Raw genomic sequence first — 118270 nt, forward strand, 5'->3', positions numbered from 1 at the left:
ATCTGCTTTTGTAGGGCTTGTGGGGCTTTTGCACTCACTTCCTTCTCCAGGGCAGTTCCCACAAACAAAGAATGACTGAATTTCTGCAGACTGTCACTCGGCAATCCAGGGAAACACACGTCCAAAAGGGAAACACACGTCCAAAAGGGAAACACACGTCCAAAAGGGAAACACACGTCCAAAAGGGAAACACTTTCCTTTGAGCCCTTTATTTCAAGGGGTCTCCTTTTTACTGAGCATCCAGTGAGAACAGTGCCCAGTTGTGGCTGTTATTATTTCTCTGCTTTTGCTGCGTGGCAATATTGTGCTGGAGCTCTGCAGAACACGCACTGCAGCCCTTGTCTCACTGGGGCACACCGAATTGACAAAAAAAAGGCACAAAGATGAAACTCCTAAAGCAGCAGCAGCCCCAAGTCACTGAGCTGCTGCTTCCCAACACCAACACTCTGTGTCTCAGCAAACACTTCCAACACACGAGCCAAGGCCACAGGGGAGTGAAAAGCCCAGAGCCTGCGGGCAGGACAAGCACTCCATTGATCAGTAACAAACCAACACAGCTCAGCTGGATGGTGCACTTAAGACTGGACCTGGAAGCATCAGGAAAAGCCATTGGAACACAAGCTCAGCAGCACAGAATCCCATTTGTCACCAGCTGATGAGATGGGAGGCTCTGTGTGGGACATGTTGTGCATTCAGCTTCAACAATGCCACAGCAGCGCTGAAAAACTTCTGCTTTTAACAGTTGGAGAGGATTTTCTCAATGGAAGTGAAGCTGTCATTAACAGAGGAACAGCACATGATGCACAGCATAACCTGCAATAAAAAGCTTTTGCTTTCCAGCATATAAACATCCAGGTTACCGGACTTTAGCTCATATCAACGAATCTGATGATAGATTTTTTTTAAATTTTTCTTGGAACTAAAAAAGTAAAATCTTCCATAAAAGGATAAAGCACAAAAATACTCTCTCAGTAAGTCTCAGGAAGCCATTTAATACCTTCCATGTCCTAGGAACAACTAGGCAAAACACTTGGAAAGTGTGAGCAGTAGAAATGTTGACCATTGAATGTTTGGCAGCCGTGTGCTCCAGCCCCTGGGAGGGGCTTGTCCCCCACTCCACACCAGTCCTGCAGCTCCCCAGCTATTTCTTCTTCTTCTTTGGGGGCTCATCCTCAGAGCTGCTGCTGCTGCTACTGGAGGAGCTCGGATCCGAGCCGAAGTCGGAGGAGGAGGAAGAGCTGCTGGAGGAGGGGGAGGGGGAGGAGGAGGGGGAGGAGGAGGAGGAGGAGCTGTCCTCACTGTCACTGTCCTCGGAGGAGGTAGAGGAGTCCTGGCTGTCAGAGGAGGAGTCGCTGGCTGAGCTGTCACTGCTGCTGCTGCTGGAACTGGTCACACTTTTGGACGTGGGAGAGAACAAAGAGCTGAGCACAGCCCTGCCAGAGCCCACGGCACCGTGTTCTCTGCTCTGCTGGAATTATCCAAAGATCAATTCGTTGCCTTGAAAATTTCCAGGCCTCACCACCTAAGATGAATTCCTGTGCCCTCCCTCCCTTTCCCACTCCTGGATGAGTGGATTTTGGCCATTTGAGCAACGGCAGAGTGGCCCCAGGGCATGACATAGCCCAGCAGGACTGCAGAGAGGGGCAGAGAGGGAAAGCTGGCCAGGATCTCGTTCCTAGCCCTGAGCAGGGGCTTTACTGGCCTGACTGTCCTGTACTACCCGAGCTCTGGGGACAATGAACCTGGCTCAGTCCCTGCCTCACCACGGCCACCGTGAAATTCTGGCACTGCAAGAGTCAGGGGAGGTTTCAGCAATGATTTCAGCAAGGTCAGAGCTGTCCCCAGTAAAAGCTGTTCTTGGACTACTCCTGGCAGAAAGCTTCATTGCAAAGTCCCTTAAAACTTCTGGAGGGCCACAGGGGCAGCAGGCTCACTTCACTTTGATTTCTGCTATCTGGCTTTACCTCCTAAAAATAAAGACAAAGAAAAATGCTGTAACATAGGCAGCATTTACACTTGCCCTACAAACACAAACAGTGACTCACCTTCTTGCAGGAACCCCCTCACCAGGTGTGGGGCGCTCTGCCACGGATTTAATCCATCTGCATCTGAAAGAAAGTGATGACAAAAGTCAAAGGGCTGCATGAGAACTTAACAGCCCCAGCCATCCTGTGTCCATCTAGGAATACCATCTAGATGCCAAACTACACCCTATATTACAAATTTCAAGTCCCGGGGCCTTGTTCTATTATACCTATAGGCGAGACTGCAGCAGGGCAGAGCAGCTCCAGGCCATACCCATGCAGTGACACAGCAGATGACAAATGAGGGGATGCAACAAGGAGAGAGAACTCTCAGTGAGAAGCATGACTGCAAGCACAGCTAAGGGCTAAGGCAAAAGACCTGCGACACAAGATGCCCAAACACAGAACGCACAATAGACAAGTGACACAACATGCACTGGGACTGCTCTGCCCTGCGCACCTCAGCATTGTGATTAAATGTGAGACTTTCGCTTTATGTGGCCTAAGTGGCCGCTTCTTGGGTATCCCCATCTCCAAAGCTGACTCAAAACTCCCTCCTGGCAAGTCCTGACCCAACACCCCGCTTTCATTCCCTCTGTGGGTCATAGCCCTCAACTTATCTCTCGGACATCTGGGGATGTGAATCTGCCTTGGGCCGCCTCTCGCTATCCAGGAAGTTCCTGCCATCGCCACGCTGGTGTGTCTCAGTCAGCTACAATAAAGAAAACCAAACATCAGTACAGGAACTTAGTGGCACATCGGTCAAACCCCAACAATTCTGCTACTCACCGTCTCCTAAGAGGGCCCAGGTCCTCGGGCTGCACGCTCTGGCCATACTCCGAGGCTGACACCATCATCGCAGGGTATACCTGGGTCGAGTGGAGATAAGGTGTTGTGGCACTGCTGGAACTTGAGTGGACCCTCGCTCCTCCTCCCTCCCTCCCCGACTTGCCACAACTCCTTGGCTGTTGCCGAAGGCTACCCGGATGGTACCTCCAAAAGGAAAGTGTAACAACTTCATTGCAGAGTCCTGTAATACTTCCAGAGGGCTTACGAGGGCAGCAAACTGGGACCATCAGCCAGTCGGCGAGGAGATTCAGCATAAAAAAGTGGACCCCCTATAACACATAAATGACAATGGATGCTTAGAACTGCACCAGAAATTGATAACTGAGCAATAACCACTCATTCTGTCCACCAGTCACCGCTTACCTCACTCACTTGACCTTGGCTGCTGAGATCCAGCTTTACCTCCTAGGAGTAAAGACAAGGAGCAATGCTGTAACATAGCCACTATTTACACCTCCCCTGAAAAGCCGAATGATGACCCACCTTCCCGGGCAAGACGGGGCAAAACAAAAAGGAAAGGCATGTACCCACATAGGGTCCAAAGGCATCACATTAGTGTGGCAGTTTTCATCTGAAACGCTTGACCGTGACCTCTTTCCGCAAGGGTCTCTGTCATATTGGAATAGTGGTTTGAATGCTGCAGACCACCTGTAAAATACAGAAAAACCAAAGGATGCTTACAGTTTTATCACTAATAAAACAACTCTGGTAGCATTTACTTCAGTGCTGGAATCAATACTTGTCTTGGCCACTAGTACTCAGCTGGCTCACAGTCTCCCCTGTGCCGAGACCTGGCCATGCTGAGCACTTCACATCTTCAAAATGAAACGAAGAGCCAAACATAGAGCCAAAAGTCAGGCCATCGCTCAGAGGTCAGGTGCCAACTCACCTGGTCGCTATGCTCCTCTGGCCTCCTCCATTTGTGCCAGGTTTACATCCTATCCCTCTGCCTCTGCAAAAAAATTATTTGTCAAAGTCACTCAGACACACAGGGAAAGCTTAACCTTTCCCAAGTTCTCATTTGTCAAAGCAAACTGCCTAGGATCTGACAACGGCATACATTAAGACGAACAGCTAGAAAACTGCGAGACGCCGCCGTACCGCCAAACCTCACACGGACTGGCCACAGTTGCTGTGTCCGAGGTGTGACTTGGGTGGCTAAGCAAAGCTAAAGCTTACCTGTAAAGTCTTCTTTCTATTCCACCTACTCCCCACTCTATTCCACAGGGCAGAGCAGTTCCAGGCTAAACACAAACAACACGTTATGCTACAAACAGCATAACACAAGAATGATAAAAAAAGCTCCCAGGGAGAAGACTGACAGCGAAGACTGAGACAATGCCAACAGAGATGACCGATGGTGTGGCAACAATGGACAGAGGAGGCTCTAAGGAGCAGAAAACACGACTGTAACAGAGTGACCTGTTAGAAGAACAGCCGGTCACAATGATCAAGACAGCTGCGAGACAATGCTACATTCAGAATGCTCCTCATATCCTTACAAGCCCCAGGACATTACAACTCACAGGTGGAAAGGATAGATAGCAATACAGCCAGGGACAAGGACACAAAAGGCATCCGACTCTACGCTTCTGAGATGCGATTCCAAGATGCGGCCAAGCCTGCCAGTAAAAGAACAAACGAACATCATGCTGAGAAGCGCAAACACTCAAGAACCTAGAAATGACGAACAATGCTTGCAATAAGGTCCTCGAGGGGAGAAGGCAGAGATAGGTGATCCAAAGGATCCCGAAGACACGCTAGACAACACGACACAGGCTGGAACTGCTCTGCACTGCACACCCTACGGTTGCAATCAAAAGTAGAGCCGCTACCTGTAGCGGTCCTAAGAGGCCCCTTAGAGGACATCCTTTACCCCTGCACTAATTATTAAATCTCTCCCAGGAATTTCCACCTGGCTACCCTGCTATCATCCCATCTCCAAGTCAAAGCCCTCGACTTATCTTTCGGATGAGTGGCAACATGAATCCACTTTGGATGCAAAATGAGTCCTCCACAGCCATCTCTAAAGATCCCGTGATAGCCTCTTAGTCAGCTAAGATGAAGAAAACCAAAATCAATGCACAAGTTTAGTGGCACATGGGCCCAGTACCAGCAACTCAGCTACTTCCCCTCTCCTAAGTGCACCCAGGTCCTAAGTACACCCTGGCTTCATCTCAAGTCAAAAGCTGTGGCCATTATTTCAATAGACACCTGAGTTAGCAAAGGACAAAGTTATATGGTGTTTCTGTGAGCATAGTAGATGCATTTATGTGCTTTAAGACATGTAAATGCATCTACTGTGCTTAAGGAAAAGCCTCAGGGGGCCCCAAATGGATACCTTTTTCTACCATGCGGCCTTCAAAAGCCCTCTCAGTGCTTCCTAAACCGGCTACCCTACTCACATTCACTCTCCTAGACACAATCCACAATTTACCTATTGGAAACCTGGATTACAGATGTCATCTTTGACTTGGGGCAGGTCCCTTTTGTGCTACAATGAATACACTGAAAAAATTTGCAATTTCATACTTGATGCAACCAGAAGTTACAACACTTCTAAAAAAAAAAACCCAAAACACCCCAAAATTACAGAAGCACCTTACCATCCCTGAATGCTCAGGCCAAAACCATGAGCTTAAATAGCCCCTGTGTTCAATGCTATCTTCTTCGTGATGTCTTCAAAGCCTCTGTTACTTTAGAGGCCAAAAGCATCCACCGAAAAAAAATGCTGAGATAAGCCAAAACATCCCCTCTATCGAAATAAGAGGAAAGCCCTTACTCCCATCCAGCCTAGGGAGGGAATAAACCCCTTTAGCAAAGGCTGAGGTTAATATACCCCTGGCCGGGCCCGCCTCTCATTCCCATGATGCCTGGGAAAAGGGAGGAGTTAATTACCACAAGGTGTAAAAGCTCTCAAAGGCGCTACAGCCGCTTGGCTGCTCTGACTTAAATTCAAGGTGAGTAAAGGGCTGGAGAGAGAAAAAAACTCTACAGAGAAATGATCATACTCTCTTTTTTGCTAAAGCTGTACTGAGTAAAAGGGCAGGGACTGGGTAAGAAATAAAAATTTGTATTTTGGCAGCATAGATAGATAAGTGAGATAATTAGTTGTTAGTTTGCATAATTATTAGAGTACAGCTGCAAGAAACAATGCAACAATTTTCTTAGAGAAGGGGAATGGAACCAATTTTTCTCCTTGTTTATTCCTATCAATGGAATATTGAGCACAAGAATGCAGTGTATAAAATGTATTGGTCCTCTTGGATGTGAAAACGTTGGAAAGACAGACATACATCATTAAAGGTGGCCGTGGGTTAGACTCTGTGAACTACATCTGCAAGCCTTCCCCCCCTCAGCATTTTCTCTAGTATGGCTAAGAGAGGGAGGTACATAGACTGTTCCAGGCACAATCAGAGGACATCAGGAAGCACAATAGTGGTAAGACCTCTAATTAAAAAAAAAAAAAATTGAATTGTATCTCCAGCTTTTGAGGTCACTTTATCTGGCAGTAGTGCAGGATTCCTGAGGGTGCTGTTCTACTGTTCTAGAACCAACTTAGAGCCTCCCATCTGCTATCGAAGAGCAGCTCAAACAGGACACAGCCCTTCTTGCTGAGATGCACCTCAGAATGCTGGGCTCGTCATTATTAGTGAAGGCTAGAGTCATTAGCGAAGCTGTGTTTTCCACCAGGTTATCTGCTAGAACATCATTTCTGCATAGTTACTGATGTCTTGCTTGTGCATAAAATTGATTTACTTCCTGACTCCCTAAGCTTATTTTGCTTTTTTAAAACAAAAAACCAGTGAAAATCAATTTAAAATTGTTCTGCAGCTGCTGAATTATTCTCTGTATCGTGTCTTTAGCAATACTGAGGGGCGCCATCGTGCAGCTGCTTACAGGAATTGGACTTCATCTCACTGACTGGATGGTGAAGGATGCTGTATCAGTCCCTGGATATCAACACTGTGGGAAAAGGGAAGATCTTTTAGTGCTAGTCTTTCTTAAAGAGATGTAGTATATAAAATGTTCCGGCTATAAAGGGAGGACAACAGGGGCTGCAGAAGAAGTGGAACAGGGAGCTGTGTGGCTCAGAAAGGGAAAAGAAAGAGAAGCTGTAGCAGCTAAGGATCGACCCCTAGCCCCTCTCGCAGCAGGTCTAACGTCTCCTGGAGCCTCTGGCTCATCTGAGATGCCACCTCAGCAGTCTAGACCCGGGCAACTCCAGCACCCGCCACCAGCACGTCCTGCCCCGCTACCCCTCAGAGGAAAGGGGCTGCAGAGCCCCATGGCTTTGGGCCATGTCCTTCCCCCTCACCTGCAGCTGGGCTTGGCTGCAGTAGGCTGGGCTCGCCTTGGTTCGGCTCCATTCGGCTCGGTTCGGCTGTGCTCGGCTGAGCGCCATTCGGCTCCGCTCGGCACCGCCCAGTCCGCAGCCCCGGTCCGGCCCCGCCCGAGGCGAGGGCTTGGTGGGCGCGGCGGGGCCGGTGGTCGTGGAGCGGAGCGTGGCCGGTAGGAGCCGGAGCTATCCGGAGGCCTTTCAGGCCGCCCCCGAGCCTAGGAAGGCGGCGGCATCTCGCGTCTGGCAGGCCAGACACCGGACCGGCATCCGCAGCGAGGTCTGATCTTGCCCCAGCGGGCCTGGGCTCTCCACCTCACCCCGGGAGCAGCCGGGCAGTGCCCGGCCGCGGGGCAGCGGAAAGGTGCGGCGGGGGTGGGGAGAAACGAGTTCTCGCGGGCCAGACTCGCGGGCGTTGCGGGGATCCGCGGCAGCGAGGTCTCTCTCGCAGCCGGTGCCGATCGCGGGCCCCACAGGGCTCTGCAGGAGGGGGGGGGGGGGGGGGGGTTGGGGGGGGGGGGGGGAGATAGTTTGCATTAGTTTTGCCGGTCGAGCTCCGGGGACCTCGGCAGAGATAGTTCCAGGGCTGTGCAGCTGAAGACGAGGTGGCCGTCTGTTCCAGGTCTGTCCTCGGATCCTGCTCAAAAACACCTCGCTATTGGAAGGAACACTCAGATCAGGCGTTTGCTGACTAGTAAGAGTTCTCGCTGCAGATGTCCTCTGGAAGAAAAACTGCGTGTAAACTTTTCATATGACAGAACGAGACATAACGAGGGTTATAGGAATTAACCTTTGTCTCTCTTGCTTTCCTAGTCCCGGCATTCAGGGAGAGAGAGAGAGATGTCGTTGAAACCATTCGCCTATCCGTTGCCCGAAACAAGATTTCTTCATGCTGGCAGGCTTGTGTACAAATTTAAAATCCGGTATGGCAACTTCAGCAGGTACGTGTATTAAAGCCAGGAAGTCAGCCTGCAGTTTTTTGACTGCATGTGGCAGTGAGTTGATACAAGACCTTAAATTCATACCTTGGGGGCTACTCATTTCCTGCCTATCTTTCACTGACCAACAAAGTGGCCGTTTAAAAGCTGCTGCTGCACTTCTACGTGCTGGGTAATTTGAGCTGTAGCAAACGCTCCTGTTTCACTACCTTGTGGGAATTTTGTGCTGTTTGGTGTAAAAAGAGTCACTTTTTACAGATAGCATTTTGAAATTCTGTAAGCTTTTGAGAAACTTTAGAGCCTTTGTAATGTTTTAATGCTGTCTGGCAACTGAGCATCACGTGGCAGCTTGCTCTGCAGTGGAGTGAGGGAGAGAACTGGAAGGGTAAAAGTGTAAAAGTAAAACTTACGGGTTAAGATAAAGACAATTCATTCAATGAGTAAAGCGAAAGACACATATGTAAGTGAAGGAGAATAACGAGTTTAGTTTATTCACTGCCTCCCGTGGGTAGGCAGGTGTTTAATCTTCAGAAAAGCGGGGCTCTGTCACGCGTAACGGTTGCTTGGGAAAAAACCCGCCACGGCGTTTCCCCCGTATTGTTCTTCCTTGTGTTTTATTCCCTAACACAACATCCTAGGGTCCGGAATATCCCTTGAGTTGGTTGGTGTTAGCCGTACCATCCTCGTTCTCTCCCAGCTTTGTGCGCACTCCCAGCCTGCTCACTGGTGGGATGCATGAGGAGCAGAAAAGCCTTTGATGCTGGATAAGTACTGCTCAGCAGTAACTAAAAGTATCCATGCGTTCTCAACACCGTTTTCAGCACAAATCCAAAACACAAGCACATGCAAGCTGCTACATAGGCTTAAAAGAAAACCATGTCCTCTTCTTCAGTCCCTCTCATGCCTTTGATCCCAGCCCAACCAGTGAATCCCCTGCAGTCAGAGAGCAGGTCTGACATCCTTGTCATTAGTGCCTTGCCTTCTTCCATTCTTTCCGCCCTCATTTCCTTGCCACCATGGCAGTATCCTTTCCAGAATGGTGCTTTTGTTTCCCTGATGATTCATGACCACAGCATAAGCCTTGGGTGGGTGGTATATGTCCTTCTGCTTTGACGCTGAGTAATTCCTTTCATCGAGTCGTTCCTTACAGAGCCAGGAGAGAACCTTTTCGAAGAGGGACTTCTTGTGTCTGTCCGTGTTCTGGCCCCTGAATTGTGATCATGGCTGCCTGCCAGACTGTAGACCAGAGAATACTTGCATGCCAGGATTCCTTGTACTCTATTTACTTATTTCCGAGTGACCTTTATGTAATTTGTTTGCTTTTTAATAGGTTCAGATTTTCTTTAAGACCTTCTCTCTCCCTGTGTGTTTGATTATTGGCTGATACCTGGCAGCAAACAGCTTCTGAGAAGATGGCTTCCAGAAGCTGTAGTTGGTATTTGGGAACAGTTTGAGGTAGGCGGTACACAACTCCCAGCATCGCAGGGCCTAGCTCCGGTGCTGTGAAAGGCCATTTCTCTGCAGGCTTGCACAGAAGGGGATTAACAGACGTGCTGCTAGTTCCTCCTTTCAGTCCCTGAAGCAGAATGTCAAAAAAACTGTCCTGAGGGTTACTGAGGATTGATTGAAGAGATCTGATCTCTTATCCGTTGTATCCTCAGGCACAAAGAACACAAGCGGGTAGAAAGTTCACAAGGAACAATCCTTGTGGATGAAGGATGTTTAAGAGTAATAGATTAGGAATTTACCTGCCTGCTAAGTACTTTTTCCTGTTCAGTGGGAATTATGTTTTGTTGCTCTTTAAACTCTTGCATGAAATGTAGCTTCATTGCATTTTGACTGGGATGGTTCAAACTCTCTCTTTGTTTCACAGCCCTCCTAACCTCAATCTCACTGAAAGTGCTGCCAAGGAGTCAGAGGTAGGAGCTGAGGCAGGTCCTTAAATGGGTGTTAGGCTGAACAAATCATATGCTTATGGGACTGAGAATGTCATTTCGAGTGTGAGTAATGGGGAGCTTCCCTGGAGAGTCTGAGGGTGAAAAAAAGAAAAATTACATAAATGAAAAATGTTCTTCGACAGGCAAAATTTAATGTAGAAGAGTCATGCTTTTATTTGAAATATTCCAAAGAAGCTACTGACCGTTGAAATTGCACAAATGGAAACTCCTGTTTGCTGAGCTAGTTGCACCCAGGTCCTGTCTAGATTCCTCTTCAGAGTCATTCTTGCAGGAGCTCTTTCCCAGGCTTTCAGTCTCAACCTCAAACCTGACTGTCACTTTCAAGTTGTCAGGCTTGACTAGCTGTAAAACCCTCTTGGTTTTTTAGGTGAGCTGGCTTGATGGAGGCAAATCTAATGCTAAATTGCATGTGCTCTCCTTGCAACTCTCCGTGGAACCAATGGGTGTTCTTTTAATGATGCCATTGCTTTGTGTCCAAGCACAAACCGACGGTCAAAATTGATGAGTTCCATTGTTGTTGTCTTCCTGAGACGGAAGAAAGCCCCTGCCATTACTGAGAAATTGAGATCAATATACTGCCTGCTTAAAAATGCCCCTTCCTATGACTTAGTTTTTAAAAACGTTCCGAGTACAGTAATAGCACAAAAAATATTAGTGAAGAAGATATGCTGATTTTAAGTGATATGAAGAATTACAGGGGTTTTTTTCACTTTTGAAAATATTGAAAGGTATTACTAGAAAGTTTTGTGTTTGTAGAGGAGGAGTTCGTTGGGGCTTAACTGCAGTTCCCTAGTAACTGATTTGGGTCAATATTCAGAGAAAGAGGAATATGTTTATTTTCAAAACAGGTAAATGCTATGTGTGTTTTGCTGGGGAAAAAAAGTTACTTTTTAAACTTAAAACTTACTAAATTTAAAAGCACACCTCCACTTCCCATAGTAATTCTTCTATGTTAGTTCAAGATTAAGATACTCATTCACCTGAATTTCTATGAGTCTGTCAGTGCAGTGCACTTTGAAATGATGGGAGGGAGCGGGGCAAAGAAGGGGAGGAGGAAAAGCAGAATATCTAGAACCTGGTCTTCCGTGATTCATGCAAGCTGTAAAGTAATGTTAATTTTTTCCCAAGCCTTGAAAGCATACTTGATGGTGGAATTGTGACTATGTTTTTAACAGTTTTCCTTTGTTTATTTTTTTGCCCTCTCCAGGAAGTGATTCGAGTAATCCTTGGAAATCTTGATGATTTGCATCCATTTTCTACGGACCACTTCACCATCTTTCCGTGTATCCTTTCTTTCCTACTCGTAAAAGATTCAATGGCTTGTATCTCTTGGGCATTGCATAATTCAACATTTATGTGTAGGAGTGTGCAGATCTTTAGCTGGAGTAGGAATACTTCGATCTTTGTGGTTTGACGTTGGCTGAAAGTATTGGGAACACCTGAGGTGTTACTTTCACCAGAGAACTGATGTGACAAGAGTGTTTTGCGGTGTTTTCGTCCAAATGCCCCTGCGTTCCAAATGAGGTTTAGCCAGAGCAAATCAAGGTGTATATAAAGTGCCAGGAAGCCCACCTCATGCGCTCGCAAGCGCACTCAGTGCATCGTTCCCAAAGGTTCGTGGAACGCAATATGCTCCTTCCAGGCCCAGCAATGCTGGCCCATGGGCAGGGAAACTCACAGTGCTGTTCTTGTGAGGTCCCTCAAAGGTTAAACCATGGTGAGCCTTTGGGGATGGAGGGTGGGAGCGAGTGTGAGTCTGTGCTCGTGTTTCCACAGAGATGGCTGGGAGAAGCCAAAAGCACCTCACATAGTGAGCTTTACAAGGAGCAGTGGTTGAGCTGGGATAATTGGAAGTCCAGACAGACTTTTGAACGCGCAAAGCCTGCAGGACTGTCACCCAGTTATCCTGGTCCCCTCTTAGCGTACATCTTTGAAGCCTAGAAACAAATGTGAAGCAAATGTCATCTGCATAGTATTCACCTTACCGTGCTCACCCCCCTCGCTCCTGTGGGACCGGTCAGCGGATCTTTTCCGTCTTCCCTAAAGTTTGCAGAGGCATTGAGCTGCCATCAGTCTGGCCCGCTGTCCGCAGACAGCACTGTAAAAGCTCTGTGCGATTGCACGGCATAATCGTACAGAAGCTGATACTCGAATATTGGCATGCACAGGTTTTGAGGAGTGTAGTTTCCTGGGATTTCACTTTTGATATGTAAGTGCTGAGGCATTTGAGATTGGATTATTCTAGCTAGCAGCCGTACTACAGGCTCCTCTGCTTTCTAGGTGTTTTTTCATCAGAATGCACGAAGACTGGCCTTCATTTTTTTTTTCTCCTGGCTTGCGCAACTGCAAAGAATTTAGCTGCATCTGCTATGTATTCTGCAGAGTATTAATTTAAATTGACAATAATTTGATTAAAGAAATTGTGACCATTAATATTTCTGTTGCAGTTGCTGTAGTGTAATGGGTTAAGAAGTTACTCTCCTGGGGCTCCTGTGGAAGAGAAAAGTAACTCAGTTAAATGTTAGGGTTTTCCAGTCCTAAAGGTGTGTCAGCTTTTGGATCAGATCTGGCATCACCTCCCGTGATTCTGAGTGCCCAGGGGTAATGAACACCTCCTGTCTTAGAAGACTGCATTATGCCGCCTAATAGCAGGCAGGAATGAGGCCATCCTCTTTCTCTGTCCAAAGCAGGTACATACGACAGCAACTTAGTCCTGTTGCTGTCAAGAAGAGAGGGTAGCCGAGAGCATCATTATACGGGAGACACCCAACCCAACCGACATTATTGGTTTGCTTCTCTAAAGCTCAGCCAGTTTTGCCTGTGCGTTGAGGAATGTTTGGTTCGCAAACTTGTATTTCTAGAACTTGCAAGTCCATCCAGATGCTCAGCTAGCGCTGGGCCTGGTAGAGAACTGTGAGCTCAGAGGTCTGGCACGAGAAGTCGTCTTGCAGTTGGTGTCTCGGGCTCCTCTCTGTAGAGTGGCTCTTTGTTAATCACCAGCTAGGAGTCCTTCAAGCCAAAAACCAGGCAATTTCATTCCTTAAAGGAACTGATTGTATCAATGTTTCATCATCTTCTGTCCCTGGGGTGTTAGTTTCTGCTAGCAAATGTAGACTAACGGTATTTGTTTCACCTGTTTCTCCCTGAGATCAGAGGTGTGTGGGGAGACTTAAGTCCAGCACCGTTTGTTCTTCCAGGCAGAAGCTCCTGGATGTCAGAACTGCACCCGCATAAAGGAATGGCTGTAACTTATCTGTCAGTTACCTTTTTTCCCCCATTTTGAACTGTGAAGTAAATTTAATGATGCTGCTTCTACAAATCCCAATCCTTTTCCATTTTAAAATAAAATTTTAATATAACTCCCTTTTAATTAGGAAGACTTCTGAGGGTTTTTTGTATTTATAGGTTTGGAAGAGCCTGACATGTTTTTTTGCAGGAGGGTGTCAAGACTGAGAGCAAACACAGTTAAGGGAACGCTATTAATACAGGTGACTGATGGGGCGGTGTCACCTGGATAAGTGTTTCCTGTAGTGCGTTACTGGTGCAGTTTCACAAGTTCATAGTAACAAGGCCGTATTTGCTTCCTTGTGCGCATGTGTAGTGTGCTGTGACTTTTGAAGCTTTAAAAGACATTGTCAGGACTTGTGCTCCTTTGAAATGTTTGTGTTGTGTTTTTAAGTCTTGCCATTCTTCTCAGATTTGAGTAAATGGGAGCGAGTATCAAAGGTGAAATTCAAACATGAGAATGTCCATCTTGTGCCTTATCTTGCCATTCTTCTCAGATTTGAGTAAATGGGAGCAAGTATCAAAGATGAAATTCAAACATGAGAATGTCCATCTTGTGCCTTATCCCTACATTTGCACGTTGTATCTAGAATTGAACTCATTTCAGCAAAACTTCTCTTGCGGTAAGTCGCCGTGGTTATGTTTGGGTAATTTCTGGAAACATCTATGTCTTGCTTTTCTCTTTTCCTTCGCCTACTGTACCTGAATCAGAGAGAGCAAAACCGCATGTGGTGTGACTGTACAGGGAGTTTGAAATAGAGCATAACAGGGTGCTCTTTATTGTCTCGTATTGCTTTTCCCTGAATTTTCCTTTGTCTTTCCAACCACTGCTGACTCTTTAGCTGGTATTTTTGTGAAGCGTTGCCCAGTGGTTCCCAACCTTCATTTTTTAATGTCAGTCACTGGGCTGGAGCTGGCACTGTATATGGAACGCATGGTTTTCTTCCTTGTGCTTGACTACATTTGTTGATGTCGAACATCACACTCTTCATTGCTATTTTCCTAAAGAAAGAATGGATTTTTATAAAAAAATAATGATAGTAATTGTGGTAATAATGTCCTTTGTATAATTAGAAAACATTTTCACCTCCATAGTGTCTCGTTTTCCAGGTTTTCTGTGAATTCCTTGAACAACCTCAGGCCACAGCTAAGGCCTCTGGGGGACTCTTCATTTAAACTCCCCTGTTGTGAAAACTGAGTATTCTTACTATTTCCTGTTCTGATTATCAGGCTCTGAAAAAAGTTACTGGTTTTTTTTATGACTGCTTAGCAGGTAACCTGATCTTTATAAAATGGCCAACTAGTAATTTCTTAGTTTCGCCTATTTGTTTTCCCTATCAAACATCCCATGTTTGGATGTAAAATCTTATAACCGTGGAGAGTTTGCTCACTTCCCTGTATACCTGCTTCAGTATTTAATTGCCCTCTCCAGATAGTACAGCATTGCTATTCTAAAATTAGGAATATGTAAGGCACTGTTACTTTCAGACTTGATGTGTCAAGTTTCTGTTGGTGAGGACTTTTCTTCAGGGAAATAGGTGTGAATCCCATACATCCTATAGCTGGCCAGTATTCTCTAGAGGCTGTGTTCCAGATGTCTTTGCATCTTCCATCTGGTGCCCAAAGCACGGCGAGACGCTAACTGTTTGTTGGGCCCTTCTCTTCTGAAGACACCTTTGACGTCTTCAAGACGAGCAACTGTCCCATCCCATTGATACCTGGTGTTCATAGCCAGGAATTCTGGTTCGGAAAGAGCTGTATTTGAAGGTTTTCTATTTCAGTGTATCATATTCAGGTCCAGACTGTTTCACAGTAGTTTATCTTGCTCCCAGAAGAGGAAGTGCAGTGCAAAAATGTATTCTTCAGTTGGTTAAAGAAAGTCCAGTCTAAATATTCACCAAATTTTATACCTCTGTTGCAGGTAAAGAAGTAAACAAGGGCAGCGATGAGCTTGTAAGTTGTGCATTTGGTTTTGTTTTGTTGTTTAATTTATATTCTAACTATTCTTGAGGAGCAGAACACATGTTTTTTGGCAATGCTAGAGTTCTCCTATCTCTAGCAGTTAGTCAGTGTAAAGTGGCACTGAATTCTCACCTAGAACCATCCAAGGGGAGAGAGGTTCTTCTGGCAGTTCTGCTGGGCTTGGAATGCAGTCCTGTATCAGGACCCGAGAGGACCCTGCTGCTTTCAGTTCCATGAATTTTGTGCGAGCCTGACTGAGTGAGCTGTCCAGTGTTTTCTTCACTGGAAAAGTCTGTGAGGTTGATATTGCTGAGTAATTAAGTAGTTCCCTAGGTACTGTGTATGTCATAAACAGCAAAGTTAAGCTTATTTGAGAAGTTTTTGTGTAATGAGAGCTCAGGGTAGGTTTATTTTCAACGTGGTAAGTGTCTGAAGATGGAGCGAATTAATGAAGAATAATTCAAATCCAAATTCCCCCAAGGAATTTTTCTACCTCTGCATTCCTGCTCCTTACATTCCTTGGCGGTCCTCCAAAAATGGAGGAAATAGGATGTCCTAGAAAGAAATATTTTGTTTAAAACTGTTGAGCATAATTCTCTGGCTGGCCTCCCAGTGCTTATTTTAGTCCTGAATCCTTTTTTGGCTTTCAGTGTATAAGCAGAAACAAGTCTTGCAAAATATGAATGTATATTAATTATGAATTTTGTTCTGAAATAGAGAAGTCAAAATCAGTTATCAGTACCAAATTTGCAATGTTTGAAGGTCAAGAGAAGAAATGAAATGTCAGAAAGTACCGCAGTGGAAGAAGCAGTGAAGAGGAGAAGAGTGGAAGTCAGAGCTGAGACCTCATGGCCACAGCCATGTGTGGACAGGTCAGTTGACTCCAAAGGAGTATGCCAGGACACATATTAATGTTTTTAATGTCTCTTGTACCTTCCTCATATTTAATTTCTGTGCAATCCTTTGCCCCATTTTTCTTCTTCCTTCTCTTCCGTAGGTAACAGAATGTAAGCATCATTGTTCATATTGGGAAAGAAGTGGTCCCGTGCTTTCCAAGTTCCCATACCATTGACCAGAGCTCTGCCTGTTTAACTCCACTGTGTTCCTGTCCCTTTTAAGTCACAGTGAGGTCATACCTCAGCGGCCAGATAGAGCAGTGCACTAGCTGGCACACCTGAGCCTGGGACAGCAAGGGAAGAACTGAAACAAGTTTTCCACCTGCTTCCCAGGATGCTCCATTGAGCCAGCTGATGAATGCTGCCCTCTTGGCTCGAGGCCGGTGGCAAAACACGTTGGAACTTGCTCTTTTTCAAGTGCTTTAAAGTCTCCCGAAATCGCACGTGTTGTGCGTACACAGGAGTATTTTTGCACAACTTCACCGTTTGTTTCTTCGGTAGCTGAACTTTTCATGGCGATTCCCAAGTAGGTCTCTGTCTCTGGATTTTACAGAATGGTTGAGGTTGGACAGGTCCTTTGATATCATAGAGTCCAACCCCTCCTGCTCAAGCAGGGTCACCCTAAGCAAGTTCCTTCAGGTCTTGAGTAGACTCTGAGGGTGGAACCAGTGCAACTGTGGGGAGCCAGTTGCAGTGTATGACCCCCGTTCTAGTCAAAAAGGTTTTTCTTGTGTTCAGATTTGATTTCATGTTTTGCAATTTGTGTCCTTTGCCTCTTGTCCTGCCAGAAGACAAGAGGGCTGAGGAGAGCCTGGCTCCCTGTTCTTCATTCCCTCCCATCAGGTGTACATTGGTAAGATCCCACCCAAGCCTTCTCCAGGCTGAACAGCCTCATCTCTGAGCCTTTCCACTTAGAAAAAATTCCCCAATCCCATCATCGTGTTTGCATCGTGGCCCTTTGCTGGGTTCACTCCACTGACTCCCAGTCATGTGCTGGGGTTTCCAGTCCAGACAGGGCACGCAGAGCAGCCTCAGCAGCCTTGAGCAGAGGGGAGAGATCACTGCCTGAGGGCAGTGATTTGTCAGAGCTCTGCCTAATTCAGCTCAGGGTGTTGTTGGATGCGTTCAGCATGAGGGTACAGGCTGGTTCACGGCCGACCTTGGGCTTAGTTCTTGACTACCTCTCAGAGACCCAGTTACAGGCTAGTTACAGGCTGTCAGGCTTCTTTCTTTAGAGAGTGTATTTTTTTTTTTTTTTTAAGAAGAAAATCTATACTGGTACCGAATCCTCAGGACTATGTGGCAAACAGTCCCAGATCCATCACTGGTTGGAAGTGTTTATGCGTACCTTTCCCCTACTGCGTACAGACCGTATCCAATCGTCTACCTTGTTGCCTTATTTCCTACCCAATTCCCAAATGTGTTTCATGCAGAGATTTTAACAAAGTCTGAAGCCAGTTCTTTTCCTGCTCATACAAATGTAGTCCTTTAATCCCACCCCTGGCCCCCTGGCCTGTTTCTAGTCACAGTACAGCTGTTGGAAATGAGGGAGGAATGAGCCCAGGATTCAGAATGCTTTTTGATTTCTTTTAGCCAAGATGCAAGCTGTAGATTAATAAAATACAAGGCCAAAAAGGGCTGTTTCATGGTCCAGTCTGGCAGGTCTCTCTAGGTCCTGTATATTGCCACAGCAGTTACGATTGTAACAATCTGTAGTTCTTAAGTGTATGCTTGAATTCAAAATCAAATTGGTGAGCGCTATCTTCAAGCCTTATGTAATTTTTTTTTCCAGTTGTTACACTCTTAGGCTGAAGAGCTCATTCAGGCTGAGCATCTTCCCTGCCCCAGGAAGGAGTGTGTCTGCTGTAGTGAGACCAGCTCTGTCTTCTCTTCTCTCTGGACAAGCTCTTTTGCTTCTAAAATCTCTTGGGGGATTTGGGTTTTCTTGGCGTGCTACTGAGTGTTGAGAAATCAGAATCTCCAAGTGACACTCCCAGTGATACCGATCACCCCAAGCGAAGCTAGGATGGTTTCTCTGCACGTACATCCCTTCATACTTCCCCATACAGAGTTTCCGCTGCCATTTTAATGCTCCGTGACCAAGTCTTGCCAGATTTTTCTGCGGTTCTTTGCTACCTGCCCTTGTAAACCTTTTAGGATTCACAAGCTTTCTCAGATATCTGCTCATCCCCCTTTTCATGTAACACTTTTTCTCTTTAATTGCTTGTTTGTCTTAGTAGAAAAGCAGAACGAGTGCCTATTTTCATTTTTAAGGAAGACTTTGAAACATGAGTACTAATATAGATTAAAGGTATGTATCTTGAGTAGAGGTACTAAAGTCCTGGTTTCTAGTGAAATACTTGGAGTAGCCATTTACAGGATTGCTTCCTTTTTGTGACTTTTTGTAAACTCAGTTTTTACTTACTTATCTTTAGCACTGGAGCTGACGGTGTTCACCACATGAGTAAACCAGAGCATGGATTTAAAAAGGTAAGCAAGAGGATATTCAGAAACAGACACCACCACCTATTTAGTCCTGGACCCTTACAGTGGCAAGCATGAAAATCCCTGCAGGTCATTTGTCCCCTTTTTCCCTGCTTCACCCTCATAATTTTTGATATTTTTGACTCCTCACCAGACTTAGCAAATGGATGAGTTGTATTTTTTTGAGGCGACACAAACTTAGTTCTGACTGTTGAGCCACAAGCTCAGGGGTAAGCTCAGCCCCTGAGAGCTGAGCCTGAGGGATGCCCTGCCTTTTCTCCAGTACTCCAGTCCTCTGTCATCTCAGATGCCCCTTTATGGAGAACTCCACAAAGGGCCAGCAGTGGGTGCTGGCATCTTGCCACTGGCTTTGCTGTGACCATGTGCCACTCCCCACCAGTGTCCTTCTGTTTGCTGATGGCCATGCAGGCATCACCCTGTTCCTGAAACAGTGCCATGCCTTTTCTCGCTATAGCACCAGAAGGCAGATTCATGACAGGATTGTTCCAGAGGGATTGGCTGTTGCTCTCTAAAGCCACTGTTTCTCCAAAAACCTTGTTAGGAGGAGAAGATTCTTTCTCTTTTAGCCCACGGGCTCTGAGGCTGCCCTGACAGAGCTGCTCTTAGAGACGCCCTAATGCCTGTGTCCTCCTGGCTCTTGCGCATCCGCCCATGTGCACTTCATCTGTTTCCTGGATGCTCGTTCTAAATTTAATTGAAATCCCTGCCATGCTACCACCTTCCTGGCCTGTTCCCCCTCTCTTAACTCTTTGGAAGAGAGTTTTTTTCCGAGGAGGCAAACACCTTTCTCTTGGGTTTGCCCACAAAGGAAGCCCAAAATTTTCTTTCAGAACAGGGTTTTTTGACAGGTTTGTCGGATTTTCAGGATAGGAAGAAGACTACCTGGTAACTCATTGGGAGCATGCAGTAAAGAATAACTTCTCTAAAACAAGCAGATTTATTTGTCTCTAAAACTTTTATCATCCCCCCCCCGCTTACATTTGCAGGTGTCTGCACATGCCCTCTCTGGCTTCGTTTCTCAGGTACTTGAAACACTCTGTTGGTGAGATAAGGGTCATCTTCTGAAAGATGCTTTTTGTTATAATCAGGGTCTCCAAAATTCCTCTGTTGCTTGTACAGTTTTCAAGATATCAGAGTCCTTGAAAGCTGGAGCTCCAGGTTAGCAGGTTGGACCCTGAAAAATAATATGGCAGGTGGCAGAGATCGGTGCAAGGTCCTCTTGTGTTAACTAATATGGGAGGGCATGTCTTGAGTGCTTTCCGGGTAAACTGGAACTGTGATGCACAAATCAACTCAGCAAATAGCAACTCAGGTGAGAGGAACCTTCTCCAGAGCAGCTGCTTGTGCCATCATCATGACTTATCCTTGAAATTGCACTAGTCAAGGCGCCATTGCGCCGAGAGCGATGTCTGGACACAAACTGTTCTGTTGATGAACGCTAGATCGGGTGTCACAAATACTGTGTGAAATCATGGCCAGAATTCTTCTTCCTAACGTGCATTTTTAGAAGTTGAGAGCCAAGTACTTCCATGACATGCTTTCCATTTGGGTTTTGTTTGGTTTTTTTCTTTTAATTCGGGATGAGAAGAAAGATTAGGTTTAGGATAAAAACATGTCAGTAGCTCCTGTACTTTATCGGAGTTTTTCTAGTCGTTCTTCCAAGGCTCTTGCTCAGTTTATCAACAGTGTATGGCTTTGGTTTCAAATTCACCTGGTGTTTTATAATGCTTCTCAAGAAGGGAAGGGTCTCATTAAACAGGAATGAAATCTGTCTACATAGAACATGCGGGATTGACTTTGGGACGTGTGCACTGGATTCGGAATGAGGAGCATAGAAGTGCCACAGGCACATGACTGTTCAGTGGATGGCATTTTCAGCTGTCATCCAAATGTCTCCCAGGCCTGTGATGGTGACATCTGGTCAGGATGAATGTGGTCAAACCTGCATATCTTTCCACTTACACAGTGCATCAGTAAAAGTCAAAGAAAGAAAGAGATGCTTGGCCTGTCACTCCAGAGAATTTTCCAAACTTCGTTAATGCTCTCAGACTAAACTGCAAAAATCTCAGGCCATCAAAGGTTTGGAATTTTGTGTTCACCTGAGCTTAGCTGTGGTATTTGGGGACATGGTTTAGTGATGGCCTTGGCAGTGCTGGGTTAGCAGTTGGACTTAATCTTACAGGGTTTTTCCAACCTAAATGGTTCTGAGATTAGTGCAAGGGAAACACCATCAGGATCCGCCTTTCTTTTAGGGTTTACTCTCTTGTAGAAGCTTACCTGCTGATTTGTTGTGGTTTTATATGCTTATCTTGGTCTTTGTGGTACTTTGCTGATCACCTTCCTAATGGGTATTCCTGGCCCACCTCTTGCTTCTGGCACTTTTCATTTTTGTCTCTTCCAAGTTAAGTCTGTGTCCCAGGATTACGTCTTAGAAGGGCTAATATCCAGGGGTCTGCACTGTCCAGGGTCTATTGTTTCCCACAGCTCTTCTGTTCATGTTTTTTGAAATCTCTGCCTATTGCATAGCTACTATTAGTTCACTGTCTGGTATGCTAAAGCCTTCTAAATGAATTACAGCTTTATGTTATGTCCTGAGGAGGGAGGTGTAACAATACCTTGGTGAAGAAGGTCCTCATAGTAGCAGAAAAAAATTCTCAAATGAATCCACACAACAAAGACTGTAGACCTTGCTTTTTAATACTTTTAGGAAGCAAGCAAACAAAAATCTCTGTACAATAGAATTTAGCATTATGTAACAGTTCTTGGGTTCCTTTTCCTTTTAGAATTCCTCCAATGCAAATGGGCTTGAGTTTAGCCCGGCATCCCATACTAAAGACTGTGACCAAATGAGTTTCTGTGAGTAAGGAATTCCTGGATCCCACTGGGTTTCATTCCATTGGGTATGCAGGGAGTGTGTAGAGAAGCAAGGTTGTGGTTTTGTTCTTGCTGCTGTTTCTTACAGGGGAACCTGTGGAATTTGCCCTCGAAGAAAGAGTAGCCAGTCAGGCTGAGGGTGCAGTGCAGCTGCTGCAGCAGCAAGTGGACCAAACAGGAAAGAAAGGAAACATGAAGTCAGAAGGAAGAGGTCTTTCAAAGTTCTGGAGAAGGTACTAATCCTGCACAGATGAGCAGATGCAGTCCTGGCTCTGTCCAAGCCTGTGTCAAAGGCTGATTCTGTCAGTTCTGGGTGGTTCGCTATCATTTTGAAGGATGGAGACATCTTTTCTGTGGTTAAACCAAAGTCTCCCAAGGCAAAAAAAAAAGGGATGTCACTTTCTCGTGCTAAGGGGCAGCATTCCCACTAAATGTTCCTCTTCTGAGCTGTGTTTGGGAAAAAAACTCCTGATAAGAGAGGGTCACTGAACCTCCATCACAGCCCTTATACAAAGTGGCTTCTCTCAGCTGAGAAGTGCCAGCTAAAAGGGCCTTCCCAGATGGTCCTTCAGCCCCATGAAGGTGCATGTGACCTTTATTTGGCCACTGAGCAAATCTGGACTTTGTAACTCTGACTCCCAAAGGCACCGTTTTAAATGGAAATTGGTGTCACTGTGCAGACACCTGCTGGCTGCCCAAAGGAGTTCTCTTGTGCTGCTGAGGCTGGATCGTGTGAGTGCTGTCCATCACTGCATGGCACCAGTTGGACGTTGGCAGCTGCTGTTTGGTTGGTTGTTTCTTCGTTAGTTTTTTAGAAAATAAAACTCCTTGTTATTTGTAGTGTGTGCCATTCCTTTAATGACTGAGACCAGACCATTAGTGCACAAGTTATCCATTGTTGCCTCTATTTTTTCAGTTTCCTCCTGTATTGTTTTGTAGTGGCATTGTGTCTTTCTGTGGGATAGAAATTAGATTAGCTCTTTCCCAATTTTCAGAGAAGTATTTAAAGTCTAATGTGCTCTTTTTGTTGTTATTGTTTCCCCAGCATCATCTTTTCGCCACTACAACATCTTTTTGGTGGAAAAAACTGACCTGGAAGTACTAATTGTTGTGGAAAGGTAGATTTGTAGTATGAATGTTGGGTTGCACTGTTTCTTCTGTAATTCAGCTTTTCACGTTGCCTGTCTCAGCTATTAAATGCTTTAAATTAATTTCTACTTTGCTAATATTTTCAAAGTAACGTTCTGAAGATGTTGGGTTAGAACAACATGCTGGGGTTTTCTTCACAGCTCAGAGGGTTCAGAAGAGAGCAAGAAACTTTTAAGATTTTGATCTTTAAGGGTCATAAATTGTGAATTTCACGTTATGTGGTATTCTAATAAAACAAGCATCAGCTTGGAACTGTGTGTTATTTTAATCAGACTTACCCATGCAGAAGATACTCTTTCCCTCCAAGAAGAAGCAGAGGTTTCTAATGCAAGATGGACTCCAGTGCTATGCTTCACAGCATTAAAAAGGTCAAGATTATGGGTAATACTTTGCATTAGATATTGCCACTACACTACAACTTGGGTAATTTTTTATGCATTCACTATGTAATGGGATGAGGCTGGAATTGAAGATTTCAGACATGCCAAGTCCATGCTCAGGCAGCTTTTTGCTGCCATGATTATGCTTTTTAAATGATCTATCATTCTGGAACCACCCCCTGAACCGGGACCCCTTGAGCACATACCTGCCCAGTCTCACATGGAACACTGAGGGGTTGGTACTGTACCAGGAGCAGCATGTGGCTGTTTAACTGTGTCTCAGGTAACTTGCCTGGCAGGAGAAGACTATGCTCTGAGTCAGACAGTGCAACACCTGGGCCCTTTGGCTTGTTCCACCCTGGCCCACAGGCATCCACCCTCCATACTGACCTGTTCTGGTCTGGACTACCCTCAGCAGTGGAACGAAGCTTTCCCTCCAAGAAGAATGGAACAGTTATGAAACTGGTTCCATTTATCTTTTTCTCCTTAGTCCTTTCCCACAAACCTAAGTCAAGGCTGTGTGTACCAATTCAATCCCTTCTGCCCGAGGACTGTGCAATGAGATGCACAGGGCGAGGGGGGACCAGGAAAGGGATGAAGGGTTGATAACAAGCCGTAAGTAAGAGCAGTTATCCCTGAGTTGATATTTATCACTGCTTATGTCAAAAGATGACATCCCACTTCCCTGATCTTAGCATAAAAAAGGACCTTTACCAAGAGCTGGCAATGTGCAGCCTGGAGAAGAGAAGGCTCAAGGAGGCATTTTATCAATGTTCAAATGCCTGGAGGGAGAGAGCTGGGACACCAGAGCCTGGCTCTTGGCACTGGTGCCCAAGGGCAGGCCCAGAGGCAGAAAGTTTGACCTGGGACACAGGAGGTTCTGTTCCCCATCAGGAAACATTTCTTCTGTGTGAGAGAGACCAAGCCATGGCAGAGGTTGAGCAGGGAGGTTTTCCTACCTTGGGGATACTTGAATGTGGTCCTGGGCAGCTGGCTGTAGGTGACTCCACTTGGGCAAGGGCTTGGGCCCAATGGTCTCCAGAGTTCCCTTCCAGCCTTGGCCACAGTGTGATGTGGTGAAGAAGTGTTTCCTGAGAGAGTTTCTTTCCCTTGTTAAACCATCTGTATCGTGACCTCTGAGTGTTTTCTCACATTTGCCTTTGTGACTCTCTGCCCTCTCCCCCTGAGGGGGTGGGTGAGCAGCAGGATGGGGGCATCACCTGCCAGCCAGGACCACCCCCTCTTGCCCCTGAGGGGACTGCAATCTGCAGAGAAGCCAGGGGCGAGCACAGGCAAAGCAAGAGGCCTTGCTGTGCACAGACCCTGTACTCTGCACTTCCTGGTGCTTGGCCGGTGGCATTGAGTGTGACTTGCAGCTGTAATGAGCAGGAGAAGTCTGAGGGGAAGCTGAGCTTGGGAATGGGCAGGAACAAAGCCAAATTGGTCTACTTCAAATGAAGTGACCGTTTTGGGTTTGTCTTTGGTCCCCTGGAGTTTGTAGGATTTAGCAATTTTGTATCTAGTGATTACTTCCACCAGTAAGGAGAAATGAAATATGAGTAGATAGAAGTGGATTGATGCACCTCATCTGGACCTACTGGGGATTGCTTGTTATTTGAGTTTTGTCACATGCACCTGTGCAGGACAGAGGGCTGTGAACGGCCTCTCAGCTGCTCAGCAGGAAGTGGCCAACAGTCATCTTAGGGGAGACCATGGGGACAAGTGATCACCTCACAGGACTGCAGAGACAAAAGTCCCCTTGTCTCTTCCCTCCCTGGCTGCCCCGTGACTGTGCTTTGCCATCCTGACAGCCAAACACTCTCCTTTGGGTCTAGGACGAGTGGGAGGGATGCGGACTTTGTGGTATAGGCGGACATCCCCTGTGTCATGCCGCTGGGGAAGCTGGGGCCATTTCTGGGCCTACCAGGCCACCGCAGCAGCCCGACTTCTCTCTGGGACAGCTCCGTGGAAGGGAAGGGGTTCGGTGTCCTTTTGTCCTCATGTCTGACTCAGTGCCATGGGGTGCTGGAGCTCAGCCTGCAGCAGCCCCATATGGGCCTTCCCCATGTCCCTACAGAGGGAGACACCAAAAATGGCAACATGGAGCAGTGACACCTGGTCCCAGTTGTGCTTGGAAGGGTCACATACCAACGTGGATACCCCTGCTCCTGTTGTGTTTGGTTGTTATGGGGTCACCCCACTTCAGACTTCTCCTCGGCTGTGGTTTCAGCTCTGCCTTTGCCCTCAACATGAGCAGCCCCCAGGAAAGGGGGAGAGAAACTGCAGGTGATGGAGGAGCAGTGGATAGGGGACATCGTGGGGGGAGGCTATCTCTGGTCACCCCATCGTCCCTCCAGCACTGGACACTGGTGCCAGTTTGGACAGAGCAGGGGCATGGCTCCCACCACTTCTGTTCCCATGCACAGGGGACTCTTGGGGAGGTGGACCGGATTCCTCACCAAAGCTGCTGGGAAGGAAAGGGGAGTTGCCAGGCTGCAGCCAATCCTCAGGCCCTCCCCTGTGGGGGTGTTTAGGGCAGAGTTCAGGCTCCCCGACACTGTGGGGTGCAGGGAAGCAGAGAGGCAGCTCCCAGGCTCCATGGCATAGATGGAGCTCCATGGAAAGGGGGAAGCTGCATATCCACTGCAACTCCCTGGAATGGGCCCGATGGTGGGGGTCTCATCCCCATCCCAGTTCGAAGATCCTGTCCAGCCGAGTGCCACTGCTCCAGGAGTCTGATGACTGTCAATGGGAAACGGTCCTTTCCAGCCCCTGCAGCCCATCTTTCCCCTTGGCGGCGACCACCACACTATAGCTGCTCTTCGCTTCTTGCACCCCAAGAAGAGCTCCTGGAGGACTGCTTCCTCCAGCTGTCCCTGCAGCCATCCCTGACCCCACAGCTGTGGTCCAGGCTGGAACTGCTCATTACCTCAACCCTGGGAAGTCCCTTCCCCAGGATCAGACCAGCAGTGCTGAGGGGTCAAGGGATATTGCCATCAACTTTTCTCCATCCCTCTCACCCCTCACAGCTTTCCAAGGCCATGGCCCAGCTCTCCTGCAGGTTTGCCACATCGCTGGCTTATATAACTGTTGCCATCACAGTGGCCTGGCTGTGGGACAGTTGGGAGGTAACAAAGAGGCATGGGACCAGTGCACAGCCTGGGAGCACAGAGAGCCCAGACGTGAGGCCCCATGGTGGGAATAGGGTTTGCCTGCCCCCTGTGGGAAAGACAGCCACGTTGTTGTGAACCCACCTGGCAGCACAGAGCAGGTGGCAATGCCTGTTCTATGCGGGGCCAGATATGCCAGGCACGAGTAAGGGACGCTCCTATCAGGACAATGGATGCAGCGCATGGCCAAGTGACACGTCCACCCGAAAGGGGGGTAGAAAAGAAGACTCAGTTCACCCACATCACCCTGATTGGCAAGGTGCTGCTGCAGCAATGAGGGACTGCTCCTGCATGCAATGGGATGACCTTGCTCCCAATCAAATTCCCCCAGCACTCACAGCCATACTCAGGATGCCCCAGCTCACTCCAAGTGGGAACCTCAGAGCCCTCCCCTAAACCTCAGTGCCAGCCCCATTGGCTGCCAGGGCCATTAGCACCAGCAGAGATGCCCAGGCAGAGCCAGTCTGAGGAGACATCCGAGGCCACATCTCTCAGCAGTCTCTTCTTCCTGCTGCTGCACCCTCTGCTGCACACTCTGGGCCTCACTGCTGGAACCATGCGGTCCCCTTGCTGCTGCCTTCTCTCTCTCCTCCTCCACCTCTTCCTCCTCTCTGGGACATGGGCAAACCTGGAGGGTAAGTAGGACCCCTGGCTCATATACCTCTACCTCCATGGGACTCTATAGGGGAGAGGCTTCTTGCTCCCCACCCACCTTGGGTACTCGCTTCCTCACTTGTCCCCTGGCTCCACATCTCCTCCCCAGCAGGGATGTAGCCACGCCAGGTGGGTGCAGGGGATGGGAACTGGGGCTGTAAAGGGTGTAAGGGGCTTATGGGGGGCCCATGGATCCCTGCAACCTCAAGGACCCATCCCTCAGCCCCTCCACTTTGCTCAGCCCTCTTCTCCCAGTCACATCTCCTCCCTGTCAACCATTGTCTCATGTAGGGACCTTCACTATCCGGCTGCTCCAGACCACCACCTTCCAAAACACTTCATTTGTGGACACAGAAGGGCTGGGCCTGCTGGAAGACATCGAACTCGGGTCTCTTGATAAACACACATTCTCCATCCGCTTCTACCAGCCCTGGCTGCGCCCAGCCCTGCCCCAAGCGGACTGGGACACCCTTGAGAACCTGGTTAAGATCTACTTGCAGCAGTTCAACCATCTGGTCAATGAAGGGGCCAGGCAAAGGGATGTCCCCTGTGAGTGCCCAGTCTTCACTGCATCCCCTTTCTGAACAGCAGCTGGGAAGTGGGGAAGGATGTGATAGTGCTGCTGCTGTATAGGAGACACTGACCATGTCTGCAGGAAGGCAATCCCAGCCCCTCATGCAACCTCTCTCTCCTCTCTGCCCCACCAGACCCCTTTGTGGTTCAGTGCATGGCAGGCTGCGAGCTCTACCCCAACAGAACCTCCCGGGCCTTTGCCTATGTGGGTTACAATGGTCAGGATTTCCTCCAGTTGGACACAGAGAATGCCACCTGGACCTTCTCCCAGGACACCAACTTGTCACGGTATGTCCAGTCATCTCTCCAGAACTACACTGCCTTCAGTGAGCTGGTGGAAATTCTCTTCAATGAGACTTGTGTCGAGGACATGGAGGTGTTACTGCAGTATGGGAGGGCAGCTCTAGAGAGACAAGGTGAGACCACCCTGATCCTGCAACAGCTGCCCCAAAGCCCCCCCACACTGGGGCCAAGCTGTGCCCCAACGGGGCTTGCCCCATCCTGGCTTGCCCCACCCCTTTGCTCTCATTCCCCAGAGCTGCCTGTGGCCACGGTCTTCGCCCGCACCCCCAGCCTAGACCAGCTGCTGCTCGTTTGCCACGTCACTGGCTTCTACCCCCGTCCCATCAGCGTGGCGTGGCTGCGGGATGGCCAGGAGGTGCCTCCGGGCCCGGTGCTCAACACCAGCGCCGTCCTGCCCAATGCTGACCTCACCTACCAGCTCCGCAGCGTCCTGGCCGTGACCCCCCGTGATGGGCACAGCTATGTCTGCCGTGTGCGCCACCAGAGCCTGGGCACCCGCGCCCTTCTCATCCCGTGGGGTAGGTGCCACCCGTGGGGGATGACATGGGGCTCCTGAGCCACCCTGCCCTGCAAGATGGAGCAAACCCCAGAAAGTTCATGGCAGCTTCTCCTTATGTTTCCCAGGGGACTCAGAAGTGGTGCTGATCACAGGGCTCGTGGCTGGGCTGCTTGCAGCCATGGCCGTAGCCGCCATGTCAGTGCTTTGGGTGTGGAGACAAAGGTGAGTCCCTGTCTGTCCCGTGGAGCAGCAGTGAGAAAGGAGGGGAGGAGATGCCCAGGGGATTTCTGCACTGAGCAGCAAAGCTCTTGCTTTGGCCCTGCCAGATGCTGTCTTGCACTCCCACAAGGTCTCTGCCATGGAGCATCCATCAGCTGCTCCCCTCTCATTTCAGAAAGCACCAGCAGATGGAGGAATCAGAGTCCAGGAACTCCATCCTGAGCAAAGAAGCTTAGCTCAGAAGGGAGCCAACAGTCCCCATTCCCTTCCACTGCCTTCACAGCAACAAGAACTACCTTTTTCTGCTTCACCTAAGTTCTGGGCATTGCCAATTACAAGACTAACTCCATTCAGAGATGCACAGGAGAAACCTGGGCAGCGTTTGACTCACTTGAATTTTCTAAACAGACACAAATCCAAGTCGGAGACCTCCTCACTTGTTACACGTGATCATCTCTTAGCTTGTGGCACTGGCCAGTGCACCCACTGACGCTCGAGGGCACCTCGATGCCCAATGGCAAATTCTCCCAGTTCTGGTTCAGTAACACTTTTGTCAGAAGGTGGAAAGCTGTACCCTTCTACTGTCACTTTCTGGTATTTTTTTTCCCCTAAAAATTGCCTTTATTAACCATATTCCAGAAATATTTGCGCTGAGACTGAGCTGTTCCATACAGACTAACAGAACCTGGCCAGAAATGGCTTTACAAAGTGCTGAGTAACACTGAAATTCTGGTGTAATGTGTGGGAGCTGCAGATGTGTATGAAATGAAAATAAACCATTCATATTTTCACTAAGATCACGTGCTTTTCCTTAGCAGTTGCGTGGGCTTGGAGAGGTTTTGATCAGCCACGTATGGAAGCTGAAACACCACTGAATTATTGGCACTAATTGCAGAAAGCACCAAAGCACGGGGAAAAAACAGTACGTGTGTGCCTGTGCATATATGAACATATTCTTACATATTGCATAGAAATAAGCAACTGTGCACAGGGGGGTAAAGTGACCCCGAGGCTCCTAATAAAGGAGAAAAAGGAAGCCTGTGTCCCATCAAAGATAGCACACACACACACACACAGAAAGGCATGTAGTTCATGCTCCCAATCAACTTGAACATGTAGCTTCAAAAGGTTTGGTTTTATTGGACACCTTCCTGCAAAGTTTCCCAGGATAAGTCTGGCAGCCGTGTGCAAGCCAGAAAACCTGGCTGCCTTGTTGCCATGTCCACCACAAATCCAATGGCCAGACCCTGGAAACCACAAAGCTGGGGTCAGGACTGCATTTCTCTGGGAGCCAGAGTCACCTGCTGACATGACAGGGCTCAAGGACCTCACTGCAAGAGGAGTGACACCAAGCCTCTCCCAGCCCCTGCTGACTTGGGACAGACAGATGAAACTCTTAGGTGCAGGCATGCCTCCCTGCAGCCTTGGCATCCACAGGCAAATGGGGCAATTTCTCTCCCAAGCAGAGTGGAACATCCTGCAGCACTCATGGGACAGGGCAGACCAGGAGAGCAGGTGCAGCCAGTGAGGAAACCTGTTGAGGAAAGGTGTTCATGTGAATGACCTCCCAAGAGACCCTAGAGTACCACACCCACAAACACCTGGTACCAGGGAGGTGTCTGCAAGTGTTTGCTCACATTCCCTAAGAGACCTTACAATAACACACCTCACCCAGGCATTTTAAGAGGGTTCTTAAGGCACCTCATCCCAGCCCAGTGCACTGGGTGCTGCTGCCCACCCACTCACCCACCCGGAGTGACACCCAGTGGCACTGCATCGCTGTCCACCCCGCCCCAACTCACCCAGGCACGGCTCAGGGGGTTACAGCCTTCACCCCAGGGGAGATTGCAAGGACCAGTGTCACCTGTGGGGTCTTTGAGGACCGGGGGCCACATGAGCACTTCAAAGTCCTACAGTCCCCTAGGGCAGGGGGAAAGTGAGGACCAGTAATCACTTGAGAGGACTGTAAGGACCAATGTCACCTGAGAGAACTGTGGGGACCAGTGGTAACCTGGGGGTGACTCTGAGGACCACGGTCACTCGAGAGGACTGTGAAGACCAACAGCCTGTGTGGACCAACAACCCTCTGTCCCCTTGGGTCATTTTCAGACCAGAGAAGTGACAATACGAAGGAGGAAGAAGTTGTGAGTAAAAAGGAAAGTGAAAAAAGCTCCGAACATGAGAAGTATATTCAATAGAAAAGTGCAAGGGCTAAAGCAGAACTTTAAAGCAGATCCACTGCAACAGTGGGAGACATCTGGAGGAAATTCTGAGGGGGCAAAACACATCGTGACCACCTGCACAAGCCAGGTGCCCGGTCCTGTCCCATCAGCAACTCAGACACCAGTAGTGTCACATGCACCTGTGCAGGACAGAGGGCTGTGAACGGCCTCTCAGCTGCTCAGCAGGAAGTGGCCAACAGTCATCTTAGGGGAGACCATGGGGACAAGTGATCACCTCACAGGACTGCAGAGACAAAAGTCCCCTTGTCTCTTCCCTCCCTGGCTGCCCCGTGACTGTGCTTTGCCATCCTGACAGCCAAACACTCTCCTTTGGGTCTAGGACGAGTGGGAGGGATGCGGACTTTGTGGTATAGGCGGACATCCCCTGTGTCATGCCGCTGGGGAAGTTGGGGCCATTTCTGGGCCTACCAGGCCACCGCAGCAGCCCGACTTCTCTCTGGGACAGCTCCGTGGAAGCGAAAAGATTCAGTATTTGGATGCTACCGAGGTGCACCCCTCAGACTTCCCCTTGGCTGTGGTTTTGGTTCTGCCTTCCCCCCCAGTGCAGGCACCACCCAAAAAAGGGGAAGAGAAACTGCATGCTGAGGAGAGGAGTCGGGGAGAAGCAGTCGATCAGGGACATTGTGGGGGAGAGGCTGACTCTGGTCACCCCATTGTCCCTCCAGCACAGGACACTGGTGCCAGTGGGGACAGAGCAGGGGGATAGCTCCCACCACTTCTGTTCCCATGCACAGGGGACTCTTGGGGAGGCGGACCGGATTCCACACCAAAGCTGCTGGGAAGGAAAGGGGAGTTGCCGGGCCCATCCCCAGGTGTTTAGAGCAGAGTTGGGGCTCCCCAGCAGTGTCCTACAGCTCGGGACTAAGTGGAACAGCTTGTCACCTCCTCCTTGGGAGCCCCATCCCCAGAATTAGGCAAGTGATGCAGGAGTAGCCTGAGCTGGAGGTGCCAGGAATGGGAAAGGGGGTGACCCAAAGTATCCCTTCTCCCTATGTGGGGGCTGAGAGGACAGCAACCATCTTTCTCCAGTCAGGTCTGAAATCCAAAAGCCATTGTCACCTGCATTGGAGCTGATGCATCCCACAAGAACAGGGATAGGACAATGTAAAATTTGTGGGGAGGGGGAGTCAGGAGAACCCAGCTTAGATCCTTGAAAATCTTTTTTCCTAGTGCTGTTTCCTGGGACTCTCTTTCCCTGCCTTCTCCTTCTGGCTAGGCTTTTCCCAGCCCCAGCCTGTCACGGCACTTCATGCTCAAGACCTTATTTCATCTTTTGTCCCTCCCACACGTCCCCAGCCTTCAGCTTGGGACCTCTGGGCCCCTCCCTGACACATTCATTCTCCTATTGGTGGAGAGCCACTGCAGTGACGGCTGGGCTGGGTTGAAGCTTGGGATCCCACAGGTTCTTCCTCCTCCCACGGTCACTGCTGCTGCTTTTTCAGCCTTGCCGCATGCACCATGCAGCCCCCTCACCTCCTCCTCTTCCTCTTTCTCCCGATCTTCCTCCCTGGGATGTGGGCAGACCCAGAGGGTAAGTGGGAGCTCTGGCTCACCTCAACTGCTTTCACCCCCCCCCAACACCCTGTCAGAGGACCCCACAAATTCTCCTCAGGGGAGGCATGGCCAGGCCACTGTGCCGTATGGGGGGGACAGATGATCCCCAGCATTGGAGGGCCACCTCCTACTGTGCACCACCCGAACATGTTTGTCCTTGCCCACCCTCTCTCTTCCTGCCTCCAGCTCAAGACTTCTGCCCCACCAGCTCCAACACAGGGCCTTGGATCATAAGCAGATGAGACAAGAGTGGTCCCCAGCCGGGCCTTGGGTGTTGAGTTTCCCCCCAAGATGTCCTCCCCCCGCAGGGAGCCCATGGGTGCCAGGCAGGTCGCAGCTCCACGTGGTGCTGAGGGCCCCTTCCGGCAGCCCCTCGTTCGTTAGGGAGCTGCACCTGCAAGAGGCTGTTTTGGGCACTGCTGTCACACAGAGTGTTTTACCACAACCCCGTGAGACCTTATGCTTCCAGGGCAGGCAGCATCAGACACGGAAACGCCGGATTGATCTCTGGGCTGATGTCCTGGCTCTATCAGGGAGCCCCAAACCTGGACAAGATACCCTTTCCTTCCAACCATCCTCTATATCCTCTGCACTATGTGCAGGTCTTTGGCAGATACAGGTCCTGGCACAGGTGCTTGTCCTGGGGGGAAACATCACCCCAAATGAGCAGCGAGGTGCCCCTTCATCTGCTCTGCACAGTCAGAGAGCAGCACTGGCCAGGAGGGAGGCATGGAGGGGAGGGGACAAAATGCCTAAAATCCTCTGCAGGAAACAACCACTTTGTTGAAAGTAAAATAGAGAAGGAAAAAGAGCAGTGAAGTCAGAGGAAGTTCAGACAGGAAGGCGACCCTGAGCAGAATGAAAAGCTCATATGATCCTATGAAAAGGATCATAGAAGTGCAGAATGATTTGGAGTGAAAAGGACCTTTAAAGGCTATTCAGTCCAACCCCTCTGCCATGGGCGCGGGCACCTTCCCTGCTCAGAGCCCCGAACAACCTGGCCTTGAATGTTTCCAGGGATGGGGCATCCACCATATGTCTGGGTAACATGTGCCAGTGTCTCACTACCCCTCGCACTAAAAAAGATCTTTCTTATTATCTAGTCTGAATCCCCTGTTCCGCCTCCAGCACTTCCACTTCCCCCGTTTTCCCTTTAGCACCTCCACACATCTCCTTCCTGCACCCTTTCCCATCTCCATCCTTTCTCCTAGCAGAGCCACAGGTTATCCAGTACCTCCTGACTAGCTTCTTTGCCAACATCAGCTCTGCTGAGGTGTCATGCGTGGCAGTCGTGGAGGACATACCCATCTTTGCACTGGATCCTGCCAACTGGAGCATCCACTTCTACTGGTCCTGGGCCAGCCAGGCTGCAACTGAGGGTGACGGGGAAAAGATATTGTCCCAGTATAGAGTCGCTCTGCGCAATATGATCCGATTTGTGCACGACACAGTTCAGCAGACCAAACAGCACTGTGAGTATGGGAACGAGCCCTGCCAGAGCCCTAGTCCTTCTCCCCAGGTTCCGTCTGTGGCCTCCTCCCCATCAGGATGGCATTTGCACGGTGTCTCACAGGGTGCAACAGCTCCTGAAGCACTGCAGCTGCTGGAACTGGCAGGAGTGGGTAGGGCAGCAGACCAAAAATACCCCTTGGGGCTTCTGCCATCTGGCACAGGGAACCCCTCTGCATGTCAGGGAGCTGCCGCCAAATTTACTGGAGCTGCAGGATTGACACCGCAAAGATCATGAAAGAGAAAACTGGGGGCAAGTATTTTGGGGAACAGAATTCTTTCTAAGCAAGCACTCCACACTGGTATCCACTCCATTCTTCCAAGGGGCCTGAGGGCTTGCAGGGTGTCCAGGGTCTCCTGAAGCATGGCGTTATGCCCTGCTGCCCATTGCACCCCGCTCTCCACTGCACCCCTGTATGTGCCCTCAGCCACATCCCACCTCATGCCTCCCACGTTTCACATGCTCATGAGACCTCTCCACTGGCTTTGCCCTTGGCAGACCCATTGGTGGTCCAGTTACGTGCAGGCTGTGCGCTGTACCCCAACAGGACAAGCCGGGGCTTCCTGGATATCGGCTGGGATGGCAGAGACCTCGTAGCTTTTGAGGTAGATAAACAGCGCTGGGAGGCCCGGCAGCCATTCCAGCTGGCAGAGCTGGTCAGCAAGAGCCTCAACAGGCAGAAGTCCGTCACAGTGCTCTTGGAGTACCTTCTCTCCATCAAGATCTGCCAGAGCAACGTCCTCTCCCTGAAGCGGTATGGGAGGGCAGCACTGGAGAGACAAGGTGAGACCACCCTGATCCTGCAACAGCCGCCCCAAAGCCCCCCACACAACGAGGCTTGCCCCACCCCTTTGCTCTCATTCCCCAGAGCTGCCTGTGGCCACGGTCTTCGCCCGCACCCCCAGCCTAGACCAGCTGCTGCTCGTTTGCCACGTCACTGGCTTCTACCCCCGTCCCATCAGCGTGGCGTGGCTGCGGGATGGCCAGGAGGTGCCTCCGGGCCCGGTGCTCAACACCAGCGCCGTCCTGCCCAATGCTGACCTCACCTACCAGCTCCGCAGCGTCCTGGCCGTGACCCCCCGTGATGGGCACAGCTATGTCTGCCGTGTGCGCCACCAGAGCCTGGGCACCCGCGCCCTTCTCATCCCGTGGGGTAGGTGCCACCCATGGGTGATGGGATGCAGGCTGCAGATAGCAGCCACTGGCCCTGTGATAGGCAGCTCCTGACTGGTGCTGCCATCCTCACACAGATGCCCTCTTCTCTCCCTGTCTCAGAAAACCGCAGCAGAGCTCCAACTGCCAGCATCACCATTGCAGTGCTGCTTCTTGTGGCCATAGCCTCTGCCGGGGGATTTTGGTGGTGGAAGCGCAGGTGAGCTCTCCCTCCCATCACCTGCTGTAAGATTTACGGGCATGTAGGTTGGTCCAGGGGTTGCAGCAGCAGCTCCGTAGGGGTGAACTCCCTGGCTGTCAGCATGGTTCATGGTGTCCCTCCTTTGCAGGAAAGGTAACGAGGCTACATGGGAGACCCAGGAATTCATCATTTGAGACCTGGTTGTCCACCCAGCAAAAACCGCTTGCTCTCCCTTCTTACTTCGTGTCCCGTCCCTGACCCATCAGGACCGACACGGTTTTGTTCTGGAAAACCACCGCATTAAACAGCTACAAACTTCCCCTAATGCACATAGCTCTCGTGTCTCTCACCCTTCTTCCCCCTCAGGAGCTTTTCCGAGGAAACCCCTCAGTGCACTACAGAGACTCCGTATTGCAGCCAGGAAGACTCTTCCTTTCCCTGGACTGTGGTTGGTCTCCACCCGGCATGTCAGGAGAAGCCAGTCCTCTGACAGCCCCTCCCACATCTCTCCATGGCCAGTGCGTGTTCCTGACAGGGCAGTCACAACCTGAGACCAGACCACTGTGGGGCTGCTGAGTGAGATGTGGGATGGAGCAGGCCACGAACCAGGGAGAGATGGAGAGAAGTAAGCTGTTTCACTGAGGAGAGAAGGGGAAGGGAGGACAAGTGACACCCCGACATAGGAAGGCATTTTGAGCACATCGAGCTGCTCCAGGGCTGATCTCATCCTCTGTCCAGAATGGTTTTAGATCAGGGTCTCCTCCACTCCTGACTCCTGCCCCCATGCCTGCCTCCTGTCTCTGTAAGAGCTGGAAGGATGGGGGATTGTCACCCTTCCACTATGCCTGAGAGCCATGAAAGAGAGACACTGAGGCTCTGGGAGGCTCTGAGCAACACACCTCACAGCAGGACATGGAATGTGGATTGTCATCAGCTCATTACGTATTGTCCATTGCTCCTTCCTCCTCATCCTGCTCCAGTGTGGAGTCCCACTCATAGGAGACAATCTTCCACAAATTTCTTCAGCATGGGTCCTTTCCATGGGCTGCAGTTCTTCACAAACTGCTGCAGCATGGGTCTTTTCTATGGGGTCAGTCCTTCAGAAACAGGCTGCTCCAGCATGGATTCTCCTCAAGGCCACAAGTCCTGCCAGGAACCTGCTCCAGCACAGCGTCACAGTCTCTCCCAGGCACACCCCCCTGCTAGGGCATTGGGCTTCTCCAAAGGCTGCAGGTGGATGTCGGCAGGTGTGGACCTTCATGGGCTGCTGCAGGACAGCTGCTTCACCATGCTCTTCACCACAGGCTGCAACGAGCACCATCTCTGCTCAGTTGCCTGGAGCCAACAGAGTCCCTGCCTTAACGCGCCCGAGCGAGCTGCCAACGATGACCCGTGCGACACCTGACGTCACCTGGTGCCCAGCAGATCCCCGGCGCCACCGCCCCGCCCGCTTCGCGCTTCCATTGGCCATATCACGGCCCGTTCGCCAATGGCATTCGTGCTCCTCCTGCATCACCGGTCGCCGGGCGGGCCTGGGGCAAGCACGGCGGAGTGGTGGCGCTGACCCGGACCCCCCATCCCTGCCCTCGGCCCCATCCAAACCCCGGCCTGCGCTTCCAAGCATTCACTATGACTTCCCCCCGATTCCTCAGGCCGCCAGATCCAGGCCTCAGCCTCCCCCAGTACTGAAGAGCCGGGGATGACCCCAAGGTGTTTCCCGCCTCAGCTCTAGATTTCAAGATAAAGGCAAAAAACCAGGAGGATGTTTGCAATTGTCAGGCCTGCTTGAAAACTCAAAGCCGTGCTGCGCCACCTGTCTGGGGGAGCCAGAGAGACACGGTGAAATAATCCAACCATTTGGTCCAGAATGATCAGAGCTCTGTGGACCTCACTGTCATCCCATTGTTTCCCTCTCTCTTTCTGTATGCACATACCTATGTGTATGTACACAAAGTGTGCGTATAAAAATAATGAAAAATTAAGCTTTCAAATTTCATACTAAAGCAATAAAGACTCCATTTGGGTAGGTTATCCTGCAATTCCCACTTCTTCTGTGAAACATCTCTCATACCCATTGCCAGTGGGTATGCCAGGCAAGAAATCTGAGACACCAAGGTACAGTCATCTTTGGGGACTGACACCACCAAAACTGCTTCTAATAAACTCAAGGGTAAAGCCTTTATTGTAAAATAAATTAATTGATGGATATTATAAACGGAAAAGATTAAAACTTACCTGATCTGTGAACCTTTTGTCCCTCATTCAAACATGGTCTCTGAACGCATTCAAAACCTTCTCACCAGTACCTGTTTATTCACAGCTGGCTGCAAACCAGGCACAAACGCCTCAGGGGCCGGAGGGCACCTTTGAACGGATATTTGGACTCTGATCTAGCCGTACCCTATAGCCCTACTAATGACCTTGAGAAAGAACAAGGCCTATACACTAATAATCAGGGTTTCTTAGGCCTTTGGTTTCTCCCAGATGGTCACTAATCCCCAGAAGATGCTTTCCCGCCTAAGTTGTTAATGCCTGATTAACCCCACATATCTCTGCCATAGATACAAGTTTTCTATTCCCCCTTAAAGGCACTGAAGACCCCAATACTTTCCAATCAAGGCACATACTTTCCAAGAGGCACAGCAGCCTATCAGTTACAATCCAGTTACTGGGAAATAAGATCCATGTGGAGTATACCTATGTCAGATGACACTTTGTACATCTGCAGAAAATGCATTAGCCATTAAAAACCTGCTGATCCCAGGACTGTATATACATTCCAGATCCCTCTCTCAGTGTTCCAATGGAAGTTACAATGCAGATGAAGACTGTCAGATTTGGTAACCTTTCTTGAAAAATATGTTTTCTCAGGACTTCCTTCAGCTCAACCAAGCTGAGCAGCAAAGAGCAACCATGAATAAGTGGTTAATAAATTACTTTCTTTTCACTCGTAGTGGGCGACTCAGTCTTACCTCCTGCATCCATGATAACTGTTAAAAATTACCAAATCCTTCTGGCTATGGCACACAGCACAGGTTTCACAGCATCTTTTTTCAGCCCTGTGGAGAGAGGGGGTATTTTGAGCCCCATTTTAGAGAGAAGGAGCTAAAGCAAAGGGAGAGGAGTTAATCCTCCCTCATTTTGCATGCTCATGTCAAATAAACTGATCTGGTTTTCCAGAGCACATGAAAGGATGTAGGTGACCCTCCCACTACTCCTCATATGGGGGAGATACCACATGCATTTCTGCCAGCAAGGTGTTAAGCTTTTCACCTGATGCCAGTTCCTCCAGACCTGCTTGTTAAGCTTTTCTGTCTTAGGCAATTTCTCCATCACCTTCTTCAGCAATGCCTACCGTATTCCTGGTCTGGAAAAACGAATTACCACCTTCCCTTCCATGCTTTCCACAGTAGCTCAGCAGAGCGGGAAGTGCATTTGCATCCACAATTTACGACAGAGAAACCTAAACTGTTCTTTCCAAGCTACTTCCTGTTTGGAGAAAACATATTTAGATAAGGAGGGAGAGCTATCTCTCTGTCATTTATTTCCTACAAATTATCTGAACTTAGTTAATTCTGGCCTGACTTCTGGAAGCTCATCCATCCTTGGCTAATTACACATCTCTTTATTGCCTTCTCTGGTTTGTAGAGAATAATCAGTAGCATGCTTATTTTAGCTTATCTGGCTGCTGGAATCACTCAGTCCCGTACACCACATCATCTTCCACCAGCTCAGACCCATGTCCATGGTCCATACAGCTCACTTGGAATGTCTCCCTGACTATAGCCTCTTTTAGCTTCACTTTTGCTACCCGCTCACAACTGTCTGTACTGGGACTGCAGCTCCTGTGAATCCGTGCTTGTGCAAATGGGTTGTGCCTGATGTTTTAAAGATTTGTTTCCCCAGACCTAAAGGCAGCATCGTGTGGAACGGCAGAGAGATAAAGGGCAGCAGTTCTGCTGTGGAAGCCTGGGACCAAGGGCTCTTGCCAGTAGAGGCGACAGTTTGCCACCTGGGGAAGCTGCTTTTCCTTTGCCTGTCTTTCTCATGCTGCTGGAAAGAGAAATGGCTTCTGTGAAGGGAAGAGGAGCATTTTAACTGGCAGTGAGCAAAATTGAAGGCAGTAACAGCTCTAGCAACTGTAATTCTGAGGGCAACACAGATGGACTTAAATACCAGAGTAAAGCTGAAATCTGAAAATCTCTCTCTCTCTCCTTCCTCTCTCCTTTCTCCCTCTCCCACCAGCCAGAGCGATCTGAGCATTTGTGCTAATTCATCAGCTGATTCAGATCTTTGCTTGGAAATTTTGTTGCAGATGACAGAGGTCACCTTAAGTCAACAGTCATAGTCCCTATGATAATAGCCTGAGGATGGAGATACCAGCTTCCTTTAGGTACTGGGATCTGGTTTCCTTCATACTGGCGTTTTGTTTTTTTTTTTTTTTTTGGCAGGGTGGATTTTTGTTTCGGGTTTTTTTTGTGTTTTGGGGGTCTTTTTAAATTTCTTTTGACAATCTGCGTATAGAGACTTCAACCAAAGAGAAATACATAGTATGCTGAGCAATAGTATGCTAAATTTTAATCCTCATAGCTGTGATAAACAGGGAAAGAGCATTCAAGTCATTACTGCAATCTTCATTAAGTATGTTGGTGCTGACAGACTATTTCTCTGGAATTGACTGTGGTTGTTGTGTAAAAGAGAAGGAAAAAGCTTTTATTCTCCTAAAACCCCCTTTGGATATTTCCAAGGTGATTCCTTTTTTTTTCTCCAGAATGAGTTTTAATACTTTGAAAAAGAATGGTTTTTTTTTCTCTGGCATAGGCTACCTGTACTGAACAGTCTAGAGGATTTTAAGTTCATTTTCACCTAGCCGTGAATTTTCTCTGATCTACTTGTTCATCTAAACTGTGTATTAGCTTCAGTGGAACTGTAACCAGGTTCATAAATGATCTGGTCAAAGTTTAAAACCTATTCAAACCTACAAGAGCTACCCGAACCCCACCTTAGAATGAAAGATCTGAATTCCAAGGCACCACCCCCTTGGCAAGCTACACTAGCAAACTGCACTCTCGAAATTTGGATACCTAGGTCGAAATTGGAGAGGTTTTTTCTCCTGGATGAGCTGATCCCCACCATACTGATGCAGAAAAACAGGGTGCCTCCATTTTTAGGACGTTTTTATACCACGGTGAGAAAGCAACGACATTCTGTGGCCCAGCCCTGATGCAAACAGCCTGGAGCTGGCCTGGATGCTGAGTGGGAGCATTATCTGGTCCCTGCATGGGGAGGGACAGGATTGCCTCTTGCAAGGCTGTCACATGGACTGAGAATCCACCAAAACTGAAAGGCTGAGTTGGGGCTGTTCAGCCTGGAGAAGAGAGGGCTCCAGGGAGACCTTAGAGCCCCCTCCCCAGTTCCCCAAGAGGGTTCCAAAAGAGCTGGAGACAAACTTTGGACAAAGGCCTGGAGTGACAGGACAAGGGAGAATGGCTTCACACTGACAGAGACCAGGGTTAGACGCGGTATTGGGAAAGAACTGTTCCCAATGAGGGTGGTGAGGCCCTGCTACAGGTTGCCCAGAGAAGCTGTGGTGGCCCCATCCCTGGAAGCATTCAAGGCCAGACTGGATTGGGTTTGGAGCAACCTGGGCTAGTGGAAGGTGTCCCTGCCCATGGAGTTGGAGGAGTTGGAACGAGATGATCTTTAATGTCCCTTCCAATCCAAACTGTTCTGTGATTCCATGAATCCCTCTTGGTGTCCCCACTGGCTGCCTTCCCCTGCCCTGGTGCGCTTGGCTCCATGGAAGTTCACTTATGCTTCCCACTGTGGGATGGTTTGTCTTGGAATTCTGTTACAAGACCTGCACAGAGATATGGGCAGCACTGTGCGAGCAGTTAGGGCAGGAAAAGACAACAGGCAGCAGAAACTAAACAGAAGACAATATTTTTTTCATCTCTTCCTGGTAGTCATCACCTGAAAGCCAAAGAAAACAGGTTTACCCCGCCTTTGCCTGTTGCTGCCATCCTCTCCCCAGTTATTTCTTTACTTCTGCCCTGTTTTTCCCTTGTCTTTCAGAAGCTCGAGAACTGTATGAACATTGGTTTATTACTAACCAACTAATAACACTCTTGGTTATTACAGCCACCTCTGGCAGTTACATGGCTGCTTCTTCTGTGGCATCGATGTTGTCTTGGGGCGACTTTATGATGTGTATCCCCTATTGCTGCTTTATGCCCAGAAATTAATTTTGTGCCTTTATGTGCCTTTAAACTGAGCCTGAGAGGGGGGAGAGGAAAAAACAGAATGAACTTTTCAAAACAGTTGTTCAAGGACACAGATGCACACTCCTCTGCGTTCTCCTGCTGCAGCAGCCAAGAGCAGAGGAAGCACCCTTCTTGCTTTTCAGCCAGCTTTCGGCTCCTTTTCTCCAGAGGGAGACGGAGAGTTGAACTTTGTTTTCCTGGGATGTCGTTTTTTTCCCTTCTTCTCTTCTGGACTGTTTCAACATCAGAACACACTGGGAGAATTTTCCACTGAGGCCCAGGAGGTGGGCGCACATCAACCAAGCTCCGAGGAGGAGGAAAGAGACCACACCTACAGAAGGACTCTGAAATCTTCCCAGGTTTCTCTTCACAGCGAGAGGTTTTATTATTTAGCATTATTATCCTTTTCTAGTGTGTTTGTTAAATAAATAGGTTTTTATCTCTTTCACTTTCCTCTGAGGAAATTTTTTTTTTCCCCCAAACCTCGTGGGGGACGGGATGGTTGTAGCCTGGCTTCTATCAGAGGATATTTTCCTCTGAATTTGTCCAAACCGGCACAGATGTCCTGCGCTCTCTTGCCTGTTTGGTACTCCTATGCTGAAATGACTTTTCCTTTTTGACAATTTTTCCAGAAAAGCTTTGGCTTTTTGAGTAATTGCTCTTCTCTTTTTCTCCTGCTTAATAACCTCCACGCCCTTTCTTCCCTCTGCTCTTGTCTCAGGTCTGATCATGCTCACCTTCATTTGGAAACACCCCAAGGCTAGGGAGTAAGTGTAATTATGAAAGGCATGATCCCATTACTCTGAAGAAATCACAGCTAATAATGTTCTTAAGAAGTTATGAAAGTGTGTATTGACTCAGTGATGCTATAGGGTGAGGGAAGACTTACTATGTGACATTTTTGCCTTTAAAGTATCACTTTCAAATGAATCTTATTTTTGTCCAAAACTGGGTAAATCCCTTATAATCTCATGTTGTCTTTATTCTAAAATAAAACCAAAAATCTCTGCTTGTGGCAAGCTGCCAGATCAGATTCTTTAATACAGAAGAACATTGTAAACTGTGCTTGAAGAAATTAAAATATAAGTGTTATACTTGGGAAACAATGACTGTATCAAGAGCCATCCTGGCATATAACTGGCACCATAATCGATCTAAGGCAGCCTTCCTGTTACTGTCAGTATTTCCTTAGTTATTGGCAAATGCCGCTATCTGAGAGAGGAGCATTAAGCAGTACGTCAAAATGTAAGCAAAACCCTCTGAATGCTGCTGGTGTGCTGGGGAAAAGGTTTGTCCTCATCAAACTTAGGGAGGGTTCATTTCAGTTACTTTGCTGTGATGCATCTTGCACCCACAAACTTCTGTCCTTGGATTTTTTTAATGACTAAATATTTGAGGGAATCACTCAACACTTCAATATACGATTAAACCTGTTTATACCAGTGCAAGACCTACTGGCTTTCAACAAAGTAGGTGTGGAGTCTTCTCTGCTACGATGCATCTTTTGGTCAGGTCCTCACTCCTCCACACCGCTCTGCTGAGCCCCATCTCTTCACCTGCATTCCCTCCGTGATGACAGATCTTCCTAGGCAGCTGCACCTTCTGTCTCTGAGCATCTAACTCCAGGGTGTGTCCTCTCTGATGTTTGCTTTCCCACCTTCCAGCACTTTGGATTGCCCACCAAGCTTCAGTGAGACTTGCCCTAGCAGATGGGCTGGCTGGGCTTGGGGAGACAGGACCTGCTGTCACACAATGCTAACTCCAAACAGACAGGTTAGCAAATACAAAGGACTGGATGAAGGGGGTTTAGCTGAAATAACAGTTAAACAAAGGACCTCTTGCACTAGCAACAAGAATGTTAACAGCCTTCTTAGTCTTTAAAATCAAGACCAATAGTCCTCAGGATAACCAGCCTTCAAAGCTAGAACTCAGGGATGGGGAGCTGAGTGAAGCCCCTGTAATGCAGGAGGAGATGGTTAGTGATCTGCTCTGCCAGTTAGACACTCACAAGCCTATGGGCCCTGATTGGATCCATCCCAGAGTAATGAGGGAACTGGTGAAAGAACTTGCCAAACCACTCTCAATTATCTGCCAGCAGTCCTTGTTAACTGAAGAAGTTCCAGCTGACTGAAAATTAGCAAATGTAACACCCATCTGCAAGAAGGGTTGGAAGGGATCAAGGAAGGATCCAAGGAACTCCAGGCTTGTCAGCCTTTACCTTGGTTCCAGGAAAGTTTATGGAGCTGATCATCCTGAGTGCCATTACACGGTACATGCAGGACAAGGGGATCAGCCAACATGGATTTGTGAAAGCAAGGTCCTGCTTGACCAACATGATCTTCTTCTATGGCAAAGTAACCCACTTAGTAGAGAGGGAAAGGCTATGGATGTGTCCATCTAGACTTCAGGAAAGCATTTGACACTGTCTCCCATAGCATCCTCCTAGAAAAACTGGCTGCTTGCAGCTTGGATGGGTGGACTCTTCAATAGGTAAAAAACTGGCTGGATAGCCAGACCCAAAGAGTTGTGGTGAATGGAGCTAAACCCAGTTGGGGCCGGACACTAGTGGTGTTCCCCAGGGCTCGATTTTGGGGCTGGTCCTGTTTAACAACTTTATTGATGATCTGGATGTGGGGGATTGAGTGCAGCCCCAGTAACTTTGCAGATGACACTAAGTTGGGTAGGAGTGTTGATCCGCTCGAGGGTAGTGTTTCTTCTTGTGGAAGAAACGCTACTCAAATTTATTTTAGCATTCAAGATGGTTCCTGTATAATTCTACCACTTTGTTCTCAGTGGATAGCTTTAAAATCTCAACAGGAAAAACAAGAGCAACAATCTCCAGCTGTTGCGCAAGTCTGTATCACCAAGATACACTTGGCCATGACACCTTGAATCAGTGGGGTGGCAGCCAAGCCTTTGCATTCACGGAGTTTGGGGACAGTGGCCTGGGGAAATGGGCAGTGGTCTCTGGCTGTGCTCAGGAGCAGGTGATGGGCACTGGCCAGGCTGCACTCCTCCACTCATTACAAGCTTTTATTACCCTGCATCATTACCTTGAAGGATGATGGGAACCTTAACTTTGACAAGTGACTCTGGTTTTCTGAAACTGGGCAGAAATGATTTTGAATTAGCTATTGCAGTATTTATAAATTCTGCCTTTGCATCTTGGGCAGTTTATAAAATAAAAAAGTGTGAAACCTAGCAACAAGCTATAGTTCTAGAAATGACCTAGAAAACAAATTACACAGTGAAGACCCTTGTGCTATGACGAGTTGATCAGCTCATCTCTATTAACCCCCCCAAACTGGTCAGATGTCACAATTCACTTGTAATCCCAGAAATATTCAGGATGTGAACTGACGCTCTGTGTCCTGAGAGCAAGTCATTACATGCAGGTTTCAGTTTAGGAGAGGGAGGAGTACTGAAGGGTAGCAAATGTGCTTGAGCCCAGAGTTGCAGAGAAAACCTGGAATGAAGGCTCAGAAAGTATGAGGTAAAAGAAAAAAAGCCAGTATTTATTATTAAAAATATCTTAATGAAGAATCAATTGTAAATGGGTGGGACTAGCAATGCTACCTACTTGGGCAGACAAAAGAAAAACCTGAAAGGCCATGAAGAAATCCTAATAGTGAAAAACAGAGTGTGGAGGAGAGGCAACACTGTTATTTTCCTCACTTAGCTTTATAAAAGAATCAGAGTATTTAAACCCCCTAAAAACATTCTGTGACAGTCGTGATGGTACAGAGGCGCACGAGAGTGAAAATGCCTTTTCCTGAGAATTCTGAAAATAAAAAACTAAAGGAATTTCACAGGAATTTCACATGCACACTATAGGCTGAGGACATTGATTTACTACTTCTAAGGTCCAGGTGACTGTTTGAGTGTCATATCAGTGCTCACGGGACAAATGCATACCTGCACTTGATGCACAGGGAGCTCCAGGCAGTGCCAGGGCCCTGAAGAAAACTTGACGGAAGCAGCCTCGTGACTAACAGGCAGCATTCAGCCATTACACAGCTTATTAAAGGGATAAGTGCACAGGTAGAAGTTCAAAGTAGCTTGAAAAAACCCTGCAGCTGTGAGCAAATATGTTGCTTTATGTTTGAGACCTTGTGGAGTGCTCAAACACGTAATTGTTTTTATTATGCTTGCTATTTGCTCACCAGTTCATTACCAATTGTTTTTGACGCTGGAAGAACGTCCAAGCTGTACTTGCCGTATGAAGGGAGGGTGAAGCTGCAGGGATCCCCTGACCACGGAAGTGAAGCATCTCCCCACCCCACAGGGGCACACACATTCCACCTTTATGGAGCTGTTTAGGAATTGCAATGGCCCAACTAGTAGAGGTTTGCCTCTGCTCAGTCTTCATAACGCTTTAGAAATCAGTTCTACCCGTGGTGCCCCAAAGAGTGTCCCAATCCCTGTACCTTTGCCACCAACTGTGCCCAATGGGTGTAACTTGAAGCAAAGGCTGATGGGATTTTCCTCACAGGCTGGCAAATCCTTTCCAGGCAGCACAATACAGCTGCTCAAGTGTAACTGTCCCACGGCTGGTCACGGCGGTGGGTCCGTCCTATCGGTCCTTTCATCGGGTAGCTCAGACACCTTGTCCCGTAGCCGTGGTTATCCTCAGGATGTCGCGGGAGACACGGTTTGGTCCCTGTGGGTGGGCGGAGAACGCCTTGCAGCAGGAATTACAGCTCTAGATGCAAAACACCGGGAACAGTGAGATGCTGGAAGCTCTCGGTATGGCGTGGGACTGGTGCCAGCCTTCTCCTGTGACCTTCTGTTCTCTCCGTGCTGCTGTGGCACCGCCCGCCGCATCGGAACGTCTTCCCCCCACACGCTCAGGTGCACAGGCCCCATCTTTCATACCGAGTCGATCCCGGCGCTTTCTCAAACCCACCCCGAAAGCCCTCCTGAGCGTGGTCCGGGCCGTCGGGGGGTGTGCACCGGCTGTGTGCACGGGGTATGTGCCCGTGGTCCGGGGGCCTGTGCCCGAATGTGTGTCCGGGGGCACTGGCGGGGGGGGAAGGGTCCCGGGGTGCGTTCCCTGTCGGGCTGGGCCGCCCCCGGGCACCGCCTGCCCTACACTCTCCCCGCCGCGCTACCCGCGCCGCCCGGCAGAGGTCCCTCTCCCCTCCGCCCGCCACAACCCTCGCCCATCACGATGCATGCCGGGAGCTGTAGTCCGGCGAGCTGTGCGGCGCGCGGCGCGGCGGTTGCCGGGGACTCCCGCTCCCAGCGTGCCGCGGGGCGCCGGCCCGGCCGTGCCTTTTGAATGATTTCACTGCGTTCGGCGCTTGCGGCGAGTGCGGCGGCGGGCGGGATTCAGGGAGGATCCGCGGCGGGAGCAGCGCGCGCCTGGCCCGTCGATGGCGGCCCGAGCGGGCCCTGCCATGGCCGCCTGCGGGCCCTGCCGCTGTTAGGAGCGGAAGACGGGCTGCGCGTTCGCCCCTTCGCCCATCCGCCTCGGCGGCCGGCGGCCCCCCCGCCGACATGTCGCTGGCCATGGAAGAGGAGGAGTACGCCCGACTGGTGATGGAGTCGGAGCCCGAGTGGCTGCGGAGCGAGATCAAGCGTCTCTTCCAGGAGCTGGGCGAGACCACCCGGGAGAAGATCCAGGCGGCGGAGTACGGGCTGGCAGTGCTGGAGGAGAAGCAGCAGCTGAAGCAGCAGTATGAGGAGCTGGAGCTGGAGTATGAGACCATCCGCACCGAGATGGAGCAGCTGAAGGAGGTGAGGCGGGGGCGGCGGCAGGTTGGCGGCCTGGGCCCGAGCGCGGCCGTGGCGGGTGGAGGGGCGAAGGCGGCGCGGAGCGGTGAGAGTGGGGGCGGCAGGTTGAGGGGCCCCGGGGCTGCTGAGGGGCGACCGGCGGGTTCCCAGGCTTCGGCCTGGCTCCGACAGGGCGGTTGCACGCTTCCCGAAAATGACAGCTCCGAGGCGCCTGGCTGCAGGCCGGGCCACGACAGGGAAGGGATGGAAAAAAAGGCCTTTCTGCCCCGACCCCCGCTCCTGTGAAGGGGAACGTGGGAGGGAGGTGGGTAAACGCTTTTCTTTCTCTTCCCGTCCCCTTCCGTTCCGCCTCGGGGTCCGGTAGGTGGGCCACCCCAGGGCTGCTGTAGGGCGAGGAGCCGGGCAGGGGTTGCCCCTCCCCGGGACTGGGGCTGCCTCCACCGCGCCCCCGGGAGAAACCCGAGCAGGCGGCGGGGGGCGATGGCCGGGACCAGGGTGCGGTGGCGATGCTGTCATATGCCTGCTTTTGTGTGGAAGGAGAAATCTTACGTTGGTGTTAATCACTTCCTCACTGGGGACCACCACGAAAATAATATGGCAGACTTCAGTTCACATAGCTTTGTTTTGTTGCAGGTCCTGCCGTTGGCATATTTTTTAATTACGTTATTTTGTAAAGGAAATTCCAGATCTAATCTGTACAGTTTATCAATAGAAACGCTGTATTAGGCAATTGACACATTAAGTTTTTCTCATGCAAGATCTCCTCTAGGTGTAGAATGTGGGAAAAGTGCTGCCCGGGGGACAGTCCGAAAATGGTGGCTTGTGTTCCTTATGAGCTGATCCCGTCAGCCCACTGTAGGGCATGGCCCATGGGAACTTGTCCTGCCTATAGCCTTGTTTGGTTCCGTGATTTGGCATGCAGGCAAACCTTGTGCTGCTTTTAAACTGATTTAGGCCTTGCCTTGATTACAAAACATCTGATATAGCCTAAGAGGTGCATATAGGTGGATTTATTTGACCTGTGAAAATAGTACCCAATGGGGCTTAGCATTAACTTACTCAGTTGGAAATGGATTTTAAGTAAAGTCAGAATACAGTATTTCAAAGGGAAAGTAAATCCTTTTAACAGACTGGTACAAAATCACCTGAATCGGTGAATGCCCTCCCTTCCTGTGTACTGTGTGTCTTTTGGTCTTGTAAATAAAGCTTTCTTTTGCTTTTATTGTGTTAAACAAGCATAAGCAAAGAGGTTAATTACTTTGAATTACATGGCTATAAACTTGTTAACTAAATATGCAAGCTGAACTGATGTGCTGCTGTTCCTAGAGCCACTTGAGACCAGCACGGTTACGCAGCATACAGGAGCAGAAACTTGGAAGTCAAGGGCAGAGGCAGCTGTGGAGTTGAGCTCAAGGGAGAGAAAAGTCAGTAAACCCAGCTGGTATGTGGGATGCAAAACACGGCTGGCATGGAGAGGTGATGGCCCAACCTTATTCAGCAAGGCAGTGCCTGACACACCGGTGGGAGCCAGGTTGCCTTGGTCACAGGTAGTGCTTTAGTCACTGGGCTGTGCCATGTGTGTTTGGACATTATATGTTTTGACTTTCAGATGGAAAAAGGCTTGATGATACTGTCTTTTCATTCTTTTAGGGCTGTAACAATTGAGAAGCTTGTAAAAGAGATTTAAAAGAAAAGGGAAAAAAAAAAAGGCAGAATCAGCAATGACTCACTCCTTTTTGCTTTTAACATTTTGAATGATTTGCTTTGTGCGTGCATGTTCCATTCTAATTAAGTCAAAACCTGGGAGGCAGACAATTCTGGGAACAGCTTGAGGACTGTGATAGCCTACTCAGAGAAAGAGCATTGCTCCTCTAGTTTTCTTGTGATGCTGTGCAGGAGTCTGGTCTGCTGTAGATCTTGTAAACCTTTAGCCAGATGTATGAAGCATATGCTCAGAGGAGGAGTTTATCATCTTTGCTGTTTTATGCAACTTCTTGTTTTTCCCACACTCAGCTAGAGGAGTGCTGCATACAAGACTTACTTCGTGTCAAGCTCCAACCTAAAGGGACTCCACCTTGGCTTACTTAAGTTGTTCTTGGGGAATGTGGGAATCTTGGGAGATTGATGTCAAACTAGAACAGGATTGCTTTCCATCTCTTGCTTCTTAACTGTGACTTCATGCAGCCTTTTAAAATATAGCCCTTTTAGTCTCTGTAGATCTTACTTTGTTCATCTATGTTGAGAGAGCTAAGTGGCACAAAGCAGGGTGCGGGGCAAGCACACAGCGGTCTTCTGTCCTGCTGGGTATTGCAGATTTGGATATGCTTTAATTTGTTTAATACTATGAAGCATCCCTGTATCATGGCCCTGTTCATACCATAGGTAAATGGGTTTTGAGCGTGGGAACTTTGTAATGCAGTTTGTTGAAAGTACAGGCTTTTCTGCTACAGTCATCAGATCTTTCTGGCCAGGTTCTCCTCCCTGCCACACAATCCCTGATGTGGCAGAAATTCAGACCCTTAACCTTCACTGTTGTACCCCTTTGGTGAGTGTCTTTGGTCAGAGCTATACCCCATTTTGTAAAGATCTCTGTACTCTCAGTATTTGCGATCCAAGGTGTCCTGGTGAAAGTGGGGAGCAGCTCTGTCCTTGCACTGCTGAGCCTCCGCACGAACCCCTTTTTAACTGGGGTCAAGTCTTCTCTAAGTTTGTTCTTTTATTTGTATGTGTGCTGACTTGATCTCATATATCTTTTAAGGTACTTTGTGCTGCATTTCTTCTATAATTTTATTTGACAGAACAAAACTGAAATGCAAACTGTCTCCCCAGGTAGACTTATTGTTATTTTCAGTACCACCTTTGCTTTTGTAAAAGGGAATTAATGTCAAACTGTAATAAAGATTATGATAAATGTTTTCCGTAGTTCAGAGAAATAGGATACTGGTTTTCTTGTAGTGAAATACTACATTGTGTTGTGAACAAATGATTTTATTCGTTTTTTACTCCCTCTAGGAGGTGAACTAACAAATTTTTTTCTGTAGGCTGTGTTTCAGCTGGTAAGTCACCCTGCAAGCCTTTGTGATGGTGCTAACTGTATAAATTACAGGGCTGCCTACCTACCTGAGCTGGGACTTTTTTCCTACATGGATGATCACCTCTTTGTACACTCCAGCTCACAAAAGTGGTTGTCTGAGGATTCAGTTATTTCTTTCCTGATGATTTGTTGGGGAATGTGGCATGGAAGGCATGCTTGAAAAAGAGGTTATCTGTTTCTCTCAGTACTCTGGAGTTGCTTGAGATGTCAGATTTATAACCACCTACTAGCTCAGTTATGAAACTGGCTGCTGTCCAAAGCTCCTTTCTGATTATGTTGTATTCTGATTCTGATCTGGTTATGTTGTATTGGTGGTGGTAGAATTGTGTTTGAACCCTTGGAAAACATGGGTGTTATGATTAATTATTTCTGTAATAATGTGAAAGTTCGTAAGTAAACTATGTCTATCCTTAAAGTCTAAAAGCACGTGTCAGTATGTCACAGTTAGCGTGATGTATATGGTTTGTGGTTTTTAAGCGGAGAACAAACTTACGAGAATACTGGCAATGATCTGCACAGGGCTCTTCATTTCTTTGTATGGTAACAGTGGCCCTTGTTTTTGTTTTTTGCCTTTAAGAGTCATGTATTGACTTTAATGCTGCTTTATGACTTCTCTGTGGATGATTCCTGGGTAAATTTGCAAGCTGACTTTGAAAGAAACATTCAGGTAACACCTTGCTGCTTCATTTCCCGTGAAGCTCAAGTGGGGTGTATGATGCAGCTAAGGTAATGTGTCCCGGGCTGTAGTATTTGTACTGTTTATGTTGAGGTGGAGTGTACGGGATCTGTGATCGCTGACAGAAGTTTTGCTTTGCTTAATTGACTTATATATGTACTAGTTAATTGGGTATATTTTATCCAGGCTGGTTTAACATTTTGTTATGTTACATGTTATTAACGTAACATTTAACTGTGCATCTTCAGAAGTGAAGGAGAAATCATTCTCTTTCCTGTCTACCTCACGTAGTGTTGTGTGCCTTGTAGACAGACATTGTAAACTGCTCGCTGACGTAGCAGTGATTCTCCCCACTGGATTTATCAAAGCATTTTGCCAGTTGTACTGCTGTGCTCATATTGTGTGTAAGAACATAAGGGGCAGAGAGGGAAGAAACGGCTAGGCTAAAGTTACCTAACAAACCCATGACAGACTGGGATTAGACCCTCTGTGCTCATGAATCAATGCTGAATTGACCAAGTCTTTCTGTTTAATCATGGTAAATAATGCTGTTCAGTTACCTCTAAGGTATACCTCTAAGGCCTCAGGTACACCTCTGCAACCTCTTCCTAATACATATTCAGATGATATATTGATTCCTGCTGAAAGGAAAGGACATTAATGTCATTTGAGATCACCTCTAACTTTGCAGCACTGTTAAAATCAAAGGATTTAATGCATAAATTAAATGTTTCTTTAAATAGACCTGTTTAGGTGAAATTTAATTCTGGTTATACATATGTAAATCTAGACTAGGGAAAGTACAACTGCAAATTGAATTTATGAAACTGATACCAATTTTGCACATACTAATAGAAAATGTTATACTTTCATGAATCTGTCTTGGGGACTTAATGGTGATTGTTACTTGGAGTCCAACACCTGCCACACTTGAAATGTTAGAACACACTTGCTGTCTCTACTGTCAAATCAGACTGAAAACTGTGGGTAGGGTAAGCAAAATAGTCCTGTGTAAATTAAACCTCTTATATTTTGATAAATCATAGTTGCTTTTCGTGAAGAATAGAGGCACACCTAACAGTAATCTGATGTTTGCAGTGATATAGACACTTAGTACTGTGTTTTGGAAAAGCTACATTTCTCACATATCCTTACTTACGAAAAAAACAAAATGGGAAAAATCAAGTGTTCCAATTTTTCCTGGTGTACTAGAAATAGTAACCTGTAACGCTTCATGTTACTAAATTAATTTTCTTTGCTAGTGTTCCTTGAACTGCCTTTCTTAAAAATATGACATAATATTCTTGAAGTGATGATTTCAGATTATTTTATGAAATTGCTGAATGTTCTTCTTGGGCTTTTTCTGATAAAATTAACTATACCTTATGTATTAGAATATCCATAAATGTTTGGGTGAATAGTAAGGACCTTCAGGTGGAATTATTTAAAAAACCCCCATGTTTCTGCAGAAGTGGTTTTCCCTAAACTGGTGTAGTCTCAGCTGAGAGCTGGGTCTTGGGGAAAAGTCACGTTTTACTTTTGGTTTGTGGTGTTTGTGTGTGCCTTGGCCCAGAATGAGGGCTGTCCCTGACCTCCAGCAAGCATTAGATAATTTGTTTCTAAGTTTCTACATTAAGTTAAACCCAAGGTTTCAATGTTTGGCAGCGGTAGTGCAATTTGCTGCCTGTTTTTTCCTTGGAGGTGTGGCAGCACTGAGCATTTGCTGTCCTGTGTGGGGGATATAGTAAAATTACACTGTGGAACCGAGCCAGATTTTCTTTGTTATTTTTCTTTTTTTTTTTTTTGGTTTTGTTCTTGAATTAGGCCAATACCCCAGTTTGGGTCACAGGCGTGTTGCACGTGGTTGTGCAGGTACCACCTCACCCGGAGTCTGTTAAAGCAGCAGCAAACAAGGAATGAGAGGAGCATCTTAAGCTAGTCTTGCTGCTGAGCTTGGCGGTGAAGCTGCTGCCTGAGCAGCACAGACAGCAGCTGCACAGTGAGCGGGGTCTGTCTGGCCTGGCTGCTGGGAATTAGCAGTCCTGGGGATGCTGCAGTGGTAGTGTTATTGTCAGGCTGGTGGCTTTGGTTGAGGTCTGTCCTGGGATGTAGTCTCTCTTGCAACATTTCTTGTCTTTACACAAATAAATTATTCATTAGAGCCTTGCATTTGGCATCCTTCAATGTGCAGTCCCAGATGAGGGCACCTGAGAGCTGGGGCTTGAAGGTGGAATGGGAGGCTGCCTGGGTGTTCAGAGAACAGGGGCAGACCATCTTAGCATAAGAAACACTAGACCAAAAGCTGCATGCTGGTGGCCTCTCTGCACAGGTGCTGCAGGGGAAGATTCCTTCCAAGCAATATTGCTGAGGGCTGGAGTGAACCCAGAGGGCTTCACAGTGGGGGACATGTGTGTGTTCCCACAACCCTAAGGCAGAAGTTTGTGCAGCCCCTGATGTGGCAGACATCCTGCCTGGAAACTGAAAGTCTCAAATCTACAGTCGCCTGTGTTTTGTCACATGGGCTGTTGCGGTTTCCTCATTTCAAATCTTGATTCATCCTTACAAAATCTATGGGAACGTGCTTGCTAGTTTCAGGGGTATTAATACCCAATTTATCCCTTTGACTTAGGACTGTATTTCTTCTAGTCTGCAAGAGAATGCTAATGATTTGGAAAATTGCCTGATTTTACTAGGAGGGGGCAGGAGGGTGGGAACAGTGGTTCTCAAGTCTGTGCACTGCCCCCGGACTTAACAGGTTCACCATTTCCTCTTTCAGTCTATGGTATGTGAGCTTGTGACTAATCTGTAGCAGCATGGGACCGTAAGATGACTTCCAGAGGGTGATGCATACTCCAGGCATTCATTTGCTTTCTTTCTCTGCTTTTGGCAGACTGCAGAGAATTGTTTGTTCAGATTTGGTAACCCAGCAACAGAGGAATATAATGTGGGTTTGAAATATGATCTGCAAAACCTCAGCAGAGGGAAATGACATAAATCAACTTTGGCATCCAAATGAATGGAGGAGCCTCCATTTCAGAGAAGATCAGAAGTTTTAAGTACAATAACTGCAAACTGGCTTTTTTTCATAGTTTCCCCATTCTCCAGCTCGTTTTCCTTCTTTCTACCTCCTACTTTCCTCCCCCTTCTCTCTTCTCAGCTGTTTTTACTAATCTGGCTAAAATATACACTAGGCAGCGGATGTCAGGCTCACCTTACTTTGGAGTGGGGACTTGCCTGAGGAGTCTGCTAAAAGGTGTGGTCTGTCTTGGCCACAAACAGGTGGTTTTGCTGCTAGGGCTCTGGGCAAGCAGGGACCCACGTGGTGTCTAGATGTGTGCCTGGACATGGGGCTAATTGGGAGTGTTTGGCCCCGACATAGTTGAAGGTCAGTGTGGGAATGGATGTGGATTCTCTGCAGTCCTGTGTCCGTGTTCGGGAAGCAGCTGTGCCATATGAGGACCTATACAGCTCTCACTGAAACAAGTGGTGTGTCTGGTGGGGTGCTGAGTTGTGCTGGATGGACCAGACTCTGTTGTGTGCTGCAGTCCTTGGTCTCCTTAAATTTTTTTTTTTCACCCCTCAAATGCTGCCGGTGTGCAGTGTGAAGCTTGGCGAGCTCCCAGCATGGTGCGGAGTGCTGTGCTGTAGGCAGCAAGGCAGTATTTGGTAAGTTCATTAGGAAGTCCTTCTTCATGGTTCAGCCTGTCAGTGCTGCGCAGAACTGGGCCTGTAGTTCATCTCTGACTTCAAGACAGAGAAGTATACTGACCTAAGACCATAACTGGCATCTAACCTGCCCAAACCAAACAAGATTCATTGCTTCCTGTGCACAGAGAGTTTGTTACATCTGATTTTAGTCTCCGAGGTCAAAATTCTCTGTATTTTCTGATGATGAAGGATGATGTTTTTTTGGAACTTGTTCTGTTCTATGAATGGGTAACTCTAAACCATAAGGGATTTTCTCACATCTTGCTGCATAAGGCTGTGTATGTTTTGAGGGAGAAATTTGGCTGTGCTGCCCAGAGTGGCTGAGTAGCATGACATGTCTGTAGTCCACTCAGCCCTCTAGCTCTTGGAAGCTGTGTGAAACTTCTCAACAGTGCAGTGTTAGGAAGGAGATGGAAAGAATGCATTTTCAAGCAGTCAGTATATGATTATTTAGTGGTTTTCTCCAATGTTGTTTGGAGAGAGCATTTGGCCTTTGAAATAGAAGTTGGCTGTTGTTGGATGAGTGTGACTGTCCCCACCCAACAGGCTATGAGCAGAAACAAGCGTGTCATGTAGCGTGTGTCCTCAGCTTTGGTGCATACTATCAAGTGAAGGAAGGTCATCTTGCCAAAACATACCTCCCTAAATAAATTTAGGTCTCTGATTCAGCAGAAATCATCCAGCCGTGGTCCTGATTTAAATTTTTCTCTGGCTCAGTTTAAAACAGTAGCTGAGACTTGTATCCACGTGAGTAAAAGCTTCTAACTTGTATCTTGGTTCACGGTGTTCAACAGCTGTGCAAAGCAATTCCACTTGGCTCCCTTTTGGGGATGCTTTCAAAAAGTATATGGTTTTAACCAAGAAATGGCTAAAATCAAATGTTCCCATGTGTTTTAACTGGATAATAATTTTTCACAGAAATAATTTCTCTTGAAGTGAAGAACAGGGATTGATCTGTTTATTTCCAATCCAAATTTTCTTCTGTCGCTTTTGAATTTTTTACAAACGTACACAATTTAATAGCTGTACTATCACTAACAGCAAGGCTTGACCTATAACAAGAGGTGTTATTTTGTCTCAGCAAATGCCTTCTATGTGATTCTCTTTGTCTTAAAGCTTTTGTGGCTTCCAACTCTGACATTTCTCATTCTAGAAGTCCAGTTTACACACCTGGTAATGGTTTTCCCTCTGTCACTCAACAGTACTGGGGTATTCTTCCACATCGTACAGCTGTGGTGGTGGGCAGAGGATTTTAAAGAAGAATTTGCATTACAAATACAGCAGCATATTTAGTGTGACCAAATGTATAAGAAAATGCAAACCTTTATGCATTCTCTGAAGCATCAGTATGCTCAAGAAGGCTTTGTGCTGGCTTCGTCCTCTAGAAAAATATGCTGATTTTCTTTCCTCCCCATTATAATGGAATGATAAGCTCTATGATCTTAAATCAGTGTAACGGCTCTAGCTTTTGATGGCCAGCTTTTTGGTCTTTCATAACAACATGGATGGTTGTTTGTAAATTTGAATGACTGGTTGGTGTTTGAGATGAATGAGATCTCGTAATGTAAAAATCTGTCATATGTGTACATAAAAGATTAAAGGCTGATGTGCAGTTGGGCTCTGTAGCATACAGCATAGCTACACAAAATGTACATTCAACAAAGTGGAAATTAGTTAGCTTGAAATGCATGCAAACCAGAATAGTTTGTTAAATTGAAAAATCCTCTTACTCTGGCAGGGTTGGTTATTAGATGTGTGTTTGGGGAGGTGTTCCTTGAGATTAGCTGCATTGGTCAGAGTATGGTGCCAAGGTTGTGGGTTCAATCCCTGTATGGGCCATTCACTTAAGAGTTGGACTGGTGATCCTTGTGAGTCCCTTCCAACTCAGAATATTCTATGATTCTGTGAGAAGTAGCACAATGCAGTAGATTGCAATTTCAAGTGTCACACTGGATGTATTTCTTTCGTTGTGTATCTTTATTAAGAATTTTACTTAAATCTAAACCTTGCTTATTTTGGTATGATTGCATTTGGCAAACATTTCTGAATTTTTCAGTCTACTTGTGTTAGGGTATGACTGTCTTTTCCTTCTGGCATTTGAGTGATCAAAACATTTCAGGTGGGTAGGAAGGCACTTAGCTGGCCTGTCATGTCAGCTGCAAAGGTTTCATAGAGCCTATGAGGGCAGAATTATCAGGTACTTTTCCTAATGAGTGTGATCCATCTAACATGTGATTATTCAGTTGTGATGAGATCCTCTGGGAAGTCAGTGGGAGCAGAGACCAGTCCAATACGACTTTGTTTCGTAGGTGAGTTACGACAGTCTTGCCAGAGAGACTTACTGAAGTGACAGGGACTTAAGAAAACATTTTCTGCCATGTGTTGGGCTCACACAGAATGTGCCAAGATCTGTGCCCTTACCTGTGCAGCAAACCTGTTCAGGGGAGACAAATGGGAGAAATCTGCCCCTGTAGCCTTAAATACAGGTTTTCATTGACAACATCTTGGCTTTGCGCACTCTCTGTTTATTGACTGTTGCCAATCTTAAATGACAAAGTAGCAGGGATTGTGCCTTTAAAAGAACCCCCACACCTAGAGTTGTCTTGAAAGTTAAGGTGACTTGTTTCTTACGTGGACCCAGAGAGGCTAGAAAGTACCTGAACTGCCCTTGTATTTTCCCTTTTTCCTCTCCTGTAGAGGAGGAATTCCATGACTCCAGTAGCTGTATTTTGAATGTCAAATAATTTAAGACTTCTAATACTCATGAGATGGTTTTGTATATGCACATCTGAATTATTAATTGAGCATCTCACCTTGTACAGATGTCTGTGCTCCTAAACCCCTAGTATAAACAAACGCATCCACAAACCCACACCTGTAACTCTGCAGCTGCTTTGAGGTTTTTTTAAATTAAGAGCCTCTGGTGCAACTTTTCTAAAAACAGCTTAGTCTGTGTTGTTCTCTAACTGCTTACAAGCTGGGAGATCTAATGGAAATGCAGATGGACCCTGAAACCTAGTGGCCAGAGCTGCAGTGACCTTTATTCCCCATCAGCAGGAAAGTTATGTGCCAACATGTCCTTGGAGCTGTGCCCTGGTGTTTGGTAGGAGTACAGGCACTGCAGCCTGGAAGTTCAGCAAGGCACCCTCATAAATACTTGGATTTGGTTCTGCAGTTGCAGCACCAGATTTTTGTCTTTTCTCCCTCCTTTATTTTAACTGGGTTGGGAATGTTTTATGGGCAGGAAACGGGAATGTCTGTTTTATGAGCACAGCTGTTTAAACTTAAACCGATGGTAGTATGTTGAGCTCTCTCCTTTTGGAAATGGCCGAAACCCTTATGAAATTGGAATAGCTCACTTGCTGTTTGAAGCAGCAAACTTTTAAAACTGCTGTCTTGTGTCATCAGTTTACAACATCACATATTTCCTTACTGTGTCAATGAGACTGCTAGGGATGTTTCCCTAATTAAATTTGTGAAAAAGTAAATTGAAGGAAAGGGATTTTAGATTTTATGTTTACTTCTGGAATTTAATCTTATTTTAACATGCATTCCTTCTTCAATCCTGTTTAGGGTATGAACTTCTAATTCTTGTCACCTTTGCTCTTGATGAAACTTCCATAAATACAGTCCCTGAGTCAGTGCTGTCTCTCACAACTGTGCTACAGTACAGGCAGTTAAATACTGAATGGATGGATTTGCCTTGGTTTAATGTGACCTTGGTGAAAAATCTTTGAGCACATCAAACCTAATTGTAAATACAAGTTTCCCCGTGGCACATAGCAAACACAATGCTGAATTCTGTATTATACTGGGAGTTAATAAAGTATAAACATGTACTGAATGTCTTGTAACAGGAGGCAGCTACTTGTATTTTTATTCCTTTCATGTGTATGCACATGCATGTCTGGTAAATTCTAGCATTATGAGAAGACTGAAAAAGCTTGAGTCTCTTTTTTGCAAACCATAGCTAAACACAAGAAGAAAAGACCTTTAATCTACTGCTCTTTTTAAGAATGGATTTTGAAAGATGTCTGTGGTCATTCACTTCTTTATAATGAAAGGATGCGTAGCTCACTCTTTTATGTAAGTATTGTCATCTGCCAGTTGAATGGTGGGAAGGGATAAAGGAGAGCAAAAATAATATATGAGCTAGTAACTGGGCTTAGAACTTGTGTATCCTGAGCATTGTCAAAATATTCCCCATGGCTGCCCAAGTACTGTGTTCAACAGGAGCATCCTTCCTGGAGCTGTTCTGGTGGAGGATGTTGCAACCTTCTCTGATACCTTTTGCTGTCTCACACCCCACCTATCTTCCCCCAGCCCTCCTATCCCCCTTGCCCTTCTAAAGTTTTGAAAAGGGTGATGTGTCTGCTTCACAAATAAACTTTCCTGGAGAGTTTAGTTGGATCTGTGAAAGGATTTTTGAAGGCATCTTTCCCAGAAGTGTATTGTGTAGTTGTAGAGCTACGGCTCTCTTTTCTGGCTCCTTGTAATTCCTTCCTTGCCATTACATGGAGGTTTGGCCCTTTTGTTAAGAACCTTTTTGATTACGCATGCTGAACCCAATCTTCAATTTAATATGTATCTTTTTGAGAATTCTGTTTGGTCTTAAAATTGCTTTGTGTTCAGAAGATAAAAGGGAAGCAATGCATAGAAAAGACAGCAATTCAGGTGGGTTTTTTTAATTTTTTTTCCTCCAAGGATGCTGTTTTCTCTTGCCCTCCTCTGCCCGTTCCTGCATGTATTGTGCACTCAAGAGCCTCAGTCTTCATAGGTTTGGAAGGGAACCTCTGAGGCTGGGGATAGCCTGAGCTGGACAGGCTGGAGAACTGGGAGAGTGGTAGGGAGGTGTGTCTGAGCTCCCCACTCCCCAGTGGAAGATGAAACTGTAGTTGCTTGGTTCATCAACCAGCTCCAGCCTCCTTCCTGCCTTCAGTTGTATGTTCCTCTGTAAATCCTTAGGGCTTTGGGGTTGTTTTGGGACTATTGCTGGTTGTGAAATTGCTGCAGGTGGAGAGCAGAGGACTTGACGTAACCTTTATAAAGTTTCTCCTTTTTCTATTCGCAAGGGGCTTCTACCAAAAGACTTTCAGAAGTGAAGGTTTTTTTAAAAGCTTTTTAAGAAGTTAAAAAATATTAGGAGTATTACTTGAAATTTAATATTAATAACCTGTTACAAGCCTGTCATTCTTAAAATGTTAGCAATTGCCATGTGTAACTTGCTTTCAGCTGTGCATGTATTCCAGGTTTTGTCTTGTGTGGGTTTTTCTGTCTTGCTGCATGGGTTTGTTTATGTAATAAACATTACATGGTAATTTCTGTATTCACTATATTAATGTTATAGCAGTGCCACGTGTACAAGTATATGCACAATTGGCTTTAAAAGGAAATAAGCTTTGGCCCAGGGTACTTTATCTAAAGCATAGTTAACTGGAAAGAATGTTGTTCTGCCCTGGGGCAAGTAATGTCCAGACAACAGAGCTGTCTCCTGCTCTTGTGACTAAATACTCCGAAAACTATCTCTAAATACTAACACTAAATTCTAGCCAGCTTCAAATGAAAATTTGTCTTTGCAGACAGATGAGTCGAATCTGTCAGTGGTGGAGAGCTGATGGTGGTCTTACACAAGATTTGCCTGTGAATAGCTTGGTGTTTGTCTTCTATTGCTCAAGATGGTTTATTGGGGTAAGCATGCTAGGTGCTGTGATGATGAGCAGCAGAGATGGGATGTTCCCATGGGAAGGTGCCACACTGCAGCACGTAGCTGACTTAGAAACTGATGAGAGACTGTATTTTTTTTTGTGAGAGTGAGAGTCAGGTTGCAGTGGTTGGTGTAGATGAAACGGGTTCAGGACGTACTGATGAGGAGCATCTGCTGGTAGGAAGGTTCGTATGTATGCTCTAGACACTTCTGGCTCTTGGTGCAGTTTACGGGGTTGAGTATAACATCTGCTTCCTCCTGAAGCTCTGTCAGGCTTTATTTCAGACACGTTTGACTCAGACACAAAATGCAACATATAAGGCATTTTTGCAAATTTCTTCTTTTAGGGGTTATTAATAACTTCTTTTTTTGCATGTATGTTCTCTACTAATTGAGTCCAATTTGGGAAGCTACTTAAAGGTGGGCTGAAGCCAAAATATCCAAAGTAATGCCTGGGAAAGAAGACCACTTGCACTTAATGGCTAAATTAGAGCAGTGTTTGGGGAGTGGGATTCTTTTAAAACATTTCCCCCTCCCCCCATTGGATACAATGAAGTCTTGTTCTAAGATCGTTCAGTCATCATAGAAATATTTTAAGAGCAGATTTGAGTCATTTGGAACAAATCAAGCTGTGGAGTTGTTCAGCTCTAGCCTCCAGTATTATTTGTGTTGCTGCAGAACAGTCCGGAAAAACTGAAGACAGAACGCTAGCACATACACAAGTAACCATGAACACAATGCGCCATGTGTAACTTATTTTCTATTCTTTGCCCATAGGTTCTGTGGCCTCCATCTTTGGAGCCACTGAAATCCCAACTGGACAATGTCCTGAGCACATGTCTGGTGGTGACCCTGCTTTAAGCAGGAAGGCTGGAGTAAATGACCTCCAGAGCTCCCTTCCAGTCGTCAGTTTCAACAGTTCTACAGCGCTGTTATTTTGTTGCTTATGTATGTATGTTTTTTGCATATCGTGCTTTAAAATATGCCCCATCGTTTAAGTTCTAAAGTTTGAACTCATTTTTATGATTCATCCCCTCCAGCTCTATTTAGTCAGTGAATACACACACTGAAGGATTGAGTAGCTGAATCTAGATTTTACCAAGTGGAGCATGTGAGACATACTAGTTATTTGTCTGGACTTCTGGAGGGCTGAAGGAATGCTGACTACTATGACACTTGCAGTATTACCCCTTAGGAAAGGAATGCAGAGAAGAGTTAGTTGTCTTCTGTCAGTGCCAGGCATTTAATGGGCTCTATAGCTTTATTCCTGCATGTAGGCTCTCACAGTGTTCCTGCTAATCACTCTGATGTTTGGCAATTTTGAAGCCCTTCTCTCGCCCCTGCATGTATTCTGCATCATTCTATTCTCTGTCCTTGTGAACTGCTAATGAAACTCCTTAAATGATGTGAATGAATTGTGGTTACCTTTAACTTCTGTGGGATTCTGGGGTGGGAAAAATTCTGTATTCCAGGATTAATTTTCACTCATGTGAGCCATTACACTTTTGTGTCCTCCTGGGTTCACAGTGGAGGTAAGCACAGTAGTGAATTGGAGGGAAATTGTAGCTAGGACTCTTCATGGCTTGAATGAGGCTTAAGTACATATCTTGTGATTTCTCCTTTCTGAAGTCTGGGAGAATTTTAGGAAGTAGAGAGGGCCTCTGAGGGCTGCGTTGTAGATGTTTTTGCCAAGGCTGCTGGGATAGTGGACTTGAACATTGTCTGTCCTGGAAGTTTGGAGGAAAACTTTCCCGTTGAAATATTCTGTTTTCCAGGCTCACATGGAATAGTGAAAGGTAGGGATGCACAGCTTTCCTGGCAGTTTAATGTTTCAGACAGCTCTTCCACCTGACACTGAATAATAAATCAGCTTGTTCTTATCCTCTCTGTGGAAGGAGACAAGGAGAAATATGCCTACTCATTTCACTTGGGAAACAGGTAGAAACCAAACAATAAGAGTACAGTAAAGGAATGTGGTGGGAGAGAGCTGCTAGTATATGCAGATAGATATAGATATATATATATATATATATAAAATATAACTACTCCACTGGTTTGTAGCTTGTTGTTCTAATGTAGCCTTTGTGGCCTAGTGCCCTAAAATATAAATGACTTATTGGGACTGAAGCAAATGGACCCTTTTAATGTGACACAAAGCCTGTTAACATTAAAATTGGTCTGATGTTCCCTTTGACCTCTCTATTGTTAGGGTTTTGGGGGAGCACATTAAGACATTCATTCCTTTCATGCTCCTCAGTGTGAGGGACTGCAGCTGGGGAACATCTTGGAATCTGGCTCATCTGGGGAGGCTTCTGGGGCTGGCAAAGGCCCTGTGAGGCATCTGTTTGCTTTTAAGGGTCTTGGCTCTGGGAATTGTGAGAACTGGCTTCGAAGAGCATTTATCAGCCCTGTGGTCTGCCGCTCTCAATGTGACTGTGTATGCCCTTTTTTCCACAACAGGCCTGAAAGAGCATTAAGGTTGACACTATATTTCTATGTGTGCGTTACGAGAAATGTATTTTCTTGTTTTTATTATCATTGTTCTCTGTGACAAGGGTCATCTCCATAGAAAGTGATTAATTTGATGAAACTATTTTTCTTGCCCTGGGCTCCATTTGTTGCCTGGTACCATGCTAGTGTTGTCTGCCATGACCGTGCTAGTCATGTGTTAGCTTTGTCTTACTGCACATAACGTTAGGCTTTGTATGAAGAATGTGGCCTTAATCTTCAGTAGGCACTGCTGTAGAAGGGAACAGAGCCTCCACGAGATGTGGAGTTCATGCGGATCCAAGTTTTATTCCATTGCCTCTTACTTCACTGAGGCTCTAAAGCTGGACTTTACTTCTGAAGGATTCCAGAGCTATCAGGAACAGCGCAATACTTGGTGTCTGTGCACCCAGGAATGCTCTCCGTTGCTCAGGCTTAGATTGTTTAACTCCTGAATTGTTTAACTCCTCTTCTTGCATTTTAAGATCTGTCTTAATGCTAGCTTTGGAACTGGTGCTGCAGCAGAGTGTAGTTGTACTGTTTTCCTGTTGGGTTACTGGTGTAGTGTCTTGAAATTTCAGGTCTGTAGATAATGGGTATATGTCTGTTTCTCTTTCTTATTGCAGTGCAAAAGACTGCAGTAATAATGGAAAAGTTATGTTCGAGGAATTTGAATAACATCTGTGGGGATGGCTAGAGTTGGTCTTACTTGATTTCTTTCATTTTTTTCTTTAACTTTCTGGCCTTTGTGTGCATAAAACTAGTGTCTGTTTATAATGCAACAAATCAACTTGCTCAAATTCAAGCTCTAAATATGAAATGAACTCCTGGAGAGACAGAGAATTCTTCCTTGTAGTCTTAAAAAATAAAACTGGTCTGCTTCAGTGTGTCACTGAGTACAAGATGTGACTCTCAGTTCTATGTTGGGATCACAGTTTTATTTTGAATTAATTGTGCTTTAGACATTAGTCCTGTATAGATGTACCCAGTGTTTCGTTTGAGAATGAGCAGCAAGGGTAGCAGTGACAGTGAATGCAAAGAAGTGTAATAGTGTCCAAGGATAACTAATAATATACTCTAAAGTTTCTTCTAAGGTGTTTTTGAGTGCAATGCTAGGCTACTTGGTGTTGAACTTTCGAAACTTAAATGTTTAGGAAAGAATGCCCTGAGCAAATGACACAATTACTGGTCAGGTTTTCTTCCAGCATAGGAGACAAACTTCAGCCTTTGGCTGAGAAACTGGAAGCAGTTAGGGCACAAAGAGGATGAGCCTGCCCATTCATATCTGAAGTGGACAAACAGCTACAGGCTCATGTCTCTTCTTCCCACTCTACTTCCTCCTGCACTTGGTTTTGTTCCTTTTCCTTGGTTTTCTGCTGAATTCCATTGCAGTCGCTGATCATCCTGCTGCCGCTGTTACCCTATGCCACTGTCTTGGCTGTCATCTCTTATCGTTTCCCTTGGACAAATACTCTTTGCCTTCTCCTTACAAGATTTGCTTTCTCCCTTTACCTAGTACTTCTCATGGCTCCTCATCTAATTGGTCTTTTTCTGACAATTTTCTTCTCCAGCTCACAGCCTTCTTCCTGTAGAACTCTTTCTCCCCTCACTGGTTCCCAGTAAGTTCAGATGACTCAGCCAGCTGGGCAGTGGCTTCATCTTTCAGGCCTGAGGCTGTCAAAAATGCCAGGCACTGCCAGGCATGGGTGAGGAGTAGAGAGGAGGAGGGTTAAACCTTGGTTTAAGGCCTCGTCTGTGCGTAGAAATCACTACTTTCCATTGAACTTTTAAAAATAAAGCTGGGTTGAGTTAAGCTGAAGTAGGCTTTGGGATGTCCTATGCCAGCCTAAACTGGGATTAATCCAGCACAGATGTAAAACAGACATTACTGCTGCAGCAAAATCTGTTTGAACAAGAATTACATTTTCCTGGGTGCCACTCTGGAAGAGTGTTTAGCTTTCCTCCAAATTAGAAGACATTTGGAATGGGCTACTGGGAGCCCTTGTCAGGGATCTGGCAATCTTCTGTCTGAGGCATGTTATGCATCTGCTTTAGCAGAGTTCTTGTTGCCAAAAAATACAGCATGACACCTCTCTTGCCCTGTCACCAGAGAATGGCAGAGCTGAGGTCAGTGGAAAGCTTCCTCTGCTGACCTGGCCAGACTGATACCAGAAGGCAGGAAGCGGGCATATCCCTGATACTGGATCTCTGCCCAAACCAGCTGGGTCCTGCCGGGCAGAGCTCTGGGTGGTACTGGCAGCTGAGCCCTTCTGAAGGCTTTGGCTCCTCAGTGCACTGTGGCAGCCCCACATGCCCTACCCAGTCTGAATGCCAGTGAATGAAGGGTTTGTCTCTGCAGCTGTGATGCAGCTGTGTGCCCCCTGCATTCCAGCTAGTGGCCTTGAGCAGCTGGCTGGGGACAGCACGGGCTGGCTCTCTGCTGCTGGCCTGGGAGCTGTCACTGACCGCTTGGAAGCTTTGCAGGATAAAGGCTTTTCATTGCTGCCAGTGTCTGCCAACTCCTATTGCAATTAAAGGGTAATCTTTTCTAAATGGTGCTAAATTAAGGCTTAATCCCTCCCTCATGCCACATAAGAGGATGAATCCCTGATTTTATGAAAACAGCTTATTGTTTGGGCCACTGTCCAGCCAACCCATACAACAATGGTCCTGGATGGTTTGTCTGTGGAGAGGACTCACACTTTTTAATCCGTCTGCCTGTAGATCCCACTCCAAAGTCCCCTATGAGGTGTATGGAGAAGTAGAGGAGTTATTTACCACTTCCTTGTATGGTCTCTGGTATGAAACTTGCGAGAAGGTTTCCTGTTGCTGAAGTCCTTACCCTGGATGCTGTGGTGGTGGAAGATGACTTTGCCTGTGACTGTGTGTGCTGGGTCCGTGCTGTTGGCTGTCCACTCACTAGCCACCAGCTGTGTGCTGTGTAAGTGTTGCATCAAAGCAAACAGTCCTGGCAGTATGGGTTGGTTTGTTTTAATTAAGGCAGCTGTGTGCATAAAACTGTAGTTAAAATTATTGTTATTTTACATAAGGCTGCTGCCACAATATAAATCAACGAGGGGGTTGACTTTTCACCTCTCTTGCAGTTGCTGATCTGGATTAATAAACAACAAATTTCATCTTTGGGGACAGGAGGAGACTGCCTTTTGAGCCCTTGTTAAGACTAGTCTTTTATGCCTCTCCGTAGGGGAACTACTGTGTCTGTAGAGCAAGATGCAGTCAAAATGTTTATTTGCTCATAAATACATGGATTTGTTTAAAGAAAGTGCAGTCAAATAGGATGGAGGGAGGGAGCAGTAATGGGGACACAAGTTTGTGGGCAGCTCATCTGTGAAACATATCCAGAAGCTTGCTTTGATTCCATGTTTTTACACAAATTCCTTGAGGGGAAAAAAATAATTTGGAGAATTTCAGTGGGATAATTCTAGCAATAGGATCTGAAATATACTATTACATAAAATCCTCTTAAAATCCTTATTATGTAAGACTTTTTTTACCATCCTGTTCACTTATGATTCTATATAGCAGTGTCTGTAGCATTAATACAAAGATCAGACCTGGTGTGGGCTTTCTTGATCTGTCTGCAGCCCAGAAGTAGGTGGCTCCTGAATAATATGGTCCTCACCCAAGTGTAAGAGTGAGTGGTTCTGGCTGGATGCTGGCAGAGGGGTTCACACTTATCACCTTCTCAGGCATGTGACCTTGGGCAACTGAACTTTCATAAGAGATGTTTAAATTATTATTAGAGGCAACAAAACCTGCATTATGTTCCTACTGAACGTGAGGTCACATGTTTATCTGTTTTAAGATGCATTTTCAGTTAGCAACCACGTGAAGGGCCCCTGGCTGGAGGATGGTGACAGACATGAATGAATCTGTGACAGACATTCCCCATCTAAGAAAACAAAAACATAGGCAAAACAGAAGAGCTGGCTGGACAGCTGTTATGGTGACAAGTGGCCTTTGAATTTATCCTTGGAGCAGTTAAAGATACTGATGTTGAAGGGCTTTGTGCTTTGATTGCCAGCTGATTGCTGTTACATAAGCATATTGCTGGTGTAGCTGCATTTCATAGCTAGAAATCCAATACTGTCATGAATTCTTTTTTCTTTTGTGCACCCTGCACCTGGCTGCATGGATTTTCTGTATTTTGCATTCTAGCTTGTAGCTTCCTTGGCTGTTCATCTGTATTCTTACTCTAGCCTGTTTGTGTTTCCAACAGCCTTATTCCCTTATAGTTCGGGCAGGATACATAAAATTACATAAGCTTTAATGTCTTTAATGTGCAACCCATTTGGATCAATGCCATGCTGCTGAATTGTCAGGGAGGAGAACCTTCAGCAGTAGGGAAGATTGCCTTTGGGCTAGATTTGGCTACTGATCTCTCAGTTTGACGGTGTAGACTTTTGTCAGGCAGCATGTGTGCAGAGCACAGGCTGGACACTGGCTGCAGCTGGTGACTTGCATTGCTTCAGCTTTGCTTTTGCAGCAGTTCTGTGCTGGTGAAGATTGTGCTGTATTCACAATGGCAATCTTTGTGTGTGTGTGTTAGACTAAAACCTTGTGAGGAGATGTCTACACTTAGGGCCAATAGATAAACTGGAAATTTGTAAGATTCTGGGTTAAACATAGATCTGATTGAAGAAACGTGAATTGGCCAAAGGAGCTGCAAGATTTCATAAAGTGACATGGTTTTGGTTGTTTGGAGAGTTCTAACTGAGGGAATGCTTGGCATATAAACACAAGGGCCTTGCACAGTGCGAGAGGGGCAAGCCCTAAACGGTTCTTAATGGAGATCTGAAATTCATAGCAGCACGACCCCTGCAGTCACTGCCTGGAACTGGTAGTCTTTTGTAACTCTGAACAACACACGATGCTTATTAAAATCATTAAGAGCTGAAGAATGAAGACTTTGTTTTGAAATATTTTTTTTTTTGGCACTGACCATGGAAAAAAATTAGTATCTGTATTGAGTGAGGTTTTTTGAGTGTGTTTAAATTGTTTTATTAAAACCAGCAATAGTACCAAAAAAAAGTGTCAAGAAATCCTGAACAGAATGGCATACTTGCACATCTGGGAAAGATTTCAAATATATTGAGTACTTGTGTTTTTCCGTGATACAAACAGGATGTAGCTATGTAGCATGCAAAATGGCTTAGGTATCTCTTTTTATAGGGTCCATTTTCTATACTTGTGTTTATTAGTCAAAATCTCTACTATCATTCACTTACATTCCTGTAAATGATAGCAGAACTTAAGCCCTTGGTATAAAATTTAGGGCAGGTAGTGGAAGCAGGAAAGACTTTGTTCTAAAGTTGTATTTCTGAGCCAGCAAATATGACTGAAAATGGCAAAAATGGTACTTGTCAATAAGTTAGCTGGAAGGCCCTTGCTTTTTGCTCCTATGAGGCTGTGGAGTTACTGAGTAGACTGAGGAGGAATGCCTTTCCCTCTCAGTGGCACAGCTAGTTAATGTGTTGCTCTGACAGCCATTAGAGAAGGAATGTAGCTTATCCATGCTTTAGACAGACCTCAAGTTTTGTTTGGGAATGTCAAAGTGGTTACGGTTAGGGATGCATTTTATTCTGGCTTCATGTGGAATTTCAAGGTTCATTTTGATGATTATATGTCAAGGAAATAAAGGAAGAGGCTTGTGTTAATCTTGATTTCATCAGTACCTTGGTGTTCTTAAAAAAACCTTTGAAATTCTGCAGAACTGAAGTTGTTCGTCGTAATCGAAGAACCCAGTGTTAATGAACAAAGCCCAGGGCTGGAAGGTTAGGTTGTTTGTGTTTGCCTGAGGGATAACAGGAAATAAGTGTCTGCTTGTTACTTGATGCCAAATGTGGACATATTTATGATTTGAGTGGAGTATGTGATGAAGTCCGAGGTCTGGATGCCAGGTAGGTGGGTATCTGTTTATCATTCCTCAGGTGGTTGGAAAGTGAGTATCTGGAAATACAGTGTTCATGTATCTACAAAATGGAGGTAAATGAATGTGAAACTGGTATAAGGAATTTTTTTTTTATCTATAGTACAGAACAAGAATTTACTTTATATTTCAGGGAATGGCCCAGGAGCATAAAAAGCAAGCAGGAATCTTTCTGATGATAGTACTTGCTAACATTCTTTAATTATTAAAACAAGATAGCACTTGAAAGAATCTACATTAGAGGTACTGAAACTGCCCAAGGTACCATCAGGCCTGAACTTTGGAGACTGTGGGTTTGCTCATAAGGTAGAAAACAAAACTGAACTTAAATCATGAAAAGTGTTTCAATGTTTGGAGAGAAGAGGCACTTGCTTTGCAGCTGATAGTCTCATGAGAAAGTGGTGATGTAGGACCTCTCAGATGGCCACAGAGCAGTGACACATCTGAGGATAACCTAGGTGCGGTCACTTTAGGTGCGCTGGATGCTGCTAGAGTGGGCTTGGACAAAGGGGCAGGATCCATAACATCTTCAGCACGTATGTGACAGTGTGCAGGTCCCTCTGTTGTGCTGTTTTAGCCAAAACTCTTGCTCTTGCCAGTAAGGAAAGTGCCTGTTATTGCTCTGTTTTGACAGGTATTCTGCTCCAAAATAAGCAGAGACTGCTGTAATCCTGACAGGGCCCTGTAAAAATAGCTGTCAGCTTGCTTGTGCTGCCGTGTGCTGGGGGGCTTCCTCCCCTCCTGTGTGGTGCTGCTGGGACCCGTCCAGAGACGGGGCCCTAAGGGAAGCCTCTGCTTCCTGTTTGCCAGTGTTTAAGTCATGCACCGGGGCTTCACTTCCTCCTGTATTTTGTAGTTCTCTCTTTCCTAATCCTCCCCTTTACTCCAGAAAGTGTCCCATGGAGTTGAGCAGATGAAAATGCACTTGTCCTCCCTTTTTTAAGTGATGGTAAAACCCTGTCCCTGAATTGTTTCTGACACTGACACCACTGACAGGCAGACATCTGAGGGCGCTGGGCAGTACCTCACCAGCCACACGGAGTATAGATTGAGCTGGGTGCTCCGGATTAACTGGTGCACACCAGTGACTTGGCTGTGTGGCTGTTGCAGCTGGTAGTTGCTCGCTACAGGATGTTTGTAGAAATTGCATTATGAGAAGAAGTTTTGTCCCTCTCCCTTCTTGCTTTTTAACCCAGACCTTAAAACAGAGGCTCAAATATGTCTAATGTTTATTTTTTTAAGCAATACACGACCATAATGGGCAATGGTAAGTGAACAAGCTGTAGTTCAGTGTGAAGCGTGGATGTAGGCTACAAGCAGAGGGAATCGAGAGACTCCTCTGGAGTTGTAAGTACTGTGCTAGGAGGACACAAAAGATTATGCCGTTGTATTTGGGTTAAACTCTCTGGATTTTTGCTTAGGTTCTAGGGGGGAAATGAGTTTGTTATTCAGGTGTAACAAATCCTTAATGAGAGGTCAATTAGATAACAAGAAAGTGTCTGCTTTTGCCATGCAGAACTAGCTACCAGTGGTACATTTGATGATATGCCTTGTGCAGTCGTGTGTGCGCATGTGCGTGTGAGAATGGTGGAAGACCACTAAAACCAAAAAGCCTGACTAGTAGTTTAGGTTTTTATAAAGCTCTTCATGCAAAGGTCCATGAACAGCAGAGCTCACATGAGCACAGGTAATTTTGACATATTCAGGAAGTGATTCCACACTTAGCATTAGTCTCCTTTAATACTTCAGTGATTAAAAATCTGCTCAGGTATTTTAAATAATTAGTATGAGTTTTTAAAATTTATTTTGTTTTCCCCCAAAGTGCCTCATGTCCTGGTTCGTTCTGCTACCAGCAACTAACAGGTATTTATATGTACTGGGCTGTGTTTATGCAGCCGTATTTCTGACTCCTTGTAGAGCAGGGTTTGTTCACAGAAGCCTCTACTATTGTCACATCAGAGGAAGCCTCTATGCTGGTAAACAAGCAGCAGGGTAATAAGCTGTACATTACATATGTTTTTCAGGATGCAACTTACTTCCTTGTGTTATTTCTAGAGTGGGTGTGCCTGCGCAGCAGGCAAGCATTGTTCTTAGGAGGATTCCTCATGCAATGAGATGCTAATGCTATTAGCTATTGTATTAAAAAAAAAAAGGAAGACATTTACTTGAGTATCACTGAAGGATTTCGTGCTTACTGTTAGCCATACAGATAAAACGTCCTTGGTTAGGGAGCAAAGCCAGTGAAGAGGATGGAAAGAGTTTTCTATCACCGCTCTGTGTGTGTGTGTGGTCCTTTGGTTACCAATAATTAAAGAGCGAGTGGAAGCTGTGTCTTCGCATCCCTAAACTCTCAATCTTGCTCCCAGTTAAAACAATTATCTTCTCGGTTCTCTAATTATTCAAATGCTGGGTTGGGGCAGAGGAGGTGAGAGAGAGGTTAAACTTAATTTCTTGGCACTGGCTGCGGAGCCAGGGAGCAGTTCCTTTGGTGCCAATTTAAACTCTTGGTTGACCTTGTAGAAGCCTGCAATTAAACATCGGTTGCGTAAGTAGATTGTGCTCATATGTAGTAAGTAATCTTTCTTGTGTGGGAACAAGGATGTTCTATCTTATGCTTTATTTTTATGCTCCTTTTATAGAAAAGTAGTTCATAATATTGCAGTAACTCTTTTTTAATTCTGGAGTTAATCACATTGAAGCACGTTCAGCAGGCTTTTACGCCAGTACATGGGCAGCCTGATACTCCAAATTTCTACAACGTCACTTTGTTTCCTTACTGTGTATTACTTAATGGTCACCTAAGGATAAGTGAGCTCTGCTGCAGGGTTGCGCTGCAGTGACACTCTGGAAGGTGTAATCCTTCTCCAGCTCACACCACAGCATTTTATGGAAGGCAGTGTAGAATTATTTTGTGTGTTAGCTGGGCTTTCACCAAAGAAAGTGTAAACCATTATTTTAACAAAATGAAAGCCAGACCAAGGACTGGACTCTCTCCTGGAGTGTGCACAAATCTTCACCATTGCATGACCTCTTGGAAAGTGCTTGCTGTCAGTATGGAGTGGGCTGACATGGTGGGAAGTGATGTAATGTTTTGAAAAGCCTCACAATTTCACTGAAGGTGCCAGATCTCCTGTGAGCTGTTGTTTGTGAATCTATGCCTGCTGCTTAGTTAAGGTTTCTGTTTGGTCCCTGGGGATATTTGAGTCCTACTCCTAAACTTGTGAAAATGTGAGAGCTTTTGCCATGGTGAGGAACAAATGAGGAGCTGAGGCCTGTATGAGTGTACTGGCATCCAAGTGGTGGCTGGTCCCAGGCTGAGCATGGGCTGGGGCTGTGGATGAAGGAGGTGGTGGTGCTGGGCTGGAGATCCAAGATTGCCAGGAGGAACTTGGTCACACCTGCTACTTGCAGGGCCACACACATTCCCAGTGCATACGCCCGACAGACTTCAGGAAAACCGTTGTGTTCAAGTAGAAAAAAAAGATTTTTCTTGCGAGTCATATGTGGGGCAGTTAAACTATTTCCATTTTGGTCTAATGTGAAGGACAGAATGCATATACTGGCTTTGCTAAATATAAGTTGGTTTTAGTAAGTTTATAAGTTGTCTTTGGTAAGTATAAGTCCTCCTAACTTTAAATACAGCTACATACACGTTTAGAGGACTGAGATCTCATTTGATTTTTCTTTCATGCTGTTGCAGAATCTTTTAGTGGTATTGTTGTGTTTTAACTCTATCCAGCCTCCAAACCCCACACAGCCACTCTCTCACTTCCCTACCAGTGGGATCAGGGAGACAGTCGGAAGGATAAAAGCTAGAAAATTTGTGGGTTCAGATAAAGACAGTTTAATAACAAAAGCAAAAGCTGTGCACACAAGCAATGCAAAGCAAGGTATTAATTCACTGCTTCCCATGACTGGGCAGGTGTTCAGCACCTGCAGGAGAGCAGGGCCCCATCCTGCGCAATGGTGACTTGGGAAGACAAATGCCTTCACTTCATATGTCCCTCCTAACCTTCTTTTTCCCCCCAGCTTTATATCCTGAGTATGTATCTGAATATGATGTCACATGGTCCGGAATATCCCTCTGGTCAGTTTGGGTCACCTGTCCTGGCTGTGTCTTCTCCTAGTCTGCCAACTCTCTTTACAATATGGCAGTACAAAAAGCAGAAAAGGCCTCGTCTCTATGTAAGCCCTGCTTACCAATAAACAAAACCAAATTATATCAACCCTCTGTTCAGTACAAATCCAAAACATAGCCGCTTACTAGCCACTGCGGAGGAAATTAACTCTACTCCAGCTGAAACAAGCACAATAATGAAATTTCAGCTGACCCTGAAGATAGCATTATGATGCACAAGGCTCAGTGAAAGGGGACACATTAGCATGTGCATGGCTGGTGTTACTGAGCATTAGTTAGCACGTACCTCACTGTCAGGTTATGTCCGTAGGTTGAAGGTGATATTGAAATTGGCCAGATAGAAACCTTCTAACACAGTTTTGAGTATTAGAAAGCAGGCATTCTTTATTGCAGCCGCGGTCGCTTGGAGTATCCCTCCTCTGTCAAGTGCCCTGGTAAACAGAGTTTTTAACATACGCACTGGTTACATATTCATTAGCTATCCCTGCTTACATCATGTGTACGTGTTACTTTATTTTACATAGTTGCACCCGTTATTGGAAGTCCTTGTATGTTCTTTGGGGTATTCTTTGATGGTCTTCAATTTCTGTTGTCTTTTTAGGTGGCTGTTTCTCAACCGCTGCTTTTGAGTAAGTGCAATATCATTGTTTTGCATGGCTTCTGCTTTGTCAGCCTTATCTATTTCTGCAAGGCTGAATTGTTCCCTTTATTTGATAAGAGTAAAAAAATTGTTCTATTCTACTATCCTTATCAAAGGTGAAGATGAGGAGGAAGGCAGTGATGTCAGCAGAGGTACTCCATGATGCGTTTGCTCAGTTTCCAGTGATTTATTGATCAGGTGCTTACTGAATAGCAGTGGGTATCTTTTGATTAGTAGCACTAGATGAAAGTTTTTTCTTCTATGAATTATGACAATAAAGGCTGTGTGAGGCATGTACTTAAGATAACCCTGCATTGTCCTTTATGAAATGTGTAATTTCAGTAAGATGTTGTTGAGTTTTAAGTAAAGAGCTAACATTTTAAGAAGGAACAGGCTGCTTCTAAGTTTCTAGTGTCCACTGCACCCTTTGAAGGTTCATAACATATCTTCTCAGGACTAATTATGGGCTTTAGTGAAATTATTCTTAAAGGTCAGCTGCGTGTAATACTTAGAGATCACTGCTCCTGGTTTTCAGTTTCTAAAAATTATTTCATTATAGATAATACCTACATCAAGTTTCTGCACTGTCATTTGTAATGCATGTCCTGACAGGTGCTTAGTTCGAGTGCCTGCAGAGGAGCGACAGTCTTAACAGGACACCACCGTTCAGAGTCCATTTGCAGTCACTTCTTGTTTCATATGCAGGGGAAGATGACCCAATGACCTGCTTAACAGGATCAGCTGATGTTGTGAACTGGCCTGTATGAATAAATAATTCCATCAAATTTAGCAGAAGGGTTTAAAAATTAGCAATTGATGATCAAATTTCCTGCAGCATGACTTCTGGGAAGAGTGAGTTTGAGCTGCGTTTTGATACCACAATGGGCAGGTAAGGGCACCCTTTGCACTTGTAGGTAGAAATTTCTAGCCTCCTCTGCTGTCAAGCTCCTAAACGGTGCTGATGTTCAGCAGCATTAACTCCTTCTCCTGCACATCTCCATCTTTCTTTCCTTTGAGGTCTCATCTGGAGCTGTGTAGATGTTGCTGGCAGCAGTTCATTGATCTGTTATGATGCACAGCAGAGAAAGATGCCTCAGGATAGCTTGTTTTATGTTTTTCCTTAACACATCAGACATAAAGTTGTCCTGAAAGGAGTACTTTTTTCTGTTGGCTTGTGTGTCATTCCACCTCGACTTTCTGCTCTCACGTGCACCTTTTCTTTATTTATAAGAAAGCACAAATGTATGCTCACGAAAACTTCCATTCCTCTCTGGTTTAAACTCAGTAGAATGCGATCGGGTCCTTTCTAATTCTCCTTCCCTGCTACAGTTACAGTAATTTTTATTACAAAAAAACCCCAGCTAAAACCAGAATCCCAAGCCTTGGCTGAGTGCCCATTGCAGTCACTGAGAACAACTGGAGTAGCTGCTGGTTGGTACTTGCTGGAGGGCTGTGCAGAGGGCTGTTGGCTGTGTGGCTTTCCTGGGAAGGTGACTAAGGAAGAAAGCAGCGGCAGGTTTTGAGGTGGCCATGGGGACACCGTCCTGCCCACTGTCTCCAGAGCAGGACATTGGGGATGAGGAAATGCTCCACACCGTCAGTAAATGTACTTTTGATGTCAGTAGTCACATGTGTTTGTGAGTGACAGAGACCACATTTTGGGAGGATATGTATTTAGCTAATTTGTAGCGTGAGCTTTGAAACAAAAGTAGCATTCACATCAAAAGCAGCATTCACATCCGCGAGGGTGGCGATACCCACAGTCTTTCATGGCAGTGATGAATGACAGTGGTGAATGAAATAGCTTGTGAAGAATGTCCTTGGCTTTTAACTCCAAGCTTTCCAAGACCACTGCTTGGAGGTCAGAGTGGACAGTAATGAGTCCTGGCAGGGCTGGCTTTGCTCCCTTGACACCAAAGGGAGAGAGCATGTGTACCTTGATCACAGTTTGGTGCCTGCAGCTGATGGAAGGGAGGATGAGTGCTGATCTCTGTTAATCAGTACAAAGCCTCCTGAAAATAAAAAAGACTTGAATCACTCTTGAGTAGTGGTAGAGAGCAACTGAAGGAAAGTGTCTTGTTGTTTAGTCTCATGACTTTTATCCTTGTTTTTAAAAAAAGGACATCTTGATTAATGGCACCTCTTTTTATTGGGGGCTTGGGTTCTGTTTAATTTTTATGGGTAAACCATTTTTTTACTGCGAGAGTAGCTAATGATAGCCTTCTAAAAGGGGCAGTTTCTGCAAATCCTTCTTGATCTTCAGCACAAAAGCAATAGAAACCCATCTGCTAGAGTGCTCCCAAACCTCACCACAAAGGTGAGTAGGCACTTCTGTGTGTGTTTCCTCTGGTGATGGATGTACATGGTGCTGCTCTCCTGGTGCGTGCATGCATCACTCTGCTTTTCAAACTTGATTGAGAAAGTCAAGGAACTCTTTTCAGACAAGCTCTCCTTTATTGCCTTTCTCATGTATTTATGTCGGCTTTTCTTGTCAATGAGTTTGAAACTAATTCCTCTTCTTCCTAACACGCATCTTGGAGGAATGTGTCCATGTTCTGGTCTGCTTGTGGTGGTGCAGCAGCCGTGTTAATGTGACTGAGATAGCAAGAAGTGCTGAAGCATCTCATAAACATCATTGTTTGAGTGAAGGAAAGGGTTAATGCCTCATGCTGCTTCATCTGTTGAGGGTGGTTACCATCATATAGCAGTGTTTCACTGCAGAGAAAAGGCCAGTGTGGCATTTACTAATGACTGCCCCTGCTGCTTAACATTTCAGCATCATGTTTGGCTGGATGCGCAGCCTAGAAAATGGGAAGAAATGAGGAGATGAACAGGTAAGGGAGGCTTCGTTTGAGAAGAAATGAGCATGGGGATCGATAATGTCCAGAAGTTGATTTGTATTGTGGAGTTCTGTGCTCTTTTAAGATTTTCCTCCCTCTTCCTTAGTTTTTCAGCTCATATATAAGCAATTGTGTCTCTCTGCCCCCTCCCTACTTCTTTAAATGGAGAACACAAGCTTGGGTTTACTTGACAAATGAATTTTTAAGCAATTTATCTTATGAAATTCCTTCACTGATATATTTGTGTTGTTTTCTGCTTGCTTGGGTGTGTTTCTGCATGGCACAGGAACCTCCCTGTCATTTTGACTGAGTATGAGGGAGATGTTACTTGCTCTGTTTCCTCATCTGTGTCATCTGAGGGCAGGTGGGCTGTGACTTTCCCTGTCAGTATATCTGCTTTAAGCAGCTATGAGACTTTTTTTTGCCCTTCCCTAGTTGCCATGGTTCAATGTGTGTAAGAAGATAGGTACAGAGTGAAGGTAGTGCCCTAGAGACAGTGCAGGGCAGCCTCCAGAGCCTCTAATGATCCCTGTCCAGCACCTGGATTCTGGTCAGCTCTCAACAGGCCTTTAGGGACACCAGCTCTTTGCAGAGGTTTGTAGAGCGTTTGAGATCACACTGGGTTTGTTGAGAAAAAGCCCTTTCCAGCATCACCTTGGGGGGTTTTATTTGATAGTGGCATCCCAGTATTTTGTGTTAGTCTTGATTTTAGCAGTCTAGTTCAGGAAGTCCCAGAAGATATGGAACCATAACCAGCATACTTTGGATGATTTTTGGGCTAAGTAGAGGTCAGGAGTGACAGACCACAGAGGCTAATAAGGCAGAGCTGTTCTGATTTTCCTGAAGGCCCTGGAGTCTTGCTTTTGAGCAAGACTGAGATCAATCTTTGCATCTCCCATATCACAGCAGCTGTTCTGAGAGAAGCATTTGGAATTCTCCAAGAAGCGTATTTCAGAGATTCTTCACATTTCATGCGTTCAGTGAACAGCTGTGCTGTGATAAAGAACTTTCAAAAGGTCATGTTTAAAATCTTAACAATCTTTTTAAGAACTTGATATCTTAGCAGTATGCTAAACTTCACAGAATTGGGAAAACTTTCTTCTCAAAGCTTGGAGTTTTATAGGAAAGCATCCTTCACTGTGCTGGGTTTCATGCAAAAAACTATCTGCATCTGCGTGATTGAGATCTTGTTCCTCCTGCAACATAAACAGATGAATCTGTGTAATCATCAAACCTAGAGGAAGCTTAACCTTTTCTTAAGTCTGTCTTTTGGAAATCAGTACTTTAAACTCAGTCTAAATGTAGTTTGATCCAGGGCTTCATTTGAAGTGAGCTGGGTTTGACCATTTTGCGTAACGTTGCAGTTTTTGGATGAGTCTGCCTCATCCATTTGCTGTCCAGATCCTTTTTTCCATTTGTAATTGTTGTGGAGAGCTTTGAATTGTTGAGATTTAAGACATCATTGTCTGAAGATTAAATTTGTATTAATCTCCTTGATTTAGCAACAATATTTTCTGGGCTATTTAAGAATATGCTGGCATGTGTTTTCTACATGCCTTGAATCTGCTGATGTAAGTAATTCAGCAAACGTGAAATTTGATTTAATAGCATTTTCAGTACTAATTTTGGTAAACCTTCACCAGCAAATTATGGTAAATTTTCCGTGGGTTTCATGTTATAATTGGCCTTTGGGAAAGGCTGCCTAGTGTATTTGAAATAAGAGAGGAGAAGGACCTCGTGGACTGGCATGTCTGGTAGGGGATGGCAGCTTGACCAAAGGAAACCTGTCAGGGTTTCAGTCGATCTGCAGCTTTGGCAGCAGGTTATTAGCAAGAGCCAAAAATTAGCATCCAAATGATTTGGTGCACTTCTCTAAGCTCGCTGCCCTCAGACCACATAAATGCGAGCCCCCAGCTGGGAAGTGTTTCATGTTTGCCTGGTCCAGAGGTAAATGGCTATACAGAATTTGGGGTTATCTGTTACAGAATTTGAGGTTGTGTGTTGGGGGTTAGAGGTTCATTTATGTTGGTTTCAGATGGTGTTAAACCCAAGGAGGGCTTTTAATGTGTGTCCCGTGCAGCTTTCTGAAGGGATAGTTGTGAGTAAATTGTAACCTTTGTCCAGCAAAGTGCTTTCCCATGCATTGACAAGCACAGCTGAGTAAATAGCAAGACAGCATTTCGGTTCACGAACTCTTTGATTTTGCTTTTGCCCTGATCTTGGGAATCTGGAAGATAAGAACTTTGATAATCCCTTAACATTAGTGTCTCGTAATTCCTAGAGGCAGCTGTTGAGCAGAACATGGTGTTTTGCTGTCGCGATAGAGGGGAAACCCAGACACTCAATATGAGTGATCAGCAGGAATCCGATGTATTGATTGTACCAGAACTCCTTATATACTAACAATAATAAGCTTTATGCATATTTGTAACGGCGCATTCTAAGTGGTTCACGTCGACTAAGCTGATTCTAAACCCCTCCTTAGACCCCCCTTTCGTGGTCAGCAGTTCTGCCTTTTTCCCTGGCCTTCTAACCACAGATGTCCATTGTTTTGCTGCCAAAACCTAACCTTGCTGGCTCTGCAAATAAACCCATAGTTCAGCAGTAAGACTCAATGGTGGTTCAGTTACTGAGCAAGATACATGTAATATTCTGTAACTTCAGTTGTTACACAGGATGTGTGGTGCATTGTCTTATGAGACCTTGCTCAGCTAGCTGCAAGGGTCTATGTGCCCGTTCTCACGTAGCCAGCTTCTCAGATCAGTAAGCTGCAAAGAATCTGTATATCCTGAATCGATATGTCCCTTTTCACATGACCAATCTCTCACAATTCCCCCGTTTATATTAGTTTGAGCAAGCAAAACTCTCTGAGTTAGTTGATCTACACGTTTGGCTAAACAAGAAAATATAATGCATGCTCCAAGCAATAGCAAAAGTATGATGCCGACCCATCTAAGACCTTCTTTTATGAGACTTACGGCCCAAACTCCAAGTCCTCCAAAGGTCCCTTGAAACCATCTATCGAAAGGACTGTCCTGAACAGTGAGCTTTTTGGTATGTTCATTTTGCAGCCCTCACATCAGAAACTTTTATTTTGTGAAGAGATATTCCAAAGCCTATCATTCCAATACAACTGTGAATAGTTTTCTTCCCTAGTAGACGGAAATAGAGGTTTTGGAAGAGGAGGAAGAACAGGGTAACTTTGACTTCTGCTTCTGTGTTTTAGATAATGTTAAAGTAAAAATAGATGGGCAGGTGCTGGACTCCAGGATGTATGAAGGTTTAGGGGTTTCATGCATAGCAGTAAAAAGTGAGTTTTCCTTTTACTAGCTTGATTTAAGACAGGTCTGGGCTGTAGCTATGGCAGGTAATTGCATTACCCTGTAATTTTGCACAATTTTGTTAAAAGTTACGTTTCCTGTTCTACGCAGGAATTATGAAAATGGTTTGTAACAGTGATGTCTGAGGTTGTTTCTAAGTACGTACAAGAAAGATAACAAAGCTTGGTTAGAATGGGAGTGCTTTTCAAGTGTTCTCTTTTAAATGCATGCAGCTTGAATTGTTCCAGGTTGCCTGTCCTGATGACCATGGCTCTTAAGGAGGTTTCTGGTGTTCTCTGTGTGTCACAGTCCGTTTACTCACAGTTCTGTACTCCAAACAGTCATACTCAAGCTAACGGCAGGGTTTCTGCTGACACTTCACAAGCACGCTGGCTGAAAGCAAATAATAGCCTTACTGCGCAGAAATAACTGTAGCCCACAGAGAACAGCGGCTTCCTTCGGTGGGAGTGACCATGAGCTTGTTTCTGTTAGTGTGTGTGAGCAGTTCTGATTTGGTTGGGTCAACTGTGCCAGCTGGGACAAGCCATAATAAAGGGCAGTTTCTGAAATGGGAGCCTCACTGTTGTAGTGAATGGAAAAACCTCTCACACATAAAAATAGTGATAACTTATTGAACTTCACCTTGCCATCACCAGAGAATAAGAGAGTTGTGATTGATGTCTCAAAAAACAGTGAATGGTTGACAGTGGACCATGGAATTAACAACACACCTTCAAGCCTCTGAACAAAAATACACATTCTTATACGGAAATGTGGGAAACCTGTAAACTGATGAAAAACTGTCGTGTAAGAGTAAGATTTTAAATACAGAATTCATTGCTGTAGGATTTTACTGAGGCCAAAAATGCATAAACCTCTGAAAAATAAAGGGGTATTTTACATGGATAACTCAATGTTAGTAGCTCTTCCAAATTTACATTAAGCATTCTCCTTCGAGGCTTAAGGCAATCCCCAGCTTGGGGAGATTATGTGGTTTGTTGCACCTTTCTCTGAAGCATCTGGCATTAGCCTCTGTAGAAGACAGGATATTGGATTAAAAAAAAAGCCCAGTCTCATCCTCTGTGGCAGTTTCTGTGTTTAAATACTTGCTGTCAATTGTGACTTGGGCAAAATGATGATAGCTTCTTTCCAGATGTTAAAGAAACCCAAGGCCTAGCATCTGCCTTGGAACTTTCACAAGCAAATTAGTCATTATTCTTAAGAATCCCTCCCTTAGTGGCATTACTGAGCTCCTTGATGGAATTATGCCTGGACTCTGAGGTCTGGCTGATCAGCTGTGGCTTTAAGTGTCCTGAGCTTCCATTTGCTATTTTGGCATCCTGCAGCTGAGCAAATTGTGCTACTTCACTGGGCAAGGAGATGCCCATTGTTCCTTTCTCTGTGCCAGAGATTTGTCATTCATGCTGGTCTATAAAAGGTGGATCTTACACTATTCTTTTTTCCTGTAATAAGTTATTTGAGGAGCTGGCATGCTTTTGGTTATCCCTTTAACATTTATGGAGATCTTGGGTATTAGGCTTTTAAGCTGCTTTATTGAAATTCATTTGACAAGGACTCGCACAGATGGTGCTTTCTGTCTGAAATATGATACTTTTTAATTTCCCTTAGGTCATCTTGATGAATCTGGTGAGAATTTCTGCAATGGATATGTCTCCTGTATCTCTGACTTGCTTATCGGAGATAAAAACTTAGTCTGATAGGAGCAGTATCTGGGTGCCTTAAATTGTAGGCAGAGCTAGCATACTTGATCAGCTGTTTCAACCCTGGTATAGTCAGTAGTTTGTGTTATTAATGTGCCTGCTGTAATACACAGAAGTAATAAAACACTGAAATCTGTTTCTCTTCAAAGCAGATTTGTTTTTCTTCTCTGATGGTATTTTTCTGAAGAGCTGGCAAAAGATGATAAATTGAAAATGCATGACTAGATAAGGAGTTTCATGAGATGCTTCTCTGTCCTTGACTTGGCCTGATATTAATGTTGTCTAGGAAAATCTGCCATGTTTTGGCATCCTAAAAAGATGCTAGGGCGCCTGAAAGCTCCAAATACACCTTGGGTTGGATTGTGGTGCAAGAGTGAAGATCGCATTTTTAATCTCATTGAGTATGGCTGATCTACCAGGCAGTGTGTTACAAATATAACTGCTGGAAGTGGCCAGCTCTGCTCTCCAACATGTGCCAGTGATAGCCACAGGCTGTTCCGTACCACAGCAGCTGGGGTGTCTGTGTGGGCTGGGGGCACATGTGGAGAACACTACCACAAGGGCCATCACCGGAAAGGGTTTTAAGCAAAATGAAAACCCCCAAAAAGAAATGTGAGGAGGCAAAATAATGCCAATTTCAGGACTAGCCAGAGGCAGGCTGTGCTGAGTGGGTTAGATTTCTGACCTGCCTCTGAGTGCCTTTGCTGGCACACTGCTGGCGATTGATGTCTCGAGCTGGCTGGGGGATTGTCCGCTGACCTACTTCAGCCAGCGTGACCCCACTGGCTTAGCCTGGATCCGGACCAGCTCTGCCGATGTCGCCAAGCCCAGGGGAGGGGGCTGTATTCTCCAGCCAGGAGCAGCTGCAGGGAGCTCCCAGCCTGGGAAAGGAAACAGGCTGCTAATACCAAATGTGTTGTCAGTGATTCTGGTTTTGTAAAAGCAAATCTGACCCCACTATAGAGAATATGTGCGTGCAGCAGTGCCTGGTCATCTTGCAGTCGTCTGGTTGAAAGCCAGTCTTGTTTTAACAGCAGAGTCAAGTCAGTACATTGTTGTTTCCTCCCACAAGGGTTTATATGAGGTTCTGCTTAAGCATTCTGCATCACAAAACGCTGTTTGGGTGCTGCGGTTTACTTTCAAGGGCACAGTGTTGGCCACTTAGTAGCATTTGGAAATCTGACCCCAGAACTGGAGGGTGTAGGAAAAGGTTATGTTCCTTTGCCTCAAAGAAATATATGAGGGTAAATGTTTTCAACTATTTAAAATTGAAGTTACTTATGCAGAATTATAGGTTTACTGATAAAATATGTGTTTTCTGACTGTCCTAGGCTTTTGGACAGGCCCATACCAACCACAAGAAGGTAGCAGCAGATGGAGAGAGCAGAGAGGAGACCTTGATTCAAGAATCAGCTACCAAAGAAGAATACTACATGAAGAAGGTTATGGAGTTGCAGACAGAATTGAAGCAGATCAGAAATGTCCTTGCCAACACACAATCTGAGAATGAACGCCTTAATTCTGTTGCACAGGAACTGAAGGAGGTGAGTGAAGATGCACAGGGTGCACTGCAGCTTGGATTTGTTACATTTTCTGGTGCTATGTAACCAAAAAAAGGGGAAGATTCTTGAGCTGAAAGGTGATTTGACAGACACATGGCCGCATGTTTGGCCATGCTGGTGCTGTGAGTACTGCCCAGCAGTACCAGTTCCAGAATTGCTGCCTTAAAAAGCAGAGAAACCTGTTTAGGCCAATCACAGAGACCCTTGGATGTACTTTTTCTGCCTCATTCCCAGAGCAGATTTTCTTGCTGCAAAATATTTGTGGCATAATTTCCCTTTTTATCCCTTTTTCCTCCCTATTTTCTGAAGGTGTGGGATTATAACAAAACACTGAAGTGCGCAAAGAGAGGGATAGTAAAGTTTCTAGTCTTGTGTTTTCTCTCATGAAGTGATGGCTTTTATGTAGTTGCTTAACATAATACTTGAAAGTAGCTTTGACCTTTTAGTGTTTTACTACTGAAACCACATATTTTTAAGGGGAAATAATCACTGAGAAGTTACTTAAAGAGTTTAATTACTTATAAAATCTGTAGCTCAGCAGAAGTCTTTGTGGCATTGGTGCAGAAATGATTGTTTTGAGAGCTCAAACCGTTGCTTAAATTCAGACTGGTTAAACTACCGAGAGTGTAAGACACAGATGGATGGATTAAACAGTCAGCAGTTATTACGCCTGAGCTTTCCTATACCTTCCTTTGAAGCACTGGGGACTAGTCTTGTCTAGTCCTGAGCTAGTCAACTGGCCTTCCCTGCCAGGAGGGGAGGCTATCCAAGAGCCCACATCTGAATCTCAACTTATTCCATGCGACCTCAGCCGCAAGTGTCTCATGTAATATTTTTTAGGACATAGTAACAAATATGTGGATAATACTTGGTGTTAAAATCAATGAGGTAACGTGAGTTACTTCTGTGGAGGTGGGTGGATTCACTGGTGCCTCTGGTTGGGGTATGACAGAGAAGATTTGTGGTGCAAACTGTTACAAGTGATCAAACAGGCCAGTCAACTTCTCCTTTAACTTCGTGGAACAGAATTGGAATCAAGCCTTGTCCTTAGACAGGGAAGCAGTTCTAGAAACACAGACACAACCTTTGTCTATATTTCCCAACCTTTGAGACCAGCTTAACAGAAAAGCTGCCCACCTCAGAGGTAGCATGGTGTCTGTGAGGGATTCCGGTCACTTCTCAAAGTCTGCTAAGCGGCAGAGTTCCAGTCTGCTCCCAGTGTCACTGCAACTGGAGGCGATTTTTCTTTCTGGATACTGCCACATTCCAGTCACCTTTGCTTGGAGCTGCATTTTTCTTTATGAAGCCCTTTTCTTTATGAACCCACAAAACATGTGGGTTTGCAAGATTTCAGAGTGAGTGTTGTCTTGTGCTTTGTTCTTCCACCTCTCCCATTTCTTCTTGTTAAGGATTCAGTGGCAACCCTTCTAATGGAAAAGTGTCTGAGCTTAAAGGCTCTTGCAGAACTGATTAGCTGTGGGTTTTTTGGCACCTTCTGGGCCCAGATGGAATGCTCAAACAATACCCCACAGCAGTGTAGAAAATACTTCTTAATTCACTGCTGATTTTTTTGAACTGTGCATATGGACGTGTATAAGAAAAATAATAATGCTAAAAATAATGTGAAAATACACAAGTTACATCTGGACTGAGCAGCATGACTGGAAGTCAGCTGCTGGACATGCTCCAAATATAAAAATGGCTGTTTGTGGGTTGGTAAGATGATGTTTTGTTGATGATTTTGATGGACTTGACAGTTTTAGGTTAATGGTTGGTGATGATCTTAAGGGTCTTTTCCAATATAAATGATTATATGGTTTTCTTCTACCCACAGCAACAGAATATATAGGAGTTGCTGTCCTGTCTGACTGCACTGTTGTTTCTTCCAAAGTGTCTGCATCTTTTTTTTCCATTATCCAAGAATAACACAAGAGGGAATGATCATACCTAGAAATACTTACTGCATTAAGAATTAAATCTAAACCTAGAATTAGTAATAAATTTGGGCAAACTAAGCTTTGGCTCTTGATGATGATAACGACATGTAAAATCAGGTGTGAGTGTGTTGACTACAGCGGAGAGCTCAAACTGACCCGCGGATCATGAACTGATGGAGTTCAGAGTACCAGAACCCATATCAATGTCACACCTTGTCTTGACAGATCACTCTTTGCCTGGTGACCTGGAGGCTGCTGTGTAGTGCCCAGAACAAAGGAGGGAATCAGCTAGCTGATGTTTTTCTCTCAATTATTTTAATTCTCAGGCTCAAAGTACATGCACCTTTGTTTATATGCTGGGGTGTAATAGAAAAAGCAGGTGCTAAGGAGCAGGCTTCTGACAGTATTGGCAGGACAGTAGTTGTGTTTTTGACATGCAGGCAAGGGCAGATTCAGACTGGTCCTGAAGGAATCCCTGCTCTTTCTAGTACCAGTGCCGCTCGGAGGGGCCTCTTGCAGAACCCTTCTGAGGCAGAGCTGAGAGTGTGAAAAGGCTGAAGACAGTCTCTCTAGTAGCAGGAACAGGACAGTCTGTGGCCTTTTGATCAGGCAAAATCACTTTCAGATCATGGTCTTTTTCCTGGGCAGGATGGATGGGAGGCTTTGCATAGTGGCGATGTACTCTGGGTTGAGAAGCTGAGGAGTTTGTCAGGTAGATGAACACTCAGTATGATTTTAGGGCCATGAGTTCTCCACCCAGCATTTTAATATATCATTATCACTGTATGGGTTTTTTTTGGGTGGAGGTGTGACTTGGTCCAGCTGAGCACCTGGTCAGACATTCCCATGTATTCCAGCCCCTCTTCTCTGCTGTTCTTAAGGCAGAGGAAGAAGAAAGATGCCACTTAGTCGCTGAAGCAATAAGGGTCAAAGGAAGGTTCAGACTCTTCAGTAGGTCAGCTCACCTTTTATAGAGACTAGAGGAACTGTGAAACCTGTGAGAGAGAACACATGCAATGTACGTCTGTCTTAAAGTACATGAATACCACTTTCTATATGAGTAATAGAAAAATCTGATCTAGGAAGGATGTAGTAGCTTTAGCTTCTCTTTCCTGTGGAAAAATCCCACTCTTTGGTCAGTTATATGAGATCACATGGCATCCGATTAAATCTTGCAGCTTGCAAGCATGCACATTTATTTGACAAAAAAATTCTAAGAGTAAGCTAAATGCACAGCTTGCTAACAGCCAATAAATCTGGGTCAGATCTCCTGTCTCTGGTCAGGAGACAAGGGAGCTATTTTTAAATCTGGCTTTCCTGCACACATGGAAATAGAATGATTTTTCTTGTGCTAGACAAACAGGACAATACTTTCACACTAAATAATGAGCTCTTGCTGTTGCATTAAATGAAATAGGCAGGGTTGGACAAAAACCATTCTTTCCTCAGACCAGACAGTCTCGAAAGGCAGTTTCCAGGCGTTGAGCTCTGCAAAGATTAGATCATCCAGGGAGGAAGAAGAGCAAAGCAACCTGAATGGTGGCGAAAGAAGCTCACCAGTAGCTTTGTGGGAGGTCATCCATTGCATTTCACTTACTTGGGAATGGGGAAAATAGTATGATGGTTTGTTTGATCGAGGCTTTTGCAATCGGTTTAAACAGTTTAGATTATCTGGCCGAAGGCGCTTTCTGCCAAAGGCAAGAGGTCTCCACTGGAGTTTTTAGGGAGACATACAGATGTGAATTCATGTCAGCCCTCAGCTTTCCCTGTGACCCTGGGTTTGTGCAAAGGTAGACAGACAACACTTGCTCAGGCACGGAATATGGGCTATAGCAACTTGCATCTTGTAATTTGCACTGGTGTACTGTAGTGTCTGCTTGCAGCAATTTTGATTTCTCAGTGTGCTGTGAAGCTGTGCTCTCTTTGTGGCTAAAAACAAGCAGACAGTTTTATGGAGTCTAATCTTTACCTGATATGTGAGGGAATTGTAATTTAAATTTATTAGAGGATTGCAGGTGGTTCAGTATTTGTGTTCAGAACATGCCAGATTCAAATCTTTGCACATGCTCCTGCTGCAAACATTTCCCTTATCTCAATGTGTTGTAGGTGCCTGTTGATACCTGTGTGGTTACTCAGTGGATCCCTGCTGCACGCTCTCAAGGGCTGAGGCTGTATTTAGCCATCACTGGCATGCCTGTGTCTGGCCAGGAGTGGAGAGCTTGGAGGGAATTTGAGTTTGTAGGCCAGAGGCTGAAGCTTGCTTGGCTGGGCTGCAGGATGGGTGAGATCAGGCAGCAGGTCCCCATGCCCGAGCTGAAGTGACAGGCTGCCTCTGTCAGCAGGTAGCAGTGGTTTTGATTTAGAGCTGTGGAAAACCACCCCATTGCATCATGGGCACGGCTGCAAAAATACTGTTTTTCTAGGCAACTGTATTCAGTTTGCCTTTATCTGAAGCTAATTCTGTTAATGTTTTAGAACATACTTTTCACTTTGTATGAATTAAGTGTTTGAAGATAGGGCTTGAAGGAAAATAATACTGGAAAAAATAAAAGCTAAGTACAGTGAGCCATTCCCATAGCTGGATATGTTCCAGCTCATTTTATTTAAGTGTCTGCATATATTCATGAAAGATCCCAAGATCATACTACAGCAATATATTGGTTTTTACTTCTTGTCTATCTCAAAACAATGGTAACTTTTTCTTTGAAGTCTTTCATTGAGTCCTGCATAAGTCTTGGAACTGAGGGAGTGGAATATTTTATGTCAGCCAGTTTCTAATTTTTTCTACCTGAGATCTTAGATTTCATGAGTTTTAACTCTGTCTCTCTCTCCAAAAGGATTCATTGTATCATACTTTCCACTTATTGCTTTGGGCATAAAGAAAATGTCTATTGAAAAGCAGCAACAAATGCATATCCAAATAAGAACATCTGGAGTCATCTGAATCTGTCTTTCTCTTGTGAGGAGGTCCTTCTTGTTAAAGTGGAAACAGATTTGGGCACTGACTTCTGGTCTGGAAAACTTTTGATGGTTACTACAGCAACACAAGTGTGAATGCTGCTTTCCTTGCTTGTTTCTTGACTTTTTTCTGAGTCAACGGTGAGAATTTGTGAGAAAAGCAAGAAAACAAAATCTAATTATTGTGTAAATGACTTGGTGTTCTGTAATTTCAGGGGGTGAGGGGAAGAGTTTGTTTCAATATAACTTAATTAATTAGCGCACATAAGAAAAGATACAAAATTTTGGAATTTAATCGTAGTTGACCAAATTGCCATCATTTGGGGGTTTGTTCGTTTTTCCAGGTCAACCAGAATGTGGAGATCCAAAGGGCCCGCCTGCGAGATGATATCAAGGAATATAAATTCCGAGAAGCACGTTTGCTCCAAGACTACACTGAGCTTGAAGAGGAAAACATCTGTCTCCAGAAGCAAGTGTCTGTCCTGAAGCAAAATCAGGCAAGTTTTCCAACCAGTGAGCATTGCTTCGGTAGCACCAGTTAATTTCCTGTGTTGCAGTATGGTTCTGTCTCATTTGAACACCCAACTACTTATTTTCTACCTTTGTACTACTTTTGAGACTGTAAGCTCTTTAGCACCAAGAGTTGTCCCTTCTGACTACTTATACAGTCATAGTACTTTATTGCATCTACTTTGACTTCCACGTCCTTCCATCACCTTCTCTCTCTCTGATGGAAGCAAAGTCTCTATCACTCTGCTTTGTTACTTGGTTTAGTCCTTTTGCTACAGTAGTTTTTCAGTGTCTCTTTACAATGCCCTCCATCCATCTGTCTTCCATCCTTTCCCTTTTACAGTATCTGGAAATGGGGGTGTTTCTGAAATGTATGTTTCAATTGCTGCTTAATCCTTACATTCTCTCCATTTCTGCGTTCCTCTTCTCTTCTAGTTACTTTCAATAAACTTGAAATGCTGTTATAGTTGCTCTGCACTGTCACACCTGTGTGACTGCTTGTCTGAAAGGTCACATTTAATTGTGCAGTTCCAGCTATTTCCAGAGTTTTAGAAAACTGCATTCTTGGAACTTCTTAAGAACTTCCCGGAATTATCATTTGTGGAGCTAATTAGCTTAGGCGTGGTCTTGGCGTGGTTCACTTATCTATCAGTGTGGGACTTGCTATTTTTATTCTTCAGGTGCTTGTCAGTCCCATTGCATAAATAAAGCTCAGGGTTCAACTGAGAAAGTGAAGGACATAGACAACAAAGACGCTGCGAGGGCTGGAGCCTCTCTGCTCTGGAAACAGTTTGGGAGAGCTGGGAGTGTTCAGCCTGAAGAAGAGAAGGCTCCAGGGAGACCTTCCAGTACCTAAAGGGACTCCAAGAAAGCTGGAAAGCGACCTTGGACTAGGGGGAATGGCTTCCCACTGCCAGAGGGCAGGGGTAGATGGGATATTGAGTAGAAATTCTCGGCCGTGAGGGTGGTAAGGCCCTGGCGCAGGTAGCCCAGAGCAGCTATGGCTGCCCCATCCCTGGAATTGTTCCAGGCCAGGTTGGACAGGGCTTGGAGCAACCTGGTGTAGTGGAAGGTGTTCCTACCCACAGCAGGGGGAGGAACAAAATGAACTTTAAGGTCCCTCCCTGCCCAAACTATTCTCTGATTTTACAATTCCATGATAATATTCCTAAAATAAAAGTTCTTGAGAAAACTCAATGTTAATATCATCTGTTGTAGTCAGCACATAGTAAAATCTCTTTAGGATTTGCTGCAGAACTCCTTCAGTGTTCTCAATGAAAGCTGCCCTGTCAAACTAGATATGTGGGATATTGAATGTATTTTATTTATCTCCAAGTGAAACTCTATGTCAGGTTTTATTACTTTGGGCCTCACTACCCAAAATGGGGTTCCAGGTTGGACCTGTTCTCACCTGCATATATTTGGTCTAATTATGCAGTTTTGGGTGCCCTGACATCGTGTAGTAGGGACAAAAGGGGCTGTCGTACTCTAGAGGCACACTGGAAGAGAGAGGGAAATGGTAAAATCGAACCTATGTAGCTGGTTACTTTTGGGTTTTACCTTTTTTTCTTGTTCATCATATTCAGCAGGTGAAAGTTCCCAGTTCCATGTTCACATTCTAGAATAACAATATTGGAGAATGCTGCCATTCTGGGCTGAGCCGAATTTAACCTCAGATGCTATCTTGATACTTGCTAGTAGTTATTGACTGCTGTATTTGTATTCTGGAAACTTTGAAAATAGACTACAATCTGAAATATTTTATCTCAGTGGAAGTATACGGAACCAAGAGCTCATTCTTTTCATGGCAATGGATTATTTAATTTTCTACCTTGTCTTAATCCTACTTGATGAACTTTTAAGTATTCTAGTTTTTAATTATTCTAGTTACTGATGTAACTAGAAGCAGCCATCAAGTTTTCCCAGGCAACACTGAATTAACGTACTTGATTCCTGGTTTGTAAGTTGGGTGTGGTTCACCATTCCCAGGTTGCTCTATGTTGACATCTAAAATTCATTTAGCAATTGGCAAAAAATAAATAATGTGACATATCATGTGGTATGATTTCCTTTCTTTCAGGGTAGGGAAAAGTATTCTTTGTTTGCTTCCTCCCTGCTTCCCCCAAATGAATAAAAATTTTACATTAATCGTTTGTGTACATAATTTCAATGCAAGAGAGGTTTAGAAAAGTGCAGTATTAAAGGTAATACATAGCATGCCGTCAAACTCATCAACATGAGTCTCAAGTGTAGAGTCTGAATTGTAGCCCTTTCAAGATGTGCTGAAATGATGATGAGAGAAATGCTAAAGCATTTTATTTTGAATGTATAAAAGCACAGCTCGATCACAGTTTTAACCCAGTGGTGTATTCGAAAGGCAGTGAAGCAGAGTGTCGAAGTGTACCTTGGTCATGCCAGGTTTTGGAAAGGTGAAGCTTGACTTTGTGGGAAGGTTGGCCAGGGAATTTGTTAATCAAACAAATGTTTGCATGCAGTGCTAGGAAAGCCTGTTTTGGTATGACTCTGTATCAGACACACTGTATCTCCCGCCTGTCCTAATTGAACTGGAACAGATCAGCTCATTTGACAGTTTGCTTAGTGAATTTATTCTATGGGCTCTGTGAAGGTAAATTACATAAGCCATGTTTACAGTCATAGTGCTAAAACCAGACTCCAGAAATGGAAAAAGTATTCTATTAGTACAATATTTTAAGTGAAATTAAACATTCAAAAGCAAAATGACTTGTTGCCTTGCAGGCAGACATTTTCATTAGAGGTTTTCCCCCCCATTTGTATATCTCCAGGTGGAGTTTGAAGGCTTGAAACATGAAATCAAAAGGCTTGAAGAGGAAACAGAGTTTCTCAATAGTCAGCTGGAAGATGCCATCCGACTGAAGGAGATCTCTGAGCGCCAGCTTGAGGAGGCCTTGGAGACACTGAAGACAGAGCGGGAGCAGAAGAACAACCTTCGGAAGGAGCTGTCTCACTACATGAACATCAATGATTCCATGTACAACAGCCACCTGAACATCTCTTTGGATGGGCTGAAGTTCAGCGATGAAGTCACAGAGCCCAATAATGATGAAATCATGAATGGATTTGAACAAAACTGCCTCAGCAAACTCAGCAATGGCAAGAACAGTACTTCAATGCCCAAGAAAAATGAAAGCTTCCCTCCAGCCCCAAGTCTGGTTTCAGATCTTCTGAGTGAATTAAACATTTCTGAAATCCAGAAGCTAAAACAGCAGCTTGTGCAGGTAAATGGGTTTCCTAAAGAGCTGTGCACTTCCAAATAGCTCCTAAAGTTCATTTGGGATGTAATTTCAGTCTTTTCAGTATCTCACATGGCCACCATACTGTTCATACTGTATTTTTAAAGGTTTCAATTGATTTAGAATTTCGGGATGTTAAATGTTTGTCAGTGAAAAACCGCAGGTTTTTCTTTTCCGTCCTTTTTTTCAATGCAGTGAAATTGGCAGTCATGTCCTTTCCTTGGTGGAAAGTTCTAATGCATCTCCTGTGCAGTACTTGCTGTGTCTACTTCATTATGTCACTAGCAAGAACAATAGTGGTTTGTTTCAAAATTGAAAGTTACTCCAATCACCTTCATCAAAAAGAGGTTTTGTACTTATATTTTCTGTAATTAGTTCAAAGAGCATGAAGTCTTAATCAGCACCAAGCATTTCTGTGCTACATTTGTGCAATTAGGAGGTTGGAGAGTTTAGGACAAGGTACACATTTCTGTTTCCTACTAATATTTTGTCAAGCATGTTTTAAATTATCTTCTATAAGAAAAAGCCCTTTGCAAAAATACTGTCAGAGTTTTTAAAAATGAGAAATTTAAGAGGAGAAGCTTGAACAAGTTTTGGTATTTCTGAGTCTTTCATGAAGTTCTGAGCTTTCACCATAGACTAGCTGCATATTTTCTAGAATCTACTTGATAATTTAGATGATAGCAATAAACTTCAGCTTGTCTTTAGCTGAAAGGAAGTTTTCACAGTGAGACCTTCAGCTAGGGAATAAATGTGCATTTTGAAGTGGAGATAAGAAAGAACTGGCAATGAACACTGTACTTGAGATAATTTTAGAATACACTGTATAGCCTGTCCCATAATGTGCAAGTGATTGGTTTTCTGTAACCATATGGACCGTTGGCTAAGTTGCTGTCTCTTAGAGTAAAACCATTTAGTTGATACAGTTCCCTTGACATAGATGTCTGTGTTCCTGCATTTCAGATGGAAAGAGAAAAGGTTACTTTGTTAACAACACTGCAGGAATCTCAGAAGCAGCTGGAGAATACACGGGGAGCCCTCTCAGAGCAGCATGAGAAAGTTGGCAGGCTCACTGAAAATCTGAACGCCATGAAGAAGCTCCAGGCCAGTAAGGAGCGTCAGTCTGCCCTTGACAATGAAAAGGACCGAGATAGCCATGAAGATGGAGACTATTATGAAGTTGACATCAATGGGCCAGAGATCCTGGAGTGCAAGTACAAAGTGGCTGTGGCAGAAATTACTGACCTGAAAGAAGAGCTCAAAAATTTGAAGGCAAAATACAAAGAATGTGAGTCTAAGTATGAGGAAGAGAAGAGTAGATATGAGACTGAGAGCCAAGCTCTCACTGAAAAGATCACCTCACTGGAAAAGTCCAGCAGGCACGATAGAGAACAGATGACCAGGCTGGAGAAGGAGCTGAAGAAAGTCAGTGATGTTGCTGGAGAAACACAGGGCAGCCTCAGCGTGGCCCAAGATGAACTAGTCACCTTCAGTGAAGAGCTGGCCAATTTATACCACCATGTCTGCATGTGCAACAATGAAACTCCAAACAGAGTGATGCTGGACTACTACAAGGAAGGTAAAGGTGGACGCAGTAGTCCAGAGGCCAAGGGAAGAAGGTCTCCCATTCTTCTTTCTAAAGGGCTGTTAACTATTGAGCTGGGAAAGGCAGAGAATGGAAGTGGTGACAGCAGTCCATCCCCAGTGTCATCTTTGCCATCCCCTGTGTCAGATCCTCGAAAGGAACCGATGAACATTTACAACTTGATTGCTATAATTCGGGATCAGATCAAACACCTGCAGGCTGCTGTGGACAGAACAACTGAGCTGTCCAGGCAGCGCGTTGCCACTCAAGAACTTGGGCCGGTGGTGGACAAAGACAAGGAAGCTCTCATGGAAGAAATCCTGAAGTTGAAGTCCTTGCTGAGCACCAAGAGGGAACAGATAGCAACTCTGAGAACCGTGCTGAAAGCCAACAAACAGGTAACCAGGTCTTAGGGATTTGAAGGTTACAGTGTCAGGGAATTAGGTCATAAGCACAAGAGAATTTATCTTTGAGGTCATTCTGCCATTCCCTCAGCTCTGTGGAGCTTTCGTTGCTGGTATTCAGCTAGTCCGAGGCTGAAGCCGGCTGTTCCGTTAGAGGTCCATTAAGTGGGACCCAGCTGTCCCACTTAAAGCCGAGCACTGGGGCTGTAACTGACTTCAGCTTCTCACATACTCCAGAGACTTCATTAAGGTTAAGGTAGCTTCAATCTACTGTCTGTCTGAATTAGATCAGGTTATATTTAATGTAGGACACCTAAAATGAAGAGGTAATCTTGCTTTCTACTTGAAAGAATTCTAGTACTTACCCTTAGAAGTGTTCTGAAATTTAAGTACTGTTCTCTCTCAAACTGCAAAATAAAAGAGAGCCTTTCAAGGAGAGAATGTGATACAAGAATGTGGTCAAAATAACAGGGGTGAAAGGTAAAATCAGTCTTTGGGGATTCGACATTCAACAACATTAGCAGTGCAGTAGATGAAAATAACTGCCATTAAAGCACCACATGGCACGCTTCGCTTCTCTAAAGTTAAATTGAAATTGTCTTTAAAAAAAAGTGTAGTGTTGTTTAAGAATGAAATAGACACATTAAGTTTTCTTTTTCACATTTTAATAAAGATGTCCCAAATGTATGATAGGCAGAATGCTATAAGGGTTAGAGAACTGTGCTAGTGATTGACAAACGCATTTAAATATCGAGATACTAAGTAGATTGTTTTGTTCCTTTGTGTTGCTAGTAGATAGGTTTCACTACGTCTATATTATGTAACTTCCTTGATGCTGCTACATGGTTAATGGGAGTAGGAGATGGCTATGTCTGTTCCCAGTGTTCAGAAATGAAATTTTATTTTATCTGTACAAGATAAGTTGACCACAAATTTAATGTTCCAGTACAAAGTAAATGTTTCATTATGTGAATAGTGATTAAAAATCTTCTAGCCAGCCATTTGATTAAGAGTTTCATTAAATGTTATGATTCTGTTCTCGCTGGTAACTAACAGACTGCAGAAGTAGCCCTTGCCAACTTAAAAAGCAAGTATGAGAATGAGAAAGCGATGGTTACGGAGACCATGATGAAGCTGCGAAATGAGCTGAAGGCTTTGAAAGAAGATGCTGCCACCTTCTCTTCCCTGAGAGCTATGTTTGCTACAAGGTAAAGAGTATAACGAACTCAGCAAAATTTAATTATTTGCTTGTGTGAGGAAGAGTTGAACATCCTTTCCATCCACCCTGCAGAGAGTGGAGTGGTGCGTTCTTTTTCCCAAGGTCATTGCTTGCAAATGTGTGTGTCTGTGATATGCTCCTGTTGCTACAAAACATAAAGCTGTTGTGGCAGTATTTATTCAAGTTGGCTGAGAGATTACCTGCTCTTCCTAGTTCTTGAAGCCGTTAGCTCTGAGAAGGAGTGATATTTAACAATGCAAAATGAGCATTTATTGTACACTGAAGATGGGACTCTGCTTTACCTTGATGACCTAGAAAAAGGTAAAGATGTTGCAAACATCTTGGTATTCTTAAGTTGTCCATCCTGCAGTTGGCGTCTGTCATTTCATTGACCTGCGTCAGCTGATTTGGTTGCTTTGTCTTTGGAACTTGCTTCTGCTTCTTAGTTGTGCTTTGTGGTGTTAACAGACCTAAAACCCTGCTGACACGTAGAATCACTGAATCATCAAGTTTCGAAGAGATCTTTAAGATCATCAAGTCCAACTGTCAACCCAGCACTGCCACTTAACCCCTAAACCACATCACCCAGCACCGGATCCAGATGCTCTTTGAACACCTCCAGGGAGGATGACTCCACCACCTTCCTGGGCAGCCTATTCCAATGCCTGGCTACCTGAACAGTGAAAACATTTTTTTAATATCTACTCTGAATCTCCTCTGTCTCAGCTCAAGGCCATTTCACTCTCACTGCAGGCATGGCAGAAGAAATTGGCCCCACCTCACTACCACCTTTCAGGCAGTTGTAGAGAGCGATGGGGTCCCCCCTGAGCCTCCTCTTGTCAAGACTAAACAAACCCAGCTCCCTCAGCGGTTCCTCATGAGTTTTCACTAGCCTTGATGCCCTTCTCTGGATGTGCTTCAGCCCTCCAATGCCCCTTTTGAGGTGAGGGGCCCAAAAAATGAATGCAGTACCCGAGATGTGGCCTCACCAGTGCCCAGTACAGAGCCAGTACACTTTATCTAAAAATGGTCGGTTTCAGCTCGGGGGGATTCACAGGGACACCCCTGGCAGTGTTCATTTGCCATGAGTCCCTAAATGCATTCCAGGCCTTGCCTTAGAATGCTGTTTAATGTAACCTAGACACCTGCTTTTAAGCTAATCCACAGGGATTGGGGGAGTCTGTATGTGCTCTGTGCTGCTTCTTTCTTTTCGGTCTCTGGACACTTCAAAAAAGGGAAACAAAAAGCCAAGAAGGGTTTTCTCTGTCACCTGCTAAGGAGCACCATAGTAAGGAATCACAAGGATGCAAATGAGGATTCCTCATTTTCAGAGGTACTTCTGCAGCAGCTCTCATGTTCCTTGAATAATCTTTGGCTTCCTGGCGATTCAGCCTTCCTCAGCTGTATTTATGCATAGAGTAAGTGTGGAAACCAAGGAATGCTAAAGGTTGAACTGCGGCAGTTTGTTCTGCCAAGGAATGGAATACCCTGTACAGTCTGGATTTGTCCTATTTTCTTTCCTCTCCCTCTCTGTTTCTGGAGTGTAATTAATATGCAAAAATTGCGATACCTTTGTTCGTTGTAGATCAGCTTCAAGCTGGGAGGAATTGGAAGCAGAATAAAAGTTTTTCTGAAAGAAACAGACTTAGGAGCTCTGTCCTGACATTCTCACAGGGAATTGTGGGTGAATAGAGGTAGAGTGAGCTGTGTTTGGAGATGTACAACAGACTCCCCTGCCTAAATGAACAATTGTAATTTCTATCAGTTATTATGATATGCTTGATAACTGTAGTGAAAAAAATGAGCCAGGAACAAAGGAGGACTCAAAAAACTGAGGATGGAGTGAGTAGAGATGTGGCCTTCAGAGCCTTTTGTCTTAGGAGCATTCCTGAGCCTAGCATGGCAGCCTGGCCTTGGAGTCTGTGTCTAGCCTGAGATGGTGACAGTTACACGAGATCGTGAAGAGTTGCTCTGTTCTCCCAGTGTGCCCCGTGTTTCAGATGCCACAGTAGCTATCACGACCTAGTACTGCAGGTGGGGTACTGTCATCCCTTTCACTCCTGATCCCTGGTCAAGGAGGGTTAGTAGCTTGGTGGTTGGCCAAGTGCATTCCTCTCAGTGACTGTTTCATTTAAGTCTCCATTTTGGGTAGGGTAAGCTTGCAAGTGGTGTTCCTAGGTGCTTTGGTGGAGATAAGTTCAAAAACTGTTTTGAGGTCTGATTTTTAGTCATTTTTCAAGTATCAGAAGTATGTAACAGCCCAATTTGTCCTCACTGTTGTAAACAGCTTGCTAAAGGAGCACCTCTTAGCAGTCCCCACAGTAAGAGTTGTGTTTCTTCTCTGGCCAAGAGGTTTGTATCAGCAGAGACTAATAACGAGTGATGGAGCCTTTACCCCTCCATGTTTGTTTCAATGTTGCGTTCAAGTGTGGGACAAAGCAGATTGCTGCACACGTATTTTCCACAGGAAGATACTCATTTTGTCGGATGTAAGAGAACTGTAACAATACATGAGAGTTGGAGGCTGGGCATGAATATAGTAACTGACCTAATTTCCTTTTCAAAGTAGGTTAATCCTACTAATTTGACAATACTATCAGCTATTTTTAATAAGTAATGAAAATACAGTAACACCTCAGCTGGAGACAAGGGGAGGCTTGCGCAACACGGATTAACAGCTCCCAGCTCTAATGGACTGCCACAGCGCTCTAGACAACACTGTATGTCTAAAACAAAATTGTTGTACAGAGGGTAAGTCAAGTTATGAGTAATGTACAAAGAGCACATATTTGCAGTTAACTCACTTCACTTGGGTCTTTGTTCAAGTGTGTATGAATCAAAAGGCTACTTTCAAGGTGGTGTTGAGTATTTATTGAATTTGCTGTGCCCAGTGCTGTGCAATGTTTATTGTGACCACCAGCAGCAAATAGGAATACAGTGATTGGGAACGGTGGGTCCCAGATCAGGGTTGATACTGCTGGTGGTATTCAGATCACTTCAGAGTGATGTAGAGAGCAGAGAGCTAGGAGCTACCAGTAGCTTTTCCTGGCAAAAATATTTAATTTTCAAAATATATTTTATGGTAGGCTTGCATTATTTTTTTTAAGGTCCCATTTAGTAAGCTAAGAAAATTGAGATTTTTTTAACGCAGAACAATATAAAGCCCTACTTAAGTGTAAGAAGAAGGGTTAGTGGCAGATTTGACATCAATTAATTCATCTTCCTCTAAAATATTGTCAGGAGAAAGACTGATTCCTTTCTTTGCAAGATGAAAGAGCTGCTCCCAAGTGCTTTGAGGGAACTTGAAATGAATATATCCTGTTTTCTAATGATTTAGCATGGGAGTGAGGTATGATCTCCTTGTCTTGTAGGTAAAGATACATTTCTAGATTGCATGTAAGAGTTTGTTACTCAACCTTACAAGCAAATCAAAGCACAGGTTTCTTAAAATTGATTGCAGGGGAAAAAAATCACAAATCAAAAGATGAGAAAAATCTGACTTAGAAGTTCAGCTTGAGGCTTGTTTTGGTTAACTTTTCAGTAAGGAAGGAGAGAGGGAGAAAACGGTAGGTTTCTGCTAGTTTTCTGGAGAACATCTCTGAAGCTGCAATTTCCAGAGTACAATGCCGGTGCTGATGAAGCACAGGTCCACAGGTTCATCCACCAGCAATTTGGGTTCAAATCCTTGAAGGATGGTTAGATGCAAGGCAGAAGGCCAGTATTGCCATCCCTCCACATATTTGTATATAGCTTTTTTTGTTTTTAAAATTCTAGTTGTTGTTTCCTTAAGCTTCTTTTTTTGATGTTGTTAATTACCAGTAGTAAGAAAATGGGCAGCATCCAAGCCTTGAGTTCACTATCTACTTAAAGCTGTGAATATGTGAAAATACAACAGGCTTATACTAATTTCATATGCTTACTAAAAGCGTGAAAACTAAATTATTTTCTTTCAAAGGTGTTTTTAAACGAAATACATCTTCTGTTCTGATTTTATTGAATATATAGCTGGGAAGTAGCCTAGCACATGGCAAATGGAATTGTCAAAGGAAGGAGCTTTTCTTTTCAATCAAACAAAGCAGTAAAAATACACAGAGAACAAAGATAAGCTGCCATAACTGCTGCTGCCAGCTAAAGCAGGTCCAGAGCCTATGTCGTCCTAGATGCTTAGGGAGGCAACATTGCTGGGGTTTTTTTTTTGAGAAAATTAAATTGAGAGTCAGCGAGCAGCATGAAGGAAGAAAGTGGGGCCGATCCCAGTCCATTTCTGTGTGCAACATCTTGAGCCACTTCTGGGAAAATTCTCGCCCCTTTGTTCCAGTAAATGATTGCTGTGCTTTGTACAGTGTGGTGTTCTTTGACTCTGGACAGCCATACGTGCACCAGGACAAGGTTTGCGTTTGAGGCTATATGATTCCTTTTGGATTAAAGATTTAGGAAAGCAGGTTCAGGATGCAGGATGGTGTGTAGGTAGAGTAGTTAACACTCCTGCCTCTCCCCAGTCATCTCTTCTATAGGAGAGAACAGTTGCTCAGGCACAGTTAAAAACCGCAGCTGCATATATGGTACTGATAACACTTCCCTTTTGTTGGGAAGGAAAAAAGAACTTCCTGAATAGAGTTCTATGGAAAACAAAAAACCAAACAACCAATATAGGTATTTGAAATAGTGAATACCTTGTCATTTCTAAGGACAGTCAATTGATGTTGTAAACTTTCATGCTGACAGGAAGCTCTGTGAGATAATGACTTGCTACAATAATCTTTTGGAGTCAAAATTCTGGCTTTAATTACAGCTTGGCTCACATGGGAAAGACTTCACTGCTTTCTAGACTATGCCAGGCTTATGTGTCACCAGTCAGCCTTTGGCACAATTGTCTGTGCTTGGTCAAGAGGCAGGAATGTTACCAAAATGTATGTAAGACGGTGTGGGAAGTCCCTGTTCTGCTTTACTGCAATGGTTTTGTTTTCTCTTTCTTATCTCTTTTTGTTCCAAGTGGGGTGGGGATGAAGAGATCTGCCCCCCCTTGCTTTGGCTGGCCTGGATTAACACTTCTCTGCTGCATGTCAGATCGAGACAGCAGCAATCATGACACTGCTTCACTGAGCTGAAAGTTTTGGGGCTACATTAACTTCATATTCTGTACTAAAACGTGGATATGTTTTGATTCACAAGACAGAAGCTGGAAAAGGGCAGGGGGGAAACCTCCCCATATTTTTATGTTGCCCAAATCTTTTGGGACAGCAATACTGAGCGTGAAACAAGGGGAACAGGGCCAGGTCACTCCAGTGACAGATCATATTTTGCTGAAGCAATCACATTCCATTCCTCAAGGAATTGGTAATGCTGTTCTGGACAGCGCCCTGGTTTGCACTAGCAGAGCTTCGAAGGAATCAGTTTTGAGGTGTGTGCAGAAAAGAAATCGGAAAGGTCACTTCTGATATAGCCAGACCTTGCTTTTCACCTCACATGTCATGAGTGTGTTTGAAAGCTGGGGGGAAACCCCATAGCCTCTCAGACCTCTCAGGAATCTTTAGCCTGTGCCCTGCTCCCACCCCTGAGGGAAGAAAACACCTCTCTGACACTCTGGAGCAGCCGGGCACAGAGTCAGTAGGATGCTGGGAGCTGTTCAGTTTTCTGGCCACGCCCTCCTTCTGGAGCTGGTGACACCTTCCCTCAGAGGGGAAGAGCTCTTATGCTTTCAAGATTATTTTAGTATTTTCAGACTTCCCAGGGCTGTTTCCATCTCTCTTCATCTCTAATGCTGAAATGTATTAATGGGACAAGATCTGGCCCTGAGTCTGGCTTCCACTCTCTGGAGTCTAGGAGTTGCTGTAGGGTCCATCTGACCATGCTGAGAAGGGCAGGTGTTGGTGTTCCAACAAGTTTAAGGTTCCTGAGTTTGTTTTTTTTTTTTTTAAAGAAAGACCCCTCACATAATTGGTTTCCCCTAGGCTGCACAGTGTGAGAGAGGCTGTGAGGAGCTCCAGAGCAGGATGCCCAGAGATGCAAGGGGGCAGATTGCTGTGCATGTGGGGGCCCTAAACTCATACAAACTTCCTGGTCTGTAAAGCTGCAGTGCAGTTATAGTTCATGCAGTTTTATATTTATATTTCTGAGTTACTGTTTAATCTCTCTATGTATTCAAAAATAAAAAACTGGGTTTTTTTCTTTTTCCTATTTCTATTCCCAAGCAAATATAATTAGGAATGTCGGTGTAATCCTGGTATTTAAAGTCAGGGAGAGTAGAATTTGAGGCTTGATAGAATAAGCACAGCTGGTGAATCTGCGTATCAATCCAGTTTTGTTTTGTTGGTGGGTTTTTTTCAGTCTGCTTTATATTACCTAACAATATATGTCCCTTAAAGTCAGGGGCTTTTCCGTTTCAATATTAGAAGGAACTTCTCTGCTGATATTTTTGCTTTTATGAAGAAGCTGTGTTTTACAGATGGTAAATTCCAGCTGGTACCTATGAATATTTAGTTCTCTACCTATCTGCATAAATGTTTGTCTCTGTGCAGTGAATATGCACCTACATGTAGACTTAAATTTTTCAAGTTGTTCATGGTGCAAGTTAAGCAGCTTCCAGGCTCAGTGACAGTGACTGTAGATGGAACAGCTTGAGGCATTCATACAGCTTTACCACAGCCTTCCCACTAACTCAGTTCCTCTAATTGTTTTAAAACTGATTTTGATGGTGAGAACAATTATATAAAGGCCACTTGCTATGGAGAAGACAGCCACTATTTATAGCGTGATCAGAGTAGGTTAAAGTAGAATTCTGAAAGATGCTTGTTTTTAATAGTGCTGGTTAGTCCTCACTGGAGATTTGTTACTTGGACTTTGTCTAAAGTAACAAACGTCACAGTTCAGGTGTTCATCAACTGATATTAATGGCCATTTTAGCACTGGCCATTTCACAACACTCCTGTTGCTGCCCTCAGACCCTTTCCAACCTGAAGCTTAGAACCACTGTGATCTCTGTTAAGCAGAGACAAAAGTAGTATGACTGCATGGGGTCTACTTGCAGGAGGACATCTCGCTGACATTCAGACATAAATACAGTTACATCAGGCTGCATACTTCCGCTCTTCAAGGATGCTGTTAATTATACACCATCTTGAAAGGCATGAGCATGAAGTGCTGAGTAAGGGATTTTAAGAACCCCAGTGAGAAGTAGTTGTGGTTGTCTATAAGCTTGGTTGAAGTTCCTATTTAAGAGTGTGTATGTAAGCAGCTGCAAAGCTATCACTGCTGTGCAGGTGGGACACAGGGGTTTATATTGGAAGGTGCTTATAATGGAACCAGGATTGCTAAAGATTGATGTATTTCATTGCAGATGCGATGAATATGTTACACAGCTGGATGAAATGCAGCGACAACTTGCAGCAGCTGAGGATGAGAAGAAGACTCTGAACTCCTTGCTTCGGATGGCTATCCAGCAGAAACTGGCCTTGACCCAGCGCCTGGAACATTTGGAACTGGACCATGAGCAGTCCAAAAGGGTGCGCACAAAGTCTGCCTCCAAAGCCAAGGGCAGTAACCCCAGTGTAAGTCACGTTCGGTCCTGTGGAGACAGGTCTGAAGGATCTGTCCTGAACAACCAGGTGTTTTGTAGTGAGAAATATAAAATCTATTGTGACTAGGACACATGTCTAGAAAAACCATATTCTGCATCTTATTTTATGCTGTAACTGTCAGCGTAAATCCCCACTATCTAACGTTGCAGTGAGTTGATTTGTACTAGTATGTTGTTGAACCAGGTAATACAGATTGTATTATGGTGGTCTTAACTGTAACTAATGCGTAAGTATGGGGATGCTATTAACAAGTTAATAGTGGAAAGCAATTAGCTTTTTCCACAATTAACATGTCTGGGGTTTGCTGTTTATGGTAAGTGTTAAGAGTACACCTGATAGAGTATGTATCTGGTGTTACTTACTGTAGTCTGTAGAGCACAAATGTGATCCTTCCTCCAGGGTTGCAGCATACTTCAATAAATGCTTTTATAGGCAGAAACAAACAGAAAACCTTCCTTGTTACTCTGGCTTAAGTGGTGAAAAGCAAAGGTTAAAATTAGAACTATGTCTTGGGAATGCAGAGCATTTGGAAACTAGAGTCAAACTTAATTTGCCTGTTGTAGCAGATGTTAAATACTTGCTATTGTATCACCACTAACCAAAGTCCTAAAGCTTTTATAGGCTATAAAAGCTAGAAAAAACCTTGGTACATTATTTACACTCTGCGTCCCTCTCTTCAGAGGGATAATCAGAAGAAACTTGCACAATTATATTAAAAATATGCAATATTTACTCCATCTGATACAAAATTTAAAATGTTAAGAATTGGGATCCTACCTGGTAGACAGTACGTCTTTAAGAAGTTATGTCCTGAAAGGATCTTTGTGGTCTTATGTTGCTCTTTGCAAGCATAACACTTTGGAAAGAACCTGTCTGAGACATCCTGTACAGGGAAGAAGCTGTAGCCACACAATATATATGTGTAGAATTAATATGACTGTGGTCTAGCATTGTTGGTCACAAACGGTTTTTCTTAGCTCTCAGTATTAACCTGAATAGGTAGCATTTCAGAGCTCTGATCATTTATTTAAGTACACAGATGATACTGCATTCCGTCTGCAAGCCATGTGTTTCACAGGGCTCTACATTAGAGGCACAGGAAATTGATCCAGATCATCCTGCTAATAATGATTTATGAAGTAGGTTAGTGCACATACTAATCTTTAAAAACAAATAAACCTTTGTCTGATATTGAACATTTAAGGGGCCTTTTTACCCACTTAATTACAGTAAGTTTGATAGTATAAAAGTGTACTTCATAATTGGTGCCTACATAAGAGAAAAAGATTGAAAATGTTGCTTCTAAAATTGAGGAAAATTTGTGGAGCACTAAAAGGCACAGTTCTTTGTTTAACCCAGAGTTTGAAGTGCCTAGCCTCAGACTTTATTTTAATGTAAAGCCCTGTTTGTTTTGTACTCTTTTGAATACTTTTGTATGCCTATAGTGCTACTAAAAGCAATGCGAGCCTGTGCCGGTGAGTGCTGGATAGTGTGGTTCCCAAAGCCATTCTAACCCTGTGCTGTGGTTGTGCTCCTCTGCCCGTCCCTGTCGATGCTCACAGCTTGCTCCGTGCACTGCCCGTGCACACTCAGGAGATATCCCAGTGCTAACAGAAGCTAATAAGAGCATGGCTGGTTTTCCCACTGAGGGGAAACCATGGGAGATTTTGGCTTCCTAGGTGTTTTTAGTTGTGTTGGGGGGAAGTCTTCTAAATTAATACAGTGAGATTTTAAACAAATGAAACTTTGCTACAAAGCTGGGAACCATGGAAATGCTGCAGCCCAGAGCCAGAATTGCATTTATTGATCTTGAGAGGAAGAAAAAACCCCCAAGTGATTAAATTCTAATTCATTTCTAAAACATGACTGGTTGGGGTTTAAACAAATTTCAATTCTGGTTTTAGAAACTAGGCCCTGTGTGTCTGTTATTACTTCTTTTAGAAAATACTGAATTCTCCTGAATTTGAGCTTTAATATTGCTAAATAGCAGGTTTGATGTTTTGGAAGAGATGTCTTTTATAATTTTCAATCCTGCTTTTCTCTTTGCTGCACAATCTTCCAAAAGGCCTTTATTCTTCTCATTCCTGCATTAAATACAATTTAAAAATACATGGTGAAAGCAAGCTTTTGAGTGCTAACTTTCTCTGCACTAATAGACTCAGTAACAATTCTGCTTCCACCATAGTAGGGAGCTTTAACACAGTTTTTGCTGCTTCCGTATCCCTAATGACAGTACGTTTGCAAAAGTACTAATGGCAAAAAGGTAAACTGGGAAAACTAATTGAATGCATTGTTAAGTTTTTTTTCAAATTAGTTGGAATTTTCTGTAACAATTTCAGTGTTACCAGACAGTGACTATTGCTGTGAGGCTTGGCTCATTCTTTCAGTTACGAGTATGAACAATTTTGCTATTAGCCCAATACCCTTAGTGATCATTTCCCTTTTCAGTCACCTCTGCAAATATTTAAAAATCCCTAAGAACCAGCCTGACTGCTGTTTGAGTCTATCACTGTTATGGTTTATCCTGTCAGGAAAAGAACTGAGGAATGGTGTAAAGTGACTTGATCCTGCTGTTTGTATTTTTAGGTAGTATTTAAGACTGAGTCTTTTAATTCTTGATTAACAATTTCTTGAGACGTTCATTTGCTGTAAGTCTTTCGTATCAGTCTCAATGGGTTGGGGTAAAGCATGGAAAATTCCTTAAGCCGTCACCTACCTCTGCAAGCAGGCTCTTCTGGATGATTCTCTGCATAGGCCTGCATGATATACTGACCTGCATGTTTCTGGAGAACCTAAAGCTTCACTGAAAACACTTCTTGCACACTCACTGCTTTTAACTTATGCTTGAAGAGCAAAGCTTTATTCAGTACTTGTAAGAATCCTTCTTTCTGCAAAGCTGTTGCTTCCAGGCTGAGCCCACAAAGCCTTGTTCACCCAGTGGGAAGGCATCTGTGAGCTGGAGTGGCTGCAGTTCCCCCAGCCAGCTAACAGACCCTCAGCCAACTAACCTGCCTGTGCAGCACATGGGGTTAAGTTTTCAGTTGATTGAGAAATAAACACTGATTTTTTTTTTTCTAATGCTATTTTGTTTTTCCATTTTTCAGCTATAGAGTAGTCCCTGAAGAAGGCCTTTCCAACAGTGCAACAGCATTTCTTAGCCCTCCTCACTCTGGTTCAAAGTGGTGGCCCATTGCACACAGAATGGAAACCACTGACCTGATCCTAACTTTTGAAAACACCTTTTCCTATATATTACCTGAAACCTTCCCTTTCTGCCTGAAGCTATAAAACAAACAAGCTTTACCTATAAGTGCTGCTGCAGTAAGAAACCTTACAAGTGCTGAAGAAACCTACTTCAAGTGTAACGCTCACCATGTTAGTCTGTGCTCTCCTGGAAATGTCGGATGGGGGAATTTACTTCATTGCAGATGCTCATTTTTTACCTGATTGTTAAACCTGTGCACTTTTGATATTTTTCTTTAGCTTCTTCAATTACTTATGTAGAAGAGTTTATATAAATGCAGTGGTTTGTGCTCATAATCTCTCTCCAATTTGAAACTTGTGACTTATGAATTATATATCAGCATGTGGCAGAGATTTGGGGGGGAACGACTCTAGATTGTGATTAGAAAAGTTTCAACAAAAAAGCAGGAGCTCTGCTAAAATACGTGCTGTGCTTCAGCATCTTTTTTTTTAATTAAAATGTTATGCTTTATATGTTTAAATTACTGATTTTTTAACTGCCATGTTCATTAAGAAATCCAGGGTATTCAAATTCTGGGGTTTTTTTCATATTGTATTATTATTCTTAGGAATAGTTCAATGTAACAAGAAGAAAACTTGACTTTGCTCTGGTTAAAACAGTAATAGGCACTTGAAAAATATTAAATAAGTAGTATTACCTATAAATTCCAGAATTCCTGGGTTTTAGGAAGTTGAAGTATTATCGATTAACAGAATTTTATACAACTATACCAGTTAAATTCCAAATTGGAATTGTTTTGTTACTTTTTTCATTTTATTGTGCCAAATTATGGTACATTTAGAAAGAAAAATTCTAAAGTGGTCAGTGATAGGGTGTTATCTATCAGCGCCTTTCTGTCACTCATTATTGCCAGTAGTGCCTTTGATCATTTGAGGGGAGACTCTTAGAGTAGCGTAGGCCAAGTCCTGTCACTTAGGAGGAATGGAATAGCTGGTTTGGAATTTGTTAAAGATGTGGAGCAATAAGTGCTGAGTGAACTCCCATTTCGCACATTTTTAATGGTAGTCTTACTATAGAGATTATATATTCAAGGAATTGTAAAAAATTCTGTTAGTCAATGATATTTCATCATGCAAATCCTTGCAAATTCAGGGGTATAGAGGGGAAAAAAAACAAAACTACAAACCTGAACAAACCCGACTACACTTTGGGAACCAAATGGACTTATATTGAACAGATGAGCAGTGTATGACCACGTTTATGGTATCAGTCCAGGAATGCGTCGGGAATGTCTCTTACCTGTGGGCGGTGTGCGGTGATGGGTGCAGGAACCACGGCGCTGTGTGCAGATGTGAACTGCAACACATCGGGATGTCCTTTGCATGTTGTATCTATTTGTGATTTCAACAAACAGAAACAGAGAAGCGCATCAACAAGCCATGTCAGGCTCTCAATGGCTTGGTGAGGCTCATGTGGTTGATTAAATTGGTACTTCCGGAGGGGAGCCCTCCCACTTCTCAAAAAAAGTACAAATTGACCTAATATTGACAGTGCGGAAAAGATTTCTGTTTGCTGGAAAAAGCGTTATTATTCCTAGATGTGGGGACTTATATTTCCATCTTCTGTTACAGTATTGAGTCATAAGAAATATTGTTGCATTTAAAATTACTACATTTGTATGTGGGTATTTATTTGAAATGATGTCAAAGTACTGTATTATGTTCTATGTGCATTACCTTTTAGCGGTGGGTTGGTCTCCATTTAACGTCCTGTGCATGTATTCTTGCCAAGTAACCTTTACACAGATCTGAAAAACAAAAAAGTTAAAGAGAAAATGTGGAAACTTCTTAAAAGGATAACTGTGTGTTAATTGGATAACCTTAGGAGGAGGGGTAGAGGGCAAAACATTGCTTCCAGATTAATAAAACAGTTTTTAATCTAGGAAAGCAATGTGCCTGCGTAAAGGTAGTCACATTGGCAGGAGCAATAAAAGAGAAAAGGAATTGCGTGTTCTGCCTGTTGGTTTTGTGGTTTAAGAAGGTGCTGGCTTAAGTAGTCTGCTGAAGGGATTTTCAGCCAGGGGCCAAATAAATACTATTTTTTATCTGAAAGAAACGGAATACTTCACATGAAGTTTTCTGCAGAATTAGAAAATTAATTATTTGTGCTCACATTCAGGGGGCACCATCCTCTCTTATTCCATGAGATCTTCGTGGATTAGTTTTGGCCTGGATCAGACTGGTTTAATGTGTGGCACTGAACAACCATGCAAACACTTGTACTGGTACAGGGAAAGTAAGGGTAGGACTAAGGCTATGGTGTCAGTGGTGACAGGTTGTCCTGAAATTACATCTTAATTTCTCGTATACTCTCCAAAATACTCACGTACTCTTAGGGCTCCATCCAGCCTGGCCCTGAACAGAATTTCCCTGGAAGTGTTTCCTGGCCCTGAGCACCCTGGTCTGGTGGGAGATGTTCTGCTCGTGGCAGGGATGCCAGCAGGGTGGAACAAGACGGTCTTTAAAGTCCCTTCCAACCAGTCAGGGATTCTGTGAAAATGCATTGAGTTGATGTTTGTCCGGTAGAATTAGCAAACAAACTCACAAAAAGCCCCTGAATGAGAATACCCAAACTCTGAGGGCAAGGCTGAGGTTTGCTCCATCAATACGAAGATATTCCTGGATCAATGACTTCATATTGGCCCCTAGAAACATTAAATATGGTTTTATACTCTAGTTTGACAACTCTTGTTTCCCCAGGTAGGATTTCTCAGAACCATTCTGCTGATTGTTTCTCTATCAGGTAGCAGTCTGCTGCATGACACCAGCTCATCAACATAATTTATTGCTGGAGAGCAAGATGACAGTTTTTCCTTGGGCATTGAAAACACTTGCTCAGGGGTATGCAGTGAACTAGCAGAGCATGTGTGCTGGGACACTTGCCCTGCTTGTAGAGGTCTGCATTTTCTATAACAGGAGCTTTACCTGCTGGATGATCTACAGAAGAAACATGTAAATCCATCGGCATGCACACAAGAGCAGGCCTTTGAAAAGTAAAACAGGGTGATTCAAGAATGCTTTAGTAAGAAAGAAAAAGAGAAAACAGTCAAAGGAGAATATTTAGATTAAAAGCTTGTCTAGTGAATGGCTATTAAGTAAAACATTCATTTCTTTGACTCTTTTCTGTGTAGAAAAATCCCCTCCCTAAGCCCTGGGGAAAATGTTGCCTGTGCAGAGATGGAGGGTGGGTTCAGCATTCCAGCTGCAGATGTGGCTGGAGTTAAGTCTCTGGGAGAGGAATCTGCCAGCAAATGTCACACTCATGCTTGCTATGGAGTCAGTAATCCGGCAGTGATCCTTTGTTTCTTGCAAGTGAGGCTTGAAAACAAGTTGCTCACCTCCCAAAGGAGGAACAGGGCAGATTTCTGGATGTACTGAGATGCCTAAAGATAGAAGACCTGGAAGTTCCCATGTACCTGGTTTTGTGGGATGAAGGCAATGAAAATTATGACAGAGGTACTTTTTGGAGATCCCACTAGATAACATGGTAAAATTCAGCTAGACAAATATTTACATTAATTAGAACTTCAAAACTATATTCACATTCTTGTGGTTTTTTTAGAGGCTGATGTAGCAGATGGACCTACAGGAAAAGGTATTTTTGCATTCAAGAACTTTGAAAAAACAATTAAAAATATAAAGGTCACCTTCATGAGCTCATAACCAAACAAAGCAGCTAGTTAATGTGATTATTCTGAGTATATTATTATTATTGCGTGTTATTTTGAATGTTCATCTATAAAAGCTTCAAGAAAACATTCATTAGAACAATTAATTAGAACAATGAGGGCATGGAATTGAGAACACTTCTATGAGCTGTGATACTGAGGCTGAAGTCTTTTTCATCATCTCAGCATAATATGCAGTTAGGCTCTCAGGGTGTTCTCAACCCTTCCACGTTACCAAAAGTCCACAGCAGAACTGGAATTGCAGCCCAAGGAGGGGATGAGAGCTAAAGGTAATGTTTGTGCTCTGCCTTTCCAATCTAGCTGCAGAAGCTGATTGGGCAGTAGGAAGCAAGGTAAGAATCCAGACTTTTCTCTCCTCCCTTGTATTGCTTACTCTTCTTAAAGCCAGTGAATGATGAACTTCCCTCATCCCTTCTCTGACTTGGGTTAGACTCTTCATTCTCTTCTGGACTACTCTTCCCAGAGGTGTAAAATGAGACTTTTTGCTGCTGTATCATATATGCAGAGCTTGCTTTGTTAAGAACCCTGACAGAACATCTAGCAAGGGGGCACCACATAAATCCTCTTCCTGTGTTGTTTGTAGGGAGCAAAATTGTCATTGCTGTTTCTCCCATTCCCCTGAAGGAGAGTTTTCACCAGTATCCCGTTTCAGAAGGGATCTTTTCATGGAGCAGTAGGAAAAAGCTAAAAAGCCACTACTCCAACCCCAAATACTTATTAATAGAAAAATGGATGTGTTTCTGTGGAGTGAGAAGAAGAGGAAGTAGCAGAAGGGGAAACAAGAAAGTAGAGGGGAAGAGTGTGATCTGTGTATCTGTATGAGGTGGATCTAAAAAAAAAAAAAAGAAAAAAAAACCAGATGAAGGTATACAAGAGTATGAAAGGGGCAAGAAGGAAAAAAAATGGCAGCTGTGGATGAGGCTGGACTTGAGCAACTTGAAGCAGCTGAATCTGCTGTGGGTGTGGATTGTTTGGCATAAAGCCTAGGAAAAATTCAATTCCAAAAAACCAGCTGCCAATTTAGTGTAGTCTGGTAGTACAGATATCGTAGTGCATAGTGTGCATTTCTCCATCTTAAAGGGATCAGCTACCACATTTATTAGCTCCAGGGGCTAGGAAGAGGCACAAAGAACATGAGACCACAGAAGGAAGGAGCAATGTGAAAAAATGAGGAGAACATGTGAGAGAAAATTATGTTCCCTGGCTTTTTTGTGTGGTTTCAAAATGTCTCATGCAAGTGTTCCGGATTCCAGTAACCCTCTGTTTTAAGCTTCGGTTGGCTAAGAATGATTTCCTCTTGAAGTGTGAGCATGAGCCCAGGTGTGTCCCAGTGGGCAAGAAAGCCAGGGATACCTGGCTTGTACCAGCCATGGTGTGGGAGCAGGACCAGGGAAGAAGTGATCATCCACCTGTGCTGGGCACTGTGAGGCCGCACCTGGAATCCTGGGGTCAGTTTTGGGCTTCTCATGACAAGGAAGACCTTGAGGAGCTGGAGTGTGTCCAGAGAAGAGAATGGACCTGGGGAACGATTTGGAGGACAAGTCTGATGAGGAGAAGCTGGGGGAGCTGGGTGAGCTCAGCCTGGAATGAGAAGGTCCCCCCGAGGGATCTGAAATCCTGAGGGATTTAAAAGACATGTAGGTGTGGCACTTGGGGACATGGCGTAGCCTTGGCAGTTCTTGGATAATGATTGGACATTATGATCTTTGAAGTTTTTCAAACCAGAACTATTCTGTGATATTTCTTCTAATTAATATCTGAGTCAATCCAAACACAGCTGTACTTATTTTAATATCCATATCAAGTGTAGGTGGATACCTCTGACTAGCCTCAGGTTAGGGTGCTTTTAAACACATTTTTAACTAAGTTAGCTTCTGTGGTGTTACATTAAGAGAACTAAGTTCGGTGCCTACAGAATGCTACCAGCCAAGTAGTCGGTGTCACTACCAGCTTCCAAAGCTAAAATAGCCCAGGCACAGGGATACCTTATACTAGTGATTGACGCACTGCTGGGAGGTCTGGGGGGATCTTTGACCTTCAGTACCCTCTTGAAATTGTGCAGAAAGTCACGGACGGAGGGAAACAGAAAGGCAATGATTCAGAGAGTCAATAAAGCTCACAGGTCCAGAAGGGGAGCCTCAAGATGTGGGTGGGTAACATGGCAGCTGGGTATCGAGTGTTTTAGAACAGCTGAGATAGCATGATGGTAACCACATAGTGCCCTGTATGACAGTACTCTTTCAGAGTCTGCACCTCTGCAAGTAAGCACCATCCAGGCTGCACTCTGTGCTCAGCTAAAATGTGGAAGGTGCTGTTGGAAGCTGGGGGTAGTAGCAGTATGTTCACAAAAATAGGCTGCAAGATTTGTGTAGTTACAGAGTCTCAGAGCTTCTCACACAAAATACAAATATTCTTCTGTGGAGCTGTTTATACCAGGTAGTGTAAGACTGGTTGAAGTGGTGTGAAGAAGATTTGTGCATGTGCACTTCAGGAGACTGTAGAGGAGGCAGGAGTGCAAGTCTGTGCCAAGCATGACACCTGTCCATCAAAGGCATGACAGGAATGTTTGTCTCTGACATTACTGGCTGTGGGTTTTATACTTAGCACCCAGCAAATAACAGCATGACTTTGGACATAAGAGTTAAAATTGTACTAGCAGATCTGTTTATGCAGCATGGCTGGAGAATCTGGCCAGTACAAAGGTGCCTATTAATCATATTCTTTACAAGTCTGGCCGCCAATAAAGGTCAGAACTGCTTTTTGTTCTGCGTGATACTTGTGCTGAAAGCACCAAATTTCCAGTTCAGTTGCCTTGTGCTCTGGAATTATGCAGTTGTTGAATGTCCAGAGCAACTCCCTTTGGAAGTCAGCTCGGAGAAATAACATTGACTGTGGTCTACATGAAGGGAGTAGAATCCGTGGTGGGAGTCGAAAAATGGTAAGAAACATAAAGGTGATGTGACCCTTATACCTGAACATGCAAAATAAAATTGCCGGCAGCTGTGCGTGATCAGGGAGCAGTTCTGGCAGAGAACACGAGATGGCAGTGCCAGACAGGGCTAGAGAGAGGCACAGAGAGCCAAACAGGGCGAGAGAGAGCCAGGCAGGGCCAAGCGGCACCAGGCAGCCGGGCTCGTCTGCTCACAGGACCCTCTGCTGCTTCAAGGAAAATGGGAGCTGAGAGCAGGTCAAAACTGGTCACACTTCCTCCACACTAAAATATTTGACTTTTGTCTCAGGAATTCTCCCCTCCACTCCCCCCCTTCTCCCTTTCGTTCAGGTTTGCCATGGTTACCCATGGTTTTGTACAGCTCACCTTGGAGGTATTTCTTGCTCTTTCAGTGAGTCACTGGCTTGGCAGCTCAGGAATATGAAGTTTTATGAATGGATACCAGTGCTGCAAGTGATTACCCTGAGTCACATGACAGACAATATGTGTAATCACAATTGTGAAGAAATTTTTATTTTTCTCTTTTTTGATTGCTCTGGTAACCCAGTTCACTTCCTGAGCCTTTGCCATTTTTCTGTGTGTCACATAACTGTTGTGGGCTTGTGCAGGATCTGTTGTGCACAGAACTTGCCCTGCTTGTTAATATCAATGCTCAGCAGGAATGGGTTGGGCAGCAAAAGCTGTCTTCAGCTGTGTGCTGGGTTACAGGTTTGACAGAGAAGCCAGTGAAGAGTTCGGTCTGCACCTTTCCCTTTGCCCATCTATAACCCCAAGTCGGAGAGCACTGTTTCAATCAGCATGGGCAAGGTTTCATCCTGACTGAGTCCAGCAGCCAGTGGCCATGCTGGGAGATGTGGCTACGTATAAGTGAGTACTTGTGCACATTCTCAGCTCACCACTCACTGGCATTGCCAGCTTGCAGGCAGGCTTTGTGAAAGGTAAGAAACTAGGCAGGCACTGCCAAGGGTCCTGCAGCAGACGTCATCCTATTGTACAGGGAGGAACAAAGTTAAAACTACTGAAAGCAATCATTTCTTCAGAGTAAAGTTTTACTAAATGTTTTGGCTTCAACTGATTTGCTGGGTCACCCTTAAATAACAGAGTAATTGCATAATTGATGAAATGTATGTAGAGTGACATAAAAAAGGAGATGAGAATTCTATTCTCAGAATTCAAAATGAGTCAGTGTTTGTTTCTGAATCCAGATTAACAGTGACTAGGGTGACAAAAATCAAGTTCTGTAATTCCCTCTTTTGTTTAAAAGCTTTACCTTGTGTCTGCCAGACCACTGTGGCATGTATTAGAAGTCAGTGTTTCTGGAGTAAATTTCTAATCTAGTGGTGCCCAGAAAAAAACAGTATTTCCCTCTCCTGATTGACAGAGATTCCAGTTTTAGTATCTTTCTAATCAAAGCACCAATCTGACAGAATCTCAGTTTGACTGATTTCAGGTTACTGAAAGTCTTGGGTAAAATCTGCAATGACCTTTAGATTATTTAATTTCTGAAAGGGTTTACCTTCTAATCCTGCTCATTGTTAAAAGCACTTAGGTACCTCTGTGCTTTTCCTTTTGAATAATGGGGTTTGTGTTCCTGAAAGACATTGACTGTGAAACTCATCACCCTTGATGCATCTGTGCCATGTTCCGTGGTTCAATTCATAAAGCACATCTTGTTTTTGAAGGTAATATGAAAGTTAGTGTTGTTTGAAAGTGTTTAGTTCAATGGTGACAAGCTGTAACTCCTCATTTACTTTATAATGTGATACAAGAATAAATGATGAATGTGGGAGCTGAAAGGACCTTCTGGGTCACTGAGTTCACCCCCACTGCTGCAAATGAATGTGCACATCTGACAAACCTACAGCTCTAAGTAATCTAAAAATATGAATGCAAACCCACAGTAAACAGAACCTAATGTATGCACAGAGGTTTCCATAGCACTACTATGCTCTGTCATGAGTTCAGCCCTGGTATTCTGGTCACAGCCAGTAAACAGAGAGACACTCACTGACAGGTGAGGAGTCTACTGGCTGTCACGTGCATTGGCTGTTAGCTAGTGGTCAGCAACACCTTGTCATCCTCATCATCCTCTCTGCTGAGTATGGATGGTCACACATCAAGTGTAGCTTTTCTGGTCAGAATATTATGAGTCCCCTAATGATCTGCCCTTGTTTTACCCCAGAGACAGAAGTGAATGGAACCACCACTCTTGTAGCTCACTGTTTTTTGTCAAGCAATGGCAACAGGATTACTGTTTTCCCCAGCCCAGTATTTAAAAGATGAAGAATGGCTCTTGTGCCCTCCTTGAGCATAGAGGACATTTTCAGTCGTGAAGATCAGGCTCTGAAAACAGGTGGTTCACTGATCATTCATTACCTACTTCTGCTTTCAGAGAGCCCAGATAACAATGCTGAGGTATATTACCTTGAAAAGATCTGAATCAATTTAAATGAAAAAAACCTGATAAGTCATTATATGAAGAATACCAGTAAAATTAGAAAGTCCGGGATTGGAAATGCCTCAGTGTTTATAAAAATTAACATTCAAGCCCCAGTAAATATTTAAGTTCAACTACTTCATGACATGCAGCTAAAATACTATTCTGCTCTCCTATAAAAATTTCATGCCAGAGTTTAAAATCTGCCACAGGACTTGTGTCCCAAATGGAGGGCTGCTTTACTTTTATCTGCAGTTCTTACTTCTTTCTTTTGTTTCGTGGGTTTTTTTTCCTCTGGATTCTTAGCTGCTCTGGTAAGTTGGATTGGTGAATATGGAATAGACCTGCTTTTGCCTAAGGTATCATTAAAAAAAAGACAACCCAAACCCTACCTCAGTATGGTTTTGGCTTAAAAATATTTTCCCTTGAAAGCTACCTTTGATCAATCATTTCTTTCTGACTTTTTTTTTTTTTTTCCCCAAATTTAAAAGCAACAGAATAAGTTTCAGGGCTGCCATAAAATTTAATTGTTTTTATTGCATTTGCTGGTTTAATCTCATTGTAAATGATAAATGAAGCAGTTCTGCTTTATCTGCAAGTGCAAAGGTCCAGCTTCAAATTCATGAAAATGAGATTGCACAAATACTCAAAAGACGTCCCAGTAATCTTCAAATCTTCATTTTCACATGAAAAGTAGTCTTTTCAGGAAAGAAAAAAACTCCAATCAAAATTCCAAGATATATAAATAAGGACTCTGTGCACAAAGGAACTGTGTGTTGCCATAGAGTGTCATATGATGGCAAAAGCATGAGCGTCACCCCAAGGATTACATGATCTGGAACAAAACACACCGTGCATCTCCTACAGGAAAAGCATGTCAGACAGATGCCATGTATTTGCAAAGCCTTGGCTTTTTGGTCTCCAATGTCTCATTAAATCTAGAAGAGGTTATTCTTACCCTCATTAAATTTATCTTTTGTGGACATGCAATGGTAATCCTCATCGAACTGCAAAGCCTACCATGAAGGAGAATTACTTTGTATTGAGAGAGCTCGTCTTGTATCAAAATTTTAACGCAACATGACAGGCAACTTTTTTGTTTTTGGAGAGAAAGACTATTTGTATGAACTTTGCTGACCACTCACTCTGCATTTATTGGCCCTTTTCTCTTAACCTTGCACATATGTGCATTGGAAACCAAGGGACTGAAAACAATTAAAACAAGCCCAAGATGAAGACCATATTCAACAGACATTGCCCAGTGCTTCAAAGCTTAAAGAAGTTCATTGTACTGGGTACAAAGTAGAATTCGCAGCTAAGATTTAATAAAACTAAGACCTTCAGGTGCTCAGCAAGGTCCAGTTCATTGCAGAAGATTTCCAACGGGTTTCTAGTCTATTTAAGAGAATCTTCAACTTCTTTGAGACTAACGCTGTGAGTGACAGAAATGACAGAAATGTCGACAAGGCAGACTTGCTTCTATTATGACTTCCTTCACAAGACACGAAGGGAAACAGCTCAGGTACCTGAGACAGGTTAGAAGAAAAGGGCTTAAAAGAGATGGATATGTATCTACCGCCTGCAACTCAATGAAGGGTGGCAATCCCGTGCTTGTTACTCAAGAGTCACAAACTGTGCCATAAATGATCCCAGGATCATTTTACTCCTCACGGTTTTAAAGGATTGGATGCCTCTCAATTCAGGTAGGAAGAAAGTTCTGGTATTCAGGGGAGATGTCCCAGCAATGTCTTTTGTCTTCTAAACCCAAATCTGCGCTGTTTTGCTCTTTTGCTGGTAGTGTCAGACCACCTTCTTCTTAGCTTTTATTCCTTCCAATCCCTAGCAGAGCTGCAAAGCAGAGCCCTTCTTTTCTTTGTTGCTTATCTGCTGAAACTTCTCTCTGACTCCACACGATGTACTATGGTTGGAGGCACGGCTTATTTCCCAGATGTAAAGAAATTGACGCTGGCCCTCTGTTACAATTTTGCTGGTCAAAAGCAATGGCTACATCTTGCTTAAATTGTTACCTCACTCCAGAATAACTTAACTGATTCTGGTCAGAGATACAAATTATATGCTGCAGATACCCGGACTGTAGATACTGAGTGCCTAAAATGAAAAATGGTCCAATTCTCTAGAAGAAGAAACAACCTAAAAACCAAACCAAACCAAACCAAAATGCTGGCTAGGGTGGGGAAAGAACTGGGCAGGAAATAAATTGGTAATTTTAAAGGATTGCTGGTTATTTGGTGTTCTGGTGCTGTATCTAACAAGTTTAAATGCTAAAAATAAAGCTTGTCTCAGCTTCCCACTTTATAGCATGGACCTTGCTTTCATGAGAACAAAGAACCTGGGAAATTTTCAACAATTTGTTTGTTTCTGCTGCTGGATCTCCATTATACCCGATAACCATGCAGCAATGTTTGGTGAGCTTGGATCTGTTCTGGCAAAAATGCTGTAGAGAAGACCCACCTCATTGTCCTAAAGGACAGGACTAATCTAAGAGAGCCATATCCATTTTTACAGCAATAAATGTCTGAAATCATTAGTTGTGTATTAAATTTGTGTATTTATATTAATGCTTTAAGGTAGGATTTTGAAAGTAACAGGTAGGATTCTCAAAGTGACAAGAAATCCAGGTTGGTCCATTACTGATAAACCTGCTTTCTTACTTTGGTTTATCTAGACCCTATTCATAGAGCTGATCCGCAACAGCTACTTCTTTTATTCTTGAATGATTAGTCCATGGAAATTAATTTTGGGGATGTCACTGCAAAACTGCTTTTCCATTCCACCACACTATTGAAGCGCTCAACAGTATATTTCCATACTAATGCCTGCATCAACATTGGATATTTCAGGGGGAAGGTAAAGAGCAATGACGAACTACTGGGTAATAAAAAATAGACTAAAGCCCAACACAGATAACTTTTCATTTTATTGTTTTGTAGTTTTTTTCTGAAGTTAAATGCCTTTGTGAAGACCGTTTTACATGACTTTGTGCTTTTAGAGATAGATTGCTTGATAGGTACTTTTAGGCTTAATACATTTGTTTTTCTCGGTGTTATTTACTCCTTGTGATGAGAAGCTGAGGTTTTAAATCTCAGAAAGCTCTCCTTTAAATATATGCCTCACCTGAAGAGGCAGGGTTTCCTTCTGTGGAAGGAGCACTTCACCAGGGCTACAAAAGAGAGCATCACCCTCCAACTCGGCTGCAATCCCTCCTAGCTACAGCGTCCTACTCCCTGTCCAGGCACACAGTAGTAAATCAGGTGGGCCTTCGGGTCTGACTGTTTAAAAAGCTCTAGTTTCTTGGAATGGTTCTGGGAGGTGGGAAGAGGCTGGCAGGGTTTGGTCCCCTCAGTCAAAATTCGAATCCGAATTGCTCTCT

General features: G+C 44.8%; 3 protein-coding genes and 1 long non-coding RNA gene across 8 annotated transcripts; 3 read left to right on the forward strand and 1 right to left on the reverse strand.

Annotated features, from left to right (window-relative positions):
• Positions 1-193: 193 nt before the first annotated feature.
• Positions 194-8090, reverse strand: LOC121663883. Of its 3 annotated transcripts, none has more exons than XR_006015789.1 (9): positions 8003-8090; positions 7192-7932; positions 3763-4929; positions 3401-3521; positions 3237-3278; positions 3018-3142; positions 2814-2893; positions 2046-2736; positions 194-1967 (listed from the first exon to the last, which is right to left on the reverse strand). It is a non-coding gene; the product is annotated as an uncharacterized LOC121663883 (long non-coding RNA). The 3 variants fall into 3 exon arrangements; XR_006015790.1 differs by lacking the exon at positions 8003-8090 and adding an exon at positions 6774-6839 and having other exon boundaries at positions 7192-7283; XR_006015791.1 differs by lacking the exon at positions 8003-8090 and having other exon boundaries at positions 3763-3825; positions 7192-7279.
• On the forward strand, positions 8053-23031 carry MAJIN (membrane anchored junction protein). Of its 2 annotated transcripts, none has more exons than XM_042026611.1 (10): positions 8053-8153; positions 10024-10069; positions 11316-11391; positions 13891-14016; positions 15315-15346; positions 16073-16227; positions 18687-18741; positions 21540-21612; positions 21719-21863; positions 22676-23031. In XM_042026611.1, the coding sequence occupies exons 1-10, from the start codon at positions 8053-8055 to the stop codon at positions 22719-22721; spliced, it is 855 nt and encodes a 284-aa protein (XP_041882545.1). In that variant the 3' UTR covers positions 22722-23031. The 2 variants fall into 2 exon arrangements, with proteins under 2 accessions (XP_041882545.1, XP_041882546.1); XM_042026612.1 differs by having other exon boundaries at positions 16118-16227.
• Positions 23032-26759: 3728 nt separating this feature from the next.
• LOC121663928 lies at positions 26760-35571 on the forward strand. Its single transcript, XM_042026763.1, has 11 exons — positions 26760-26964; positions 27275-27532; positions 27691-27972; positions 28093-28377; positions 28484-28580; positions 32197-32351; positions 33586-33846; positions 34383-34667; positions 34753-35037; positions 35160-35256; positions 35387-35571. Exons 1-11 carry the CDS (start codon positions 26775-26777, stop codon positions 35430-35432), a joined length of 2241 nt encoding a protein of 746 aa, XP_041882697.1. The 5' UTR covers positions 26760-26774; the 3' UTR covers positions 35433-35571.
• An 11237-nt stretch (positions 35572-46808) lies between these two features.
• BICD2 (BICD cargo adaptor 2) lies at positions 46809-107747 on the forward strand. Of its 2 annotated transcripts, XM_042026610.1 has the most exons (8): positions 46809-47240; positions 82847-83059; positions 88317-88469; positions 91287-91739; positions 92718-93737; positions 94800-94951; positions 102299-102509; positions 105644-107747. In XM_042026610.1, exons 1-8 carry the CDS (start codon positions 47001-47003, stop codon positions 105647-105649), a joined length of 2448 nt encoding a protein of 815 aa, XP_041882544.1. In that variant the 5' UTR covers positions 46809-47000; the 3' UTR covers positions 105650-107747. The 2 variants fall into 2 exon arrangements, with proteins under 2 accessions (XP_041882544.1, XP_041882543.1); XM_042026609.1 differs by having other exon boundaries at positions 102299-107747.
• The last annotated feature ends 10523 nt before the right edge of the window (positions 107748-118270 follow it).

This window comes from Corvus kubaryi, unplaced genomic scaffold (assembly GCF_017639235.1).
Source record: "Corvus kubaryi isolate FWS band 111438036 unplaced genomic scaffold, C.kubaryi_AGA036_p1.0 37285, whole genome shotgun sequence".
Classification (NCBI taxonomy): Eukaryota; Metazoa; Chordata; class Aves; order Passeriformes; family Corvidae; genus Corvus; species Corvus kubaryi.

What these genes read in the sequence shown, in the direction of transcription:
- BICD2 (XM_042026609.1), top strand. Translation starts at nt 47,001, where the DNA reads ATGTCGCTGGCCATGGAAGAGGAGGAGTACGCCCGACTGGTGATGGAG. An exon ending in AGATGGAGCAGCTGAAGGAG is followed by an intron (nt 47,241 to 82,846) that starts GTGAGGCGGGGG and finishes TGACTGTCCTAG; the next exon opens with GCTTTTGGACAGGCCCATAC. An exon ending in CTGTCCTGAAGCAAAATCAG is followed by an intron (nt 88,470 to 91,286) that starts GCAAGTTTTCCA and finishes GTATATCTCCAG; the next exon opens with GTGGAGTTTGAAGGCTTGAA.
- LOC121663928 (XM_042026763.1), top strand. Translation starts at nt 26,775, where the DNA reads ATGCCCAGGCAGAGCCAGTCTGAGGAGACATCCGAGGCCACATCTCTC. An exon ending in TCAGCAGACCAAACAGCACT is followed by an intron (nt 33,847 to 34,382) that starts GTGAGTATGGGA and finishes TGCCCTTGGCAG; the next exon opens with ACCCATTGGTGGTCCAGTTA. An exon ending in CGCCCTTCTCATCCCGTGGG is followed by an intron (nt 35,038 to 35,159) that starts GTAGGTGCCACC and finishes TCCCTGTCTCAG; the next exon opens with AAAACCGCAGCAGAGCTCCA.
- MAJIN (XM_042026611.1), top strand. Translation starts at nt 8,053, where the DNA reads ATGTCGTTGAAACCATTCGCCTATCCGTTGCCCGAAACAAGATTTCTT. An exon ending in CCACTTCACCATCTTTCCGT is followed by an intron (nt 11,392 to 13,890) that starts GTATCCTTTCTT and finishes CATTCTTCTCAG; the next exon opens with ATTTGAGTAAATGGGAGCAA. An exon ending in ACAAGGGCAGCGATGAGCTT is followed by an intron (nt 15,347 to 16,072) that starts GTAAGTTGTGCA and finishes GTTCTGAAATAG; the next exon opens with AGAAGTCAAAATCAGTTATC.